The sequence below is a fragment of the Pezoporus occidentalis genome, unplaced genomic scaffold (assembly GCF_034315485.1).
Source record: "Pezoporus occidentalis ecotype Australia unplaced genomic scaffold, CSIRO_AGI_Poc_V1 ctg140, whole genome shotgun sequence".
NCBI lineage: Eukaryota > Metazoa > Chordata > Aves > Psittaciformes > Psittacidae > Pezoporus > Pezoporus occidentalis.
This window is the reverse complement of record NW_026913210.1, coordinates 135,686-279,864: the sequence shown is the minus strand read 5'-3', so window position 1 is coordinate 279,864 and position 144,179 is coordinate 135,686. Positions and strand designations below refer to the sequence as shown.

General features: G+C 43.9%; 1 protein-coding gene across 3 annotated transcripts; it reads left to right on the top strand.

Moving 5' to 3' along the window:
* Positions 1-52,139: 52,139 nt before the first annotated feature.
* On the top strand, positions 52,140-135,422 carry LOC134159118 (metalloprotease TIKI1-like). 3 transcript variants are annotated; one of them, XM_062609732.1, is made up of 7 exons: positions 52,140-52,261; positions 59,925-60,485; positions 106,846-106,992; positions 109,191-109,365; positions 122,180-122,270; positions 127,469-127,741; positions 132,452-135,422. In XM_062609732.1, exons 1-7 carry the CDS (start codon positions 52,160-52,162, stop codon positions 132,630-132,632), a joined length of 1,530 nt encoding a protein of 509 aa, XP_062465716.1. In that variant the 5' UTR covers positions 52,140-52,159; the 3' UTR covers positions 132,633-135,422. The 3 variants fall into 3 exon arrangements, with proteins under 3 accessions (XP_062465716.1, XP_062465715.1, XP_062465717.1); XM_062609731.1 differs by having other exon boundaries at positions 127,466-127,741; XM_062609733.1 differs by lacking the exon at positions 106,846-106,992 and having other exon boundaries at positions 127,466-127,741.
* Positions 135,423-144,179: the final 8,757 nt, after the last annotated feature.

Genomic DNA, 144,179 nt, shown 5'->3' with positions numbered 1-144,179 from the left:
GGAGAATTAGCATGTATTCATTGCAGTTGGAGGGAGGTGTCAAAATCCTTTAAGGCAGTTTTCTCTTTTTTTCCCTTTTGTTTTGTGAACCTCTAATGTTGCAGTGGAAGTTAACATTTTTTTGAAATTTCACATATTTCAACCAATGTGCAGCTAACTTCAATCTCTTGATGATATAAATACTCAGTGATTACTCTGAATTTGAAACATCATGAAAAGCTGTTACAGCCCAGTATTTTGGGATTTGGTTCATCACTTCCAAAGAAATGGTTGAGATTTCTCTTCTGAAACTCTTTGAGTTGCCTCAAGGCTGTTTCAGTCTCAGGTTGTCTTCAGGGTACAGGATAGGACAATATTTCTTCTACATTGAAGTGGCTGAAAGTTAACATTCAGAGAAGCATGTATGAATTGTGAATTCAAGTGTGAATCCCTCATCACTGGATCACTGAAGTAATTGCTCAGCTGTCAAGTTGGAGCCAGAATTGCCATCTCTACTAGTGGTTTTCATAGGGACCTATTCCCATTGCTTATTTCATGAAAGTGCTTGTGAAACTGCCATTTGGGCTCTGATAAGCATCCCTTTATTTTCCCTGTTGCATGGTTCAGGTCCTGACAGCTGATTTTCAGCCACAAACTGGCCCTGGGTTTTCAGTGTGTCAGGATCTTCTCCTACTTGAGAAATAGAGAGTTGAAGGTTGGTGAGGAAAGCCTCAGTTTTGACATGTTTGCTGGAAATTATTATGTTCATTCTAGGCCATTAAATCATGGGAAATCTCAGGAAAGAAAGTGGTTCTGCACCTGCATTTCCAGGTGACACACAGTTTTCAGAGTGTCTGAGAAAATAAAACCAAACCACCCTGATCTAAAACTTTCTGATTGCAGTTGAGGATAAAGGTATTATTCTGCCCATCATCCCCTCAGTAAGATGAGCTAACTTCACTCGATACATTCATATCTATACTTGGTGTGCTTTAATGAAGTCATGCATTTGCAAACTGGTGTCTAATAGAGTAAACCTTAATAATTAAAGTGTATGAGTAGCACCATATTGAAGACCTCCTTAACCCACTTACTAATGTTCCCCCAAAGCTCTTTTCCCAGGTACACTAGCTCTGCAAATCCTGAACTCATTTGTATTATCTTTCTGTAGGAAGTAATGCATGAGGTGTATCATCTTTTGAATATCTCCAACTATTTCTTCAATTCCAAATCATGTATAAGATTGAGTTTTGTGACTACTTTTTATTTCAGTGTTACTGTTATCATGCTTCTCATTGCAGGAAGCAAGAAACTTTCAGCAGTTGCAGGAGGCTTTGTAGCCTTAATACTTTGGTGGACTTACACTGAAAGATGTGGTTTAGCATTTACAGAAATAAATGAATGAATGACTTTTCCCAGTTATTACACTTTTGATTAACATGCCAAGCTTCAAAAGTTTTGTCTTTGAAGTATGAGTGTTTTATTTAGGATGGCAAGAAAGATTGGGTGGTTTCACTCATTCATTGGTTATGTCTTTGTAACAAAACACATGATGATATGAGTGATGACGCAGTCCCAGTGAACTTTTCTGTATGCTATATATGTTGTGTCTTTGTGCTTTCCTTTGAATTTCTGCAGCATGGACCCAAGAGCATTCTTTTGATACTTGGTGCTAACTGGCACTTTAAAGTAATTCTTCTGACCCATTTTGTCAGCATGGGTTGCTAAACCTTGTCATCAACTGAACTTGAAACATCTCACAGCTCTGAGTTTGGGCTTTTTGCTCCTTCTTTTAGAAGCCCTTGCACTAGATTGTAAACACTAGAAACATGGAGGAAGAGGGGGGAAGTTTAATAAATCATTTGTTTTGAAATGGGGTGGATGTGACTAATAGCATTGGGATTACTTTAGAAGATGAGGAGGTCAGCACCACAGCACTACAGGCAGGAATGTGGTATCAGCTGCCAAAACATCAGTGGTGGTGGCCAGAAAATAAACAGCCACATCAGTGACTTTAGATGTCCAAGATGACTTTGGATGGCTTTAGATGTCCAAGTCTAGCTTCTTCTTCACTTTGTGCCTGTAAATGCAGAGAAGATAGTGCTGTTAGGCAGAACCGGAAGACAACCAAGATAGGGGAAGAGACCAACAATGGCTTTCACAATAAGTGCTACTATTTGACCACTTCTACCTTGATGAGGAAACACTCTGAATAGCAGAGATTTTCAGGAGTAAGAGGTGCCATGGGTGTCTTCAGTGTCAGCAAGAGCTTCTATTAAATAGGTGTAATGGCTTCTATGTATTTTAGGCAGTAAGCATACGGATATGAGAAACAGTACTGCAGTTTGGGTTATGTCACAAAGCTGTATTTGTAGTTTCTACAGATTTTTGAGGAGGCCTTAGAGTCTTACAGCCTATTGCAGGTTAAAACCTCTACGTAAGTGCTCTGTGTCAGTGGAGTTGCATCCAGCGCAGCTTAGGCCTAGACCTTGGTGCTCCAGATGTGGGCCAGAAATCTCCCCATGGAGTAGGTTACTCCTTTATCCCTCTGCACTGTTTTTGTGAAGTGTCAGTGCTGACCACCCTAGGAGACACTGTGTTAGTCTGGACTGAATATGGGTCTAAAGGATCTGAACTCACTGATGATCTCTTCTTCTTGCAACAGCTTCCCCAAACATCAGTGCCTTCTGCTACACCACATGAGGACACTACTGACTGTCTATTCATCAGCTGAAGTACCACCACAAATAAGTTGCCATCCCTCCCGACTTACTTGGCAGCATTCTCCACTGCACAGTTCCTCAGCTAGGAGAACCTAACCTGTTCATCCCAGAGGTTGCATATTCCCTCCTCATGTCCCTAGCTCTGTGGCTGACACTATGGCCTCCCCTTTTTAGTGTCCTATGGCCAGGGTCTCCATTATGGTTATGCACATATTTACTGTTGTGATTTAGTGAGATTTTGAGGTGCCTCTCACCCATTTAGTGATCTCAGCTCTTCTTTCTTGCCACTTTGAGCTCCACTTGTGTGTCTGTATTTATTCATCAGGCTATGTCCACAGTCCTCTGCCTGGTCCAGCAGGGAATAGTTCAGTATTTGCATGTAAATTACATTACCTAGGCAGCTGAGATACAAGTGGCTCTGCATCAGTAAAGCTGCAGATGAAGTTTGTCTTTCTACAAGAAAAGCAGAATATGGTATGTGCACACCGTCCATTATTAGGATTTCTACCTCTTCACGGTTTTAGATTTTTTCTTTGCTATGTAATAGCACTGTCACCTGGAAAAGTTAGTTAGATTAGCCCTGCAAATTTGCTATAGATGTGTTTCAAATCTCACCTACAGATTCCTGGGCAATTTGTGCTCCTAAATCTCTTAGGGCTTGAGAAAAGCTGACCTGCACCTTGTGTGAAGCTCTCAGCAGAAGGGACTACACCCAGTCATAGAGAGCTAGGAAGAACACAGCAGATGCTTTATTCCAGCATGCTGATGTTCAAGGCCTGGCTTGGGCTGTGCCTCTGGGGAGCAGCGTGAAGATCCCTGCATTGCTGCAGTCTGTGTTTTTTCACTACTAATCAATAAAGACTTTTTATCCCTCCAGTTAGCAGTTTTTCCCTTGAAAAAGGATCAGCAACTGTGATTTCAGTGCATAGGAACTTGCTTTACCCTCCTGCCACTGAAACCACTGGGTGTTTTACCCTTGGGATGAGTAGGAGGAGAATTAGGTCCATACTGAGTTCTCTTGAAAATCCCACTCTTTAATGAAGAGAAAAATGGGAGGTTGATGTCTGTGTTCTAAAAGCTCTTCAGAGAAGACAGAATTTGAAAAGCACTGAAGAGAACAAATAGAGTGCTGCAATTGCCTGTCTGACCTGACATTCTATCCCCAGATGATAGTTTTTCCTCTGTGAATGATACTTTTAATTGCTTGTGAGATACTATGCCTCATCTAGTGAACATTAATGTGACAGAACAAAGAACATAGAAAAGCTAGTAATCTGCAGTGACTGAATTTGGCTATTGTGAAGCTGTCTTTGTGTTGCAGGATGATAACAGAAAGCAATAAGCCTATTTAGTGGTTAACACAGAGACAGACTAATTGCCCCTTTTTTTCTTTTTTATCTGTGAAGACAGTGGTTAAGTGAACAGTCATAGCTCCCATGACAACAGAAAATAATTTTGAAACAGTAGATGTTGCCTCTTAAAATACACTCAAGTGAAGCACAAGCTATATATTAACTATATTAATTGAGAGAACACATGTCTAGGTGAAACTGTTCAGCTTGTTTTCTGCAGGAATATAGGCTAAACCATCATACAAGTTAGAAGATTCATTTTTCTGTTATGAAGTAAACTGAAATGGACAGCATTCACTCTTTGAGAACCTAGTACCCAAGATAGTCAAGGATAATATAGCCTCTACCCACCGAAGTTTTGCTGGTAGTAGTTGCAGAAAAAGTAAAAGATGCAAAGCCCCATGTTTACACTAGTTCATTAATGTTTTGGGATCCTTTACATTGAGCTGAGGTTTTGCTCTTTTTCCCCTACCTGCATGGACTTTTCCTTAAAGTTTTGTCCAGGTTTTCCTCTTTCCTCATCTTCCTTGTTCTCAACTCTTCACACTGTCTTTTGAGGGCTGATCTGAAAGTCTAATTTTTATAACTCGTGACTCATGCACTAAGGCTGCCTCTGGCACATGGTGCAACTGCTTCAGTGAAAGTCACTGTGTTTCATTTCCAGCTAAAAAGCAAAGAGAAAAAGGAAGCTACTTCTTAGTGGAGGAAGCTCAGAGCTTCCTGATGTCTCTGCTATTTCATTTGCTCTTAGTGGATAGAGGAGGGAGTTAAGAAAATCTTGCACCTGATTTCTGATTCTTTTCAGGCAGGTGAACAGCTGACCTGGAGAAAAGTTCATTGTTACTGGTAATGTTGGAACAAGGCTCCAAACATTAAACACTCACCTCAGCCCATCTCTGGCTGATCCTGACTCTAATTCACAGAAGAAGGTGTATGAATCATTTTTGCCTTCCAACTGTGGTTTGAATGCTTCATGGGCCAAGTCCAACTCATGTGTTTTGAGGTAACATTACAGCAGTGTGAAAATGAAAGGTGCAGAGGCAACACTAACACTGTTTGGCTGGTGGAGCTCTCAAAAGAAAATTTTACAGAAAATATGTGGAAGAGTATTTCATAGGTGTGCATGTGTAAATGCTTGTACATTACAACGAAGATTTAAAAAAAAACGTAAAAATAAAGAACAGCACAGGCTATTTATTATCAAGATAAATATTCTCAAGGCAAAAAATATTTAGCTGCCATATGCTGGAAGAAGATAATATAGCCAGCAGCATGTATAAAAGAACATGGAACTTTTTCCCACATGCTTCATCTCACTTTTGGCCTAAGCTGCCAAAATGCATACCTCTGGGGGCCTGGAGACTAAGTCCCCTTTGGAGATCTAAGTTCCCACTGCACAGATCCATAAAGGCATAAGCTGTACAATGTAGCTAAAATTTAGTTGTTTGTTGTTTTGGGTTTAAAAAGAAAAAAAATCAAGAAGGAAAATTACTATATACAAAAAGAGTATATACGAACTTGTAAGAATTTCTTCCTTCTCTGTAGTTGTTACTCACCCAGGATCTCCCAGTCTATGACGAAGCTCACTGGGACATACAGCTAGCAGCTTGAACTGAGTGTTAAAGGGACATGTAAGAAAAAGCTACATAGTCCTTTACAAGGGCTCAGATGGAGCTTTTTTCTGTTTTCTTACATAAAAAAAAACCAAACACACACACACACAAAAAAAAAACCGCACCCAAAAAAAAACAAAAAACCCACAACTTTTTTTGTCTTGGCAGTGTCATTGTGACAATGAATTTCCTATACTAGTCTTGATTTGTGCAATGCATCTCTCTAGCTCTAATGTGCCACACTGCCACCGCAAGCCAACATAAAAAGAAAGATTTTGATAATGTTTATAATGGTGTGCTCAGAGCAGTCTCTGCTGACCCCAGGGTGAGGGACAGCCCACCTCATGTGTAAACTGTGATGTACCAGCCACTGAGAAGCTCACAGGACATCTTCCTGGGCTAAGGAAGACAAATTCGGGTCTTAGTTCAAATATGAGTAGGAAGTCCAGTCTGCAACCTTTTGTTCTATGCAAAAACACAGGGTCTAAAAAGCATCAACTGCTGAGAAGGAAAAGGGTCATGATTAGCTTGCAAAGCTAGTGAGAACTCAGTTCTTCAGTGGGCTTCGTCTTTTACTGCCCATTACGTCTTTTCCCTTTATCTGTTTGTTTGGCTTTCTGGCTCTGCCATGACCCAGACGGGGGGGAGCAGGGAACAAGGGAGGTGGAACATACTCAACTGATTCGCGATTTTTATTTCCAACACTCGAGGGCGCTGTTGGTTTAGGTTTACCTTAGGCACGGTCCCCCTCTGGCCCGCCGTCTGTTTGGGTCTTGGCCTCCTCTGGAACCTGCTTTAGGGGTCCAGCCTGGGCTCCTCAGCTGGTGTGGTACCCTTCCCTGAGATCCCGTGTCCATGTCTCAGAGTATAGAATAAGAGCTTGACAATGCTGTTGCAAAATCAGGCCCATTGCAGGGCTTTCCAGTTGCTGTGGGCATTTCACATGGAATATCTAAGCAGGAGATTCAGTACTTTCAAATTTCATGCCTCAAGCTTTACTGCATCTTCAAGTGATGTCCTGTGGACTAGGGTTATCTTGTTTTTCTTAAAACCATAGTTTTGGCCTGTTCCAAGTAATGATGTCCCATTGCTGTGCTACTTGCATCTGCCATTTCAGTTGATTTTTGGCTCTTGTGGAGGTAGATGTGGCAGTTCTTTGCCCCAGGAGGGATGAAACTTTCTGTGTGCAGTGGGATGTCTTTGAAGACTTTAAATGTTGATGGGTTTGAAGCACTTCGGTTTACAAGTAACAAAAGTTTTATTATGGAGACCACCTGTGCCGGAGCAGTAGGAGATTTTGAAAATGCCGAGTTTATGGTTGTCCCAGAATAAACACTTTGGATCAATGACTGCATGCCTGGACAAACCAAATCAATTTAAACAATCTTACCACATATCCCTGGCTGCCACCTGGTAAGGTAGACAATGTGTGTGAGAAAATGACAGACTGAAATCTTACAGGCCCTTGAAGATACACTCAGAGCCAATGGACACCCTAGGCATTATCAGGACTACACTGTCTTTAGCCTTAAACATACCTTACAAGGGTGTTAACTGCTGCTTTTTCCGAGTACTAGGGAGCCCTTGCTCCCTGTCCACATCTGCTCTGGACTAACCACTCTGCAGTCCTTCTGTCTGGCATGGGACATAGCAACTTGTCAGATTTCTTCAATTAGTACAGCACCAACAGTGAGCTCTGGGGGCTCCGAAGGAAATCTGTGATACCAGACCTGTTTTCAGCTGTCAGAGGGCTAATGGAAATGTTGAATCAGACATTTTTTTTTGCTGAAGCACGAACTGTCTCCAGCCAGGTATGTGTAACTTGTTTTTCACTCCACATCCATCCACTAGTCATTTTCTCTGTGCTTGGAAGTACTCTATTCACGCACTGGTGCAGGTGATGATTGTAGCACTAGGTGGCAAAACCCCATTCTTTAGAACACCCTTAGTGGACATTGGGGAACACACAATTTTTTATGTATTTTTCACTTCTGGTGAGCCTTGGTTTGTGTTTGAAACCGTCTGGGTGGCCTATGCCAGCACACCATGTTACTTAATTTTATTCCTGGAGGCGTAACAAAATATTTCTGGCAGTCAAGGAGACCAACAACAGACGAGGTAACTGCTGCATTTATTAATGGCTTTAAGCAGCAGGAACAACAGGATAAGACACATGCATTAAGTCTCTGCTGCAGCTAAACTAGGCCTAACAACATCTGGTGTTGCATTAGCAGATGACAGATAAGCCAGATGTTGGTATGAACAGCAACATGCCAACAAGTTAGCACTGTAACAGCACTTCACACTCTACTCCTTCCTGAAGCTGCTTAAAAAAAATATATGAAGCTTACACATGTAAAGCAGAACTGAAGTTCAAACTAAAAATTATACGGTCAAGTGGACCCGGTGTGCTTTAAAACTTGAAGGCTGAATTTCCAGCCTTCCTAGTGGCATCGAACTTTTCAACACTGGGAAGACAGCTAGATATTACCCTGAGTGCAAGTAGAAGCTCAGATACTTTTGCAGTCAAAGACTAGACATAAAATTTTTTTCTTTTTTTTAAAGAAATCAGTTCCTCAGCCTTTGTAATTTCTAAAAACATATATGGATAATACTAGCTACTAGCCATGGGGTTTAGGAGTGCATCACCCTTGATGCACTAGTAAAACTAAAGCATGAATCCAAAATCAAGTGTTTTTTCACTAGTATGTAGGAAGAAACCAAGGCATTTTGTTCTTCAAATGAAACCAGGGCTCTGCTGGTTTGAATTTCTCAGAAGATTTTGGTTCGGACCTTATGTGTAATACAGCCCACAGACCAATTCGTCATGACTCCAAAGGGCAGGGATGGGGTATTGTTTTGATGTCCTACTTATCAAAGGTTCTTTGATTTCTCCTCCCTCTGCCTTTCTGTAGTACAAAGAAGGCCTTGATGCTTCTGTACTCCTGCTCTTGCAGTAAGATGGGTCTCTGCTGTCAGTTCCATTTTATGGATGAGAACTGACCACAGTTTGGACTTACTGACACTTCTGAAGAAACAAGGAACAGAAGCTGCCTTGCCTGGTGTCTGGCTCAGTAAAAGAGCTTTCCCCTGAAAGTTTGTCACTTCATGCAGCCCACTCTGTGCGATGATGTTGTTCTTCTGATGAGCACCAAAGACTTCTTATACAATGTTATCAGACCTTTTATTGACTGTATGATACTGCTTTTCAGACATTAGAATTGATTTTTCCCAGCACTGAACTAGATCACTCTTTGCTAGACCATCCCGATGGTTGTGGTATCTGTTCTCTATTAAACAGCTTTCACATTTCTGGTTCAAATTTATCTCAATTCAGCTTCCAGATTCTCTCCAAAAGGCCTCTGTGCCTAGGCCTTTGCCAGCTCAGAAATCAAATTTTCCCGTGGTTGCACTTTGAGGCTGTTGATCAATCTCTCCTCCCTTTATGCCCCAAGAGTCTCTTGTTTTAATGCTGCTCAACTTCTAATTGTTCTCAGAGTTTTTGCGAGAAGCCTTTGCAGCTGAATGGCATTCTTCTGAAAACCATGCTCCCTGAATTGCTCACCACTCTTTTCACTTCTTGTACCCTTTTTCACTTGCTAAGAAAGGCTATGGGCTCCTTTTGTACAGGGCTGGAAGAGCAATATGAATTGTATAATGATTTCACTGGGGAAGACTGCCTCTGGAAATCAAGATCAGTTTTTTTCCTTTGGTATGCTATTTTTACTGTGTATTTTTGTGACCTTTGGCAGATCTTACTTTTTTCTGTGCCTTTGCCCTATGGGAGATAATCTTCCCCTCACAGAAGCATGGATTACCATGCTTCACAGGTATTTCTTTTGTACTTTTTAAGCTGCAAATTCACTACAGATGCATCTGTCGCTGAGGGCTGTAAAAACATCTGACTATAGTCATCTCTACTGAGCAAAAGCCATGTCTGTAGCTGGAGCTTTAATGGCAATGTTTTCTTTTGATACAGAAGTTGGAATAAATTCCAGTAGCTCACCCCTTCTGTTTGTAGAATAACGTTGGCTGAATCTACTCAAAAATGCCTTAAATTTTTAATCACATTACTCAGCTTTGAGCATGCTAAACTTATGTCTGTCTAATGTGGTTTTCACATTTCAATCCTTTCCATATAGCGCTAATTTTTCTAGAGCATCATCAACTTTCAGCCTTTATGATGTGCCTGGTGCTACAGAGTGTATGGTAAATTGGAGTTTCGGCAGCACAAGGGTGGTGAGCTGCCCCAGTTGTTTGAAGACATATTGTTTCCTGCCTCAACTCCATACATGTATACCTAGTCCTTGTGACCACCCTTCTTCATAGACAACCCTTTCTTCTGTCCCTAGTTTCATGCATAAAATGGGTGGTTTATTACCACATACTAGCAGATGAATTCCTAACTTCAGAGTCATTTCATATCCTCTTGTACTTCTCATGTTTGTGCAAGGCCCTCTGAGTCCATGGTGGGAAAGACTCTGGATCATGAGAGAGCAGGGATGCTTGTAGGTGTGCTAACTCTTGTGGGTAAGGGAGATAAATCGCAAGAGGGCTTCTGAAGGGGCCTCCTAGAATGAAGAATACCTGGATAGGGGATGTGTATCCTTGCCCAAAGGTACTACCCAATCGCAGGTTTCAAAGCTGCTTGTGCAGAATCTGGAGCAATCTTGCCAGTCTCCAAGACCTGTTAAGCTTATATTATTTTAAGTGTCTGCAAGAATAAGCAGCAAGAACCATTGGAAAGCAGAATTCCCTACATCTTTTCTCTAGAAATTGGACTCAGATGTCTTCTGGACACCACCATGGCATCAATGCATATGAAAACATAAAGGAAGGCTGCAAAGATGCTGGAGCCAGGCTCTTTTCAGTGGTGCCCTGTGACAGGACCAGAGACACTGGGCGCAAACTGAAACATGGGAGGTTCCTCCTGAACATCTGGAAACCCTTTTTCACTATGAGGATAACTAAACACTGGCACAAGTTACTCAGAGAGAGGGTGGCATCTCCCTCCTTGGAGATACTCAAAAGCCATTTGGACGTGCTCCTGGGCAACCTCTTGTCGGCCCTGCTTTATCATGAAGTTGGACAAGATGACTTCCAGAGGTCCCTTCTGACCTCAGCCACACTGTGATTCTGCATGATTTAGTGTCACTGAAATCAGTGTTTCCCTTCTGGAAATACTTTTTTAAAACTGGTTGAATTAGGTTATGGAAATGTTCTGCCTGAAAGGTGCAGTCTGCTGTGCTATGAGCACATCACACATGTAACATGTATATTTTGGTTTGAAGTACATACTGAATGTCATCCCAAGGAAAGGACAGCACAAAAACCATTCTTGATGTTTGATGCTGTAAATATGCTAGTGAAGCAAAACTACTCTTAAAATAGATGGGAAAAAGAACAAACCCAAACCCCAGCCATTGCCAATGTCTCTTTAAAGATATCTTTAGGAAAAAGTTAACAATTTTCTAGTGTTAAATATTTATAGGCATATGGGAACACCAGTACTAGCCGTCATCAAGACGGCTTTGAAAGAAGTTATTTGAGATGACAAATCTAAAAGTTGGTGTGTGTGATATAAAAGGACTCAGGAAAATGAAATAACCAAATGAGGTGAAGCATATTTAAAATTATCTGCTGTCAGGCAGACTAGATCTCTCATTCAGCTGTTATTGTTGCCTCCCTGTGCTTTCAGACTGTGCTTTCTCTAAGGTGACTGACTGCTGCACCATGACCACTTTCGTTTCTGTGACAAAAATCCTTCCCCCATTGCAAGAAACAGCTGGGCAGTGGCAGGGAAAGTCTGAGTCACAGTTAACTTGACAGACCTATTTGACATGGACACCACAGTTCATATGATCCTGGCAATATAAGTACATCTACAGCAACAAGATGATGGACAGGACTCCTGGTACAAGTAGAAAAATGGGCCCTTACTTTCCAAAATAAGGATTTTTATGGTTTGGTGAGATGCTGAGCTTGTTTGGCTGTCTAGGGCTGTAGGAAAGGCTTAGACCACTCTGCGCTGAGCATGAGCCCTGAGTCACCAAAAGCCATCCAAAACACCATTTCTGCTTATAGCCATCTGTGATTAAACTACAAAGGTTCCAGGACCAGAAGGCGTAGAAGAAACAGCGACTCAGGTCAGACATCAGCTGTGGTAAATATGGTCAGTAGACTGTAGGGCTAATAGCCACAGGAAGGAGCTACAACAGGTAAGCCATTCACAGTGCACAGACTTTGGTGGTCCTGCAGGATCCAAGGACTGTGTTGCTATGCCTTGTGGAGCTCCATCCACCAGGATTGTTTAAGTACTTGGAAGCAATGAATGCTTTTGCAACAGTTCTGGTTTTCACTGGTGGTAGAACTAACCACAGAGTAGGCTTTCTTGTACTGTAAAGCAGCTGGGTACAACGGGGTTAAGCATGGTGTAAAGGCCAAGACAAATTACAGCAAAACAGGCAGTTTGGAAAGGGCTGGGCCATGTACAGGCAATGCCTATTTGTGCTGGGGAGCAATGGGGCAAGACCCATAGCTGCTGGCTCTTTCCACACCCATCAGTGCCCTAGGGGAGGGTGCAGCCAACTGAATGTTTCCCTCCCCAGTGGAACTGCTGTGCTTGCCTTTGCAGTGGCTGTCACACCAGTGTGCTGGCCATGGTCCCCAGGGGTAATGCTGCATGCATCTTAGTTGAGCCTTTTCTCTGCAATTCAGCATGGAGACAAGCATTCAGCCTTGCCTCTGCAGAAACTGCCTGACAGTTGATGGTGGGAGCCAGGCAGCAGTGGAATTTTTCGTTCCATTAAGTATTCATACTTTCTTCCCCTGTCTTGCTGTTGTTGTTTCTAAACATGACAGACAATAATTAGGAAACAAAAGCATTTGCTTTCTCTCCACTGGCAAAGCAGTACATTCACAACCAACATCAAAGGTGGGGTTTAGCGATCATTAGTGCAATACTGCACTTCAACATGATCAAAGTAATCAGTGCCCAGACACAATAAAGAAGATGGAGCTCTGATTCAGCTCCTCCATAAAAGGCAACAATAAAGAGATCTGGGGAGAGGGTGAGAGCACAGTGAGTATATGAGGGTATGTGGCTGAGTTATCCTTTTACATCAAAACCGATTCTCATTTCATATCCAATTATACCTCTGAGCTGTTCAGCCCAACATCACTGTCATCTCTGGCTTTCAATTGACATTGCAAATTGTGGAATAGAAAAAACTATCATAAAACATGTCTTAGTTGAAATTCCTCCTGAAGTTTGTCACTGAAGACGGGTAACTCTTTGAGAGCTGGGATAGTTGCCCTGGCCTATTGATATTGCCAGCCAACCTCATTCACATTTGGGTGAGGAACTCTTTAGCTACTGTCTAGTCATTGAAAATAGCTTTTTTGCTTACCATATGATACAGGGTAGAAAGCTCTGAGCATAGGGACAATGGATTTTGCACTGCTGGGTGTCCATAGCCAAGGGAACAAATGCCATTGAAGGCAAGTGTAGAGATGTCATTCAGCAGGTCACTGTAAGGGACTGACCCTTTTGTCTCTCAGACTTGTACAGCTCAGGCTACAGAAGTGCACTTGGAAAATCCCACAGGAAGCCCTTGCCTCCTGCCTGAGTGGGGGCACCTCTGAAACACCCAGCTTTGTCTTAAAATCCTTGAGACATACAGACTCTTCTGTATGCCAGGGCCACTGTCCCAGTGACTAATTATAGCAGTCATGTATTTGTTCCGCATTCTCTGAATTCAGGTTGAAGCTTATGCATTTGCAGGGTGTGCGGAGGAGGCTGAGAGACCTTGTGGGTTTGGGGTTTGGGGGTGGGGGGCTTCTCGGGCAGGGTTGGATTAACAACATCTTAGATGCTGGAAGTCTGGTCCCAAAGTACATAGCTTGCAACTGTGACTGAGTCACTGTCTTCTCTTGTGTAAAATAAACCTTAAGAGCTTCCTGAGCCTTTCTCGGGAAGACAGATTTTCCACACTATGATGACTTGTAAAGATGTTCTAAAATGTTCTCAGAGGGGCATACAAACAAAAGATCAGACCCAGTAAAAAGAAAGACATACAGTGATACTTAGCAGGGCAGAGCACTTGTTTGGAATACACGAAGCACCAAGAAATATTGGCATGCTGTGTCAATAGCAATTTAAATATGGGTTTGTCAGCTACTAAGGGAATAAGAAATGCAAGTAACTGAATCATGTGTGTGGAAGAAAAGGAGCCATGGCAAATCACAGAGGATGCAGAACAATTTAGTAGCATAGAAGGGATGTTTTACAAGGGGAGGAAACTATTTTGCTTAAAAGGATGAAACGGGTAATAAAGTCTGAAGCAGACAGGTGCTCATTTGTGTTGGCGGTGAGTGCAAAACTGATGCTGCTTCACTCACTCCCACAAAGCTTCATCAGTATACACAAGCAGGTAATGCAGCTCTTCATCTGTATCATGAAATGGCTTCAGCTGGATAGCATTCACATTTTCTTTATAAATACCCACTTTCTTCTGGATAACAGCATCATAAGCTGTACTATCTATTGGGATCTATTTGATTTCACCTACCTTGTGTTTCAGGAATATAATGGGTTTTCTTTCCCAAAAGCTCCAGTCACACAATGAGGGAGTATAGTGGCCTATGGCTCTTCAGCACTGAGGCAAACACCTATGTAGTTACTGGAAAAATCAAGGTATACAGTTTTTCTAGCTCTACAGAAAAGACAGTGTCTCCTTTCTACACCTTCCTGTGGAAAAGCACCTCTCCCTTAGGAATCCTTCTGCCAGTGTTGGGCAAGTGGCCTGCAGGTCAGGTAATGCGGCCCTCCAGAAAATATTATGCTCATATTAACTCATTGGGAATCGTCTGCTCCACTCTGCTCTCCGCTGCAGTAAATGTGAAGTTTGTATTTTTTTGGGATCACCTCTGACGGCCCTTCTGCATTTGAAGCATGGTGGGATTGTGCCTAGGATCTGATTTCTGTGCAGAAGCCATATGTACTGACCTTGATCAGTGCTGCTGCCTTTTATGTTCAGATCCTGCGTCCATTCAAAGGTTACTGAGGGAAGATTCCTGTCCTCTTGCTGCAAGTGAGAAGGAACAGGTGGAACACTGGCATAGAGAGTAGTTCTTCTTTCTCTTCTTTCACAGCCTAATGGAGCCCAAGCACACTGGATTTTTGTTGGGTAACAGTGGAACAATACAGCTGGAGTGAAAGGACCAACAGTTAAACTGTTTTCCAGGCAGTGGCTGTTTATCTGCTGCTCTGTTTAGGACTGTACTTAAGCCTGCCTTCCAATTCAGACTTTCTGTGTGGTTTGATTTGTGCCCAAGGGAAATACAGAAAGTTTCCTGTCTGACAACCATTTTTGTGAATCTAACCACCATGTGAGATTGAATGTAGTAGCTATGGGACAACAAAGATGTGTATTCAAAAGAAATATTTGGTGTGGACCTACAAATACCATAAAGGGGTGCCTTCCTGAGGGCTTAACTTGCACATGATTCCATGTTCCTTATGTTATATGGACACAGACTGGTCCTTCCAGGCACCATCAGGTGAATTTGAGAGGTGTAGGTAGTTTAATGCAGCAAGGGTGTGTAGAGCTTTGACTCCAAGCTTAAGAGGTAGCATGAGTGCTTCTGGTGATGCTCTGAGAAAGTGTGAAGCCTTGAGGGAAACCATTCCAGCCTACATATCTTCCCAAACAGATTTTCATGTCCTCTGTGAGTCCCAGTTATCTAAATACACTGTTGCTTATTTGCATGGACAGGCAGATATGTAATGCAGACAAGGTGTTTGCCTGGAACAGAAGCATGTGCTGTTCAATGACCCTTTTTCCATCTTCCTCAAGGAAAATGCTTGCAGACCTGGGGAATGGAAACAAGAGAAGAGTGCAATAGTGCTGGAGGATTTGCAGAATGACTTTGTAACTAGGGGCTGGGAAGGAAGAAATATGGTTGATTCCATTACAGAGCTTGACTCTTCTCTCCCCAGATGCGCCTCCAGGACAGTGCCCTGGTGTCTCACAGTAGGCTCACAGTGCCCATAGAAGTGTTCTGTGCCCCACTGCACAGCACTCTCGGTCTGTGCTCTGGGCACCCCAGCTGGAGGCACTCTGGCCCTGGCAGTATGTCTGCCTTTCCTCTGGAGGAGAGCTGGAGGGACCTGCCAGGCCTTTGCACACAGAGTTGGAGTATGAGATGTGCTTGTTTGTAATTTCCAGGTGGATGGTGGGAAGAAGGTCACAGGGAAGTGCATGTGGGTGGGATACAAAGTGCCAGGCAGCCCCACTGTGTGTGGGAGATAGGCACAAGCATCAGTGGTCCTGCTAGAGGAGAATGCTTTCCTCACAGAGAAAGCAGGCACCAGCTGGGAATTCCTGGGAGGCAGATGCACCATGATGGGAGGGTGACACCACCAAGCGCAATTGTGCATTATCTGTCAGAGCAGTGGTTTATTTGAAACCTGTTTCCAACTGACCTGACAAATTCATTTCCAAGGCAACAACAGATGGCAGCAGACAGATGGCTCAGTAATTTCAAAGCCTCTCCAGAGAAAAGGAGTGTCACTTAAGCCTGCGCTAACTTGACAGTAAGAAAGAATGGGATCTTAACATCTGCATTAGCTGAAAACAGTGTTAGGAAGACATGTTATAGGATGGATCTTTGTAGTTATTCTCATAGTTTCCACTGGCATAGGTCCATGATTCTCAAACCTTGTCCTTACCTCAAAATCATATTTTAAGCCAACAGTTCAATTTAATGAGTGTAGATGCTTTCTCTGTGTCATCTCAGTCAAGCTACACTGTTGCTTGATGGTTTCTCAGTATCATCTCAGTCAAACTACACCGTTGCTTGATGCTTCAGTTTCTTATCTGGAAAACATAGATAAAAATCCTCCACTGGTCCAGTGGTTTTTGATGGCAGATGCCTCGACAGAGAATTCTGCCATACTTTCCTTCTCCTCCTTTCATGGTGCTGGACTCTACTTTGGCTGGAAACTTACCCCATGCAAGAAACAACAGTTGGAGGTCTTGGAATCTTTTGCTACCAGCTTCAACTTAGACTGTTTTTTTGTTATCTTTGCCTTGGTTTGTTTATTTATTTTTTAATATATGGTGGTAAGGGTTTACTTTTTATTGTTGCAGTTTTATTACTGCCTGTGCCCTCTCAAGACTGAACTGACTTTTTCAGTCAGAAAATGATTTTTACCATTTTCCTCTTCTCTTGGATATTTCGTTGCTGTAGCTTTTTGAAGTACTAAATTTTGTCCTCCCCTCTGCATTCTCATCACATAGGTAGTAGGACCATTAAAGGCTAGAACCAATAAATTAAAAATTATTTTACTTTACTAGAAGTGGTGCCTTCTTACGAAGCCAGGCTGCATTCGTTCTGAGTTCTGTCCTCCAGAGCACATACAACTTTCTCATCTTCTGAGAAAGTAGTCAAACATGATCAAAAGGAATCAATGAGCTGGCTCTGTCTTGCCATCTGGTACATGCCCATCAAGCAAAGTCAGGAAAGGGGAGGCTTGTGGCACAGCATAAATTCTGTTTGGGGTGAAATGGTGACATGAAGTCATGGGCATGGATAAGCATCTTATTTCTTACACCTGAGATAGATCACAGCCCAAACCAGAGGAGATACATGCTTATGTAGTTTGTGTAGCTGAAAGGAGTACCAGACTAGTTTTTCTTGTACCAGAAAGGCCAGTCCCTCTGTACTATTGTGGGTGTACTTCAGGGGCTAGAAGACAGTTGGCTACCCTGAACTTCTTCTTCTCCTTTGTTAGTGAGAGCAAACTTGGCCACTTGGAGCTGCTGTTTTAGGGAAGGTATGGCCTCATCTGGTAGTGATGGACCTGGGCTGAGGTCTGGCCCAGAACTTCATTAGGGTTTCAAAAGTAGGAAGGTTAGGGAGTAATAGCACATGGGTATTCTGCAATCAGAGGGAAAGGTACAAAGCTATAGACAAAACAGAGGTGAGAGAATCCTCATTGTCACTGAGTCAAAAATTACATTGACCACAAAATGAGAATGCAAACAGCATGAGGTTTATTGTGCTGTGAGAAGATACAAATGGGGTAAGGAAAGAACCAGTCCTTAGTGAACAGTAATATAAGCTAGATAAAGGAATGGACGAGCTGTGGAGAAAAAAATTACAATGTCCATTGAAACTAGTATGCAGAAAAAGACCATGCTGACCTTCAGCATTTACCACAGGGCTCTTCACTGCTCAGAAAATACTTGGGTGGATATTGCAATACAGGCCCCCCAGACACAAAAGCGTAAACCGCCCTGAAATGAAGCATGACTAGTGTCTGTATGCAGATGAGCTTGGTGTAACCATCACACCAAGGAGCAGAGGCATGCTAGGATGAAAATGACAGGCTACTGAAGGCCTCACACAGTGTGAAAGGAGGTTATATCTGACTTTTGACATATACAGGTCTGTGAAAACTGTGGCTCTGCTTGCCTCTGCAGAAAGGATATGTAAACTTAGAAGGCAGCAGATGCTGGGAGCAATGCTACTTTGCCCCCAGCTTTCACCAAAAAATGTTCATACTGTCCTGCTGCCTCTCATCTTTTCCCATCAGGGCTCAGCAGATCAAGCAGGATCTAGGACTGACGGATGTCATTATGTCCCTCTAGCAGAGAGCTGGACTCAGGCTTTCCATTGTTTATCCAAGGTAAAGTTTTGATCCTGGGCTGGTAGCTGGATGAGGTGGGCAAGCTTCTATACAACCAAGTCTGCCTTGCCATTTGAAGAAATGACCTATAAGATGGTGTAATGGTGGGAGATGGCACAAGCTACTGTATATGGAAAAGACACCAGTCTCTGTATGGAATTAAACCCAGACTTAGAAGGACAAGGACTGAGAAGCACTGTTTGTGGACTGGGAGAAAGGCAGCGGGGAAAGTACAGCAGCCTGACCTTCTGGGAAACCAGCACTGCGTAAATTGCAATTTCAGATCCAACAAACATTCAGTTGCCTCCATGCAAGCCATGAAATTAGAGAATTAATTGCTGGATCGATTGGAGAGATTCATACTAAAATGGAGACATCCTGCAAATATTCAATAAGACCAGATGCAGGCTGTCAATGCAAATATGGCTTCCATAATCAGAAACAAAGCAGGGGAACCTAGTGACAGCTCCAAAGATATTGGCAAAAATGATACAGCTGAAGCCAGGTTATTTTTCTAAAGTATGTTATTGACTTGTTGTCTCCTGGAAATGAGATTTTCCACCAGAAGTCTACTTCCAGCCAGGAACCTTCCCTCAGCAGACAGGCACTGGTCTCAGCAAGCACCTGGCTGTGAGGGTAATTGGATACTGCAGCAGAGCAGGTCTGGGACTCACCAACACTTGAGGGCTTTAAAATGTGACCAGACAGTTCTTAAAAAAAAATCAGCTGTAATCTAGCCTCTAAGGAAAATACTATTGCTATATAAAATTCTTCTCTGTGTTTAACAGCAAACATGTCATCTCTGCTGGCCAGTGTGGTATTAGCAAGTCTTGACCATGTGCTTGGATGCCTGGTGATCACCACAGGTAGGAAAGGGAATTAATTCATGCTATATGCCACCTTCTCTTATTAAAGCTTCCTTAGAGAAGGTTTTAAAGTTTCCAGGAGCAAGAGAGAAAGTAAGACAAGAGCTGAACTTGATAAGACACTCTTCTGTACTTTCAGAGGTTATCAATGGTCCTGCACACTATCACACGAGACGTGAGTTCTTTCCACTTGGGAAAGGGCAAGTAACTTTTCCTTCACAGTTGGTGAAGATGACTTGTTGGTAGTATGTTTTGTGCATATGTCCAGAACTCTGCATCAGCCTTGAGAGTTTGCCTTCTATTTCTGATAAGCCAGGATCAGATAACTCATTGGAAAAAGAATTATCATGGTAGATGTTGGGGAATTTTTATGGTACTCCTTGAGGCAACAGATTTGTGCTTAAATATAAGTGAAAAATCTAATGAGCAATGCACGGGCAGAGTCCTGGGGCAATGAGGGTTTCTACATGGAGTCTGAAAGATGCATCACAATCAAATTCCTTACGTGCACTTGCACCATCACCAGTCCCAAGAACAGTTGCATGGGGCACCTCAGCCCAGAACTGCTGCCAAAGGATAGGCCCTGACCACTCCTCATCTAGGACAGCTAGAAGATAATGCTGAGGCTGTTTCTTTATCACCAAGGGAAACTTCACTCCTTTGCAAGGAGTACTTCTGTCTCTGGCGTCTCTGCTACCAGCCAGCTTGACCCCTTCTTGCCTTCTGGGCCATATCACAAATTACCACTTCTGAGCAGCTACTGTTAGATTGTCCCTTTCATAGATCAAACTGGTGTTTGGGTCCAACTGGAGAAGACCTCAGTGTCAGATCCATTTCCTTTGTGATCCCAAGAGTGAAATTAAAATGCAAGCAAGGTCAAGTACCATAATCAATCAGTTGGGTTATTACAAAAAGACAATTATTATAAAAAGGGAAATTATCATAAAAAAGGGGATAGCGATGGGACAGACAGTAAAAAAAGAAAGAAATGAAGCAAGAATTCAGGGTGCAGAGAGAGAGAGAGAGAGTCACCACCGTGGATCCCGGGGTGTCCTGGGGATACATAATCATTGTCAGAGGTGGTGGGAGTCCTTCACGGTCTGTAGTTGGTATCAGAGGTGGTGGGAGCAGAGTGTCCCAGGAATCTGTAGTAGTTATCGGAGATGGGTGTCCTCGTGGAGGTGTCCTTCTGGACTTGTTCTCATGGAGGGTGTCCTCACAGAGGTGTTCTCGTGGAGTTGTCTTCTTGAACGTGAGCTTTTAGGTGATTTCCTTATCTCAACACCTCCCACCCATCTCTGAGACAATGGATTGGTGGAATCCCATTTCAGGTTCTCAAATTTTTCTGGATCCAGGTGATCTTAGAAAAGAGATAGTGCAAAAGAAGACAGGAAATTAAAAGAGCAGTGGTTTAAACTATTTCTACAACTGACGGTTTCTGTGGACATACTAATCAGATTTGTTTAGTTCTGTTGGGAGAGGCGGTAGTTTCAAGTTGTATTACAACACTCCAAATTAATTGAATGAGACAAGGAATAACACAAGGTAAAAATAAAAACATAAAAGCCACATAACAAACAAAATAATATTTGTTTAACCCATGGGCCTCCAGAAAGCCAGGAAAAAGGGTCAAACTTCCATCCTTTCCAGGTTTGGACAGGAACATGAGCCAATTTTTGAATTCCAGATGTTATTTGTTTTACTATTTTACCATTTTCAGTTTTCAAACGACAATTAGCATCATTTAATTTGCCACGAACTCCCCAATCCACACCTAGCAGGTATTGAAGAATCACGTGATGCTGAGATACTTCTGTCCACATTTGCCTGGCCTGATCTGCTAACAGATCAAGGGCATGGGCTGTTTCATTGGCAATGATTTCTAGGATAGCTTGTCATCAAATAATGCAATTTAAGTTATACAGAGGTTCTTGAGCACTGCTGAATAATTTGTTGGGGTTCCAGGTAGCTGGTCTGTAATACTGTATAATTTGTTATAGTACTTTACCAAAGCTTCCCAAGTGACTAACCCAACTGGGGGCTTACCAATTTGTTTACAAATATTCACTAGATTTTCTGGAATTGTAATATTTGCATTATAATCACACAGGCACTTCCTTGCTGTGTGGTGGTCTAGGGGTCTCTGGTGGTTGTGGATAGTCTTCCTCACTGTGTCCACTGATTAATCTCTGTACTTGTGCAAAAGACTCGTGTGAATTACTTAACGGATATGTCCACAGTTTAGGTCAGTTTGTTCTGATTTGTTCATTACCTTGAAGATCTGGCCCCATTTTGCTCTCGAGTGGTCCCAATTTACAGCTTACAATTAACAGAGTGGGTTTAATTTACAATTTAGCATTTCAGCTTACAATCCCCCTTTGAGACTTACAGGATTCACATATACCCTATAAGCCTCATCTCATATTATTTTCCCATATTTATTTCTGAAACACCATTGTGAACAGCAACATTGAATCATGCTTGCTAGGGTACAAACACAAACTGTAATTATTATAATTATTACAATTATTACAAACAAATTCTTTAACCATACCCAGTTTGGTAGCCAAGAGGTTAAGTTTGTACTATAACCCTTCAAAATGCCTGAGGTATCGTCTCTAGTGACTTGGTGCAAGATATGTCTGTTCCCAAATTTCAGCCAAATCTGTAGGTATTTTGCTGCTCTGATCTGTATATGTGCAGCAGCTTGTATTTATATTGTACAAATACCTCCTTGGGAAGCTAATAGCAAGTCAAGGGCTATACAGTTTTGCAATGTCACCTGGGATATGCTGAATGCCTCAATCTGCAATGCATGTACTCAGTCTCAACCAAGGCAAAAACCATCTAACAAAATTCTGAAATTAACTGGTTTGTTTTCTCAAGCCCCACCCCATATGGCCTTGAGAGGTACACATGCAATGCAAAGTGAAATACAACAATAGGCAGGGTAGTCATCTCAGAGAGACATGTTAATTTTCCTTTGTCAAAATTTTACCCCTTGTGTCCCTGGGAGGCTCACAGGTGTGAAAATTGCAGCACTAGATCAGGTCCCACAAAACAAGCAATTCACCTTAATTAGTTTCAGTGAGCTGTTGAACATATATCCACCCTCCACCCCTACGCTGACAATCAAGGGATGGAGCTAGTAAGTGGTGGGGGCACTGGGGCCTTCCACATTTTTCCTTTTCTCTAGGGCCCATGAGGTTTATTTTGGGCCACTCTAGTACCATCAAGTGGGTAATGCATCCATTAAATCTTTAGGAACACCCTTTCACCACACCAGTGTTCACAACCCTTGCCTTTTATTAGGAGTATTTCAACCTCCTGGGCAAGTAGGGGGTGTCATGCATTTCCCATTAGGCAGGCAAGGAGGGGTCTTCACCTCGGTTCACCTCAGTCCCTTAGTATCAATTTTACTAGAAATATTGAAATATAGTTTTGTGGGACCTGATCTGATGCTACTTTCTCCCATATTTAATCAACTCCTGGGGAACCCATGTCCATACTTTCTTTTCTGTCTTTTATTAGGTGATAGTAGTCCTTCCAGGGAGCAACAGCCCTTTCATTTTGGGATGTTGCTTGTACTTTTCCCTGCAATTGGATCCCCACGGCTTTCAGGGAGTCGGCAAGACCCCAAATGAGGGGAGTTGTACATTCGGGATTGACTAGTATCATCATCGGGGACTCCTGTTTAAGTCTAAGTTCCTGATCATACATAATTTTCAGACATGCTACTTTCTGTACATTTCCTACTGACTGGTCTACTGTCCCTGTGATGGCAAGGGAGTCCAAAGGGTTAAATCCTCTTTCCAAAGGGTTAAGTCCTGCAGCCAAATAAGCTGCTGTTTGAGTTAAGGACCAGAGTGCACAGTGATCACCAGTGGTTAAAAGCACTCCTGGCCCCCAATATCACTCACCTTCTTTCTCACTTAGTAAAATCTGATCTCCCCCAGACAGCGAACCTCTCCAAACATGCTCGTTTTCTGATTCCTTTTTAAGTTTAGCTAATTCCACAGCAGTATATGGAAGCTCTTTGGTGGTAATTTGTGGGAATTCATTCTCTCCGCCTTCGTAAGTATATTCTGGTTTTATCAAGGGGCGGAGAGAAGCAGCAGGAACGTTTAAATTTTCTTCGAGGTCTCTGTGGGGGTATTCACTTGTTTTCTCGGACTGTGGAGAGGCACTTTTCTCTGCAAGGAGTTGCTCTTTCAGGGCTAATTGCAAGTAGTTAGCCTGATTTTTCTCTTTGTCTAACTGTTCTTTTAAGTTACCTGCTCCCACAGGGCTTGGACAAGGTCTTGTAAAGTTTGTATGAGCTGAGATTCAGCTGTTGTTCTTCTCTAGCCTCTACTGCAGCAGCCAAGCTGGCATCCAGTATGGCACAGACAATTGATCTACCCTTTCCGGGGTGCAGTTTTGTGTTCCTTTGCAGGGCGCTTATTCGCTCTGTTATGCTTTGCAAATTATGACAATTTTAATTTGCCCACCTCACCCCTGCCAGAGAGGGGCAAGCATTACATTTGTCTAAAAGACCATGCAACACATCTCTGCCCCGAAGTGCAGCTTCACTGCTATTCATTTCTGAATCGGACAATCTCAGGGATGCAGCACGTTTTGGTTCAACAAAACCCACTCCTTAAGTCCCAAGAGGTAATAAAAAGCAGAGCAACAGGTTGGGGCAGTCGTCTCAGGGATCCAGCACATCTATTTCAACAAAATCTACCCCTTACACCCCTGAAAAGTAGACACGCAATACCTTACGCTTTACGTGACATTAAGGTACTTTTCACTGCAAGGGATCCTGTCCATGATGTCAATTAAATGTCAGGGTTGAACTGGAGAAAAATCCAGTGTTGGACCTGTTTCCTTCATAATCCCAAGCGTGAAATTAAGGTGCAAATGAGGTCAAGTACCATAATGGATCAGTTGGTTTATTATGAAAAAATAATTACTAGAAAAAAGGGAAATTATTATTAAAAGGGGGATAGCAATAGTTAAGATTGGAAAAAAAGATAGAAATTAAGCAAGAGTTTAGGGTGCAGAGAGAGAGATAGTCACCACCATGGATCCAGTGGTGTCCCACGGGTCCGCTGCATCATTGTTGGCGGTGGGAGTCCCTCAGGGTCTGTAGTCAATATGAGAGCAGTGTTCCCAAGAGTCCGTAGTTGTCATCAAAGGTGGGTGGGTGTCCTTGTGGAGGGTGTCCTCACAGAGGTGTCTTTCATGGTTGTTTTAGAATGTGGCTCAAATAAATTGACGAGAGCCAGACCAATGAATCAAATCGGTTTATTGAGCAAGCGACGGCAAGCAAAACAGCGCTGGGCGCCTGGGGAGTCTCCGCTCCGCTAACGGCACGCGCCCCACTTCCCCAAAGTCACTGGTTTTATACTCTTCTTCATCCGATATAGTGGCACCTCCTGGCGTCCTTTGTGTCTGTGTGATCTGTCGATAAGGGGTCTCATTCTGCCTCCCGGTGGGTGTGGGGAGAAAGGCTCCTTATCTCCTTCGGGGTTTCATTCTGTCTCCCGGTGGGTGTGGGGAGGAAGACTCCTTATCACCTTCCCCCCATACATCATTTACTTTAACGGATGCCCGCGGTCTATAAGCAAAATGTCAAAGCATCGTAATTTTCCAGTAACTCTTAAGCAAGCAAGTAACTCTAAGCAAGTAACTCCTAAGCAAGCAAGATTTGATTAACAAACAGGAATTTACTCATTACAATGGTTATGCCTTTTTCCCCCTTTTATTATGAGTTGGCAGGAATACCTCTGCTCTTAATGTCACATACTACACCTTCCTGGTGGACCAGTTTTGATGGTCTTGTGGCCACCTCTTCAACTGCACATGGCTGCAGCAATTCTTGAGATAATGGACAGCAATTCCTCACACCAATCCTTGAGACAATGGGAAGAAGAGACTTATCTCAGCTCTTCCTACCCATCTCTCAGACCATGGACAATGGAGTCCCAGTTCAGATCCTCACACCCTTCTCCCAGGCAATGGATGTTGCAGTCTTAACTCCTCCCACCCACCTCTGAAACAATGGATTGGTGGAATCCTATCTCAGCTTCTCATTCCAATCTTTGAGACAATGGACAATGGAGTCTGATTTCAGTTCAGTCTCTCACAACTGGCTGATGAAGGTTGCTTTCTAGACTCTTAAAAATATTGCTGAGCAGCATTTTAAATAGGAAGACAGAGACTCTGAACTGGGTTTCATGCCAAGAGAAGAGTGAATGTATGCTTGTTTTGACCAATACTGTTAAGGAGATGGGCTGCAGCCATTCACAATTTCAGGCTTGTTTTGGAACAGGGAGGCCAGGGAAAGACTCCTGCAGTTGTTTCGGAGGCACTAGACACAGCATGGACAAACTGTCTGGGGCATGTCATGTACCTGCACCTCTGATCCCTGTGGTGTAAAACGGCACAGACAAAAGCCTCAGAGAGGCTGTGTGCATTGCCCAAGGTCACACAGGACTTGTGTCTGAGCTGGAAATGGTGCCCTCATCCCCTGGGACACCACATTTCAGCAGTACCAGCCTTCCTGCTTAGCCTGGCTTTTCTCATCTTAAACACTAGCGCATGTTCTCATTTCCCCTGTAATTAATTAGTAAGGAATAATTTATTCTTTGAGAGAAAAGCCATCTTTCTCAGCCTGCTGTGTGTTTAGACAACTGTCAGTCTCCTGAATAAATTGATACAATGACTATGCTGAATTTTTAAATCCATATGGAAAATAACCGTTACAGCTTTTATGCGTATGTGTGTCTGTTAACTCAACATCTCCCCAAGGAAGATGGGAGCTGTTGGCCTTGAATAGGCACTGGGCTTCCAGGCAGTGAGAGACGCGGTTGCTAGTGCCTTGATGTCATCACACGTTTCCCTACCACCTTGCAGGCGAGGAAATTCTGCTATAGAGCATGCTGCTTTGCACTGCCGGGGGCTATAACCTCATCTCTCCATGGAAGGGGCAATGCAGCCCGTGGTTCCCTAGGCAAAGAACTGATTTGCATAGAGTGGGTTTGAAGAGGACGGGACAGAGCCCTGCCCGTGCAGACATCCATGTGGTACACAAGGGACAGCTGCCCTTTTTTACGGCTATGTTGTTTTAAAAGCTGGCGCGTCATCATTCTTTCAAAGGTGTGGTATCACTGTGCGGATCTGGATGCCAGTTTCCAGTAAAGGCCAGAGCTCAGGGCTTCAAGGACCGCTAAGCTCTTGCTCTGCAGACGCAGCTGCCTGTGAGCTGCGGTCGCGCTAACCACAGGAAAAAATCAGTGGAACAGGTGGTGCCATCTACTGGGAGTCGAGATTTTTACTTCTGCTTTGCTCACAGGCAAGACCATGGAATCTATTCTGGTGCAATCAGCCAGACTCCCTCCCAGGGTTTATCTAGCATCTTTGCAGCAAGATGTTCACGGACAGGAGGCAAAAACGATTCCCGCTGGCATCATTATAAGTCAGGATCTGAATTCAGCCTGTCTGTGTATAAATTTCTGGGGGGTTCTGGTGTGACATCTCTCCACCACATACTAACAAATTACTGATGCAAGAGCACATGAAAGGACCAGAAAGTGCTGCTTCTGGCTTTTTGGCCTTGGGGGAAAAAAATATTAATCCTGCTGTGGCAGAGTGGAGATTAAATGTCTTGCAGCTCTGACAGACAGATGCAGGGTGCTCTCAGGGCTGGTGGCACCGGAAAGCGCTGAGATTGCGAAGGAGCTTTTGGAGACATTCTCTGTTGTGTTTTTACCCAAGGTGTTTTCCAAAAAGCTTGGCAGAACACCCTTATAAAGCACACTTTTGACACTAACCTCTGCCTCAGTACCTAAAGCATTTGAGGAGTGTTGAGCTCTGGAGCCTGAAGACAGACCTTTAGGAGTGCCCCTACCCAAAAACCTGGGATACTGGACGTGGCCATAGTTTTGATCATGAAACAGCTTGACTCAAACTGCTCAGCAGCCCCTGTGTCCTTCTGAACAGCAATTTCTCTTTGCTGTTCAGTCAAATATGTGTTTTCTGGTACTTGATACACATAGCCAAACACTGAGTCAGGATTTGCTGCAGCATACTACCATTCTGTCAGATCCCTAGGTAGACAGAAACTTTAACAAGGCATTTAATGCTGGCTTAAGTCTGTCCCCATTTAATTCAGTGGGAGTTTCATCTCTGATTTCTGTGGGAGAGCTAAGATCAATGCCTTAGAAAAATCTCTTCTGAACTATAACTTTGTCTCTTTGTAATATTTGAAGCCTGCCTCCCTGCCTCCATTTATTGCTAACAGCTTTTGTCTAACAAGCAAGAAAGCAATTAATTACTAATATTCTAAATGCTGTCTCCAGAAGTTATTTTAGACAAGCTATTTGCTGTATTAGAGCTGCAGCTCTCTGTTTTTTCCTCAAAAAAAAAAAAAACAAAACAAAACAAACATAAATTAATCACGTTGGCTTAGACACAGAAACTCATCAGGGCCATATAAATGCATCATATTGTGCCCTGCCAAATAGACCTGAGACATTTTCAGAACGCAGATTAATATATGGTTTGGATCCTGAATAGAACTGCAAGGTGTATAGGGCACAGAGGCTTAAAGATGCACTCCAAACCCTAGTCTAGCAAACTTCAAGTGAAATGCAGTCCTGTAGCAGGCGAACATGAAAGCAGCCCTTTCTAACACGCTCTGCTGTGAGCTGGGATGAGTGGGTTTTTTTTCCATATTGAGTGTCCCTTCACCAGAACAGGACCTTGAAGCTGGATTTCCTCATTAATGGGCTCTTGTTCAAAGATGGACTATTCATCCTTCAGCTCTCTGTTTCATGCGGTTTGTTAGGCTTCTTTTTTAAATCCAGCTCTCTATCCTTGATGCTCTTACATACCTGAAAAATGACTATGATGACAAAGAGGCTGTGTTTGGGTAAGAAAAAGAAAATGAAAAACCACAGTATATTTCTTTGACTCCAAGAGGCATTTTTATTCTTTCTGAGAAAAGCATCATACATTCAACAGTCCAGATAAAAACTGAGCAGCCTCCTGATCGATAAATCTTTCAGTCTTGTGTCTTTTTTATGAATCGGTGGGAAAAAAGCCCTTTCAAAATTACTTACCTCAAAATCCGCACATGAAATACTACTGTTTCTGGAAGAAGCCAAAAGCATCTGTAGGAAAATTGCCTTTGGAACTCTTGCCACTGTTCAATATGAATAGCTGCTTAATGGGAAGAAGGCAATGTTGTCTTGATTCCCATGCTGACAGGCTTTTCTGAGAACTTTAGGGTTTTTTATGTAAGACTGACTGTCTTAAAAAATAGTGAATCTTGTAGCCCATTCTTATGAATGCCCAAACGCATACTCATATGTGTATAAACTCCATTAATATTCTTCCTGTTCTTAATCCTTGGCTTTGAGAAGGTTTAAAACTGCCTCTTTAAAAGGAAGAGCTGGGAAGAAATCTTGATTTGGTGAAGAGATGTAATGCTTCCAGCCTTAGGAAGTGGAAATATACTGTTTTTCTGAAAATCAGGTGTAAGAGGGAGAGGGGACAGGGGCAAGAGGAAGTGAAGGGGGTTAGAAGGATGGGCAGAGCAAGTTGGGACATGATATTTAAGATTATTTCCTGCTTAATCATGATGTCAGTCTGTGTGCCCCAAAGCCTCTTTAGATAGAATTTGAAGTGAAAACATGTCTGAATAGTTTGAGTGCTATCTTTCAAGAAGATAAGTAGTCTCAGAAGAAAATAAATAAATAAATAAAAGGTTTGGGTTTTTTTTCTGCTAGAAGTGGTTTATTTCTGATGTGTGAAGCCTGATGCAACTCCTGTTCATGTACAATTATTCATGAAAATAATTTCACTGTCCCTAAGGAAGTTGCTCCTGATTTACACCAGTGTCCAGCATCCCACCCAAAGGAGAGTAAGAAGACTCAGGAGGGCAGCCTGCGTGAGCCCAGCACTGAACAAGAACGTCCCCACAGGCTTCAGAGTTGAAGCTTAAAGCAATGTAAAGCATATGTCATATCCCTTGTCCTGTGAGCCAGTGACCTCAGAAACTCCAGTTTACACACCTTCACCCTTCGTTTGCTAAAAGGAAAGGGAAAAGTTTGTCATGGTACATTAACGTGAAGTCTGTGTGTGCAAGTGGCTCCAGGGAGATTTATAACCATGGAGCTTTCTTTACAAAAAGCCCTTGAAAGAATGCTTTGGGAGGGGAGAAGTCGATCTCTTCCCTAGTACCAGATGGAATATGCAGCTGAGAATTTTTTGTCTTCTTTTTGTGATCCCAGAGAACTGGACGTGGGTGACTTGCCTCACAGAAGTGGTGGTAATACTTAGCTGCTGACATTGGTTTGTTTCTATGTATCCCTGGAGGATTTGCTGGGGATCCAGGGGGACATTGCATCCTCCTTCCCCTCTGTGAGGAGCAACTTTTATTAAATGTTGCTGGAGGAGAGTGGATGAGCTTTGAAAAATATGGTATATGGTATTAGGAACAATGGAGAGACTTATAGTGGTTTTAAGTGCTTTTGGGCCAAGGACCTCATTCAGCCCAGTAAAGGCTGAATTTTACAAGGAGGATGAAGTCCTGCCAGTGTGGCAGGCAACAGCACTTTTCATCAGCAGCCGGTTTATAAGTATATGCTAACAAAGCCCTTGTGCCCTAACTCAGAAGACTAATTAACTGTACCTCCTCAAGCCTCATGGACTGTATGCCTTTGCTGGTTAGTGCTGCCTACTCTGGAAGCAAAGTATTCCTCTCCCTTACCTCTCTTGACTCTGTCAGAAATATGACCTTTGATGCTGCTTTCATGAAGGCTTTTGCTGAATGTGACCTCAGTGGAGAGTGAGCTCTGCTCTGCCATGGATGGGGGTCACCATGTGCTGCCCACACACGCACAAGCCAGGCTTTTCTCCACAAGAGCCTCCCCATTTGGTGGCACAAGCAGTATCAACTGGAGAGGAGAGTGAGTACATGACCCTCCAACAACATGTTTTGTCATGGCAAATGATGGCACAGGTTGCACACACTCCCTCCCACTGCAGACTTTGAGTGTCACCTGTGCCCTCTCAGACAGACAAGGCTTCTCTGGAAATGGCTCATGACTGGCAGAGCAGACTTTGGCCTCTTCAGGAGCCTGCTTAGGAAGGTTCTATGGCATATAGCCCTAGATGGCAGGGGGGGGCAAGACTGTTGGTTGATATTCAAGGATCACCTGCTACAAGCTCAGGAGTATTGCATCCCAACTAGAAGGAAGTGCAGCAGGAGGGCCAGGAGACCTCCTTGGATGGATAAGGAGCTCCTGAGGAAAATGCAAATGAAAAAAAAGAGGCTTATAATAAGTGGAAGCAAGGACAGGCAGCCTGGGAAGAGTACAGGGATGTTGCCTGGGAAGCTAGGGACCAGGTTAGGAAAGCTAAGGCCCAGTTAGAATTAAACTTGGCTAGGGATATTAAGGATAACAGGAAGGGATTCTGTAGGTACGCAATGAATAAAAGACAGACTAGATACAATGTAGGTCCCCTCTGGAAGCTATTAGGAGAACTGGCTACCCTGGATTTGGAGAAGGCTGAGGTTCTGAATGACTTCTTCGCCTCAGTCCTCACTGGCAAAGGCTCTGACCACACCACCCAAGTCTTGGAAGGCAGACACAGGGACTGTGAGAATGAAGACCTTGGGCCCACTGTAGGAGAGGATCTGGTTCAAGACCATCTTAGGAACCTGAACGTACACAAGTCCGTGGGTCCTGATGAAATCCATCCGTGGGTCCTGAAGGAGCTGGCAAATGAAGTTGCTAAGCCACTGTTCATCATATTTGAAAAATCCTGGCAGTCAGGTGAAGCTCCTGATGACTGGAAAAAGGGAACTATAACCCCCATTTTCAAGAAGGGGAAAATGGATGACCCAGGGAATTACAGACCAGTCAGTCTCACCTCTGTGCCTGGCAAAATCTTGGAGCAGATTCTCCTAGAAAGCATGCTAAGGCACATGAAAATCAACAAGGTGCTTGGTGACAGCCAGCATGGCGCCACTAAGGGGAAATCCTGCCTGACCAATTTGGTGGCCTTCTATGATGGGGCTACAGAACTGATGGACAGGGGTAGAGCAGTTGTTGTCATCTACCTGGAGTTGTGCAAAGTGTTTGACACTGTCCTGCACGATATCCTTGTCTCTAAATTGGAGAGACATCAATTTGATGGATGGACCACTCGGTGGATAAAGAACTGGCTGGATGGCCGCATGCAAAGAGTTGTGGTCAATGGCTCAATGTCCAGCTGGAGACCAGTAACGAGTGGCGTCCTTCAGGGATCGGTGTTGGGACCGGTCTTTCAACATCTTCGCTGCTGACATGCACAGTGGGATTGAGTGCACCCTCAGCAAGTTTGCCAATGACACCAAGCTGTGTGGTTCGGTTGATACGCTGGAGGGAAGGAATGCCATCCAGAGGGAGCTCGACACGCTTGTGAGGTGGGCTGATGTCAAGCTCATGAAGTTTAACCATGCCAAGTGCAAGGTCCTACACCTGGGTCGGAGCAATCCCAGGCACAGCTACAGGTTGGGCAGAGAAGAGATTCAGAGCAGCCCTGTGGAGAAGGAATTGGGAGTGCTAGTCGATGAGAAAATGAACAGAGCCGGCTTCAGTGTGCGCTTGCAGCCCAGAAAGCCAAGCGTATCCTGGGCTGCACCAAAAGGAGCGTGACCAGCAGGTCGAAGGAGGTGATCCTGCCCCTCTACTCTGCTCTTGTGAGACCTCACCTGGAGTATTGTGTGCAGTTCTGGTGTCCTCAACATGAAAAGGACATGGAACTGTTGGAACAAGTCCAGAGGAGGGCCACGAGGATGATCAGGGGACTGGAGCACCTCCTGTGTGAAGACAGGCTTAGAAAGTTGGGGCTGTTCAGCCTGGAGAAGAGAAGGCTGCATGCAGACCTCCTAGCAGCCTTCCAGTATCTGAAGGGGGGCTATAGGGATTCTGTGGATGGACTCTTCATTAGGAACTGTAGTGACAGGACAAGGGGTAATGGATTAAAACTTAGACGGGGGAAGTTTAGATTGGATATAAGGAGGAAGTTCTTTACTGTAAGGGTGGTGAGGCACTGGAATGGGTTGCTCAGGGAAGTTGTGAATGCTCCATCCCTGGCAGTGTTCAAGGCCAGGTTGGACAGAGGCTTGGGTGATATGATTTAGTGTGAGGTGTCCCTGCCCATGGCAGGGGGCTGGAGCTAGATGATCTTAAGGTCCTTTCCAACCCTAACTATTCTATGATTCTATGATTCTACCAGTTTGTGGAAAGTGATGAAGAGTGAGTGCAAGAATAACATAAATGCTGTATTTGAGTTGCACAGAAAGGGACATGTAGAACTTCTTTGATCAGAGCAGCAGTAGGCTGACAGTAATATAATACACATCTAGGAAGTGTTCTCCCTTCAGCTGGTGAGTACTTTAAGTACTGGATGTGGTACAACAGTTTAGAAGGGAGGCTGGTGACACCTATCTGCTGTCCAGATAGCACCAGAAACACCACTTGCAAGCCCATGTGAAGCTGTGTCAGATTAGCAACATTTCCATGATGTATCTGTAAATTATGCTGTGCCTGCTGACAACTCTGCACATTTACCTAATATAAAGTGAGGAAAACACAGCTTATACCTTTCCCTGCCTTTTCTCCACATGACATCTTCTGGTACAGCCCCATGCAGCCCAGCCCATTCTCTATTTGGCCATGCTCTGAGAGCCCTGGAGACCCTGGGATGTGATTTCAGGCAGGACTGGGTGAGCTGAAGGTCTTGGAAACTGAAATTCAGGTTAGCATCTTTGCAGACCAATTCGTAATTATTATATTCAAGTGCCTTTTTTTCAATGCATGGCTTAGGGCCTCCTTTGGATGTGAAGATACCCGGCTATGAAACTTCACCTTTGTGAGAAGCCCCTCTTCTTCCACTGAGTGCTTGCTCTTGTTGCCCCATAGCTGTCCCCATGCACCAATGTCTCTGCCACTTCCCCCATCTTTATGCCGGCTGGTGGTCCTTCCTGCCCTCCAGTGTTACTGGGATCAAAGGGGAGTTAGATATAGCTGTAAAGATGCAGTAGGTTCCTCTTGCAACTGCAGAATGACTTCCAAGAATCTTTCCCATCCTTCTTCTTTGGTACTGAGAGCAGCATTGCCCGTCATTGCACACCAGCTGTTGCCAGTCTGATAATGGCACTGCTTATGACATGTCCTATGCTTCCTTCCTGCAGTTGCTATGGCCTGCAGCACCTGCATTTTCTGAGAGAGTTTCAATGTGAACAGTCTGTACCTTAAATAAAGCAAAACAGCTGCTTGCTGCTTGCTTGGCCTCCCCGTATGGGGTTTATCAGCCTTGGTTGGTTATAGGAGTCCTGAGGAATCTACTGACAAGAGACTGAAGTATCACGGGGTCAGGCTCTCAACTCTGCCTCAGCAAAGCGCTCACACCCATGACTAACTTTTAAGCACATGAAAACCCTTGTTGGCTACTCTGTATATTTAGGGACTGAAGCAAATAAAGGCCAAGGCAGGGTAAATCTCAAAGTGCATTTCAGATCTGATAGATGAAAAATGCCCACTTTCCTTCCAGGATGACAGCTCCATGCTTGCAGAATGATGCATGACATCAACCTGTCTCCTATCAGGTGCAACAATTTGGAAATAGATCTGTTTTAATTGTTACTGTGGGGGTGACATTCTCTCAGACACCAGACACTAATGCATGACTTCTGCAGAGGTCTGTGGAAGTAGCACAGGTTGGAAGGACCTAGTGGGCACAATCCTGCAGGGATGCATTTAGCTGAGGTTTGCCAAGCCGAGAGCACTACACAGTGTGCACATGGGATTGGTGTTTTCATCTCCTGCTCTGAGATCATAGGTGAGTGTGGAAACCAGGGTAACTAAGAATACCCTCCTATTTTAAGTTTCCTCCTATTTCAATCTTGTTTCACAAGGCCTTACTCCCTCATGTACTTTTTGTGGTCTTTACCTCTGTAGGTACATTATCACAGGCCAGACTTGAAAAGGGGCCTTTAAATGGAGATCAGTAAGCAGGAATTAACACATAAAGGACCAAGTGGTAGAGACCAGGTTGCTCATCACCATATTTGAGTATGTGTCATAAGAAAGGAGCGCTTTGGCTTGTCCTCCAGGATGTCTCTGTGACGAATAGGTGAAGTCTGATGATCAGCAAGTGTTCAGATGCTGTTTAGAAGTCCAGGAAAAAGATATCAGATGACTTGGTCCTTGCCAAGAGGAGGTAATCCAACAGCTCTCCGTAATGTTTTAATTTCGACATGGCAGCATAAATACACGTAGTGCAGAGCTTAAGATGAGTTTCACTTCAGCTTTGTATACACCCAGTGGTGTCAGGAAAGGGCAGGTTTGTCTTTGAGAGGTATCTGTCTGAAACAGCTGTACTGCATGTTAGAAGGAGAAAGGGCAAGATGGATCACTTCTCTGAATGACATGCTGGCTGTTTCAGTGAGGACCAACACCGCCTGCTTTTGACCCTGGCAAGCCAGGAAGGGTGAGAGTTAATTTACATCTTTCAGAGCCTGCTACCTGAGTGTTGTGAGCACAGGGAAGGCCAGCAGCTTTCCACCTGGGGAGCACAAACGGTGTAGGAGGCATGATGTTTGGGGCTCCTGAGACAATTACCCTCCCAGCTGCTAGTGAACATCATTGTCCCATGTCACAGGCGAAGAGTTTTGACAAAGTTTTCCTGCCTTCAGAAATTTTTTGGTGCAGGATTTGATATCTCTCATGGAGGTAGAGAAGACTTTGGATACTTCGTTTATATATTATCCTTCCAAGCCCAGAGTCACATAGACCCTGGTGACAACCAAAATTTTCATAAAGCAGGCACTGATTACAGCTGTGATCACAAAGAATGTGAAAACTGGATTCATCAAGAACTCAAAACCATACAAAACAAATTCCGCCTCTAGTTATTTTTCTATCTGACATTTTCAGGCCTGTCCCATGATTTTTCAGGTACCAGAACTGATGGTGAATATATTGTCAACACTAAGCTGACACAGATAACAGAGGGTTTAGCGATTTTATTGCTGATGCCAGGCTGACGGTGTGTGACACTGCAGCTGCAACCTTGAGTGTTGCTACCCCTTGAGTACACAGCCCTTTGGCCGGGTGGTTGAATCTTCCCACTGAATGAAGAAACAAACCAGTTTAGCAGCTGTGACTTTGATTTCAAACACATCCCTTAGTGCTGATGATAGTCAAAGGTGCCTTTTGTGCTAAAACAAAGTTTCCTTGCTTCAGAAATGGCTTCAGGGATTTTCCTTTCAAGGGAGCAATACCTACAATGCAGCCAACTGCCGAACTCCACCATCTTAGCTGAAAGTCTCACTCTGATTTCCATAGGAGAGCACTGCTGTGGCTGACCAAAAGCAAAAGGTATAAATTTATTTGCATTGGATAGAGGAGTTTCTTTTTGCAGCCTCTGTGAATGATCAGCATCAGGATTTTGTTTGATTGCTGGATAGCTAGCAAATCCAAGTTGAAACATCTGTGCATCAGATATGCATCACTGCTGATCCATCTGGAAAACACATCAGATATCAGTTGTTTGACTTGCATTTGATTGGGCTGAGTAACCAACCAGTAGGAAAAGAGAAACTACATAGCACAGTAAGAGTTGTTCCCTCTCACCCCTCCATCTTTTTAGCTCTACCTTTTTGTTCCTCTGATCACATTTTTGCAGTTGTTTTTCTTAAGTGGCACAGTTATGGTGCTGAATATGGATAGGAGAGTGAAAGCCCACATTTCAAAAAGGCGAGAACGCAGTTGTCCCTGGCAAAAATAACTGTATCTGTGATTACCATCACCAAAAGCATAAATGAAACATGTAATGAAATCTTCCAGAAACGGCTTTGAAATCTCAGCAGGAAAACAGGGGAGGGTTTTGAGTGTGTTTCTGTAACAAAGATTTGAACATTTCTAGGTGTCTTCTCCTTTGGCTTTTAGATCATGTTGAATCAAACACAGCTGTGATACTAGAGTTTGTTGTTTGAAGCTGAAGTCGTATTTTCTTGCTAATCTGTGATTGCATTTACACCGATCACCCCACTCCTCATTGCTTCCTACTGCCCTCTTCCCTGGGTCATGTGCAGGGGTAGTTATTGCAGTCTTCATCAGAAATACTTGTGCTCTTCTGGACACTTTTTAGTAACCTCTGGAAGTGCACACATGCATGATGATGATTAAGAAGACTAATTTTTATTTTTTAAAGTGATATGCAAAACAACACAGCCTGGCTTATGACTTTGTATATCTGGTACAGCAACCACTGTGTCACTCAGTAGTGCAAATTCAGCCTGGGCCTGGGGCTTGTTGCTGTCCGTCCAGCAAGTAGTGAAGAATTCAGCAATTCTCACTTCAGAGGGTCACCTAACAGTGTGTGAGAGGACAAACTAAATATCTGTCTTGTTCAATTACCTCTCCATTGCTTCTGCATCACCATGGGAAGTGATAGCAGCATGTTGCTGTGAGGTCTTAAGGCAGATGTGATCACCCAGGCAGCAGGTAGTAAGTTACAAGGCAACAGCTTTATACAGACATCTTTCTGACTCTAACTGCTGTTGATGCACCATATCACAGTATCGCAGTATCACAGTATGCTAGAGATTGGAAGGGACCTCAGAAGATCATCTAGTCCAATCCCCATGCCGGAGCAGGAACACCTAGATAATGTTACACAGGAATGTGTCCAGGCAGGTTTTGAATGTCTCCAGGGAAGGAGACTCCACAACCTCCCTGGGCAGCCTGTTCCAGTGTTCTGTCACCCTCACTGAGAAGTTTCTTCTCAAGTTTAAGTGGAACCTCTTGTGTTCCAGTTTGTACCCATTACCCCTTGTCCTATCATTGTTTGCCACTGAGTAGAGCCTGGCTCCATCCTCGTGACACTCCCCCTTTATATATTTATATACACTAATAAGGTCACCCCTCAGTCTCCTCCAAACTATAGAGACCCAGCTCCCTCAGTCTTTCCTCATAAGGGAGATGCTCCACTCCCTTAATCATCTTCGTTGCCCTGCGCTGGACTCTCTCCAGCAGCTCCCTGTCCTTCTTGAACTGAGGGGCCCAGAACTGGACACAATATTCCAGATGTGGTCTCACCAGGGCAGAGTAGAGGGGAAGGAGGACCTCTCTCGACCTACTAACCACCCCCCTTCTAATACACCCCAGGATGCCATTGGCCTTCTTGGCCACAAGGGCACAGTGTTGGCTCATGGTCATCCTGTTGTCCACTAGGACCCCCAGGTCCCTCTCCCCTACACTGCTCTCTAACAGGTCGTTTCCCAACCTATACTGGAACCTGGGGTTGTTCCTGCCCAGATGCAGGACTCTACACTTTCCCTTGTTATATTTCATCAAGTTATTCCCTGCCCAACTCTCCAGCCTGTCCAGGTCTCGCTGGATGGCAGCACAGCCTTCTGGCCTGTCAGCCACTCCTCCCAGCTTAGCGTCATCAGCAAACTTGCTGATAGTACACTCAATTCCCTCATCTAAATCGTTGATGAATATATTAAATAATACCGGTCCCAGTACTGACCCTTGAGGCACTCCACTATATCTGGAAAGCCAGCAGACGGATCCTCTGCTGAGAGCGGGTCATGGTCTAGTTCCTCATGCTGCTCTGGAAGCAGTGGGAACAGAGTCTCTCTGCACAGGCAGTATTGGTAAAACCCCAGCATTTTTGAGACTGAGAGAGGTGAAGTCTTGCTCTAACAGCCTTGTGGGGCTTTCTGGCTATTATAGCTGACAGAGGGGATCTGCCACACAGTTTAAAATCACAGCCATCATCCTTCTAATGGTCTTCCCCCTGCAACTCAACAAAAGCTTGCTAGCGTGGTAGTTCAAACTTCCCAATATGACTGTGATGTCTGGATAAATGCTTTTCAGACTGCCTTTTAATCCTTGTAGGAGCAGAGCAGTCATTCAGCAGCTTGTTGCCCTAGCAGATGAATCACCTCTTCTGTAGGCACCCCCTGCATGAGATCACAGATGTCTATATGGGAAAGGAAATCTTCTTATTAAAGGCTATGGCTCAGGTAAGTGTGCATGAGCTGTTTCATCTGTATTATGTCATCTGGGGGAAGAAATCTCCTTCGGAGGAAAGGCCTTTCTGCATCAAAAAAAAAAATCCCCATCAAAAAACCCCAAACAACAGAAAGACACAAAGTGGGAGATAAGCATGGATCTCATCAATGTGTATAAATATCTCCTGAAAGGAGATGCAAATAATCAGAGCTAGTCTCTTTGCAGTGTGCAGAGTAACAGGACCAGGGGCAGTGGGCACAAACTGAAACACAGGAAGCTCCCTCTGAACATCAAGAATCTCTTTTACATTGTGAGGGTGACGGAGCACTGTCACAGGTTGCCCAGAGAGGTGGTGGAGTCTCCCTCCTTCGAGATCTTCAAAAGCCATCTGGACACAGTCCTGGGGAACTGGCTCTAGGTGGGCTCTGCTGGACTAGGGGGGCTGGACCAGATGAACTCCAGGGATCCTTCCTTTGCTAGTAGGTGATTCATGGCAATAAGCGAGAGGATCTCTTCAGACTACTGTGATGCGAGCATGGTCCTCACAAAGTTATTGTGAGCAGGGTCCACCAGCTCAGTGTCATGAAGCAATGAAATGCCTTAGCCATAATACTGTGTTAGTAGTGGTGCTTACTCTTGTGGAGCTCCCCCCTGTTAGAGGCATGAAAGCACATTAACTACCCACATTTAATGACCATGTTAAAATGAGGCACTGGAAAGTTGATACGGGGTCATCTAGATCTAAGACAGCTTCACAGGCCAGTGCACTGGGCAATATCTCTTAGTGAATGAGGTGATTTTGCAATGCTGTCCTTGTGGACAAAGAAGGAATGCATTCCAGCATTTTCTACCAGGAAAACTCAGACATATTCCTTTTGCTTCTGCCCTTTATGCCTGGTTCGACTGGTAACTGACAAAGGTGAGATTGCTGAAAGTGTGCCCAGCTCAGATCTAATTGTCAGGGTTTAAACCCAGTCAGGCAACTTGTTCACTCACTTTCCCCCCTTCTTTCCCTCCCCCTACTCCTGGAGGGACAGAGAGGAGGATCAAAAAGAATGCAACTCCCACAGGTTGAGATAAGAACAGTTTAGTAACTAAGGTATAACACAAATCACTACTGCTACTGCCAATAATAACAATGATAAAGGAAATAACAAGGGAAGAGAATACAACCACTCATCACCTGCCGACCGATAACTCACCCCCCCAGCCCGACCAAGCACCAACCCATACCTCCTCCAACCCTGCAGTCTCCCAGCCCTTCCGGGTAACTCCCAGTTACATCCTGGGCATGACGTGCTGTGGTATGGAATACCCCTTTGGTCAGTTTGGGTCAGGTGTCCTGTCTCTGCTTCCTCCCAGCTTCCCCTCCTCCCTGGCAGAGCATGAGGCTCACAAAGTCCTTGGTCAGGGTAAACATCATTTAGCAACAACCGAAAACACCGGTATCACCAGCACTGTTCCCAGGCTGGAAGTCAAAACACAGCACTGCACCAGCTACCACGAAGGAGAAACATGACTGCTACTGCTGAACCCAGGACACTAATAAATTACATAAAATAGAAGAGTAACAGAACTGGTTATGTCCCTGAATAACAAGCTGTAGTAACAATCTGTAACTACCTATTAAACTTGAAACACAAGCAAGGATTTGGTCACTTTTATTTTAGAACTAGGTACTTCTGCAGTATAAACAAAATAAAAAGCCAGCAAGAACATTTCCTTTCCATTATGTTGGGGGAAATGTGCTCCAGATGCTTACAGTCTTCCGGTAACAAACAGCAGTGTGATGGACCAGACGGATTTTGAAATTGTTCCTCTAAATGATCTAAAGAATAAGTAATGATAAAACACCCAGCAACTGGCTAGATGGAAATGACAAATGGAAGACTGTAATCCAGGCCTCAAAGATGGCTCTCATTGTGTTTCATTTGGGCAGAATTTTTGGAGGCCGCACCCAAAATCAGCCCCTAATATTGAGTATTTCATTCACTCAATGTACTCATAGACATAGGTGCATTTTCTCAATGTCTGCCTGGTCTGAATCCTACTCACTTTTTTGAGCACACAACACTGGAAATTAATGTGAGCGACATTACTGCTAGGACAGTTTGCTGAATATGGAGGTCAACCTTGACGCTGTGAGAGCTTTTGAGATCTTTTCCAGTAATAAAAAACTACTTTTGAGGAAGAAAACAGACACTGAGAAGAACAATGCAAAGCATCTAACGACATGGAGTTTCTGAAGCTGATCCAAAAGTGAATTTGGACTCAGAACACACATCACTTGAGATACAAATGCCATTTTGGATGGGTTTTCTCCTTCCTGCTGCCACAACAGAACTAACTTGGGATTCTGGTGCCTAAGCCTCTGCATAACCAGCTGCATAGCAAGACCCTACCTGCAATTCTTTGTTCTTAACTCTTGATATTTGGCAAACTTGGCATAATAGACAGAATACTAAATATAGCAGTGGGAATTTCTGTATGAATGAACAGAAGGTGTTCAAGTCAGACTAGATAGATTTACTTTCCTGGATTTACTCTTGTTTTATTTAAGCCAAGCATAAAAAGCTTTCTAAGACTCAGTTGCCCTCATGTCTTTGTGTAACCAGTTTAAGAGGACATCTTGATGTAAACTGAAGCTAGTCTACTTGTGAGAAAGACCTCAATATAGAATCATAGAATCATAGAATCGTTAGGGTTGGAAAGGACCTTAAGATCATCTAGCTCCAACCCCCTGACATGGGCAGGGACACCTCACACTAAATCATGTCACCCAAGCCTCTGTCCAACCTGGCCTTGAACACTGCCAGGGATGGAGCATTCACAACTTCCCTGAGCAACCCATTCCAGTGCCTCACCACCCTAACAGGAAAGAACTTCCTCCTTATATCCAATCTAAACTTCCCCCGTCTAAGTTTTAATCCATTACCCCTTGTCCTGTCGCTACAGTCCCTAATGAAGAGTCCATCCGCAGCATCCCTATAGCCCCCCTTCAGATACTGGAAGGCTGCTAGGAGGTCTCCACGCAGCCTTCTCTTCTCCAGGCTGAACAGCCCCAACTTTCTAAGCCTGTCTTCATACGGGAGGTGCTCCAGTCCCCTGATCATCCTCATGGCCCTTCTCTGGACTTGTTCCAACAGTTCCATGTCTTTTTTATGTTGAGGACACCAGAACTGCACACAATACTCCAGGTGAGGTCTCACAAGAGCAGAGTAGAGGGGCAGGATCACCTCCTTCGACCTGCTGGTCACGCTCCTTTTGATGCAGCCCAGGATATGGTTGGCTTTCTGGGCTGCGAGTGCACACTGAAGCGAGCTCATGTTCATTTTCTCATTGACCAACACCACTAATTCCTTCTCCGCAGGGCTGCTCTGAATCTCCTCTCTGCCCCCTGTAGCTGTGCCTGGGATTGCTCCGACCCAGGTGTAGGACCTTGCACTTGGCATGGTTAAACTTCATGAGGTTGGCATCAGCCCACCTCACAAGCGTGTCGAGCTCCCTCTGGGTGGCATTCCTTCCCTCCAGCTTACCAACCGAACCACACAGCTTGGTGTCATTGGCAAACTTGCTGAGGGTGCACTCAATCCCACTTTCCATATGTCGTGGTTTAAGCACAGCTGTAAAATCATCCACGCAGTTGCTCTCTCACTCCCTCCCCCCCTGCCTTCCTCTGCACCCCACTCCCAGAAAGATGGGGAGGAGAATCGAAAGAATGTAACTCCCACGGGTTGAGATAAGAACAGTCCAGTAACTAAGGTATAACACAAACCACTACTGCTTCCACCAGTAATAATAATGATAACGGAAATAACAAGGGAAGAGAATACAACCACTCATCACCCACCGACCGATGCCCAGCCCAACCCAAGCAGTGATCCCAGCTGCTTGGCTTCTCTACCTTCTAGTTCGTGACTGTCAGCCCCATTACAATAGACTTGGATCAGGCAGGAATTTGACAAAGTTGATTTCAACTGCAGTATTTTGCAGGAGGTGAGCTCTTTATCACATCTGGTGATACAGCTAGGGTAAAGGGCAAATGTTTAGGTGAATAGGCTCTTGAGCTATTTAGCTGAGTAAATATGGAAATTCACTTGGACGGGATCTGACAAAGCAGGTCTTCTTAAATCTGCTGGAGTCTAGCAAGAAACTGACCCCTGGGTAGGTACTGGGAAGCAAGAAGGGTGCATTAAAGCCAGGACGACTTGACCCCCAGGCAGGAAGTGACAAGGTATAATTGTGTCCACAGGAGCAATTAGGAGAATCCCAGGAAGTGTGGTGTAAATTATCCCATTTCCTCCATTGGGGTTTGGCCAAGGATTATCACCCTTTTTGCTCAGGAGAGGTCCTGCCATGCTTTTAATATCTGCAAGGGCCCATGTGCTGTTGCTGTCTCACACAAATGCACTGAAAGAGCACTTCTAAGCAAGCATCATGAATCAACACCAGCCAGAGTTCTTCAGGAAAAACAAATAGCCACCCCTCCAGCCTTTACTGAGGGTGTCTCTGTAATTTATGGAGGCCCAGGGGCATGTTTCATGAGGAAGTGTGATCTCCTCCCTGCGTTTAGGGTTACAGCCTGCAGGCCACTTTTAGAACCCTCTGGGTGCCAGCACAGGAAGAACATGTCCTGGCAAAAACGAACTTATGGTCTTCACTACAGGCGTATTAGCTGCTCCTCATGAGCATGTGGAGGGTGTTTCCCTGCAGGATGATTTTTATCACAGCCCTGGAATTGTCACTGCAGTTACCCCTTGTGTTTTTAACATCGCCACCTTGCAGAGGAATTTGTCATTTGGGATGTGGGACACATAGTCACCTTTTTCTATCCTGACACACCTGTGATTCACCATCAAAACCAGAGCAGTGGCACCTTCCATGCTCCTTTTCTAAGGCACTGTCCTCTCTCTCTGTGCCCTACCTGCCACCCCCCATCAGAGATCTATCCTTTAATTGATGATGGGGTTTATTTACAAGTTATTATCTTAGTGGGAAAGATTGACTTGAGGTAAGCATATGGTTAGGAAAACCCCTTCTATATATAACTGGTGCTCCAGTACCCACTGCAGTTTAGTCAGTCTGCAGCTAAATTCCACCAGTGAGTAGACACTTCTGGGAGCTCTAAGCAGCCAGCCTGGGACTAAAAGTGATTTTGCCGTGTGTGCAAGGCACTGAGCCCAAATTCACAAGGCCTGCAAGGCTGGGGTTGGCATTCTGGCAGCACCGGTAGGCAGGATGAAGGAGCAAGATGCTGGGAGAAAGAAGTCCTTATTAGTGGAGCATCTTGAGGGTGTGCTAAGTAAAAACATGCAGGAAACTTCTCCTTTGCCAGATAGGTCCAGGAAAGCAATCATGTGGGTAATGCAATAGATAACAAGGCAATGCAAAGACTGAAGGCATACCAGAGGCAGCAAGGCTGCTGAACCGGTGTGCACAGAGGCCATGGGGTAAAACAGGTGGTGAATAAAGCCATGTTCTGGTGTCAAAGATTTTTTGGCATGCAGAAAAACTCTTGAATCTTAGTCACAGAATGCAGAATGGGTATGTTGGGCTCTTTCCCCTTTCCTCATCAGTAACTGAAATTCTGCTAGGGTGCATTTGTCTGGATTCTCATTCAGGCAACAGCCATATAGAGGCCTAACTTTACAGGATACGTAATGAAAATTTTGTTCAGTTTTAATGAGTTATTCACAGTCAAATATTTGGAGAAATGATGCAATCTCTTCCCACCTTCGTTTGGCCATTTCTCTGTTATTCTGGCCTGAGAATGACCAGGATATATCTTACAAGACTTGCTATTCAGCTGAAGATATTTTATTACATTTTTAGCCAGTTAGGAAATGCTACTGTCCTTGACGTCATCTCTTCCCAAAATCTTGCTATCTTTAGAACACAGTCTCTGTACAGATGATATTAAAACATTTTCTTTCTACTTCAGTTGCATGAATGTCACTCCATCGTGCTGCTGTACCTGTCCACAGACAGCCTGACACATCCAGGTACAGATCATTCTTGCTTTGTTGTCAAATTGTTTGACAATGGAAAGAGCCAAAGTTAAGAAGAGAGCAGAGGTAAAAAAAAAACCAAAAACCTTCAACTGGATTTAAAGTGCTATCTGTAACTTTTCTTAATGCTCTATACCGAACTGTCTGGCATCTGTAAATCAGTCAAATAGGACCAGGAAGTGAGAGTCCACAAAAAAACTAGCACTTTCCTTGTTCCTTCTATAGAACTGGGCAATATATAGATTCCTGTGCTGAACCCAGATGGTTTTATTTGCACATACAGCTCTTCTGCCTTCTGTACAGAACTGTGAGAGCTGGTTCACCATGGTACGAAATGCTTGGTACCAGTATGAATGCTTTGTGTGGAGTCTATATATTGTCCTGCTATTGGCCTATGATGTTGGCCCCTATTGAGCAGGAGGACCCAGGGTCAGATAGCTCATCATGTCTAACAGATATTGTGACAACTACTGAAGCCTGAATCCCAGTAAAGTGGCCTGAATTTAACGAAGATGGGTAACAGGGAAGACACCAGCCTCGGAAAAGTATGATCCTATACTTTATGGTGCACCCACAGAAATCATGATTCCGTCTCCTGGTCACAATGTCTTTATGCATTAACAGAGGAGTAGAGGCAACAGTACCTTCCAAATCCCTTTATCTGCAGAGAAAGAAGACTGGATTTAATGTTGAGTGCTCTTTAAAATCCCTCTCAGTATCTTATGCAGATCCTGCCTGTGCAAGGGCACACACCTGGGCTGCAGTCCTGTGCAGTCGGACTCAGGAAAGTAGCTCTGACCCTTTTGTGCAGTTTCCAGAAAGCAGATGAGGTAAGCCTATGGGTGAGCTTCTGCCACTGATAAAAGCCAACCCCGTGCCTGGGGAGGATAAGGGAGTAGCAGCCAGCTCATCTGCTTCTTGGCTGTGGAGACAAAAAGGTCTGGGGGATTCGTGTAACTCTTACTTTGGACCTTGTGTTTTCCAGCTATGGAATGTGTCCCTGTCTGGCTGAAAGGAGGGTAGATGAGGTGCACAAGTCCTTCTGCTTCGTATGTTAATATTAGGCTATTCTACCCAGAATCTTACCTTCAAGTGTGAAAGTTTATGTCACATTCTAGCAAAAGCCCTTGAGGTTTAAAAAATGAGGCTTTGGTTTAAAACAGTTGCAGACAGTTATGGCGTCTGAGTCCTGTTGACCATTGCAAGGCAAAGAGAGAGTGGAGTAGCTTCAGTGCATGGGCCTTGGGTCAAGGGAAGAATGGGCTGGCTTGTTAGTGGTTTGGTACCAGGTTCTGGCTTGCTAATGGCATGGTACAGAAGGCTCAGTACCAGGTCTTTCACCTGATGGGGAAATAGCTTTGAGAAGAACTGTCTCCCCAGGACTTTCCTCCTAAATAGTTTTACATATATTTGGTATTAACCACAAAGAACAATGGAGGGTTCAGTTTCCTTTGATTGTTCTCATTTGGGTTTATTTTCCACACAACAGTGCATTTGACTAGACCTCAGCCTCAAAGTAGAGATCTGTTTCAGCTGTGGTACTGTCCAAAAGCTTCAAGTATATATCCAAGAAATCTCCTGGTCTTGAGCTTGAACTTATTCCTGCTGCTTTCATGTCCCTGGCAACTCACTTACCTGAAAGACAACACTATAATGATGAAAAAATTTGGTTTATGTCATGATAGCGGGCACAGAGGAGGTAATTTGGCCTCTGTTTGTAACACATCTTTAACACAGGATTTTGGGAGTGATCCTGTGACCACTGAAGCCCTGGACAGAGCTCTTGGTGGAGAGAGCACAAATCAGATCCAGACTGGCTAAGAAAGTTACAGCATTTCCAGCAGGAATGGTCACCCTACCCAGTAACGGTTGGACATTCTTCCAGCTCTTTGAGATTACCTGTTCTGTGAAGCTAGGTGCAATAGTAATGACTAAAGGGCAGTTAGCAGTTATTAGCCCCCCTCCCTAACCCCAAATGCTGTTTCAGCAAATAGATTCAGCATTAAAAATAGTCAAGCTAGAGTTGTGCCATTTCTGGGAACAAGTAGAAAGTACACTTATTGTCCCTTTTTTCTTTTCTTTGATGTGATTTTTTTTTTTTTCAAACCACCCCAATGAGAAAATGAAGTAATTTTCCTCAATATTTAGTGGAGAGAAAGAAAATTCCCGGTTGTCTGAAAGCAAAGCAAGTGCTGACTAAAGGAAAATTGGCAATGAAATAGAGCTAGAATAGAAACTTAATTTAAGCTCTGCTGCACTGCTGGGCTGACAAAAAAGAAGAACTTCTACAGTCAAGTAAAGAATAATCCCTGACAGGCTCATATCCAGCTATGCGATCTCTTGAGAGAGCTCAAGGCTAATCCTAAATTGTATGAAACTTTTTCAGTATGCTGTCTTTAATTTTCCTGGGACATTTTGCAGCGTGTGAAACAAACTGCCTATGTACATCTTTGCAGGATCTGAGCACTAAATGCCTTGAGTCAAGGACTGTCATTTCCTGTACATTATATAGCAAATTTGTGCACATTTATATAGCAAATAACCCAGCAGGATCACTCAGTGGCTTAGTGCCATACAAGGACACACACAAGTGCTTCTCAGAAGTCAGGCTTGAATGGGCATGCACAACAGAATTCTGTGGTGCCATAAATGCCTGACCTGAGCTCCACCACCCCATGGAAAAGTCCTGCCCCGCTGAACTTTGTATTAAAATCATGCAGTTTCCCTTGTGGTGGAACTTCACTTCCATGATGCACTCTGTTCTGCCTTACTGACTACAAGGAGATGTTCACCATGTATGTGTCTGTTTATATATATATATATATAAAGAAGACCATTTACATACTGCAAAGACAACATTTTGTAATAAGTTCGAGTGTTGCCTACATTGTGTCTTCAACTCTGACAGTTTTGCTAATTTTTTTTTAAAGCCAGTTAGAAAACCAGAAAAAAATGTTTTCTCTCAGAAAAAAACCCTCCCCTCTTTGTGGAAGTCTTTAATTACAGCTGCTAAAAAATCAGGATAGCTTTTCTCCCCAAAAGATATCCTGAAAAACTCACGTTAGTTTTATGGATAAGCTGAATTAAATGCATTTCTACCTGCTTTAGGCTTTCTTCAGTTGTTCCACAGTGAAGTTGTTCTGATATTTTCTGGAAGACATCAGAAATCTACATATGTAAACTGGAGGTTTTACGCATTGTGAATCCTTCCTGAGGGGCTCAGGCTTTCAAGCTGCTTTCCCAGGTGGATGACTCTGTGTGCAGGACGAGGATCCACCTGGGCTTCCAGGGCTGATTGCTGCTGCATCTTTCCTCCAACCCACTGAAGGGACTGATAAGCAAGTGGGAAGAGAAGAGAGACTCTTGCATCCCTCCTTTTCGACACCTAAGCCGCTTTTTTTCAGCCAGCAAGGCTGAGGGCCATTTATGGGTTAGCTATGGAGCTACCATTCCCTGAGAGAGAGATGGACTAGCCTTCAGGGACCTACATTTCCCTTCCCACCCTGCAGAGCAGGTTTGGCCAATGTGCTTACTTGAGATTTCATGGTACAGCAATACTCAACCAGAGCAGCACTAAAGCATTAGCTGGCAAGGGTTAGTGATGGACTGATTGGCATGGAACATGCCTTTTTGTGGACAAAATCAGTTGATATCACTCAAACTATTTGTGCTTCACCATGGAGCTTCGGTCTGTTTCTGCTTCTCTAGTTGCAGTATGATTAACAATGCAAATCAGATATATGAACACCTCAAGATATACAGTACTTCCTATATGCATGAGATATGGGGTCCCTTTTTACTGTAGTCAATAAAATAATGCATTAATCATATTTATCTTGACAGTGCTTTTCATTTTTTTGTCCTCACATTATGAATTAATAGCTGAATAATTCACAATATTTTTACTAATTTGTTAGCATTTTATTCTCACCTTTTAAACAGTTTGGGTTTTGATAGCACTCTTATAAAGACTATTTTCAGACTCGGGAAAGAGGTTTGTAAGCTGCCCTTTAACTCTTTCCAGCCTGGCTTCAAATGATCCTCCCTTCTATTTCTAAAGTGCTGGGGCCAGCACAATTCAGAGCTCCCTGTTCTGGTCATGTACTTTCTCTTCACCTCCTTTCAATGCCTAAGAGATTTATTTTTGTTTAGCTTTCTCTCTCCATTCAAATTGAGATTACTATTATTAAGATGTGTTTAGAGAACAGAATTCCACTCTTTAGTCTTTATATTTGGCTTCTGGCTGACTATACTTGATAATTACATGTAACCACTTCACTTTGTAATATATTCCCCATATTTCCCTTCCAGCTGACCTAACACTTTCATACAGTAACATACTACAAAGTTCACTAACCCTTTTTATCTAGAGGCATAATTGGGGCTCTGTGTTCCTGAATCTCTGAAGTCCACATCAATCCTTCTAACCAAACTTCCTTTCAAATGCAGATAGAGTACTTCTTCTTGGTGAAGAAAGGTCCTTTGCCTCCTTTATTATCTACTTTATGATATCTTCCTCATAATTTTAAATTGTGATAAATCCTCGTGTTTAATCATTTTTAAAATCTATGTTGAATTCAAAACCAGCCAAATCCTGTTTGGTAGTGGGTAAATCTCAGCTGACCTGCCTATTAATGGAGTGTGAATGTAATTCTGTCCAGAAGACTGTGCAAATCGCTTTTGTGGCAGCTTCTTTCACTCAAGGCTTGCTGTGTTTGGCTGTACAAGGTGGCTTTCGTTCCCATTCCCATTTCCTAACATTGTTAATGTTAGGTAGCAAAGGCACTATGGACAAACCGGAGGTCTGTCAGGAGCGCACGCACTGTCCATGCACTGTGCCACGTGTGCAAATGGACACATGCCATCTAAATCAGCATGTGCAGAACTTTGGACTGTGATCCTCTGCAGATCTGTCAGCAGTAACACCCACTTGAGGAGGCTTTTGTCTCTGACAGACTCTCAACCATTTCCATATAACTTCTCTTACAGCCTGGGAAACTGACTCAAGTTAAATGTCAGCTGACAAAAAAAGCCCCAGACAACAAACCCAAGCTATTTTTCACACATAGCCCAGGTCACTACTTGGTCCCACCTGTAGGCATGCCTAAAAGCTTGAGATGTGAGAGTGAGCAACTGCCTGTGTATGACAGCTGCTTAAACTCTGACATTGTAAGAGACATGGCTGTGGGGCCTGTCCTTCCAGTTATCTTGAATTAACTACCAACCAGACAGCTCAGGTCACAGACTCTCTGGGGTCTAAGGCCCTGATCAGAAAAGCATTTAAGGGTGTGCTGCAGTTTACCTTTTCTATGCAACTTACATAAGCACATGCTTAGCCTTAAGCACATGCTGAAGTCGTATTGAAATAATTTTGCAAGGGACTGGGATAAACAAATCCCAGTCACACTGTGAACGGGGCTTTGTTAAATAAAAATGTTGGTTTTATCTCTTAGGTTTCTGTTAATAGGTCTAGGATGTGGTTTTCTACCGAAACATTGCAGTGAAAGTATAAATTACTTTGAAAATCTCTGCAAAACATTCTACTTGGGCTTCCTCGTTGCCTATTTTCCACTAGCAATTCACCACAAAGAATGCATTTCCCACCAGATCAAAAATAAAGCCAAGCAGCATCTTAATCTGCATTGCCTGTATGCCTGTGAGCTGTGTGTTTCAGAAAGTGTGATGTATTTTGTTACTTTAGAACCTTAAGCGACTAAAAATGGTCACACAGAAAGTAGGAATTCAGTCTGGCAGCACCTCTCTATGCCATGAAAGACTTATTCTTGTTCTCTATAGCTTGATCTAGATATTGTATGAATGTTATCTGGCTTCCATGCCCCGAAATGCATACCAATTAAAACAGTTAGGTATTATAAATGCTGTCTATAGCATAAATGCCATACTGTTTGTCAGGTAATGCTTTTTGTTCTAAATGGTTGGCAAGACCTAACAAAAGATGTATTACACATATTATCGATGTCATTCTTCTCAAAATCCAATGTATTAAGAAATATAGTAATGCATATAGGACAAGGCAAGACAGCAAAGGGGTTTGCTTCTGGATACCTTCTAGAAGCAGTTACTTTGCATCACTAATCTAGGCTATCTGACCAAATGTAAAAAATGACAATTTCTTCAAGTTGGTGGGAACTTTGACATTGAATCTGAACCACAGTTTAACCTTAGGTTTAAATTTTATTTTAGGGACAGATATTTGCATCTCTGGCATTGGAAAAGATGAGTTTAGAAGTAAGAATAGGCTAAAGCTAAATAAACAATGACAATTTGAGTCAGTAAAGAGCCTGAAACAGTTGGTCTGCAGACTGCCTGTTGCTTTGTGCATGGCATTTCCACAGACAGAACAACATTGTCAAGAAATTAATAGCAGCCTTTTAAAACAATCGTTGTTCACACAGTGTACCCATCTCAGGGGTAGGTCAGGTCCACCAGCTGTTGAAAAGGCAGAAGCATCTCCATTCTTCCCACAGGAAAGTGAGCATACATTTCTACTAAAGTAGAAATGGTAAAAATACTGTTACTGAATGTTGAGAGAAGATGGAGAAATGCATTTTGGAGGATGGTCTGAAGAAGAGCAGCACCTTATTCTGCTACTTAACCTAGCAGATGCCAGTTCATAGAGTAGCATCTTTTCCCTCTTCCTTTGACCTTTGTTATTTTTCTGTTTATGTCTTCTACAGGTTTTGGTTTCTTCTGTGTTTGGAAGTCCTTAACTAAACTGGGGATGGTGCAGGAGGGAATGTACCATGGAATAGCACCATACACCATGGTGGGCAATGGAGAGTTAATATTTTAACTTCAAAGGTTTTCTTAGCTTAAGCCCTAAAGGTGTTAACAGTTTTGCTCTATGTGAATTATAAACGCCATATTAAAATTTTCAGGAAGATCCTATTGCAAGTATCGTGAAAGCCATGGAAGTTTATTCTTTGAATTTGCAACAGAATAAATACTGGCATATTTCTGGCCTTGCTCAAAAGCTTAAAGAGTTACTAGCAATACGTACTTCCGTGAGGCTTTAAATAACAATCTCCTTAGCAAACATGGCTGAATTTGGCAATTAAAGATGGTAATATGTCTTTGGTGCATTTTTAAAGAGTGTACCAGCAGTGGACACACAGTTTTGGCACAGGGCTTCTTGAAACAAGAAGACAAGAATGAGTCAAAATAGTTCCTCAGTCCGAAGATGACAGACAATAAAGAGACCTGGGGAGAAATCAGAACATTCAGATTTCTATGTACTTCAGGAGAGCTGCATGCTGGGCAGAGACCGGCAGGAAAGGCAGGAGGCAGGCAGGGCAAAGGGGAGGCAAGGGACGGGGTCGTCGGACTCCCTCCCCTAGACCCCGGGTACAGAAGGGTGCGTCGGGGGCTGCCGGGGCGGCGGGCGCATCCGCCCCAGCCCCTCCGGGGCCAGCCTGGATCTCGCCGTTATACGGCTTCTGCCTCAGCCGGGAGGAAGCGGCAGGGCCCGGGGGATTCCCCCCCACCCGATGCCGCCCCACTGCCCGCCCCCGGTGCGGCGGGCCGCGCACCCTCCCCTTCCTCCCCCTTCCCGGCACGGGACCCTTTAAGAGGAGGGGGCAGCGGCTGGAGGGCTTGGCCAGGGGACGGGGCCGCTCCTGCGAGGGCTCTGGTGTTGGGTCTACCGTCAAAAAAAAAAAAAAAAAAAAAAAAAAAAAAGGGGGGGGGGGGGAGGGAAAAAAATAAAAAGAATAAAAAGGGCCAAAGAAGGAGAATACGAATAAAAATAGAGGGAAAGAAAAAGGGAAGTGTGGGTAGAGACGAAGGGGAAAAAAATAATAGAAGAAGGAAACTTGTGCCAAGTGTGAGAGAGCGGGGATGGTACGCCGCGGCTGGCTCTGCCTGCTGCCGGGCTCCCTCCTCCTGCTGGCCACAGCGCGCCAGAGCCGCGGCCCCGCCGCCTGCCCGCTCCGAGGAAAGGTAAGAGCTGGCGCGGCGGGGCTCTGCCGCCGTCCGCACCGCACCGGGCTGCGGAGCCGGCAGCGCGAGAGCTGCCTGTGTGTCTGTTGGGGGGGGGGTCCGGATCTGTACCGGGGAGCACGGCGGTCTCTTTCCCTTGGGGGGCGGCTCTGCCCGGTGTGCGGCGGGAGCGGAACTGGGCGGGACGGGCCAGGACGGGTGGTGTCTCGGGGCTGGGCACCAGGTGGGGCGATCACCGCTGGGCCCTGACAGAGGGGGAAGACCCTGGGGTGACCCGCAGCGAAACCCTTTGCTTCGCCCTGCTGGACGAGCTACGCCGCTTCGCAGCGGCACGGGCTTTCCCGGACTGACTTGCTGCCAGCATCCCTCGCTGGAGGTAGGGCAAGGCTATACCCCCTTACCTTGCTGCTGAACGCAGGCGTGATGCAGCAGGCTTGGACCAATAAATGGTCGTGCCCCTGAAGTGGAAGGACAGTTCTAAGTTGTGTTAGGTTTCGCTCTTCCTCTGACTTGAGCAGCCTGACTGTACTAACCAGGAGCAGTGTGGGCTGACCTGGCTCTGAAGGGTGATAAGCACAGCTGAGGTTCCCTGTTGCAGGTTAGGCGTGATGTTCTGGCCAGTGTGGAGCTTGCGAGTAGGGTGTCATTTCCATTAAAAATCAGGCATTGGTTAAAAAACAGTTCTAGTTGAAGTTTCAGAGGAATTTACTTTGTTCTGATGCATTCTGTTAGCGTTAACATACCATGTGTGCAGTCTGTTGGCATCTGCTTGGACCTGGAAGCAGCCTGACCGGAGGTGCTGTGCACCTGAGAGGCTCCTGGGACATATGTCTCACCATTTATGTTCATCTCCTGCCCCAGGCAGGGTTACCTCCTCCAGCACATCTGTTAAGAAGTGGAGACCTGCTTCACTGGGAAGATGCCAAAGCACAGTAGCCTCACTGCAGGGTAGGTGTGAGAAAGCTTTGCAACTATGAAGGTCTCTTCTGTGACATTTCTTTCACCTGCACATGCATCTTCTGGTCTAGGGACCTTGCTGCCTCCAGCTGAGCATGGTGCTCCCCATGCAGAAGGCTGAGTTATTTCTCAGGAATTTAGGGCACTGCCAATTTAACCTTATGCCAAGCTATGTATGTGCCTCACTGGAGGTGTCTGCCTTAGCTTGGCTTAGACAGAGCTTAACTCTGCTGTGGGGGATGGTGCCTTACCAATTTGCTTCTGCCTGGAGCTAGACTGTGAACTGGATTTATAGGTGGCCAGCCGTCACACTGCCATAAAGCCAGGTCAAGCCTCTGGAGTGAGGGCACTCTTCCCCTTGAGGGCATGAAGTGTGAAAGGTGTGGGCTGGTGCAAATTAATTGCAAGGAGCTAGTGAGACCAAGAAGGAAGGGAACAGCCCCTGACAGCCTGAGCAGCAGAGGTCCTTGCAGAAATGGGTAGTTCACCAATTTGGTGGGACACACAGGGAGTTTCCCTCAAGAGCTATTGACTGGACTTCTGCCAGTTACCAGCAAATCTGGAGGTGAAATGTGTTAATGGTATCTCATTATCTGCTGATTACTCTGTCATTAAAATGGGAGACCACCTGTAGTTTTGGCATTGGCAGGCTGTTTCCTAGGATCATTAGGACGCTGGTGGTAAGAGGTAGAGGAATGGCCATGTCTGCCTTATTTGCAAAGATGTTGGGTGCATCATTATTAATATTTACACCAACCTCTTGGAAAGAATATTCCTTCTTGTCCCTGCATTATCAGGGAAGGATTTTTGTTGTTTTTTATCTTAATTCTTTATGGTATCTCTTATGTCTCTAGATTACCTTTCTTCTTTTTGTCAGATTGCCTAAAGCTTCTGTCATGAAAGAAATATGTGCATCAGTGCCTGCGAGAGAGAAGCTGCTATTTTAAGGAATGATCATACAGTTCTTCAGAGGGCTTTCTCATCATCACTCCAAATTATAGTTAAAGCTGCAACCAATAATATGTCCCATCATATTTTTTTAATAGATATATAGGAAGAAAGGAAGGCTTTAAAAACAGTTAATCTAAAATAAACCATGCTGAAATCCTTTGGGTTATATTCCATTTGCTAAGTAATGTGGTCTGGTGATGCTGTCGTTTTGTTTAATGTTGGAGTGTACTGGTAAATTTAAAGCCAGAATCCAGGGATTCACAGCTGAATGTTTGTGTTTGTAGCTGGTTAGTGTTTTATGATGCATTGTTTCTGATGGGGGGACAATCGATTTCAATAGCTACCTTTCCCCATACACGCACTTTGGCAGAGCAAGTGATCTGTCTACTCCAAACCCTTGGCCTTTTAGTTAAAGGGTTTATTTTTATTTTTTCCTTCTGGCAAACGGAGAGTGAATGCGTGTTCTTTTGATAGTTGTAGCCAGTGCAGTATTTATCTCCAGGCCAGTTCTGCTTGCAGTCTTAAGCTGAGTTTGAGAATGCCAGTAATGCAAGTGGGCAAAACCTCAAGAGAATGATTATTAAAAATGTGCCTAGCATTTCTGTGTGCATTACAGTAGATGCATGAGGCACTTTACGTGGCAAGTAAAAGCACAATCTTTGCCTGAATTAGGTATAAATGAACATGACAAGATACAATGCCAAGATAGATAAGAAGGAGGGAGAAAGCCATATAGGGAAGGTTATAGGGCTGCCTGCTTCGCTGAAATACTTCATGCCATGTGCTCTGCTTCTGTAGCAAGCAAAAAAAAAAAAAAGGAAAAAAAAGAAAAATCAGGATAATATTGCGGACCAAGAAATAATCCAATCCTGATCTGATATGAGGTTTGGGAGATGTGGGTGTGGGGCTGAAAGACACTGTGGTGTCCTGAAAGACACTGAATCCATACAGGGCACCTGCCTGTACAGTGAGTTACATACTTTGTGCTGGACGATGTATAGTCTACATAGATGAGACTGACAGACAACGGGAGGAAGCAAAAGTGATGTAGAAGGAAGCTGAGCAGGTGTAGGTTTCCCATGTCTGGAGTTCACATCCAGTTGCTCAGGTTTTGGACAGCAGTTTTCCTTCCTCTCTGAGACTTTGTACCCAATATCACCACAACCTGCCTTCATCAATATGTTTGTTTTTAAACTTCCATGGTTTTCTTCCAGGTGGTCAGAGCACTGCCACTAGTTGCATTCTTTGTTCCTTCTGGTTTTTGCTGCAATATTTTCTGCATGATTACCGTAATTTTACTCTTGACAGTCAGTATGTCATTTGGCCCAATTTGAGCTTGTTTCTTGGAAGAAAGATGGTGCTTTTTCTGATCCTCTTTGGCAACACTCTTCCAGCAGAATCATTACTGCCTCACATGAAATGATGCATGATATCTGACAAACGCAGTGGTATTTGTGTATTTGAAGACTACAAGTTGCATCCTATGGCTGGATCTATAAATCATTCTGGAAAAACAATCTGCTATAGGTAGTTAAAATGAACAGAAACGGAGAGTTGTGGGGTTGATTTTTTTTTTTTTTTTTTTTTTTTTTGTTTCTTTGCTTGTTTGGGTTAATTTATTTTATTTTTAAATAAATCTATTGGAAAGATAATGAAACTACCTCTCAGTTAGAGCCTGTGTTTTGGTGAAGCAGGTAGAAGGAAGGCAGAAAGTCATGGGAGTCTCCAGTGGCACCAGTGCCATCAGGTATGTGATTAGAGAGCAGGTGTTAGGATATGAGCTCTGGTTTCAGCTACTGATCTGCAATACATCACTTTACTCTCGAGGTCTTCAGGACTTTTTTGTTCTTGTCTAGACCCTTCCTCAACTCCCAAGGAAAAACCCTTGATGTGCATCATGTTTTTTGATGATTTTGGCAGTGCCTGACTCTATTGTCCCATCATTTTGGGAAAGCATTGTCTGGTCTTTTGTGTCCCCATTGCATCTCCTGGCAGGCAGTGGTGTTTGGGTTGGGAAGGGAGGCTTCCCAGTCTCACAGTAGGGAGTAAATCCCATAGGTCCCGGTGCATTGTTTCAGTAACAGTGTCAGCCTGAGCAGCTTCTTTTCCTTCTCCCTCATTTCCCTGCTGGCTGAGGCAAAGCCTTTCTCCTTTTTTATTTCAGACTGTTTTTTGGCTGGGTTGATATCCTTAATCAGTTCACAGCCAGCTCTCTGTCACTTGGGGTGATGAGGCTGGGAAGAAGACACTGTGCCACAGTGCTGAGCGTCCAGAAGTACCTTGATCTGGCACTATGTAGTGGGAGGTTAAACTTGAGGCACAAAGGAGGGCTGGTACGGCTAGCATGACATGGCCCCAGGTCTTGGTATGGCAGCAAACTGGGAGATTTGTGTTCTCTTGCGTGACTGCCACTCTTACTGAGGCTGCCCCTCCATTTTTTTCCTGTTGCTCCTAGTTTTTCCCATCATGAATAATGCAGTGAGTATCACCTGTAAATGACCTGTAAACAATGGAGACAGAAATACTAAACTTAAGTGTATATATATATATATATATATATATATATGTGAACCTGACTTTTTGTTGTTACGCTACTGAAAGTGAAATTCCTGGAGCAATACAACCCAGCTCTCTTAAGCCTCCAGACATCACTTTGGCTGTAATTTACACTAGTTTTAAAGCACCCCTTCCTGGTGTAACAGCTGTATATAAGGATCCTACTGCAAAGAAAAATTAGGTTGTAGCATCTTTATCTACTGCATGCGCTCGGAGAAGTGAGGTGAGAGAGGTGCTGCCAGTGGCGGCGTGTACTGCAGAGCTGAACAAGCCTCAGCACTGCCCCTGTGCTATCTCACACCCACCTAGAACATTGTTTAACAGATTCCCTTTTACGGTTTTGGGGAGAAATTATAGCCTTGATTTTCCCTCTCTGAAGCTGCAGTGAAACATACATGAGTGCCAGGAGGTGACAAGAGATAAGACAGTGCCAGAAGGTACAGCAGGGAAAGAACAGACCTGCTCAGGCACACCAAGGGCTTTTCCTCATCCCCCCTACACAAAGCAGTAGCAGGCTGTTTACAGGGGTCTGCCATGGAGGTAAAGCAGTGTTGGAACCCCAGTTTCTGCCTCTTGAGGGAAAAAGAGATGTCAAAGGAGTGTGAGGCGCTAGCATGTCCCAGACAGCTGTAAATGGTGGTAAACTGAGGCCTGTTGTCTGATCCCCTCATGCTGGCTGCAAGTAATTCTGAGAAGGGAGGTCTGAATGGCACTTGGGGTGGGTTGCCAAGCTCATGACTGCGCCTGTTGGTGTGGAAGCATCAGCAAGAGTGCCCAGCTGCTCTGTTTTGTAAGGTCTCAGTCTCCAGGACTGTGTGAGAAGTTTTGCTAGGTCTCATCCTGCTTCCCCTGCCTGTGCTGCAGGCTCTTTAAAGGGAGACTTTATTTACTCTGTGCCTGGTGGCGTGTGTGATTTACTCAGTGGTACTACTAATAGCTGGCAGTATTACTCTGCTTTCAGTATCCAATTGTGAAAGCTGGGGGAATTTAAAAACCAAATAAAAAGTAAGGGTACAATGCCAAGAGCCTTACTAACTTGCCTGTGTGCAGTAGTCAGGAGCAGTGCTGATGATCCACATTAAAGACTAGTACCATTCATCTAGTCTTGAGCCTTCTGGCTAGGTTTATTCAGGAGCTGACTTGAAGTTTTAAGCTGACCGGTGACCACTTGTTGCTTACAAATCCTTGCAGTTGTGGTTTTGTTGTGCACTGCCTCATACATGATCAGACTTGTGAAAAGTGAAGGAGGGCTGACCTCCCGACCTAGTGCCTGTCCCAGGTGTCTTGTCTTTTTGCTTGCCTATGGATAGCAAGCGACACTTCTGCTCCTTCCTCCTGGAAGCTGACTGACCACTACTTCAGTTCATTTCTTACCAGGCAGTGTGTCTCCATTTTATCCTTCCAGCTAATGACAGGAGTGAGCCCTGTCTCATTTCCCTCTTTGTGTATTCATTTCCAGTGCTCTTGCTGGGTCTGTGTCAGATTCATACTCATCTTTTGCCCTGTATTTTTTTTACGTTTGGGTGCTGCATCATGTTTGTTCTCCCTTCTTCCCATGGTCTTCAGGAGAGTTTTTATGGTCTGTTGTTCAGAAGTGCATTCCAGGGCTGTCCTATAAGATCCAGAGGGGTAGCATGGTGTTATCAAGGCTTGAAGTATCCTTCAGGCACTCAATTCATCTGAAGAGCCCTTTAGAGTATACTTGGTTTGTTGGTCTGTGCTGGTAAGCTGGACTTGTGGTAGCACTTTGCTGAAGTGCTGCCTGATCTTGGCCTGGGTTTGATGTAGAGAGCTGCTGGAGGAGGTTGTCTGGGATGAGCCATTGCAGAGCAGTCTTTTAAGATTAACCTTTCTGACCTTGGGTCTTTAGTATCAGAAATTTATAGACAGTGTGCTTCCAATAAATTCCTCCAAGCAGCCTGTTCTGCTTTTGGCAGTTGGGCAGGCTTGGATCAGCACGCATGCATGCTTAGCCTCAAAGCTGAGGTTAGAGTTATCTTCTGGCTAAAGGCTGACCAGATGTTTTGAGTGCATCAGGAAGCCTGTCCTCTTACTTAGATGTGCAAAGGCTACCCTTTCCTGTCTGTGCAGACAGAACAGTTTACGTTCATCACTCCAGTGAGGACCACAGCACCAGAGGGGTGCATGCTGTAGGTGATAGAGGTCATGCCTGCTGCTGGTTTAAAATGACTTGGCAGGATGCAAGCAGGATCCATTTTGCCCTGTCTGCCCTCCTGCCATGTGGGATTGCTTAGGGTTTCACCACAGCCCTGTACTCTGGTAATCTTGGGGATGTTGTGAGGCACATCTTGCAGTGGAATAAATTTGAGGTCTAATTCTGACTTTGTGATGGTTGTGGTTTTTGAAATATTTAAAAAGCTAATTTAAAGAAAGAAGCTTTTTCCTCCTCTGTGTTTGTAAGAGTATGCCCTGAAACCACAGGCTGTGTCTGGCCTATAGAATTTTTTTCCCTTATTTTCCAAGGTATTGCATATGCTTCTCTGCTCCTTAAGAGAGTGGAGAACTGGGCTGTGATGGGTCTTGACTGTCTGCCTGTCTGCCATGTGCTGCATCCCTGTACAACTGTATTTCTGCTCCAGCAAGTCTGCCTGCCAGCTGTGTTTTGTGTTACATTTTTTTGGTTTCTTCCTCAGAGTGGAAAGTTCTCCTGAGATGCTGTAGCACCCTCTGACTAAATGTCACAGCCATTTCTTTGATTAAAGGTTCTTGCTATGCTGAGGTGAAAGACATCAAGGCGAAGGTGATTGAAACCCTGCTGTCCTGCTCTGCTTCAGCAATGTGATATCAGCTTCTGATGTCAATAAATGGTGGAAGTTTGATAAGCCTCTTGCCTGGAGCGTGGCCTGCTTGAGCTGTGCTCTGCTGCTGGTTTTGGGCAGATATTCAGGTGATGAGCTGTGGTGGTGTGGCTGTTGAGAAGACCCAGTGTTACCTTTGAGGAGGAGAAAGCCAAGGCTAGCCTTATTGTGTTTTTAATTGATGAAAATTGAATTTCGACCTCTGGGAAAAGGGTGGTCAAAGAGGACTCTGTGTGAGCAAAAGCACTTCAGGAAAAGTCCATGTCAGCAAGCTGCTGAGCCAGGTGACCTGTTGGCTTGGCAACATGTTTTCCTTAAGGCCTGTTCTACAGTGGTCCTGTATAAACATCTGTACTCAGCTGTGTCTCCCTCTCCCCTAGCAAAGTGAGCTGAATTCCTTCTTGTGGACCATCAAGAGAGATCCCCCGTCTTACTTCTTTGGCACCATCCATGTCCCATACACACGTGTCTGGGATTTCATCCCAGAGAACTCCAAGGTGGCCTTCCAGCAGAGCCACATTGTGTACTTCGAGCTGGACCTCACTGACCCCTACACCATCTCAGCTCTCACCAGCTGCCAGCTCCTGCCGCAGGGGGAGAACCTCCAGGACGTGCTGCCCCGTGATATCTACCACCGGCTCAAGCGGCACCTGGAGTATGTCAAGCTCATGATACCGTCCTGGATGAGCCCAGACCAGCGGGGCAAAGGACTGTACGCAGATTACCTCTTCAATGCCATTGCTGGCAACTGGGAGCGGAAAAGGCCGGTGTGGGTGATGCTGATGGTGAACTCTCTGACGGAGGTGGACATCAAGTCACGAGGTGTGCCTGTCCTGGATCTCTACCTGGCCCAGGAAGCAGAGCGGCTGAGGAAGCAAACGGGTGCTGTGGAGAGAGTGGAGGAGCAGTGCCACCCTCTCAATGGGCTGAACTTCTCCCAGGTGAGATGGAGTGGTGTGCAGGGTGCCAGCCTGGCTGCTGGGGTGGATGTCACAGCAGCGAGAGCACGGGCTGGGGCGTGGGGTAAGTGTGCTCTACCCAGACACTCGTGTTTGCTCCATGCAACCCATGCCTTTGCCTGTGCCCTCAGGATAGTTTCCTAGGTGTAGGAGCTAAGGGCATGTCCTGAATTCATTTAGACCTGGCCTGGGAAGACCCCTGTCCTCTTTCTTAGCAAGATCCGCCCTAAGAGGCACTGAACCTTTGCATATCTGTTCTCTGACCCTGGCTCAGATGCCCTGTAGGAGCCTAGGGCAGGTTGGGCCTCTGTGTCTAAACTGACTTCTGTAATAGCTAGGTGAGAATAATAGCTAAGTAAGGTGTGATCACTTGTGGGAAGCAGAGTCACTGTGGAGTACAAAAAGCTGAGAAGTAAGCACTGGGGGCATCCTCTGCACTGGGAAAAGTGGGGTTTTGTTTTGGTGTTTGTTTTTTTTGTTGGTTTTGGTGTTGTTTTGGGGAGGTTTGTTTCGTTTTTGTTTGTTTCTTTGAAGTCAGGCTTTTTTTGGGGGGGTGGGTTTTTTTGGTGGTTTTTGGTTTTTGGTTTTGTTTTTTTCTTTGTGTGTTTTTTTGTTTTGTTTTGTTTTGTTTGTTTGGGTTTTTTGGGGGTGGGAGAAGGGTTTTGGGTTTTTGGGTTTTGTTTGTTTTTTTTCTGTTTTCCTTCCTTTGAGACCAGGCGAGGGTCAGCACAGCTTCCTGCAGGGACCTCCACAGGCTAGTGCAGTCCCTTTTGCAAGTGCCTTTGTGTTTGCAGGCAAATTGAGTTTAGCACCATTGTTCATGCAGTGTCACACCAGGCAAGTAGAACAGCCTATGTGTTGTCCACGTGTTGGATGGGGTGGTCCTCTCTGAACTAAATACACCAGAGAGAAGCATCTGTTGCTGTGTCTGTCTGGTGGGACCGCAACCAGGCACAAGGTTGTTCTCTGGCCTGGGGTACCTCTTCTGCAGGCTGGTGCTAGTTTGGGAAGAGGAAGTGGTGTTTGCTTAGGAATAGGTGAGACCTACTATTGCAGCATGGCTTGCTATCCAAAGGTGGGAGAAACTTTGGTTATGGGACATGGGAGTTTCAGCTGATGCCTGAACCTTTCCTCTGCATCCTGAAGCAGGGCCTGTACCTTAGTGCAGTTTCCCTTGCTAGAGGGGAAGGGGTGGAAGGGGCAGAAGCAGAGGTGCAGCCCAGCAAGAGCAGGGACAGTAGTTCAGAGCAGATGTCAGAAGTGCTTCCACCCCAGCCCAGTCTTGGTGGAGGAGCACACGGCGGGGAATAGAGCAGCAGTCCTTAAATGCAGGCAGTGCATCTGCACTCCTCTCTTCCCTTGTTTGGAGATGGACAGCTTTATTCACATCTCCAGTCTTTTGTGGAACTGTACTTTAAGTCTTTGTGCTGTTGCTGCTTGCTCACAGCCAACCTAGGAATGAGTTGGGAAGTCTCATCTCTTCTACCTCTTATCTGGTTGAGATGTTATTAACATTATTGCATGTATTTTTTCTTCTGCTGACCCTACTCTTCTGGTTTAGTATGATAGAAACCAGGGGATACGGGAGGGTTTGGATGTGCTTTCTCCACTGTAAGCAAGTGGTAAGGAGGCTGAGAAATACAGGTTGCAAATTATGTCTCTGTTAAATTTATGCAGCTGTTGACACTTACTTTAGGCCTTCACAAGGCTTTCTTCAAAGAGGTGCTGTTGCTGTGCTGTTTTGCTGTTGGAATAAATACCTGCAAATGAGCCAGGAAGCTGCAGGAGGTGGGGGACACAGATATGCAACATCCAGAGTTGCCCAGCCTTGTGATACTTGTGAGAGCCCAGCTGAAGTTGTCGCGGTAACCAGAACTGCAGGAGAAACTTTGCCCTGGTCAGAAAAATCAGAGCCTGTGATTACCCCAAGGTGGGTGGAGATGTGCAAGTGCATCATGCGAAGTGCAGCTCCTCTTGCACGTGCTCATTTTCAGGGGATGGAGCACGCTGTGCCTTTTGGGAATAGGTCTGGACCTGTTACTGCACCACAGATTCGCGCCCTCACTACTAGATTTCTGACGCATGCAGCTTGAGGAAAAGGGAGAACCAGAGGCAGATAATTTTTATTTCTAAGCCAGTTTCATGATTGGTTCAGAACCTGACTTGTAAACTCTCATGGTTGGTAATTCTGTACATCTTTGATTGCAGAGCCTTCTTCTCAGTTTGCTTAGGCAGTTGAGTTAATTATGGGTTTAATATAAACCAAAGACACTGAAATAGTATCTTTGAAAATTATTTCCTTTGGTATTGTGCTGCTACCTGGGAACCCCCAGTATCAGACCACGTCTGTGTCTGCCTTTCAAGTGGGTGAACACACAGGGATAGCTTACAAACTTCTGCTGGGGAAAATCAGGATGCAAAACCATAAGGAATGGTATAATCCTGTGCAACAAATGGTTTGTGGTTTGGTTTACTTTTCTTTGTTCTTTTTTTTTTTTTTTTTCTTCCAGCACAGTGAAGGAAGTTTCTGCATAAGGTTTGCTCTTTCTTTCATCTATGATATAGTTGAACTACCTGGTGAGAAGGACTCCCAGGCTACCAACAAGCAATATGTTACTATTAGAAAGGTCCCTCTCTTAATCCATACTATAGGATAAAGCCTGGTTGGTGTGGGTCTGTTATTGCAGGTCAGTCTAGAACTTCATAATTGATTATGTCCATGGGGTTGCACAGAGCTCAGTAGCTGTGAAGTGTGAACAAACCCAAGCTAGAGAAGTCATTTTTCTTGCAAGGGGAGAGAGGAAAAAAAATTAAATAAACACCCCCCTCGCATACACTACCTATGTGATGTTCTTCTTCTTTGGCAGTATTTGTTCCAGTTTCCTTTTTTTAATCTTTTGGTTTATGACTCTCTTACTTTACCTGCCAAATCTCTTTGTTCTTGCTGGGCTTAAGCTGGCTATCTGCATAGACAGGCCATTAAAGTATAATGTCTATATGGTGTACACAACCTGTGAAGTGTTTTAATGCCTCCTCAGTCACCTTCTCTTGTTCCAAGGTCTATGCAGCTTTAGGGAATATGGAGAGATTAGGCTGTCTCAATGCCAAGGCCATGGTGTTTATTTTCCTGTTTCATGCTGTTTCTATCCTAATTTGTCTTAAAGACGTCTTTCCCCCACCCCACCTTCTCTGATGCCTCTCTTGTTGCAATGCCCTAAAAGGATGCAGACCTCATTCCTAGCATCATCTGGGCTTCCAGCAGATAAAAGTCTTTGTAGCTCTACACAATCTGCTGCTTCGGACTACCAACACTGGAGTCAGTCCCTCAGACCTCCCACCTGTTCCTTTCAAGTTGCGCATGTGCTTACACGTTTGCTGGATTGGAGGCACTAGTGCTTCAGCCTAAAGCCTGTGCAACTTTCCTGTTGGCTCCAGCTGTAATGTCACAAACATCAGTTTGGTATTGGCTCAGAAAATGAGCTAGCCTTGGCCAGTACTGTGCCATTTGCTTGTAAACAAGCTGTGCTTGATAGAAGACTCTACCTATTAGTTTGTGTTTTTTTTTTTTTTTTTTATTTGAGAATTGTTTTCTCCAGTGGCTTTCCTGCATCTAGACCTTTCCACAACTCTGTTCCTGCCTGAGTATCTGAATACATGGCTGCATCCTCAAAAGAAGTCTTCAAAGCTGCTTGGGTGATGAGCAGGGAGCCACTAAAGGCAGACTGCTCCTGAAATTCTGGCTCCAGCTCTGGGACTGGGCACTTGAAAGTCTTGTCTTTTGCATTTTTCAGCCACTTCCTCATACAGTAAGTTACAGATAGAAAATGAAGCAAGGGCTTCTAGGATTGCTCATTTTTCATTATTTAGGACATTAATTGTTCATGTTTCTACTCAAAGAGCAACCTCTGCAAGCAACAAAGCACTGAGAGATTTCTGCTTTTCTCTGAAGGGTTAGTTCCCAGCACTTCCAAGTTCTGGACCACTAACTACGACTGGACTCCTGCTTATCAAATACAACCATCGTGATGTAACAGCAACATCATTTTTCTTGCCCACTTCAGTGGAAAGGCCACCCTAGATAGCCCCTGGTAAAAACCTGTTATTTAGAAGCAGCCCACATCTGTGGGGAAAGTAGAAAGCCAAGACACCACTGCTATGTTATATGTGGAGGGAAGAGTTGGTTGATTTGGTTTTCGCCTTCTAAGGAAGACAGAAACAGCAGTGATGCCTTGAAATTAGGCCCACAAGATACGGTATGAAAATGGAAAGAATTGTGCTACTCCGCTTATTTCAAACAAAGGGCTTTTTTTCCTACATTGAGGTGATCAATTATGTTTCTTTTTAATTTTGGGGTTGATGAGGTCAGATCTGGGAGTGTTTGCATTCACAAAATCCTGGTTTGGGTTCACCTTTGACAATACCAGTAACAGAGAACCTCGGAGAAAAAAAGAGCAAGGAGAGGAACAGGGTGTGCACTCTGCAAGGAGTAGTTCAGATCCAAACCTGCAGCAAAGCAAAGAGCAGCTGCTTGATAAAAGAACTTACAGAGGAGCAGAGCAGTTACAGCTGAACAAGTTGGATGGGACACTAATTGCAGTGGACGGGACACTACTTGTGGTAACCTAATTGCATCTTCTGCCCTGAGGGTGTAACTTCAAGATGTATGTGTCACTAACAGCCCTTCCTCCTCAGATGATGGGAACATCAGGGTTTTCTGCACATGAACTGAAACAACTGAATTGATCTTATTTGCCTGTTTGGCTGCTGGAGTCTGTGACCCAAGTTTGGTTTTGTTTTCAGTTTGTATGTAGACATACCTGCAGCATCTGTGTCTAGACATCAGGGATAGAGAATGTGCTGGCTGGTGGGAACCAAAGTATTTAAGGCTTCATATTTCTACTGTCATAATTAGAGTTTAATTAAGATCTTATTACTGGCCAGGGGAGTTCAGTGTACTTCCCTCAGTGAGAGTAAAATGGGGATTCTGATCTGTCTTTTCATTCAGAGGGGTGCAGACTGTTTCAAACAGCCTGGACTCTGAGGTAGAGCTTTGAAATCCCAAACGACAGATTTTGCTGTGGCACCAGTTTGCATTGGTCACGTGCCATTGTAAGCTCCTTGCATTTGCAGTCTGCACGTCTATCAGCTAGGTGGATTTTTCCACCAAAAATGCCTTTTGCCTAGCACATATTAGAAGATGTCAGGTAGTAAACATGGCTTTGTTTCTCCTTGCAGCTCCCACAGATGGCCCCTTGCCTGTGTCTAGCTCCAGGTGTTACAGTGTGAGCATGCCAATATACCTTCCTCTTTTCCCAGCTAATGAGGGTTGGGTGATTAGTTGTGTACACTGCTCTGAGAGTGCTCCTGACTGAATTAGCCCACTGTCCTCTGGCAAGTCAGCACTAGGCTGGTGGGTTGTTGGCAGGCAGTGCCAAGTGTCTTTCCATGACACCTGAAGTCCTTTAGCTTTGGGGGAAGAGTACTGCTGCTGCAGAAGAGCACTGCCCTGTCATCAGGCTCAGGGGTCCTAGGCATCGGAGGCTGCTCAAAGGCAAAGGAGGAAGCTCTGGGCTGGATGCTTTTTGGAGCAACTCAACCAACAGTAAGGAGGATGGAGCAGGGAGGAGATATGGGCTTGTGTTGTTCAGCTGGTCAGGCAGTCGGGTGCCTCTATGGTAAGCTTTGTTCTATACATTCTCAGGTCATGTGCAGACTTACAGTGATCAATCAGGGTGGCTTGATGCTGTGTCTTTGCCTGATCCTAAGGGCTCACCACTTACTGGCCATTAAGGTCCACTGAACTGTAAGTGTGGGGCTGTAGTTGCCAGTTTTTCCCTTACGCAGCGATGTTGCAACCTGACTAGACGTCCTAAGGGCACATGCCTGCAGAGCTGTAGAAAACAACTTCCTTTCTGATCTAAGAATTGGACCGAAGTGCCGTCACCATCCCATACAGCAGCTGTAGGACTGTTCCTTTTTGGACCAGACTGGATTGCCAGGTCCATGGGGATCTCACTTGGCTCCTGCATCTGAGTGACAAGAGTTCCTGTCTTGTGGCAGTGTTTCTGAAGACTTTTAGTTTTCTTCAAGAAACCTGGACACATTCAAAAAGCAGGGCCCAGCTTCAGCTTTCAGCTGTTGGATTTTGTGAAGTTTTGTATTCCACCGAAGAGCCTCTGTTATCAACTTTCTCTACTTTGTGCAGGTACTGCAACTGTAATCAGTTTGTCCTTCAATATTCTTTTTGTTAAATAAAACAAAGGGAACCCGTTGAGCCGTTCCCAGTGGGGCACATTTTCTAAGTTTTAACTATCCCTTTAGCTCTTCCCAAGCCTAGCAGCATCTGTCATAACATTGTGGCTGTCACACGTGTGTTTGGTGCAGTGGTATTGTCACTGTCCTCATCTTTCCATGTTTATGCTGTTTGTCTGTGGTTCTGTCAGCACAGTGATTTTTCTGAGAGCTCATGCTTTGATGATTCAAAGTCTTTTTTACCCTCACTGTTTCCCAGGAAAGAGAGAGTGGCACCCTTGTCATACAGTCCCTGTCTGCTCTGTGGTGAAGATGAACTGCAAGCCAGCAGACAGTGTTTGTTTTAACAGGAGATACAGATTACACAGCACCTCTGCTCTTTCCCCCTAAATTTTTTGCTCCCTGACCTTCATTTTATCTGCAAAATCCATTAATGGTATAGAGTTGGGTTTGTTGTTTGTTTTTTTTTTTCCCTCTGAGTTGTTGACATGTATGTTGAATGCTGTACGGTAAACAACTTTTCCTGAAGAGGTCTTAGTAGTTTGCACAATTGTTTCTCATCATCATTTACATTTTCAGGTCTACTAGAAACTACCATTTCTGTTTCCTGCGTCTTCAGTGTGTAATGCGTTGGGTTTGTATTTCTCTAAATTCCTATTGCCATACACTTTTCAGAAGTCTATTCCCTGATGCTATTGCCTTTACTGAGTAAGCTTGAAAGCTTGCAAAAAGCTACTAGAATTTTTTTGAAAGGGTATGTTTTCCATTATCCTTGTTGATTTGCAATTTTCTATAATCCTATAATTATTTCCTATAATCTTCTTGAAGGCTTTTGTTAGCTAGTTTGGAAAGGTTGACTAAAAGTAGAATGAGGCTGATGCACAATTTTAAGATGTATATTGCTTTTTCTGGACTAATGCAGAAAGAGGGCAGCAGGAACAATTCTTAATTGTTTTTGATAACAGAGGTAAGATTGGGTCCCTCAGTAAAATTATGGTCAGGCAGTAGGCTTAGCAGGTAGATACATGCCCACACAAACATCTTTCTTTTCCAGCATGCTTGGATGAAGGATGCTCAGACACTAAGACACGTGAACAAAGGGATTAGGCAGATGGATGAAGCCTAGTCCTAGGGATTCTCATACATGTCCCAAGTGCTATCTCTGGCTCATGACATCCCTCAGCCCCTGACAGGTTGAACTGAGGACAGGTGCCAGGGAAAGAGCCAATCTATATGTATTCTGCCATCATTGGAGAGAGGGTGCTGTGCTTCTGTGCAGGACTTGCCTGGTGCCGGGCTCTGCCGAGAGCGCTGATCACTGGCTGCCCACTGTCCTTCCTCCTGGTCGTCCTGCTTGCTTTTGGAAGATTGATGCCAGGGCAGGTGATCTCCTGGTTTAGTGCTGCCATCACCTGTGCGTGTTCTATGCCCTCAGAAAACGGCGGCTGTTCCTGCCAGGTTGCCAAGTGAAATGGTGCTCCCAGAGCACAACAGCCCTTTTCATCCAAGGCCTGAGCCTGGTGCTTGTGATGCTCTTGCATGCAGCGCCCACAGCCTGGGTTGTGCTCTGTGTTTTGGTGCATCTGCCCAGTCTCCTGGGGAGCCTCAGCCTGAGACGTGGCAGTCAAAGCTGGTGCTCAGACACAATGTCTTCCAAGCTCCGCTGGCTCACTGAGAACAAGAGGTTGTCTTGGAAGTTGATAAGGAACAGGTCAGCCAACCAAAGCTTGGCAGTGTCCCCACTGGAGCACTTAGACATCCCAATTTCCTTCCTTTTCATGAGGCCTATCTCTTTTTTTTGAGCATGCAGAGGTCAAATGTAAACAGACAAGCACGTGGGGAGCAGTTGACTGAGAGGTCTGAAACCATGGAGAGGTTTGCGGAGGGATCCATCCACACAACTTTAGAACAGTCCTGTCAATTAAAACCAAATGTTTAACTATGTTTGGTCTGCAGTTTTCTGTGATCACAATACTGTCATTTAACTGTAAGGGAAGATTTAGGTAGCTGGCCTTGTGCATTTCTCAGTTCCTTTGCTCTAACAAGATTAGCAGGATTGTTAGCTTTGGCCAGAACTCAAATTAATTTTCGGCAAAAAAAAAAAAAAAGGAATATGTTGTTTCAGAATTTACTTACATGAAAGGTCTGGTAAACACATTACAGGAATGTTCTACCAAATAATTTCATACTTTTTTTTTTTTATTTTTAAAGGCATTCCTATGTGTTTTTGTTTTGACCTGGCTTGCTTTCTGAGCGTGGTTCTTTTTGCACAGAGGCAGCATCATTAGTGGGCTCAGTGCTAGGGCCTGTTTTTTCCTCAAACCCTTAGTTTCTGTGTGGATTACTTATAATTTATCAGTGTGTCCCAATCCCCTTGTGTCCACCAGACAGTACCAGGTGGGAAAAATATTTATATGACTTTATGGACAGTTAGGCTGTCAAAGCTCAAATTAATTGAGTTTACAATTGTGCATCAACTTCGGCTGATCTTGTTGCAAATAAGCCTGCAATTTTATGTCCCCAGTGCTACTTGATGGTATGTCTGGTGGTGAGGTATCATCACACTGTCCATTTGCAATAGCTGTAGTGAGAGACCCCACTGAGATGTGTGGTTCATGCCTTGTTGCAGTCTCCAGAGTGCCCCAGGCAGTCAGCCCTCTCCACCTTTCAGAAGTAGCACTTGGCTTACTGAGTTGTCACACAGGATGAGCCATCCTGCCCCAACCAAAGAAATGGGTCTCATCATGTGCTCCACTTGCCTGAGCAAGGAGCCCGCTCTGAGTGTGGATCAAGCCTGTTTACACTCACTCTTGAGGCAAGGCAGCAGGGGACTGCATCGCTACAGCTCCCTTTGCTTTGCTTCCCTGGCACCTTGGGGAATTTTGAAGAGCATCCTGACAGCTTAGAGGAAGTGTTTGGACTTCTTGTGGTAACCAATTCTATAAATAACACCAGAAGCTCTGAGACACCAGGACTGCTGCAGGCCTGCAAGTGTTTTGCTGCTGAATATGTCGCAGTGCAGGGTGTTGTTGAGGGCCATGCTACTGAGCCCTGGATTCCTCTGATTCAGTGTAGGCCAAATTTTCAGTTGTTTCACGTAAAAACTTTACCTTTGCCAGCTGTCCTGGATTAACAGCTTAAAGATTGTAACTGCTGTCAAAATTTGAGCTTGTATCTGGACATTGTCCTAAGCATCTTCCTGCCTCTCCACCTGCAAACCTTTCATCAGGCCATTGAGTACTGGCTCCCTGGTACACCTGAAGAAACAGGGTGAAAAACAGGTTTTGTTATTGCTTTGGGCTTCTTTTCTACTTGTTTTTTCAGGGGGAAGCCGGCTAAATGTCTCAGGTGCTTAAAGTCCACTGGTCTTTTACTACAGTTCTACCCCTCTGCTGCATATTCAGAAGGGCAGGTAAGTTATGTCAGAATCCAGTAGCAGAGAGAGGGATAAAGCAGCTTAGCTTTCTGCAGTTGCACAGGATCAGCACAAAACTGACTCTCCCAGGTCTTTCACTAGACGTCTGAGGCTGTGCAGCTTTGGAAAGGCTTGACATTGTGGTTGCCAGCCTGCTTGACCAGCAAGAAAGACATGCCGTTAGCCAGTGCCAGACTGATAGAGGTTTACCTTATTATGGCCAAAGCAGCCTATTCTGCTGAGGATGTGCAGCAGTTTGACCACCTGTGTGCACTGATTAATCTCGGCTTTGTGCTCTCCCATGCCTATAGGCATATGAAAATTCCCCCAGACTTCCATGCCTGGGAAGTTCCTGCCCATGGAGTTTCAGGGTATCCCCCAAAGTGAAAACATACCAAATTCCTCTGTAGCTATTTAGGAGAGGAACTGAAGTCCTGTCACTGTTGATATGTCTGGTAAAATTCTCTCTGAGAACTAATACAGCTGAGATTTCTGTACTCGAGTAGCTGCAGATATCCTGAGGTAAGGTATATCTATATTCTCCTTGAGACTTGGTAGACAGGTGGCATACCTGTCAGTCTTGCATTGGTGAGAGGTGAGCAAGCAGACCCATTCCTCCCAGTCTGGCTGCTTTCTCTTAGTCTCTCACCAGTCCATGCTCTTATGACTGCTCGAGTATTTAAAAAAATTGCGCTGGGTACTGCACTTGCAGTTTTCTGAGTGCATATTCAGTTTCCCAAGTGCCTGCATAAAGGATTGACCCTACAAAATGCAGGTATGTAAGGAGTGTTTGGGAGCTGCTGATGGAGGCATTACTGCTGAAACAGTTCATACTGTATAGCTTAAATCTAGGCTCCGGGACAGTCTCTGATGCTCAGCCAGTGTACAGTAGCTTGTGATCAAATTACCCTAGCCTGACAACTTTGTGTGAATTTATAAGCCTGGTTATTAAGATAAATAGGCTATTGTTACAGTTGGAGTCCAGTGGGATGAGTTGCATATTTGCAATGCTTAAAGTAGCTACAGCCATGTTTTCTAGGGAAGATGAAATGAAGAAGAGAGGTTGACACCTCATGTCATCTTATTTGCTGTGAAACTGTTGGTAAGGCAAGAAAAGAAGACATGGAAAGCTTAAGGTTGTAGCCGATGAACATCACAAGAGACAGAAGTACTTGTTAATCAGGATTGCACAATGCCTGGGTGAGCAGCTGCTTGAAACTACCAGAAGAGATGAAGAAGAAAAAATTAAGTTATTTCAGGTATATTTTTGTAGCACTGGAAGTAACCTGTTCACCTGTAATGCATAGTTGAATAACACTATCTAGAAGGTATCACAGCTGGCTTGGAGTAATGCAGTTTCAGACCTCATCCAGGTTAGCAAAAATGAATTAATCACTGAACTGAAAAGGATTTTTGCCTTGGTACAAGTAATTGTGGCTGGTACAAGTAATTGTGGCTGGTACAAGTAATTGTAATCTTCTATGTGAAAAGGGAATATATAGTCACAACCAATAATATGTATGACTGGCACTTTAAAGTGGCCCAATTTCCCCAAACTGAAAATAATTATAGGCCAAATAAAGTGGGAGGAAGAACTTAAGCATAAAGATGTGAATGATAACTGGGAGTTGTTCAAGAATCCTATATTAGGTCCCTGAGAAACCACAACTTTGCATTTGCAAAGATGAATTCTTTAGTTAAAAAAAAACAAAACAAAACAAAACAAAAAACCTGTTTTGGTTAACGGAGGAGATGAAAGCAGCAATAAAAAAAAGAAAATACAATGAATGGAGAAATTGAGGAAACAACGTGGACAAGTAATCTATGAGAAAATGCAGACAACTGATAAGAGAACTGAAGTATACCAGTAAAGAGCCTTTGGGCAGTGGGTTTGGAACAAAAGAAGGGATTCTTCAAATGTATAAGGGATTCATGAAATACTAGCAGTGGTACAAGCTCCATACTGAACAGGGTTGCAAATCTGTCCTCATGAAAAAGAAAGGGCAGAAATAACCGGTAACTATTTTGTGGTGTTTGGAAAGGAGAACACTCTGTGTTCATAGCTTTGTCATAAGGGAGTGTTTTCTGCTCCAGTAAGAAATTATTTACAGTAATTAGGAAAAATGTTAAGTGTCTTTTTCTTTTTTTTTCCTTTAATGTACAAAACATTAGCAGTGGTTAACTTACAGTCCAGAATATTTAGAGACTAAGCCAAGGAGCTCTTTGAATCATCAATATAAGTACTCAAAAAAACTTCAGGAGAGTGGAAAAAACCTACTGTATCAGCATTATTCTGGGACAATGGGTAACTTGTCAGGCTACCCAAACTTCAGTTTCTTCAGAGCATAAAAAGACTGATAGGCTCTCAGCTGGTAAAGAGGTGAGAGACGGCAAAATGGTGCTAGCCAGTTTCCCTTCAATAGAAAACTGGCCTTGTCAGACCAATGTGATTTTGTGAGACAAATTGTTCATACTGTCTGGAAAAGCTACAGCATGTCTGCGCAGTAGCATTGTAATGAATCTTCTGGGAACAATCCAGTTTCCTTTGCCTAAAATTTGGTTGTTATTTTAGGCTAGTACATTTTGATATTAAAAGCTAACATTTTCAGGCTGTAGTGAATCCTGGCCAGCTGGCCAAAGCATGAGTTGGAGCTCACTGAGCTTTTGCAAAACTTTCCAAAAGTCAGTGTGGTGCTGCTGTTACAGATAGCATTGTGGATAGGTGGGGATGTCTCTTCTGTCCTCCCCATCTTCAGTGAGGATTGGGAAACTGGCCAAATGCATTGCCTTACTCAGGCAATTTTCAGGCTGGTAGCTTTTCAAAGCCTTTACAGTGTTTTGAAGACCTGTCTTCAACATATCTGTTCCCTGTCATGGTGGATTAGGGAAGCCAGGTCACCTGTACAGCAGCCCATTGTCTGTGGCTGCATAATATTTTTGTAGCTTCCAGAAGTTATGGGCTTACTGGGGAAAGTCCTTGAGAGAAAGCTTGTTTTCTTTTTCCAGTGCCAGCATGTGTGATCATACATACGCAGTAGCTAAGCAGACATCTAAAATGTAGAGGAATTACGTCCTTTAGCAGGTCAGGAACCTAAGTGAATTAAAGTCTATGTGACTGTGAGATGGGAGACTGGTGTTTACAGACACCATTGTTTTGTAAGAGATGTGTGCTGGTCTATAATTGATGCTTGTTTATATCCTTCTTCTAGGGATGTCTCTCTGGAAGGAGTCACCCTGCAGACTTTTTGCTGAGCTCAGTGCTGGAGGCTGTGATTTTGAAGGGAATGTTTTGATTTTTCTTCCTTCTGTCACTAGTCTTGGTGAAAAAACTCGGAGCCTGGCAAAGAGCTCCCTCTGCATGCAGATGAAGTTGGCCAAAGGTGAAGCAGGTAGATGGTGGAAATCAGAAAGGTACCAGTAGTCTTGTCTGAATGGATTTTGTGAAAAGTCAGCTGTCGTTTCTTGATGCAGAGCTTGTGTAAGTCAGGAAAGGATCTCCTGAAGACACCAGTGAATTTGTGCTTCAGTCCCTTTGGAAGAAATGGGAAAAGTCTAGGAATAAATTCTGATGTTAGTTCTCTATACAAGCATGTCCATTGGCCTTATGGAAAATACCTCCCTCTGGAAGCCCAGCTGGTGTACACTGAGTTTACAGATGCTCCCCTGTGCAGGTGATGGGGCCGAGCTTCACTTTTTATCCCTCCCTGGACGCAGCTTTCCAGAGAGGCATCACATCAAGGGAAATCACCAATTCCATGTATCAAGCATATTGTACACATTTCTGTAGTGTAACGTGGCAGGGTACTAGTTCTGTAGTCACATGCCTTTGTCACAATGTCTTACATTCTTGCTGTTGTCACTTTACCCATTACCTCTGAACTCCGCAGGCATTGGGAAAATCAGTCCAGTTCCCCTTAAGGATAAGCATACTTCTATCTTTTCCCCCAGAATACAGGGCTCATGCCCTTTTTTGGGGTAAGCACTAAGGGACAGAGCTGGAAGTGACTTTTAACTGTATTCCTGACTGTATTCTTTTTTCCAGTTTATTATCAACATTTGGCCTTTTTTTTTGCTCTTCTATATTTTTTTTTTTTTCCCTTGGGAATACTCAGACACATTTATTCGCAAGACAGTTGGACAGATCTGATGTGAACTGGTGGAGCATCTGAGGGTTGACTCCAATGAAGCTCTTTGGCCTCCACCAGGGCTCAGGTTTAAAAGCAAAGGCAGCTGTTAAGCAAACTTCCCTGGCCCAGTGAGTTACAGGCATCAGCTCTGCAAGAACATCAATACTCATGCCAAGCTCTGTGCTGGAATGCCACAGACCTCCTGGGGGTCAGTGTCTGTTGGAGGTTTTCTCCTCCAGCATCAGGTGCAAGCATGTGTGATGTCCTGGCAGACAGTTGCAGAGCTGGGGCAGCAGTCTCACCACTGTGCTCCTGTGCTCAGCATATGTGCACCAGGTGGTGGTCTTACCTGCTAGATGATGATTGAGAAGGAAGCCCAGATTCCCACCCACCTCTCACAATCTTGTTAAACACTACATGGAAAATGCCCTCTGTGCGTGACTGTGTTCCTGGTCTTATTCATACATCCATGTGCTCTGTGGATGCACAGCCAGAGCTGCAGGGAGGCATCAAGAGGATGTGGGGAGGGGCGGGATAATAAGGTTTAGGTTTCCGCTCACTGACAGCTCCTTGTGCGGTAAAAAGAAATTCTCTTTCCTCCAGCTGGGAAGCAGAGGACAGAGCATAAGCAGGTGAAATGGATTCACCAGGGCATGTGCTCTACATAGAAAATACCATCCCACAGAGGGTTAAAATGCTTCCCAGGGTCTGCAGTGGTGGGAGCTGCACAGACGTTTACCAGCTTGAACCTGGCAGAGGGAGCAAAAACGAAATTTGATGCAAGGCGGAAAACAAGGCTATGTGCTCTAGTGCTGCTGCATTTCCTCTGCATTTCCTCCCCAGCCGAGGTTCCTGGTTTCTGTGCTCACCTGCCTTTTTCAAGGACTTGTGCAATGAGCCAGAAGTTGTCTGCATTGCCTTTTTGTCCCAGGGGGTAACACAGTGCTTCTCTTCAGAGCCTGTCTGTAAGCTTTTGATAAAGCGCACCTCTCTCTCTCACTTCCTGCATCCCTTCCTTCAATATATTGGCTTTGAAACTGGGATCTTGCACCTGATTAACCAAGATCCTCTTCAGCCCCAGTGTCTCTGTTTGCAAATGCCTGCCGCTACACTGCCAGAGCGTGACTGTGCTTCAGCGCGACTGGTCTGCTTGAGCTCAAATTTGTTTTCTGTTCCCATTATTTCTTAATCGATCTTGGCTTCCCTGGAAACTGGCCAATTTATCATTCCAGAATCTGGACACAGGTTGTGTAATAGAAACTTGAAGAGGCACCAGTGCGTGAGTCTTCACCTTATCTATTGTAAGTATTATGTAGGGCTTTCAAACATCCTGTGGATAACTTACTCTGTGTCCAGTTTTATTTGCCCTGGCCAAGTTGTTTTCCTCCATTCACTTCAGTCCTTAGAGGCGAGTAATTCCAGATTAGTTAGCTGATAGCAAGAACTTTATCTTGACTACAGAAGGTACCAGCAGAGGATTTTGTTGATGGGCTTTCATAGCTGAGAGTTAGTGCTGTTGGGAAAGCATCTTTCTGAGAAATCTACTGCATTTACTTTTAATGAGGGCAGAAACTGTACTTGCCTCAGACTGACTTAGGTAGAAGCAGTTGTCCTTTATCTCTACTGTGATTTCCAAGGAGAGTGGCACTGGAAAATTAAGGTATTATCTTGTTGCTAAGACTCACAGGAATGAAAATCAGGTAAAGTCTCTAGGTCTCAGTGGTGCTGAAGCCTATCCGTTTCTCATCCTTAGCTCCTACCCGGAAGATGATCTTATTTTCGGACAACTGCCATCTTATTTGTTGAGCAGCAGCAGAATTGTGACAGGAAACAGCTCTGTCCCAGCTGGAGTCAAGCAGTTCCTTTGCTGGGTTAGACTTCAGGACCACACAGCATGAACAGCTATGGGAAGATGGGTTGTGAAATGGTGCATGAGTGAAGGCTGAGGTCAAATTTCTCAAGGACAGAGACTACTAAGCCTCAGAGGTATTGCAGAGTCATGAAGGAAGGGAGAGAGGGTGCACATGAGACCAGCTTCTAGTCTTGGCATCACTGCTTTCCCTTCTACCTCTCCAGGCTGTGCCATTGGCAGTCACTTCATATGCCCTGTAGAGTTCTGGTTGCATTTATGTGTTTGCACTTCAGGAATATCTGCTCATGCTGTTTCTATCTGATTTTCAAGTAACGTGCAAGCTCGCAGAATTTGGCCTCCAGGCTTTTCAAGGTGTCTGGTCTTGGCTTACACCAGGCTCTGCTGATGAAATGTTGCAGAGATGAGTCACTTGTGCTGTGCATTATCTGGCAAATGAAGTGGCAACCAGAGAAAGCAGTGCTTAACTGCAGAGTTAAATACACAGCTCATGAGATAGGTGCTTGATGTTCTCCATCACTCTTCGTTTATCCCTTAAAAGTTTCAGATGTCCAGGTCTTTTGAGGGCCCCCTTAGAGAGCCTCACAAGTTGTCCTAGTGAGACAGTGAGAATACCACATGGTTTTGCAAGACAGTGCCTCCTTGTGCTACTTTGTGGCTAGGCAGGGCTTTCTAGATTCAGGGAATCAAGAGAAGGGTGTGTTGGGATCAAGCAGTCCAGTTGTGGTGTTGAAAAACAGCCCGTAAAGCAGAAATAGATACAGGCGTAGCCCATTACGGTTTGTATTTGAGTGCAAGCTTATAATGCTGTACAGGAAGCTGACCGGAGAAGTGTGCCAACGATTGCCTAGTGTTGCATCTATAATTATTAATGGTGTGGCCTTTTATAGCAGAGTCCTCTTGCTGTGTAGCTGACAAAAGTCTGTCTCACCTTTCCATTCTCTTGTCTTGTCTGGCTGTCCCTGATTTGCAGTTTGCTACTCTGTGGACTCTGTTGAATTTAACATGCGTTTCTGTGCTCCATCTAATCAGATGTGTTAAGGGATGCTGCTGTTCTGCTTTGTAGATCAGTTCCCGTCTCCTGGGCTAGGAGGGTTTACCACTGCAAATTGTGCAACAAGACAGATTTTATTCACTTAATGTGTTTTCCAGTGAGCAATGAAACATGAAATTCCTGGACAGAGAGTGAACAGAGCAGTTCCCACTGTCCCAGCTCAGCCTGACTCTTTAATGACAGCTTTGCATTCACTGCTTAATTATAAAAATTAGGAGTCATGGTTCTACCTAGATTTCATCCATGGGGTACTTAGGAAATGAAACATGCATAAATTTACTTCCACCTGTATGATCTCCCATTTTCTGGCAATATGAGGCATAGGGACTTCCTGAGCTAGAGGTACATTATTGCTGAGGGATGATGATTGCATTACAGCTATTCTGTTGAACTTGGTTAGCACAGAGAAGATGCTGACCAGGTGGGCACAGAGATGAAGGAATTGCTCTGTTTCACTGTCCTCTAAAAAGAATAAGAGGAAGTTAGCCTACATTAGCAAGGCAAGAACAGATAACCTCCTTTCCAGAGCCAAATACCAAACACAGTCTGGGTATGGAGATACAAAACATACACTGGATTTTCTAGTTGGAGAAGACTCCTGAGGGTAAGTCTAGGCAAAAGACAGTATGTGGGTACAGCAGGAAACTGGAGGAGGCAGTGTACCACTGGCTACCAGGGTCATCTATCAGTTATGGCCTATGAAAGTTCTTGTGGGCTTGTCATTCCTAAATCTAGGGATTGCATTACTCAGAAGACCTTGCAGCCATCTAGCCCTGTTGCTGCTCTTGTAAAGAGCCACATTTCAGTGGCTTTCAAATCAGAGAAGGGTCCAGAGACATCATGGTGGAAAACGCATGCAGCAGTATGCAGTCAGGAGCAAGGAAAGAAGAAGGGATCAGAGGAAGAGCCAGACATACTCTCATCAGTGGGGTACTGTTAAAATAGATCATTTTGTCTTCTACAGGAGAATGAGGTGTGTAACAGAGTGAGCCCTTCATCTGTTATGTCCTTTAATCTTTCAAATTGCAAGTGGAAAACTTCAGTAGAAATGAGAAACAGCCCAGGAAAAGGGACCAATCTGGGACTGAACCTGCAAGAGAGATTTTCGTTCAACCGTCTTTGTAATGTGATTTTTGTGGCTGCTTATCTGGACCTTCTGATAAACAGGTTCAAACATGTCCAAGCATGGCAATCATGTCAGCTGAATTAAATAAATGTTTGCCTCTTCTTAAACATCTTCCAGCTTCAGTACCCTCCGAGGTTGCTGTTTTATAGCTTTTACTTTTTATGCTACAGGCAAGCAGTGTAGCATTTCACTAGGCAGCTGGGGCACATGTGGATGCACAAGAGCAGCAAGTAGGCTTTGAAGTCCCAGCAGTGGGTGGGCTGGTAGCATAGCTGATGCATGCAGCCAAGGCCTGGCTAGCATCTTGTTCTGGTTTAGACAGGAGGAAGAGTTGAACAAGATGCAGTACCATAAAGGAGTGAATCAGAGTATAACGCATGCTTCTGAATAATTAATTAGCTCACTGTAATAGTTTCGGAGGAACAGCATGCTGTTCACGCATAATCTAGGCTGGCCTGGGCCCTTCACTGCAGAGTAGCATGTTTTCCAAGTGCCCTACCTATACAAAATGCATCTTCACTTGGAACAAGAAGAGCATAGAGCACATATGCTGTTGTAGGACTTGGATATGGGAAGTGTGAGAAGAACAGGCTTTGGTAATCAGGAGAAGGAGATGGAGAGCCTTACTTACAAGGAATGGCTGGAGGCAAGTTTCTGCAAAGAGGTCCTGTGGGCTACAGGGGCAGCTGTTGCTGTTGTGCTCCTGTGGACTTCCACCTGTCTTGTTCAGGATGACAACATGATGTAGTACCCTCCCCATCTCACCCATGCATGTTCTCTGAGCCAGCTGTGGCTGCATGTGGGGGTTAGAATGTATCAAAGCTGTCAGAGACCATGGGAATGAGAAACTACAGCTGACAAGTTAAGAGTGACCATGGGAAGGAGGAACTACAGCAGGCAATTAAGAGTGACCTGTCTCTCACTGGTATTTGGAAGATGTTGGAACTGGCAAGGAACAAGGACGTCGGAACTGGAAAGAGGATGTCGATAAGAAGATCAGATAGACCTTTCACCTGATGTAACCGCAAGGCAAACACAGATGTGCTTGGTTAATTGCTTGGAAGCATATAAATATCGTGTAATCTGTTCAATAAACGATCCAGCTTGCACTCTACCTCTGGGTCCGTGCCTCCATCCTCACAGCTGCACTGTAATTCCTCATTGGCAGCTCTGTGGAGGGCTTTGACTAGGTTTGCTCTGAGGATTTGAGGTGGACTCTCTTCTGCCAACAGTTTTGATGAAAGGTCAGGGAGACATCAGTTTGGGAGGAAAAAAAAACAAACAAACAAACAAAACAACCAAAACCCCCCAAACTGTCAGATGTAGTCTTGATGGTTTGAAAGAGACAATTTCTAGGACTGTTTGAGGTTTGGTTTGTTTGTTTGGGGTTTGTTGGTTTTTATTGTTTGGTTTTGTTGTTTTTTTTTTTTTGCAAAAGGATTGTTTTCCTTTGCAGGATGCCATGGCATGGTATGTGACAGAAAGTGTGACTGGTATCTCCAGGCTGAAACCTTACAATAGGAAGACCTGGCTTTAGTTCCCAGCCCTGCCACTGCCTTTTCTGTGCCCTCTGTTCCTTGTAGAACATCAGGATTAATGGTGCTGTGCAGAGCCATTGTGAAAATGTTGCAATGAATACACTGTTCCAGTACTTGGAAACAACAGTGAGAAAGGAGTTCACAGGAATAGAGTGGGTAATAGCATGCTGCTTCTGCCTTTGGCGTTCCAAAATAAAGTATACCCTGTACGCATGCTTTAGTCACACTCTAGGTTGAGTTTTTTAAGGACTCCTGAGAAACTGATCTTTTCCTAGCTTGAGAATCTGGTTTTCTGAGTAGTAACAAAGCTATTTTGGTAGCTTTTTAGAGGTTGTTTTTACTGCAGAGCAAACCAGACATGTGAGGCAGTCTCTCTGCTTTGAATAGCAGAGAGGTGGACTTAACTCCCCAGTAAGTCTAGCTTTTTCCTATGCAGTAATGATATTATAATAAAATAGATTTCACATATTTTCTTTCAGGAGTTAAGAATGTTTCTTTTTTTTTTTAATGGCAAAAAGTAGAAACATGCATCAGAATTACAACAGGCATGCTTCTGTGGATGGGTATAAAATCTCTTCTGTAAGCAACAGCCAAGTAATTGCCTAGGAGAAAAGGAAATACTAGAATAGGGTTGTTTTGCTTACTCTTTTCACTATGCTCTTAATGTGTGTGTTAACCTCAGGCAATGCTGCTCTTGCTTGTTATTTTTTTTCTATATCAGAAAATGTTTGCCTGTTAAATTATTTAGTTTTGTTAATTTATGTTTGTTAATTTGTTACGTTGTTAATTTATTTTTGTTATGTTTGTTTAATTTAAGCACAGATTTCATTAGGATTGACAGGGGACCAGTATTGCAAAGACCCAGCTGTAGCATGTCTTAATTGTGTTTTGCCTCTTAATAGATCTCTGTTCCTCTAGCAGGAATTAGATTGTCGTGTTTGAGAAGATTATCTTCTAAAACTTAATTCCTTTAGGGCATAGTGCTGCACCATAGTGACTCTATGTAATTCGAGGGCCAGGGGTGGCGGCAGATAATCTCTCAGAATTTCTTTATTTTCAGGGCTCTGATAAGTGTAAATTCAATTATACTGGAGACTGGAACAGTATTTCACTCTTCTGTCACCTATGGGCATGTTGAATAATAGCAGGAGAATAAGTCTCTTCAGATTCAGGAGGCATCTGGCAGATGCTTCTATATGGTCTGAACCTAATGTTCCTGAGTGCTTTGTCTCCTGTGGTTAAATGAGTGATGCTGGGTCATGATAACTTTTAGTTCAAGCCTATGGTTCATGTTTGTGGGTTTGTGCTTAGTGCAGGGAGTAATGCCCAGTGCCTGCTGGTGCTGTAGCAGATGCAAAGCTGAAGAGAGGAGCATTTGACGTGTGCTGAAACACCATCTGGCAAATCAGTGCAGAAGTCTCCTGAGAAGTAGCTTGAAAGTGCTTCTGAAGTTCCTGTACAATTTTCCTATAGGCTTCTTGCAGTGTGAAGGCAGAACTCACACCCTTTGCTCCTCTATGTGATGTTTGCCAGGTAAGTGGGTATGTGTTGGCTGAAGCAGGTTCTAGGAGGTGCTAAGTGGATTATAAGAACAAGTCCAATTAGTCTCAGTGGGATTTGGACTCCTATGTCCTCTGCATCTGAGAAGCTTTGCTCATTAGGGCTGTCTGGGACAGACAAAAATCTGTATAGTGCTGGATTTTTGAAGGAGCTATTTAAAGCACCCTTGTTCTTTTCAGTGACACAGTTTGTAAGAGGATGTTAGGTCTGAATCTCCTGACAGTTACTTTGCTTGTGTTGTTACATCAGTGTCACTGCAGAAGGAGCTGTGAACAAGTAATTTTTCCAGCAGTTAGGGAAGTGCAATGTATCTGCTCAGATTTCTGGGTGTGAGAAGACTCTTTGCTTCTTGTTGATTTGGCTTTGCTGTCAGCCTCGTTGCTATGTAACAAGGATGCAAAGGAAGAGCGTCAGCATGCTTTTTGGCCTAGAGCAGAGGTAAAGGTCATGGCTTGCTTTCCAAATGCTTTGCTGAGTGTGTTTTCCATGGATTATGCTTACAGCAGAGACAGCAGGATAGACAAAGACAGGTGCAAACAACCACTTTCCAGATATCCTGAGTGGTGGGGTTGGTTTTAGCTGTTGAAAACTTGATCTAACTTAGAGGGAAATGTGAACCTTTTGCACATACATTTCACACTTTATGTTATGATGTAGCGTTGTCCTTACAGGAAACAAAACAGGAGGAAGCTTAAATGGGAGAATATAAGCTATGGAGTTCTGCAGCTTAAATGGTTCTTCAGCACAGTCCTGGTAGCTTATCCTCTCCAGAGTATTCATAGCCCCAGGCCAAGGAATCATATTTTCTCAGCTGTGGATTTTAATATTACAAGTAAAAGTGGGTGGGAAAGGGTTTCTTCTTTTATTTGAATTTGCCAGGCTATGGAAAAATCTCCCTTTTCAATTGTAGTGTATGGCTGTAATCTCAATTTTTTTGAGAACTGGTGACCTAGAAGGGCTTTTACATAGCTGGAAATCCTTTTGGTAGCTCTGAAATTACTTATTTTTAAATTGTTATCCCATTATATTTGTTTGTGAAAACTAAATTTAGTTTTACGGTTACTGACTCCCAAAGATTTGAATTGGGCTGAAAGAGGAACAGGACTTTTTATGTGCAGTCTCTCTCTATGCAGATACACAATCACTTAATCAATAAGTACTTAATCACAGATTAACTTTGGAGAACCAGTTTTGAAAAACCTCACTGTGACTTTCAGATCTGGCTAGATATGCCATGTGCTGATTTCCTGGGCTTGTTCTGCACTCTAACAGCTTTGATTTCTTTCTGCCCAGCACTTTTCAGAACACATTTTTGCTTGCCATCTTGGCAGTCATTAAAAGATCCAGCTGTTGCATACGGATTTCTTCTGGGCTTTCAAGTCATTGGTTATGTAAGGCAGTAGGGGAAGAAGAGAGTCTACCTGTGAATTGCTCTGAAATACAGTGCTGAAGAAGGCAATGTGAAGTTCATACTTCCATACTGGAAGAAGACTTCTGGATATATTTGGAAGTTCCAAGAATTTTCTGGAGAATTTGAGGTCTGAGTAAATGCTAAGTCACAAGATCCTTTTTGTCTGCTTTTTTCTCCCATAAATATGTGAACTTTATGATTCAGGCAAAGGTAAGAGCAGCTGGTGCTGTTCTAGTCAAGGGAAACGTGTACACGTGGTAAGACTAGGCATGCTGCAACACCTTGGCAGTAATTCCCATCTTCTACAGAGATTTAAACTTGGCTTTTGCTTCTGCTCTGCGGACTGTTCTGCCAGCCAGCCCTCTCCTGAAGGAGCCCTTCCTTCTGCAACCTGCTGATTGCTGCTGACAGTGTCAAGCTTCTGGCCACCGAGTTTCTGCATGTGGGATCTGGCTGTGTGGTAGCATGGCAAAATGTGGGCGAACTGCTGGTTACTGTTATTCCTTCTGCTGTTCAACCTGCTGTCCTGCTTCCATCCCCTCAGGCAGCAGTAGCATCCAGGCACTTGCTTGGTGCACGCGTTCTCATCCTGCTTTTTGACTGTCTCCAAGTAAAATCCTCAGACAGCCTGTACCAGGGATGCAGCTTTGGGTGCTGCTGATGCTGCTGAGGTTGTGGCTTTGTGTGTATGTGTGGCTTTGTGTGTGTGTGTGTCTCCTAGCTTGCTAGTGTGGGTGAGGTCTTACAGCTGCTGTTCTGCCTCAGCAGTGTTAGGGCTGGCTGTCAATGCTGGATGCATTGTCTACCATGTCTGAGTCCCAGAGGGAAGGTGAATATGCTACATTTGTCCCCGTTGGAGCTGTCCTGTGCTGGGGAGCAGCCCTAGCTGCTCTGTAACAATGGTCTGGAATGGTCTTCAGGCTTCCCTCAGCACTACAAGTTTGTGGCCAAATGGAGTGTGCATGTGCACATGAACATGAACATGCTAAGGTGGAGCAGAAGCATGATGGGAGGTCAAATGTGTGAAGAGGATCTGAGAACGACAAGGGCAGGGTTTGGCAGAGAGATGGTTTTATCAGGAAAGATTGGAGTACTGAGAAGTCATAACTTTTCTTGTGAGAGTTGTTTTTTTGTTTGTTTTCTTCTGCCATGGAGACCTGTGGATGGGACCCATGCATGGCAGACACTGATGTCGTTCCTTGACTGCAGTCAGGTTCTTAGTAACCTTTTCTGACTGCTAGAAATACGCTGTGAATCTGCCTATGCTATAGGAAGAAAATGAGTGGCCTGTGAGCTCTGTGGATATACATGAGTGGTTTCTGTTTAGTAAGTAAATTAACAGGTAATTTAACAAGGACACGTAGTATGTTAAGTAGGTTTATAAAATAAACTGATTGAAGTGGCTCAGATGGACTTAGATTTGCGATATAAGGGTAATGGCTTCTAATACGATAGACTCGTAGATCATGAAACTGATCTGGCTTTCGTTCCCAGTGTGTTTATCACCTCTATACTTTGGGAGGTATATAATGGAGTGTTTAGCAATTGCACATCTTTTTTTTAACTCCTCGGGTGGTCAACCTATGAAGGGGAGACATTCTTTTACACTCCGTGTTCCCCCACCAGACTATTTGCAGCATCATTTGAGAGTTCTGAAGGTTCTGAATGGCCTTTGGGTACCCTTGAGATCTGCCTGCTGATTGTGATGGGGATCACCCTGTTGGCACACATACAGAGTGTGTTTTACCCATGACCATTTCATCTGATCTTGAGAGTTAAGCAGAGTCAGGTTTGGGTCTTGTCTAGGGTTAGACAGCGATATAGGAGGACCAAGAGATTTTCCCCGAGGCTGGACAGTCATGAGTGGCAGGGTGCATGGGGATATATCTAGGCCAGTGGGCCCCTCCAGTGCTTTGGAACTTCACCACTGAACAAGCGCAAAATCTGGAAAATTTAGTAAAACACTTAAATGAGGTGTGTGGTCATCCTGGTCATACCAGAGAGGGACAAATCATGGCAACGTGCTGGGGCTTGGCCTACACTTACAGAGCCCTGTTCAACACTATCCAGCATCTTCAAAGGGAAAAAAATGTCCTGGATATGATGGCAAAGCAACAGACTAGTTGCAGCTACTCCAAGTACAGCAGCTACACCAACCCCAGTGACAAGTACAGCAGCTACTAAAACTCTGACTACAACAGACAATACAGCTACTCTTAACTCCAAGCACAGCAGCTACAGCAACCCCAGCAACAAATACAGCAGCAACTCAAACCCCAGCAGCAGCAGTCAGTGCAGCTGCTGGTGCTACTTAACCCCCAAGTGCAGCAACTGCACCAACCCTGACAACAGATACTGCAGCCACTCCAACCACAGTGATAATCACTGCAGCTAAACCAAAGGGCCTGTTAGTGCCACTATCAGTTGCCCCTGTACATAAGGGGGAAAGCAAGCAAGAGGCACAAAAAACAACCCATACAGTGAAGAAAGATGAAGAACCAATGCACTGACTACATGGGACAGCATCTGAACAAGAGTTATTATTACATGAATCAGAGGAAGAAGAAGAGGTGACTACTCGACCTGGACCTCAACTGAGCTACAGAATATGCAGAAAAATGTTACCCATCATCCAGGGGAGCACATCATCCCTTGGTTGCTCCGATGCTGGGACAATGGGGCTGATGGTCATGAACTAGAAGGTAGGGAAGCCAAGCAGCTGGGATCACCTGCTAGGGAAGGGGGAATTGACAAAGCAATTGCAAAAGAGAAACAGTCCCTCAGCCTTTGGAGGCAGCCCTTGGCAGCTGTGAAAGAAAGGTTTCCATACAAGGACGATATTATGAATTGTTGGGACAGCTGGACCATGATAGAGAAAGTCTCTGAGGTAATCAGCCATTGGAGAGATGCTATATCGCAGGCTGGATGCTGGGAATGCATCTGTAGATCCAGATGAAGTCAAATATACGCCACCCATGTGGCAGAAATTTGCATGGAGTGCACCATCATCATATGCCCACTCATTGGCATCAATAACCTGGCATGACGTAGCACCACTAACAGTGGATGAAACAATTCAACTCCAAGAGTTTGAAGACAGTCTCGCCCCTTCCATCATTTCAGCTGTGGAAAAACTGTTCCAGTTCAAACAATTGAGAGACGATCTATCTGATTTATCCAGCTCCTCACGTGTACAAACCCATGTCCCAACAATTACAAAAGGCGTCCTACTGCTCGAGAGAAGATATAGGAGGTACACGCTACTTGCCACCCTGTGGTTTTACCTGAGGGATCATGGAGAAGACATGAGAAAGTGGGATGGAAAACTCTACTTCAGCTCTAGAGGAACGGGTGCATGAATTAAAGAGGAGAACAAAGGTTAAAGGTGATCATCCCATGAAAGCTGCAGCTTCAGTCTCTGGTGAGCAGGTTCCCAGATGGAGTGGAAGAGCTGATTTTACTCCAGTTTCTGTGATAAAGAAGACTAATCCCTTTCAACAAGATGTAAGTAACCAATATTGTGATCACTATTAGAGGGGCCCTGCCTCCAGCCAGGTGGAGGTAGGGGACAATTGAATTTACTGGTTTGTGCTGATCAGATGGCCTGGCACATCAGTCCTGCAGAAGTATAAGGCTCTAGTAGATACCAGTGCACAGTGTACCCTGATGCCATCAAGCTGTCAAGGGGTGGAACCCATTCATATTTCTGGAGTAACAGGAGGATCCCAAGAGTTGACTGTACTGGAGGCCGAAATCAGCCTGACTGGAAGTGGCAAAATCACCCTATTGTGACCGGTCCAGAGACTCCATGCATCCTTGGCATAAACTACCTAAGGAGAGGGTACTTCAAAGACCCAAAAGGGTACCGATGGGCTTTTGGTGTTGCTGCTCTGGAGACAGAGGAAATGAAGCAGCTATCCACCTTGCCTGGTCTCTCAGAGGATCCTTCTGTTGTGGGGTTGCTGAAAGTTGAAGAACAACAAGTGCCAATTGCGACCACAACAGTGCACCGGCGGCAATATCGCACCAACCGAGACTCCCTGATTCCCATCCATCAGCTGATCCGCAGACTGGAGAGTCAGGGGGTGATCAGCAGGACCCGCTCGCCCTTTAATAGCCCCATATGGCCAGTGCGAAAGTCTAATGGATAGCGGAGACTAACAGTAGACTATCGTGGCCTGAATGAAGTCACACCACAATCAGTGCTGCTATACGAGACATGCTAGAACTTCAGTATGAACTGGAGTCAAAGGCACCCAAGCGGTATGCCACCATTGATATTGCCAATGCATTTTTCTCAATTCCTTTGGCAGCAGAGTGCAGGCCACAGTTTGCTTTTACTTGGAGGGGCTGTCCAGTACACTTGGAACCGACTGCCCCAGGGGTGGAAACACAGCCCTGTGCCATGGACTGGTCCAGACTGCACTGGAACAGGGGCAAGCTCCAGAACAACTGCAATACATTGATGACATTATTGTGTGTGGGGATACAGTGGAAGAAGTTTTTGAGAAAGGGAGGAAAAGAATCCAAATCCTGGTAAAACCTGGTTTTGCCATAAAACGGAGTAAGGTCAAGGGACCTGCACAAGAGATTCAATTTTTGGGAATAAAATGGCAAGATGGATGTCACCACATCCTCACAGATGTGATCAACAAGGTAACAGCAATGTCTCGACCAGCTAATAACAAACGCAAGCTTTCTTGGGTGTTGTGGGGTTCTGGAGAATGCACATCCCAAATTACAGTTCAATTGTAAGCCCTCTCTATCATGTGACCCGGAAGAAGAATGATTTTAAATGGGGCTCTGAGCAACAACAAGGCTTTGAGCAAATTAAACGCGAGATAGTTCATGCAGTAGCCCTTGGATCAGTCCGGACCAGGCCAGATGTAAAAAATGTACTGTACACTGCAGCTGGGGAGAACGGTCCTACCTGGAGCCTCTGGCAGAAAGCTCCAGGGGTCACTCAAGGTCAACCCCTTGGCTTTTGGAGTCAGGGATACAGAGGATCTGCAGCGAGCTTTCTCTATACTGAGAAAGAGATGCTGGCAGCGTATGAAGGGGTTCAAGCTGCTTCAGAAGTGACTGGCATTGAAGCACAGCTCCTCCTGGCACCCCGGTTGCCCGTGCTGGGCTTTATGTTCAAAGGCAGGGTTTCCTCTACACATCATGCAACCAATGCTACATGGAGTAAGTGGGCCGCACTAATTACACAACAAACTTGAATAGGGAATTGCAGTCGTCCAGGCATTCTAGAAGTCATCATAGACTGGCCAGAGGGCAAAGATTTTGGAATGTCACCAGAGGAGGAGTGATGTGTGCTGAAGAGGACCCACCATATAATAAACTGTTAGAAAGTAAAAAACAATATGCCTTGTTTGCTGGTGGGTCCTGCTGTATTTTGCGAAAGCATAGGAGATGGAAGGCAGCTGTATGGAGTTCCTGACAGCAAGTTGCAGAAGTTGCTGGAGGAGAGGATGAATCGAGTCAGTTTGCTGAGGTGAAAGCCATCCAGCTGGCCTTGGGCATTGCTGAAAGAGAAAAGTGGCCAGTACTTTATCTCTGTACTGACTCATGGTGGTAGCAGATGCCCTGTGGGGGTGATTGCAGCAATGGAGGCAGAGCAGCTGGCAATGCAAAGGTAAACCCATCTGGTCTGCTGCACTGTGGCAAGATATCACTGTCTGGGTGCAGAACCTGGTACGCCATGTATATGCTCATGTACCCAAGAGTTTGGCCACTGAGGAACACCAGAACAACCAACAAGTGGATAAAGTGTCTAAAATTGAAGTGGCTCAGATGGACTTAGATTGGCAACATAAGGGTGAATTATTTTTGGCCTGGTAAGCCCATGACACTTCAGGCTGTCAGGGCAGAGATGCAACATACAGATGGGCTCGTGATTGAGGCGTGGACTTAACAATGGACACTATTGCCCAGGTTATTCATGAGTGTGAAACATGTGCTGCAATTAAGCAAGCCAAGCGGTTAAAGCCTCTTTGGTGTGGAGGACGATGGCTGCAGCCAAGTACAAATATGGGGAGACCTGTCAGATTGACTATATCACACTCCCACCAACTTGCCAAGGCAAGCGCCATGTTCTTACCATGATGGAAGCAACCACTGAATGGCTGGAAATGTACGCTGTGCCCCATGCCACTGCCTGGAACGCTATCCTGGACCTTGAGACACAAATTTTGTGGCGACACAGCACCCCAGAGAGAATGGAATCAGACAGCGGGACTCATTGCTGGAATAACATATAGACATTTGGGCCAAAGAGCATGGCATTGAGTGGGTATATCACATCCCCTACCATGCACCAGTCTCTGGGAAAATCGAACGGTACAATGGGCTGTTAAAAACTACACTGAGAGCAGTGGGTGGTGGGACTTTCAAACACTGGGATACACACTTACCAAAGGCCACCTGGTTGGTCAACACCAGAGGATCTGCCAACAGGGCTGGCCCAGCCCAATCAGAACTTTTACATACTGTAGAAGGGGATAAAGTTCCTGTGGTGCACATAAAGAATGTGCTGGGGAAGACAGTCTGGGTTATTCCTGCTTCAAGTTAAAGGTAAACCCACTCGTAGGATTGCTTTTGCTCAGGGACACGGATATACTTGGTGGGTAATGCGAGAAGATGGGGAAGTCTGCTTTGTACCTCAAGGGGATTTGATTTTAGGGGAAAACAGCCGATGAACTCAATTGTATGCTGTTGCCTGCTATGTAGCACTTTTATAGCCCACCAACTAGATGTCTTCAGGTCATCAGCAACTGGCCCTGACTTCCCTCCAACCATCATCCCAACAAAGAATGAACTTTGACAAAACCAGATGAGCTCAGCATTGAGCAGACAAGTCCTGCAGTGTCATCAGCAGGCAACAATCCAACACTGCACACCGTCTCTCCTGCTCTGAAAGACTGTTACAAGAGATGGAGCCTGACATCATGGACCAGATGAATTCAGCAGGTTTATAGGGATTGGTCCTTGCACTAAGGAATGATCTCTCTGTGTGTGTGTATGTACATATATATGTATATATGAGTCAAGAGTGATGGTATATTGAAAACAGTGAGATCTGAGCATGACTTGAATGGTATGGAATAAGAGGTGGATACTGTCCTGGGTTCAGCAGTAGCAGTCATTTTTCTCCTTCTTAATGGCTGGTGATGTGATGTGGTTTTGACTTTCAGCCTGGGAACAGCGCTGATAACACTGATGTTTTTAGTTGCTGCTTGGTGATGTTTACTCTGATCAAGGACTTTCTGAGTCTCATGCTCTGCCAGGGAGGAGGGGAAGCCGGGAGGAAGCAGAGACAGGACACCTGACCCAAACTTGCCAAAGGGGTATTCCATACCACAGCACGTCATGCTGAGTATATAAATTGGGGGAGTTACCCGGAAGGGCTAGATTGCTACTTGGGTTGGGCTAGGTATCAGTTGGCAGGTGTTGAGAGGTTGTATTCTCTTCCCTTGTTATGTCCGTTATCATTATTGGTGGTAGCTGTAGTGGTTTGTGTTATACCTTAGTTACTAAACTGTTCTCGTCTCAGCCCATGGGAGTTACATTCTTTTGATTCTCCCTCCCATCCCTCCAGGAGCAGGGGGGGAGAAAGAAGAGGGGGAGTGAGTGAGCGGCTCTGTGGTTCTTTGTTGCTGGCTGGGCTTTAACCATGACAATCCCCTATGCAGTCTCTTAAAGATAGGAGACAGCCGGAAGCTTAATCTTGTGGCTACCAGGGAAACCATTTGAGTGGCTCACAGGGAGTTGCGGACTGTAACTGGGAGTAGAAGGACCAGCTGTGCTCTGAATCCAGGCTCTGCTGAGCACTCTCAGCCTTTCCCAACAGCAGTCCGTCTCTCTGTGTCCAGTTACTTGTACCATGTGAGCATTTGTTTATGACAGCTAAAAAGACTTGCTGAAACTGTGGAAAACTAATTAATCTTGTCCCAGGGCAGGAGATACGTACCAAAATGACGCCTGTGAAATGAGGCTAGTGGCGTCTTAAATCCAGTGGTGGAGACCATGCAGTGACCCTGGGGAATCCATCCCCACTCCATTCCTTCCCATTTTAGCTTCCACACATAGCTACAATACTTTCTATTGCAAGCTGAACTGGTATCTTCTTGTCATCCCCAAGCTGTGGGCTACAACTTGATGGCCTTTCCCTTTGTTAACCACTCTTTGTAGGCAGTGTAAACTGTGGTGGCACCTGTCTCCTTCCCTCAGGCTTCTCTTTTCTGAATTAAGCTGGTTTCTTCATCTTTTCATGTAGCTTATGTTTTCAAACCTCTGAACAGTCTTCCTTTTGCCTGCTGGACTCCGAATTTGTTTCTGTCTTAGCAGTGTCCAAATTTAGATGCAAGAGTCTGGCAGACGTCTCTAACAGGCCTGGATAGGACAGGTTAATCACTTCAGTGTTTGCAATTACCTCCTTGGAAACTGCCTTTTTCAAAAGCATCATGTTGCTGACAAATTTTCCAGTGCCCTGCTACCCACAAATGATGTGTGATAGCACGGCTACCTTCCCAGTAATTCCCCACATTTGTCTTATTGATTTTGATTTTGTACTTCCCATATTATCATTTGATCTGAGATTATCCTTTAATTTTACCATAATTGCTATGAAATATTGCTCTGTTTCCAAGGAAGTTCTGAAGCCCCTTTTGACCTTGGAATTTAAAACAACAACAAAAAGGTGTATTTGTCATAATAAATCTCTATGTATGGAGATGGCCAGGAGTTCACAATCAGTTTTGTTACTTTGTTGTTTTAGCAGAAAGGCACATTCAGTTACAGTGAAAGCCCCTGTGCTGGGAAGACCTCATCAATTCACTTGCTTAAACATATTGCCTGTTTGTAAGTATAAAAATTCCTTTGATTTCAGTGTCCTTTTCATTTGGAAGCTCCAGAGATACCATGGTCCTGAGATCCAAATTTGTAGAAATGTTGAAAATGAATTGTAATAGCACATTCATGCCATTAATGTAGTAAATCCCGTGAGCTTTTGCTGGATAGGAAATACATATTAAATAGTGTTAGAACGTACTGAGAATAAAATGAAATGTGAAAGGACTATGATGTTTTAGTGTGCGCAGCTATACTAGTTTGTGCAGTGATCCTGAACAGAGTGTTTGGATTGCAGAATCTGGCTTTTTGCAGTGTTGCAGAGGTCACAAGCCGTATGTGACTGTGGATTCTCTGAGCCATGCGGCTAGTAGCACAGGGTGGTACATGTTACACAGGGTGGTACTAGCTAAAGTTCATGTTTGTTGTGCATTGGAATGAGGGGTAGCAAATGTTTTGGAAGCTCTGTCCTGAGCAGCTGCAGCAGTCTGCCTGAGATCCTCTGCAGAGGAGGAGGAGGAACACCTTTGCAGTTTGAATCTTTAGTGCCAGCAGCCAGCCCATGGTCCAATTTCTGGTAGTTCTGGTGAGCTCTTTTCAGCCGGCTTGATGCATCCATCCAGTTAATTCTTTATGAAGAGGAACCATGGTAGCATTTGGGTTGTTTGTTTTTTCTCTGCTCTAGAGTGTGTGCTTTCTGCAAAAGCTTCTTTTGTGTTAACTATAGTGCTTGCCAACACCTTTTTAAAACACACAATTTTCCATTATAGGTTTTTTAAAGAGAACAGGACTGAGGTTGAAGAGCTCATGACAAAAGCCAGAGGTATTTTCTTGTGTGAGGAATTTAAAAGACTGTAAAAAACTTTACAGAAGCAGACATGGGACTTCCCTTCTACTATGCCCTCCCGCCCCACTCAGGTAGCTTATAGATATCTAGCTGCCACTCAAAACCATCAAAAAGCTTCAGAGGACTTACTGGGTTTAACCAAAACAGTTATTGCTGCAGCTGATGCTTTGTGCTTACGTTCCCTTCCGAATTAAGGACATTGTCTGTATAGATCTGTGCTCATTTGAATTCAGCTCTTTTTACTTGACTTGTTAAACGGAGGATTTGCTTCTAGGGTAGGTAAAGCTAGGGGGTCTAATTAGTGTGATAAGAAAATGCAGTGAGCAAGAAGTGTTTTAAAATAGATTCTCTGGTGGCCAGATTTCTGCAGAAATACTCATTACACCATTTTGCAGCAGGGGAGCAAAAGCTGTGGAGGCAGGAAAGGGAAATAATAGAGAAGCTCTTCATGATGGCAGAAAGGCTGAAGCAAGCAAACATTTCAGTTAAAAGCCAGTGCTGTTATGGACTATCAGGAAAAGAATAGAACTGTTGTTGGTTTAACCAGCAAGTTATTGATGAGAGCGGGGTGAGAAGATACCTGGTAAAAGTAACCATTTTGAAAACAGCAGGAGCAGCCAAGGTTTCTGAAGGAGCCAGCACAAGGTTACCATGAACTTCTGGTCAGCCTTTTTGAACATTCATGCAGAAAAGTGATATAACAAGAAAACTGGACTAGGCAAATGTACTAAAAGTCATTAACAAGATAAAAGCATGTCCTTGGAAATTGTTAAGCAGAAAGTTTGCATTAAAATAATTTTGAAATGTAACAAAAGGTCAAACATGGCAGCACTTACATCAAACGATGTTTTTCAGCTATTTTAAATTGAAATTGAATTAGCCCTTTGTGGTGCTGGAGAATTGCAGGCCATCTTGTGCAGTGCTGTTGCAACAATTCCACTGGCAGAGGAAAATTATGCTAGGCTTAAAGTGTTAATTATTTTTATTTCATGATTGCTTAGGTCTGTTTTTTGATGATGGCTTTTAATATGTGCAGTCATTTAATGGACTATCATCTGATGTCCTTGGATGACTGGTCTGTCTGACCAGAATTTAAATACTGCGATGCACCAAATATGTCCCTTACATAGTGTACTGAGGGTTTGCCCAGTGTCTTTTGAGTATTAGGTGGTCATTCAAGATAAAAGATTGTACTGACAAAACTTTGACTGCCTCTAGAGCAGAATTACGTGATTGCTGAGAAAACCAAAAACATAGGGCTGGATTAACTGAGCCATAAGTAAAATTGTCTGTATATTCCTTCCCATATACAAAATGAAAGTGCTAATAATATTTTTAAGGGCCTCTCTGAAGAGGGGTGATACAGTCTGATCAGAGGCTGGGTGTCTAGCAGACAGACTCAGAAGGGAATAATGTTTTGGATTGACATTTATGTGATTATCTTTGTTGCAAAAAGAGAACTTGGGACATGTCCCGTGTCCCAAAGCTGCAATGGTTTGTTAGTTTCCATAGCCAAAGAAAGGGAACAAGGGAGTTATTTGTGAGGGCGTACAACCTTCAATTCTTGTTTTACTTGGTTTGAACTGCTCAGGAACATATACGCAATTGCACATACTAGCTGTGAGCCCTGGTATATGACTCAGGTTTACACCTCTCAACCAGTGGTGCTGCTATTTTTTGTTTGTAAACACACTTTCCTGTGGTACATATTAGATGAGTCAGCTTTAGTCTGTCTACGTCATCTGAAAGGCCTCCTGGAAGGGATTATACAAGGGGGTTGCAAAGGATTTGGGTACTGGGTTTGGTATTAAGTTTTGATACTGACCAGGGGACATACCAGAGGAGTGAGTTGTCTCCCTTTGATCTCACTCTAACCATTTAAGGATGGGTGTGGAAGCACTTCCTTCCTCAATGCTTCTGGTCACCTGGCATTTATACTGGCTTTTTAGAATAATCTGATATATCACCATTGCAACTTGAATTTGGTATTGAAACATTGACACCTATTTCCATTGATTCTGGGAGGCATGGACAACCTAGTTATAAAAATCAAATGTGACGGCAGCTAGCATGTGAGTATGAGCACCTAGATTGTGACCATCAGGTATGAGCCCCATCCTTTTCCTCCCCACCTTCGGGCCAGCAAAAAACTGGGAGTGTTTGAATGAGTTTTGGCTGATGTTGTTTGGTCTCCAGACCCACAAGGGCACTTTCACTGATTCTGGGGCTTATTTAGCTAGTCATGCAATCAAATTGAATGCAAACAGGTCACACACAAACAAGCAGAAGGGGAAGACAAAGTCTGGAATAAGGGGCTTGGCATGGTCAAGGAAGGGAATTTATATAGAGCTCAGGTTTGTGCAGTAGGAAGAGAGGCTTCAGCCAGTGTATCAGAACCAGCTCAGTGCGCTCATATGGTATGAAATCCTGTTTCTGAGTGCAAGACTGAGAGCAGAAACAATAAAATGAGATGCTAGTAGGAGTGTTACTCTTAATTGCCACACCACTGAGCTGGAAATCTGTACCTGGTTATGACTGAATTTTTTGGACAGTAATGTGCATGCACATGACAAAAGGCTTTAATGTTCTCTATCCTTGGAATTCACCTCTGTAACCACAGGAGTTCATAGATCTCCACTGGGCTTACAGAGATCACAGTGGGGTTGTTATGCAAAACTTCTAGGGACTTCTGAAACCTCTTGGGAAATGCAAGTTTCCTATTTCATAAATTTCAAATTCTCAGCAGTTTCTGGAGGCTTGATCCCATTTCAGGCTTTTTTTTTATTTATACAGGAGTTTGAAATGCTGTTTTGAGGCATAGTGATTTCATTCCTTGTTCTATCTGTCATGAACAGATGTTCTTCTATGTAAGGTTCCCTAACAAAATGTTTGATGTGGATGTGAATTAACTTTCAACATCAAGTGTGTTTACAAGATAATAAGCATGATGTTCTGAACAGGAAATCTGTGTTGTCCTGGTAGGTTTGTGTTTATTTGTTTGAATGGTGCAAAGCCTAGAAGACTAGCATTGTTGAGAGCAGCTCATGTCTCATATTGGCTGATGAGTGATTTTTTGGATGAGTGTTCTTAGGGTAATGTCTAGGAAGATTCCTACACCAGCAGGGTTTCTGTGGGCTTTTCTTCCAAGCTGAAATATTGCTGTGTCTGAACAAATTGGGGAAGAAGTAATATTGACATTTCTCTGTCTTCACTGAGTCCCCTGTCCATCTCGTATGTAAGGAGGCAGAAAAACCCAAAGATGAGCTTGGGTGAAAAAGCAAATTAATGCTGCTGGGAAAAGAGTAACTACTAGAAGGGTAGGTTTGGAGCTACAGCTGCTTTGAAAGGTGAATGAGAACCAATTTAGAAAACACACCAACATGGGGATGCATTGTGTATTGTGGCATACTGTTGTGTGTAGTCTTTTGAGAAGGGCTGGGTTGAGCTGCCTTTGAGCTGTGACATGAGCCAGTCTAGTGGGGTCTCCCCCTGTTAATGACTGCAGTAAAAGTGTGTTGCTTTCCTATTTAGGAATGATACACTGCAGGGTAGCAAGTATCAGATGTCTTGTTGTAAGGAGGCAGCTTTGTCTCAGGAGTTGTTTCTAGTTGGAAAGGTTAAAGATGAAGACAGCAGGGCAGCATTTTTCTGGTGTGGTACAATGAGGAATTTGTAGAAGCTTATTAATAAAAGAGATTGTTTCTTCTATGTATTGGATTCTGACACAAGTTTCTCACTGCTGACTTTATTTTTCCTGTATATTAATTTAGGGGTAGCATTTGAATACTTTCATGTATTTAAAAAACACCCTATAGGAGCTTTATGGGTGGGGGCACATAGTGTATTTGAAGGGATGGGTACCTTCTTTTCGTAATATATTGTGTCACAATCCAGAGTGAGGTAATCTCTGAACTCTTTTGTCATTAATCAAGTGCCACAACACAGCACAGACACATGACTTAAGGAACTGCATCTCAGAGTTTAACTGAAGAGACATGAGCACAAGGAGTTCTAGTAGATGTTGCCTGACATAGAGAAGATGCGCATTAGTAATGATATGTAAATGTGTAATGAGGCAGGAGGGAGGCATCTTTCTACAGGTTATTTGGGGTGGATAGTAGTAATGAAGTGTCGTGGTTTAAACCCAGTCAGGTAGCTTGTTCACTCACTCCCAGTGAGTGGTGCCGAGCTGACAACAATCGAGGTCCGTGTCCGTCTCCCCCCCCTGCCTCCCCGCACCGGGGCTCTCCCCTTCCCCGCTCCCGGAGGAACGGGGAGGAGGATCGAGAGAGTGCAACTCCTACGGGTTGAGACAAAAACAGTCCAGCAACAAATCACCACCGCTACTATCAGCTACAACAATGATAAGGGAAAATAACAAGGGAAGAGAATACGATACCACCGGCCAAGAGAAACGAGCTCCACCCGGAAACCCCTGTCCTTCCGGGTCACTCCCAGTTACCCCTCACCCCGGGCATGACGTGCTGTGGTATGGAATACCTCCCCGGCTAGCCCGGGTCAGGCGCCCCGTCTCTGCTTCCTCACAGCCTCCCCTCCTCCCTGGCAGAGCATGAGCCTCACAGAGTCCTTGGTCAGGGTAAACATCACTTAGCAACAACCGAGAACATCGGCTTCACCAACACTGTTCTCAAACTGGAAGTCAAAACACAGCACTGTACCAGTTAACACAAAGGAAAAACATGACTGCTACTGCGGAACCCAGGACATGAAGTTTAACCCAAGAGTTTTTATATGGGGTGTTCTCATTCAAATTTGAAGTTTTCAGACCAGGTTTTTTGGAGTGCAAACCTCATGCCTGTGCTGTATAGACCTTCTGGAGGGCTTGTTGTCCAAAAAAAAAGTATAGAAGGAATTAAATCATTTGGAATTTCCTGGGAAAGACCCTTTTAGTCTAAAGTCAGCTTGTCAGAATTACCCAGCTTGGGGAGGATAAACAGTTGTTGCTTAAATTTTGTTGACTTGATACCTGCTTGTTACGTTGTTTCTGACACAGTCTTAGCAGATATTCAGCAAGCAACTGCTGTTGTACAATACTGCTTGGCTGTTATTTCCAAAATCTGATTTGGAAAATGATGATTCACATCCCATTATGTCTTTAAAATCTTTTGCATAATTCTGACTGCACCAGAGCTTTTTGTTCTGGTGCTGAAAGCTGCAGATGTTAAGCTAATATATTCTTGCATCTTTCCATGCATGGAGTTGCTGGTTGGGTTGCTATCAGTTGCATTACAGCTTTTCTGCTCAGTTTCTGCGAAACCTTTCCTCCCTAGCCCAGGAAGACTACCAAAGTGTTCCTTCCCAATGTCAAAGTGAAACATGCCCACGAGATACATCTTGCCATGCTATCTTCTTAACACCACGTTTTGTCATACTGCAGAGCCTTCCTGCTTATCTTAGGCCATTTTAATCTTAACAGTCAGACTTTTATAATCCCAGTGACTTTGTGAAAAAGATGAGCTCTTGGCAGATACCTCTGCTTTTCTCAGGGGTCCTTGTACAAAGGTTTATCCAGGAAACTGATCCTGACAGTGAGTGCATGTGACCATGTGCTGGAACTGCTGTGGGGAATGTGACCTGCCCTGGCCCTTAAAAAAATTATTTGACTATCTTAGGGCTCAAAAGCACTGAAGAACACTGGGTTAGCTCATTGTTGAGACTTCTGTTCACACTATTAACTGAGATGATTCAGAAATCTCTGTTCTGTTGGTGTGAAGGGTATGAGTTTAGAGATACACCATGGTTTTCTTGACTTACAAAGTAAGCAATAGCTTACCTGGTCTGTGAGATTGCTTGCAAATCAGTTGAACTCAGACAGTCACCCTAAGGAGTAATTGTTGGAGCGCAGTAATCCCTTTCAGGAACAAAACTGAAAGAGAAAACCAAAGTAAACCAGAAAACCCAGATACGTGTTAACAATAAACAGCCTACCTTTCAGAAAGTGCTGAACACTCAGCATTTCCCTGATTGTGTTGACAGCAGGTGGGTTTTCATGGGTCCAACCTTTGCCCTGCCTGAAACCAGCTAGAGACCATCTCAGCAGTTCTCATTTGAGATTTTTCTTGGCAAGTCTACCACAGATGTAAACTCTTCCCTTCACCTGTGTATCTTGGAAAGGTCATCTCGCTCTGCAGTGCTCCATTTGAAGCATGAAGTTTCTGTTAAAGTTGCTCGAAGTTGCTTTTTATGTAAACAGTGATTCAAAGTTCTTCTGTTTAGAACAGCAAACAGACTCCTGGCTTAATTGTTCTTTTGAGTGGAAAAAATGTTTTATCGGTGCTGAGTGTTTTATACTGAACATGCCTTCCCACCTGGCAGAACTTCAAGAAAATCCAAAGTATCTTGGTGCATGGTAACCAAAAGGCATACGATAACTATCTGATCTCATTCATCACATTGCAAGGCTACAGTGTTTATTAAGTCTTGATTTGCTCATGCTTATGTGAATTATGCAAATAATGTACATCAATTCTCCAGAAAGGGAGAAGCACTCAAGTTAATGAAAAGTTGCTTTTCTGAATTATTCCATTCCAATAAAAAAGATGCACAAAACCTGGTGAGAGTTGTTGCAAACTTAAGTGTTCTGCATTTCTAAAGCATACAATCTTTTAGCAACCTTACAAGCCACGGTTAGGTTTAGTCCTAAATTATGCATGGCCTGTGGTAGAGAGGACAGGTGAAAAAATAATCAATGCAGGTGTTGAATTTTAAAAGTATATCCAGTCTAAGATCAAGGAATCCTAGTTTCAAAGTCTTTGCTTTGCAACTGTTATTCTTTTAATACAGTTTTGAGATGGGTGTGTTAAGTGTCTTGTAAAATAGATAATTATGCAAAAGAAAGAAACCGTTACTAATAGTATACTAGTTAGACAGTCGTGTAAATTGGAAAGTGTGCATACCCTAAGAGAAATCTGGATTCCTAGTAATTCTTTTGAATTTGGTTAATTGTTCCCATGTCTGAGCTTGACCTGAGTTCAGGAGCTATGCAGCAATGCTAATCCGAAATAGGCTGGACATTGCTAACTGAAGAAATACTGTGTAGGAAACAGGCAGGAGTTACAAGTATCTTCTGTTGAAAGGCCATTAGTTTGCTTTGAACTTTGGTTCAGGACTGTAGAAACCTGAAAAATAAACAAAGGGCTGGTTCCTAGTTCTGTTTGATGAAGTAAAAATGTATCTGTTTAGAAGCTCCTTCACAAAGATGGAATAATAATAGAAAAAAAAAATGTTTGATCCTTCTCTAGTAAAATGCAAACATGCATCAACAGTTCATTTCCAGCACAAAGCACAGGTTTTCTGCACAAGGATGAACTTCATGAAAGTTTCAGGCATTCCTGCAGCATGAGGAGGAACCCCAGTGAGCACCTATATGATCTCTCAGGAGCAAGGCGCAGCAGCAAGTCACACAGCCCTACAGAAAGACTGGAGTAAGTCCAAGCAAGGTCATGGAGGTGTCTAGCTGTGAAGTACAAGCTGACCTGTGGAACAGGAACAGTCTATTCCACTGCTATTCCACATTTAGCACATAGTGGGGTGTTTACTTCTGCTGTCACTGAAAACATAAAAGCCTGGAAATCAATGTAAATTACTCAGATGAAAGGCTGTGTATTAATGCAGTAGATGACTTGCACTTCTAGCAGTGCTATGAGCAGTGTTCCTCTTATTCAGCATTATCTACCATCCTCCTGTATCAAGAGAAGGATGATAAATTCATTCACTGCTTCAAAAGTACCTGATAAATTATTGAAAGTCCCTTGTTTTTATAGCTCCTAGTTAGAGAAGGGTTGGCTTGTGTATTTTTGATATAAATCTCAGATAACAACCAAAAATTTCAGAATGTCTTTTTGTTTGGTTCTGGAAAAACACACTCCAAGAATCTGGCAGCAGGTGAGTTTGTTGTCAGTAGACCAAAGACCAAATTCTTCACTGCCACTACCTCTGTCAGCATCTTTATGTCTGCTTTGATGCAGTGTCATCTAAGTGCCTTAGATGATCATGCTAGGGAAGAGATGCTCCATTTGCTTGTATGCTGGCTTTTCAGAACAAAAGCCATAAATAAAACCCAGCCCATGGGAAAATTGTAGCTGGTAGGTAGCCTGGATTAGTTTCCTTTTCTTTTGTTTCAATAACTTGTACTGTTTGTCTCTTGTCCTCTGGGTGAGTTCCTTGGATAACATGTCTCTTCTAGTCACCTGAATCCAATCTCTCACAAAAGTCTTCCAAGTTTGGGAAGTTGCTTCCTTTTTCTCTCTTCTTTATAAAAGCTTGTGGGAGGGGCCAGAGGGAACATCTCACCTGCTGCAAGAGCCCTGAAAGTGCCTTTGGCTAGAGGCTGCAGATGGCGAGTTAAATCTCCTATTGCTATCCTCAGTCCCTGTCAAAATCGGATATCTCCTGCCTGTGTGTGCAGGCTGGTGTTTGCAGGATTCCTTGTGTCTCAGGTTCAGGTTTCATAACCATTCATTCAGATGAGTTCAGGTTTCCAGGCTCTGAGAATTCCAGTCTCAACTTTCTGCCTCAAAGGCAGCTGAGCTGCAAGCACTGGACATCTAAGGAGCTGAGTCACACTGAAGTGAGGAATCCCACTTTCTTCTCAGCGCTTGGCTGCTGAACCATTATCATGACAAAGGAGGATTATTGACTTTCATAGTCATGATGCCTTTGATTTGAGGCTCGCTTTGATTTGGGGCAGTGGTGTTCGCTGGCCCAGAGAAGCAATGGTCTCCTCCAGGTGAAGAGCAAGGAGAGAAACACGCTTTTGAGAAGGAGGACGAGGGGAAGAATTGGCTCAAGAGGCTGAATGAAGCTGTAATGGATGCAGTTAGTCACTGGGAATGGCCTAAAAGCAGCCCATGATTCCTTAAGACAATTAAAAGCAAATTGTTCGGCTGAGCGATCCCAGAGCAAGGAAGATGCTCCCCCAGACTATAATTCAAGGGGCTGAATGGCCCTCAAAAACTGAGAGCAGAGAGGGAAAAAAAACCAAACCTCGAAGATAAGGCAAATGATGGAACAGATGTGAGCGCTTTTGTTAGGAAGACTTGGAGGCTAGCGGGATGGCGATAGGCTAATTTGAGGCACATAATGCCAGGTTCCTTTCATATGCAGAATAGCACTTTGATCCAATGTGGATGAAAGTGCTGAAAAGTGGAGAGGGTGGCAGGGGGTCTTTTGTCTTTGACAAAAAAGGCATCTGCTGGGCTCTAACCCCCTTTTCCCCACCCCCTTAGCCTAGCAGGCCATTCCAACAATGCTAGCAAAGGGGACAAGTGTCCCTGACAGCTGAAGAAATCTCCAGGAGGAGAATGAGGCTTGCAGCAATATGTATACCAAGAGAGCTTAATCGATTTTTTCCACAGTACAAAAAGGGAGAGGGCTGGGGGAAGACAGAGAGATCACAGTGGAAATGGGAGGTGGGAGGAAAAAATCCCTTTCTAATAAACTTGTTACTTTTGTTCTCCGAATACATCTTTTCAGGAGATGCTTTGATGCTAGTATGAATACACTTAATGGAGCAGAGTAGAGTTAGAATTGCTGGGGGGGGGGGGGCAAGTAAGGAAAAATAGTTTTGCAAGGAGGATGAATGTGATTACTATGGATCCCAACACAGGAAAGATTTTGGTATTAGTAAAACAGTGCAATGCAAGAGATACCTGGAAGACAGATGAATACTTTCTGTACCACCTGTTGGAGGAGCACAGCTCAGTGCAAATTCTTGGTTTTGATTTTTAAGCAAAATTGAAAATTTCTCATTAAACATTTCCTTCTTTTCTGTCATCTTCTTTACTTTTTTTGACTTACTAGAAATGAAAGGACTGCAGGATTGAATGGGGAGCTAGGAAGGCAAGCAGTGTTTGTGCCAAGCAAATACAGCAGTTGCAGATCAGCTGCTCATCTGGTCCCTGCTTCTCATGCTCTGTTGACTTTCTTCAGCTTTTCACATCTGGTAAATAAGACTGGGATACAATCCACAGAGTCTGGCTGTGGTTTTCCTTAAGTATCGCTTTGCACCTAGTCTAATGTTTTCTTTGAGAAATAATGACAGGTAAGAGTTATCAACTCCTGAAGACCCACCTCAGCAAATTAAATCCTTTAAGAACAGTAGGTTCAGGAATCTTCCTTCTCTTGACATTCTGACAATGTTTATCCTTACTATTTACCACAGATAACCTTCTCACCAGGGCACAGCTTTAAGCAGCACCTGGTACTGCAAAGACCTCCTCCTTCTTTACCCCCAGACCTCTTCTCTTTCTGCTGGGGTGTTACAGTTCCCCCAAGAAGTTACAGAAATGGAGAGATATAGCAATCACATTCTCTTGAGAGGCTGTAAGCACACACTGATCCCAAATACTAATCCTGTGTAGTTGTTCAGTAGGTGTGCCATGATCCCCCTCCAGCGGATGATTTCAGCTGAGACCAGCTGATGTGGAGAGTATTTTTGGCAACAGCATCTCCTGTTCTCCAGCTATGCAAAGCTACCATAACTCATTAGGGAGGGCTAATTGTCAAGGACATTGATGCTTTTTTGAATTCTGCCCATTTTATATCTTGACTTTTCTTGCTCCCAGTCCTTGTACTGTGATCTTGAATGATACAGAGGGACTTGAGCTGCTGCTGCTGTCATCAAAGGAGCTGAACCCACCTCTGTCCCTCACAGTGCCAAGGTGAAAGTCCTCCCTCTGAGTGGGCTCCAGGTGGTTATTTGTGACTTCCTTCTCAGGTGCTAGCTATATACAGTGAAAGGATGCAGGTCTACATCCAGCTGGAGAAAAACATTGCTCATGGGGAAGTCTGACATGGCAGGGAACAGCCCTCTGAAGTTCGCCATGCCAAGGAAAAACAGCCTATGCAGTTCCACACAAACTCCCTGCCAAAGCTGCCTCACCTGAACAGCTTTGTGGCATGCCAGCAGTAAGATTACAGATATGAGGGGAGGAGGGACAAGTTGTCTCTATTTCTGTGTAAATGTGTGTGGTAGTTCTCTGTAACTGTAGGTAGTAATTGCAGTTTTAAGCCACACTCTTGAGACAGACTTCGTGATCTGTTTGTAGTTTACAGTGTGCTAATTTCCTAATTCCAGTGGTTGGGCACGAGGAAGGAAGATGGCTGTGTGGCTCTACCTGGCTGCTATGAACGGGGCCAGGCCTGTTTGGTGAAGAGACTGAATATGTTTCACCTGAAGCACAGGAGGGAAGAGATGTGCGTGGAGCAGAGGGCAGCATGCTGAGCAAGTGACAGCAGGAGTACAGGCTGTAGGAGTACAGCAAAGAGAGGAAGATTTGCTTTGTTCTCATGTCTTGCCCAGCAGGCTGGTGTTTTCTCCACAGGAACTGGTTACCCTCCACTGATTTGTGTTCAGATGAAAATCAAATAGGAAAGATTGCAAAACCTCTTTGATGTGCTTACTCTACATTGAGGCAGCACTACCTGACCAGCTTAGGAAACCATCACAGGTGTTACTCCTACTCTATGGACAGGAGCTGACTGGTCAGTGTTTCAGAGGCTGCTGAGTCTCAAGGGGCCATATTGCTTTAATGGTAAGTCGTCCCAGCAGATGCTGTGATGTTAGTCATATAACTTACAAAATAAGCCAATAAGTCATATAACTTACAGAATGAGCCATTTCCATAAAAGTGTTTTTGGCTGAACTGATTGTACCTAAAAGATTTTTGTGGCATAACCTAGCAGTCCTGGCTGTAGGAATTCCATATTTTCAGCATGGATTTGGTTTGTCTCTCAGTGAATCTCATCTGGTCATTAATATCCATTAGAGCTTCTCTGTGTGGGAAGTGGAACAAATGGCAAGTGATGGCTTCAGGGTACAATAAACCCCAGCCTACATACAGACTTTTGTTCAGACATGAAGTGGTTTCAATTTTTTTTGCTTAATTTATTTCCAAATTAAACAGAGTTCCTTTGCAAGACAGACGCTGGTTAGTTTGATGTGACTTACCTGACTGAGTGTAATCAGGTACTGTAATCAGGTACAGTTCTACCAATAAAGTAAATTCTTGCTTTTTTAAAAAACATGAGATGGGAGTCAATGTTGTTGTTCATGAACACCCTTCCAGAACTAATGCTAAGTCATGTGATTTCATATTCAGTTAAATACACAGTGGTTTGGATCCAGACAGGCACTCTAGCTGTAGTGAGGATAGCATGATTTCAGGTTTGGTAGGACCTGCATCTTTCTGTAGGAGATGGGTTGTTGTGCTCTGGGAAGGCAAATTGCCTCTCATTCCCACATCTGCCCTGTTCTGTAGTCCCAAAATTTGGTTCACATGATCTTAGTACTTTGAGAGTATGCTTACTCATGAGTGAGTTACATGGTGTTGGTGAGTATCTGCAATTCCAGAAAGCTTTTGATGATATTTGAGCAAATATCCAGGAGCCCTCATCAGGCTGCAGGGAGTCCCAAAGCTTGGAAAATAACCCTCCCAAAGGGTAATTTCTGAAATATTTCAAGACCCCAGCAGTATCTCTCAGCTTACTTCCTTTACAAATAAAGAAAATAAGCCAGAAATGATTAGAAAGGCTTGTTACAGTTGTCTATGGAGTGCTAATCAGTGGTAGCTTCTGTTCGAGAGAGATTTGCAGTGTTTTACTTGCCGCATGTTGATGGAGAGCTGCTGCTTTTGCAGGTGAGTAGCCAGCTCCACACCCCACCAGGTGCCTGCTGACATCCCATGCTCAGCCTTAGCAGTTTATGCCCTGAGTCCTTCCTTGGCTCCCTGGGTCTCATGGCCGCCTGCTGCAGTGGCTGTAGTAGCAAGGGGGAGGTACAGAGGCTGCGTCACCTGTTTGGGTCCAGAGACCCCTTTCTAGTGTCGCTGCAAGCTGCTGTCTTGTGCCTTTTACTTGGCGGTAATCCTCACGGGATGTGCATTGCCCCAGGAGGGAGGCAGCTGGATCGGCAGCGCCCTCTGAGTGAGGCCCTTGAGGCCATTGTCCTGGGTGAGACATGGTGTGCTGGAGGTGGGGAAGCAGGAACACCTGCAGGAGACCTCTGCTGATCTGCCTTTCTGGTCAAGAGAGAGGCTGCCTGGGGTAGGAGCTGTGGCAGCCACTGTGGTTCAGCTGGAAGCAAAGGGAATAGGGAGTGTTTGCATTCCCAGGCAAATGTCAAGGAGGAGGGACTGCAGAAGGCAGTCAGCTGGTGGAGAGTGCTGGGCAGCTCACCTCAGACTTCACTGGCGGGAGGGTAGCAGCCACTATCCCTCCCCAGCCTGCTCTGGTGAGCCATTCCTGCCGGAAACAAGCAGGGTGTGTGGGAGGAGATACAGAGCAGGGAACAGTGACAATTAGTGTTCCTTGCAAATGAGGAAAAAAGTACAAATAAGGAGAAGCCATGAGAAGCTGTGGAGATGAGAGCCCATCAGGCTCTAGGGCTCTGTGGTGGTCAGCAAACTTGTCTAGGGAAACAAGATTGCTCCCATTTCAGGCTGCCCCTTTGAATCCTCTGTATTAAACTCTGTCAGGGTTTAAACCCAGCCAGACAGCTCGTTCGTTCACTCCCCCATTTCTTGCCCTTCCCCTACTCCTGGAGGGACGGAGAGGAGAATCAAAAGAATGCAACTCCCACAGGTTGAGATAAGAGCAGTTTAGTAACTAAGGTATAACACAAATCACTACTGCTACCACCAATAATAACAATGATAAAGGAAATAACAAGGGAAGAGAATATAACACCCCAGCATCAGCCAACCAATAACTCACCCCCCCAGCCTGACCAAGCACTGACCGATACCTCCTCCAACCCTGCAGTCTCCCAGCCCTTCCGGGTAACTCCCAGTTACATCCTGGGCATGACGTGCTGTGGTATGGAATACCTCTTTGGTCAGTTTGGGTCAGGTGTCCTGTCTCTGCTTCCTCCTGGCTTCCCCTCCTGCCTGGCAGAGCATGAGGCTCACAAAGTCCTTGGCCAAACCAAAACATCATTGTTATCAGCTCTGTTCCCAGGCCGAAAGTCAAAAACACAGCACTGCACCAGCTACCAAGAAGGAGAAAAATGACTGCTAATGCTGAACGCAGGACAATATCTATGGGCAAAACCTCCTGGAGTTATGTGTGGTGAGTCAGTTCCTTATGAGCAGGCCTGAGCTGTGAGCTGTGAGTACCTGCAGACCTGGAGGCGTGGGTTGGTGATGAGTGGACTGGAGTGTGAGCAGCTGCAGAGAGCCTTTGGCAGGTGGTTCTGTATCTGTGACCTGTTCAAGGGGTGAGATGAGAACTCACCAGGAATTGTTTCTTTTCCCCTCTCTCCCCCTTCCTCAGGTGGTCTTTGCTTTGAATCAGACTCTCTTGCAGCAGGAGAGCCTCCGAGCAGGCAGTTTACAGATCCCCTATACGACAGAAGACCTTATCAAGCATTACAACTGTGGAGACCTCAGCTCTATCATCTTCAACCATGATGCTTCTCAAGTGAGTCTTACCACCGCAGCCCTTGTACTATGCATATGTCCCTATAGTGCTAACCCCTGTCTCATGCTCATCTCTCCTCAGTTAGGCCCTTTGCAGGTGAGAGCCAAGGCCATGCTGCTGGTTCCTTGTGCATCTGCTTTCCTGCACCTCCTGTCCCAAGAGTCTGCATCACCCCCCCCCCCCCACCGCCTTGCTGCACACAAGCAGTGAAGCCACGCCTGGCTTTCCCTTTTGGACAAGTGCCATGTTTGCTTTAGTGTCAAAGCTCTATGAGTTAATCCTTTATTTTCTTAAGGATCCTGTGGAATTATGCTAGCTTAGATATGAGCAAACTTAGTGCCAACAGAGAGCAGCAGCAGGCTTTTTTTGTGCAAATAGTGACAGAGAAATGTACTTGTGACTTGGACACTTGTGTAAGGCTGGGCAAGTTGCAAGCTTTTAATGTCCCCTATCAGTATGATTGTGTACTGTGGACAAGGCCCAAAAAAGAGAAATGGGGTGAAACAAAGCAAAAATAGATTTAGACTGAATGTTAAAGAAAAGAAAACCTTCTGAGGCCTCTCAGACTTGGTTTATGGAGACGGTTTCCTAAGCAGCACAGTGGAATGCAATGCTCTGATCTTTAAACCAAAAGAAAATGCCCAGCAGGGACCAATTTGGCCTGTTTGGGCTGTAAGATTAGCTAACCTCGGGCTGAGACATCAGGTCTCTCTGTTCTGGTCACAGGGTGCTCACATTTCGTCCACATCAACGGAAACAGGCTCTAGCCTCACAGTGCTGAGCAAGTAGATTTTGGTACCTGGGCTTGCCCTGCTGAATAAGCATTTTTATGGCCTTTTGATATACATGATTCAGTGCTACAGAGCTGGAAATACTGTCATACTAACCCTTGCTTCTCTGGCACTGAGCTTTGCACACATGTTGTTACTTTCCTGTCCTGTCTGCCCTTGGACAGGACAACCTGGTAATTAACACTGCTTAGCTCTTACACTGTGTACTTCATTGATTTCAAAGAGCTTCTCAAAGGAGGCCAGCACCTTATGAGCATACAGTTGATGCTTCACTATTCTGCTGAGGTGTTACAGACTGCAGACAGGTGACATTGCCTTGAGATCCTTGGAGAGAGCACCTCTTGCCAAGACATGCATGTCTGAAGGAGCAACTACCCTTCACTTTCACAAGGGACTCCACTGCAGAGTATTATCCCTCACAGTGGAGCTGAGTAGTAGTAGTCTGCAACACTATCAGCCTGTGTTTTTAAGCAGCACTTCTCTGTAAATTGTATTTGATTCCATGTTTGCCCTGTAGATGACCCAGTGTGGGCTAAGAACTCTTTAAAAATGGTTGGTAATAGTCTCTGAGTGGCGCCAGAGCCTCTGCTGCTGCTGCAGTCTTGCAAGGGAAAGTACCTGGTTTAGCGGCTCTGCTCCCCAGAAACCACTGCTTGTATGCCCTTTCCTTAGAGGTCCCCATAGCTGCAATGCCCAAAGCTACTTGCTAGAATGCCAGGATAGCTGGCCCGCATTTCTTTCCCTCGCAGAAGGTCATGATAGTGTGCAGCCACAGCCGTCCTGGGGACCCCAGGGGCAGAACCAAGTATTTTAAAAGATACCTTGTGGACAGGGGAATTGGAGGTGGTAATACTTCCTTTCCTGACAAAATCTGGTCCTCTTCTTTTGGAAAGTTTGGGAATGTTATTGTTAACTAGTTCAAATTGCACAGTTCTTTGACAGCCTGAGGGCTGGGGTAGCAGTCATACTCTCTTAGAAGAGTGTAATTATCATTATAGTTATGTCATACCTATGGCAATTTAAGGAAGAGGTATGTAGCTAAAGATAGCCAGGGGCAAATAGTTTTGGCTTTTCGATCTATAGTGTGGCAAAATTGAGAGTATTTGTTGATTCTGCATAAAAAATAATTTGATCTATATTGTGGCAAATTGAGAGTATTTGGTGACTCTGCATAAAAAATAATTCAGCTGGCTCGCTTATGAAATTATATTTTGAGAGAAATGAAGCACTATGCATTATTAGAAGTTTGCTGAGTCATTTTTGGTCTTTGTTTGGGTTTTGTTCTATTGGATGTGCCTTGAGGGACAAAGCAACCAGCACATTCAGTGATGGAGCAATGCCTGTGCATGATGGCTGCCTGTGAAATAAATGCCCGTTTCATGAAGACATTTTTTTTCCCCTATCTAGGTCCCAAATTTCATTAATGCTACGCTTCCGGCCCATGAACGTATTACTGCCCAGGAGATAGACAGCTACTTCCGTCAGGAGCTCATCTATAAGCGAAATGAGCGAATGGGCAGGAGGGTGAAGGACCTGCTGGAAGAGTACCCAGACAAGAGTTTCTTCTTTGCATTTGGAGCGGGTATGTGATTGAGGTGCCCTTCAAGCTGAACACATCCTTTCCATATCTTTTAGAAGCTTTTTGCATGTGCTTGCTTCAGTTTAAAGAAGGGTCAGTACTTCTACCATGGTGGGCACAGCTTTGCCCTTATTGTTGTACCTTAGTAGGAAGACTTTTTCAGTGTAGGAGACTGTTTTTCTTCAGGATTCAAAGAGCTCACAAGTGTATGCATTGATTGCAATATTTATTAGTTACAGACCTATTTGATACATGCATAGCCAAAGGTACTAAACAAACTACAATGCATACACAAAAGGACACATTTGTTTATGGTCTGGCCAGCCAAGTGTAGGAGAAACAGGGAGCTGAGATGAAAGTTAGGAAGTCAGAGGTTGCACCAGTGCTTGAAAAAACCTTTCAAGAGCACATCCAAAAGAATAACATCCCAAATTGTGTGAGTCTAAGAGGCTCATTAAATGCAAGGGAAAGGAAAGGCACTTTCACCTTTTTTCTTCCTGCTGCCACTCCTTTCCTCTTTCCTGTGCTTCCACTACAAGGAAGTTGTGTCTGCCACTGTTTTGGAGCAGAGCATTGGGCCCAATTTTGAAACTGACAATTTTCTGCCTGATAGTAGCCAGCAGGAATCTATAGGCACATCCAGCAGCAGTTGTGTGTTAACCCACTCAGTGGGGTTAACACCCACACTTCAGACTAGGGCTGGGTGGAGGGTGTAAATAGGATTGGTTTGCCATGATTTCTGTTCTTTGTTCTAGCTCCAGGGACTGGAAGTGAGGATCAGTGTTTGAAAAGACAGGTGCTAATTCCCAGAGAAGTGTAGTATCCCCTCCACCCTGAACTATATGGGCCTTGGAAAAGGGGGAGAACTGCAGCTCATGTTAGGATCCACGTGATGTTTTCTGGCCTTAGTGGCCACTGCTTTAGTTAGCATGGAAGATCTAGGCAAGGCAAAGAAACTATTTACTTAAACACTCTAAAAGCATTGGTATTTGAAGTCTGTGTGAATCACTCTCACCAGGGTGCTGTGTGTGAGGGCACAGAGGTAATGAAAGGTGGCTGATAGTGTCTGTTCAGGCATGCATGAAGACTGTAATGTGCTATCTTCCTGCAGTATCATTCCTCTGTGCTACTCTCTGCCAGAAAGGGCAGTGAAGCAGGCTCAGTTATGTAGATTTTGGTCATGTTTGTCTGTAGGCTAAGGCCAGGGTTTTGCTTTATTGCACTGCTGATGTTCTGATTGCACTTGTTGTTGCTGGACTGATGTTCCTGACTGATGCATATGTCAATCCTGAGTGCCAGTTGCATCGGTCGCAAGTAGCCAGTTTTCTGAAAGGAGGCTAGTCACAGATGTTTGAGCTCCAGAAAATTATTCACAGCTGAGCGGTGAGCAGTCCACGCAAACGGACTGATGTGGATGCAAGCATCACTTTGAGTCTGTCCTGTCCCAGGAGCAGGATCCTTTGAGAAAAGAGAGCCGTTTCCCCGTCTTGCATGCACACACTGCCTACCAGCAGCTGCATTGAACAAATCATGTCTTTAAGGTGCGTTTTTGTCATTTGTCTCCCCTTCCCATCAAATTCTTTCTCTTGCCATTCTTCTGCCCCAGACTGTCTTCATTGTCATTAGTATGCACAGCTCTGCCCCAGAGCCCAGAAGCTCTGCAGGAGCAGGACACATCTCTGTCTTTCCCAATTCTCTTGTTCTCAACCTTCATGACAGTCTTAAAACCCTTACCAGACTTTCTAGATTCTTGCTTTCCTTCTTCCTCTTACTTTCCTTTTCCCAGTTGGCCCCTCCTTTTCCCCTGATGTCCTCTTCTTGTAGAGCAGAGTTAAGATTTACCCAACAGTGCTGTACTGCTGCACTGCCTGGAGCCTTGGGCCTGTATGAACACCCTTGATCTGTGGCTTATATGCACATGACTTGATCTCTAAGCACCAGGCATGCTCTTCTTGTGCTTTTCCATCAAAATTTTCAATCTAAACAAGTTCCCTATTTTCTCTGGGGACTCTAGATTAATTTTGAAATTGTCTCTAATTGTCTTGGATAATAGTCCAGGCTCTGTTGTCATGCTTTTTGCTAGCCTCCCGCTTTTATCAGCACTATTCCTCATTATACATTTGTTTGACTGCACGGAAGTTTCTTTTCTTTACTTAATTGCCGAAATAAGAAGTAACATCACGTAATATAACACAGAAGAGAGTTCTGAGGTCTTCTGAGTGCACATTACAAATATGAGTGCAGATTTTATTGTTTTCCAGCAAGCTAATTTAACATTTTGCTCATGAAGATTGGTGTACGTGATAGATAATTCTGTGGAAGATTTGTTTTTATGCAAACAGCAGTTAAGATGAACAAATGTCCTCAGTTTTGAGCACTGCTTGAGTATTGTACTGATGTTAATTACTGGAAATTGGTTCCAGGAAAGTGCTTACATAAGGCAGGTTAGAGTGACCTGTAGGAGAGGAAGAGAAAAAGAAAGGCTGTGGGAACAGGAATAATCATCACCGCATTGTGGTTTTCTCTTTTCTGGACATCAGTGAAAAAGTATCTTCCAGGAATGGCTGCTAAACTGCCATTTATCAGTTTGATAAACTGCCAGTTATCAGGACTAGGTTGTGTTAAAATGTTAGTAGGATATCGAAGGGTCTCCAGGTTCTAGGAATGAGAACACTTCTGGTTATTTCTTTCCAGATTTTTTCACCCCATGTTTTTTTATTTTTAAAAGGGCTAGGCTTTTTGTAAAGAAAGTTCATTTTTTTCCACTAGCCAAACACCACTGAAAACAGTTTTACCAACAATATATCCAAATAAGGTCATGGTTTGTGAGTTACTGTGGTATTACAAATACCCCCTTTTGTTATTTAAACAACTAGTTGTATTTTTATTTTAAATGGGGGAAAATCAGAAAAGATTAATAATTTATTTTATAATCTAAGTGGATTGATATGGTTTAGAGATGTGTAATGCATTGTGCAAAGCAAGCTCCTGTCTCTTTGCAGGTCTTAATACAGCTGCATGGCTACAGATGTCAATTTCTTACATGGAATTACAATGTGGTAATTTGGACTGTAATAGATTTGGTTGTTAGATCCAGCGTATTTTGTGCTTTCACTACATTTTAACAGATCAGACAAACTCCCCCTATATTCTGTTCAATATGTGTCACAGAGCTCATTTCTAAAACTGGTATTGTTTGGAAGTAATTTAAACTTGCACAAAAGTGGAGAGCTAAAAAACAACAGATCTTGCTGGAACTATCAAAATACCTTTACTTCTGGCCAACATGCAAACGTGAAAAGTTTCAAGCCAAAATAAATCTGAGGGAATTAGAGAAAAGTATGGGAAAAGAGAGTTGGTAATGCCAGCAGCATTCTGCTAGGCCTAGTAAGTATTTTATCCTAATTGTGGACAGGCCATTTTGTATGATAGCACTAGAGTTACAAGCCAGCCCTACTCCCTTTTGCAGTGAAATGTCAAAGCCAGCTATAATCTTTCACAAGCAGTCTCCCTTCTCTATGCATTTTTTAATTTCTCTCAACTGCACAAGGGGCATACAAGACCTGGATGCTAAACCAAAGTCAAGCACATGTGGTTCCGTAGACAGCTAGTCAGGTTTTTTGTTTGTCTAAGAGGTACACATTGACATAGAGAGGGCTGCATTGTCTTGCTGTGCTTTGAAGTTTTACCACTTGTACAGGTCATCCATCCTGACCACTCCCAATCATCTTCTTGTCCCTGACACATTTGGAAAATTTGCTTCATCACCTTCCCCAGGAATAGAGTGTGGCTGACCAGTTTGCAGTTCCCCAGATGTTCTTCTTTTTGCCCTTCTTGAAGATACAAGTGATCCTTCCTTTCTTCCAGTCCTCAGGGACCTTGCCCAATTGCCATGACCTTTTAAAGACAATTAAGGATGGCCTTGCAGTGACACTGGCAAGTTCCTACAGTTCCTCTGGGTGTATCCTGTCAAAACATGTACATGTCTGGTCTGTTTGAACATTCATTAACCTGATCCTTCTTCACTCAGGGTGAACTTTCTTTGCCCTGGACTTCCCTAGTCATAGGAACCTGAGGTACCTGAAAGCTGGCTTTACCAGTAGAGAAGGTGGCAGTGGCACTCAGTACCTTGGCTTTTTCCGTAGTCTTTGTTATCAGGTCTCCTGCCCTTTCACCACTGGGATGACATTTATCTAGTCTACATTTTATAGGTATCAGTAAAAACTTCCTTGTTTCCCTTGATGTTTTTCAGCAGATTTAACTCTAGATTGCTTTCCTTCTGTGTGGTCACTTTTATTCCAGGATGAGCATGGCTTGTTTGCTTTAGCTTACTTTCTATTGAAGTGGCTAAAGAATAAGAAAAGAATAAATAATAAGAATAAAGAATAAGAGAGAGGAGGAAAAAAAGCGTGGGTTTTTTTATGGAAGAGGAAGAATACTTAGTGGCATGAGAGACTGAATTTATTATGACAGGCAAGGCCTCAGGTAAAGCCAGAGTTACTAGGAGCCAAGTTAAAATTCCCTCCAGTCTCTTCGGTCTCTTTGAACAGCTGACAAACTCCAGAAGAGCCAGCTCATGAATAAGAAGTACAGAGGGATTTAAGATGCTTTATATCCCTGTGGATGAAATGACTGACTTCATCGAGACACTGGTTGATATGACAACTTCAGAAGCTGGTCCTCTTAATCTTATAATCACTATCAAATTCCTTTTTCTCTCAGAGGTTATTTTTTGCTTTGCTGCTGTTGAAAAAAAAAAATTGTTCTGAAACTTTATAGTGGATGTTGGCAAGCCACCATTAACAGTAAGAAAAGATGATGGTGAAAACTTCTTCAGCTATCATTTCTTCTAATTACTGAAGAAAACATGAATGTGTTTATTTAGCATTACTCAGACTACATGGGTTCAAACCTCCAGGGACAGGTTGTTTTTTTTCTCGTCTTTACCTGTTTGCCCCTCACAAGACTTTCAAGAAGCAATTGTTACGAACAGACTAATGAACCAATATCCAAATTAGCAATCCAGCTAAGAGTACCAGATCTTCATTGCCCTCCCAGCAGCTGAGTCAACTGATAACTCACTAAACTAAACTTAACTCTCCGCTGCTTGATGTATGATCCAAAAACATGCAGAAAAAGAACTTGGATATGCAAACAGAAGCATAATTGACCCTGCCTGGGCTGAAGATGGGTGTGTAACCTGTCACCTTTCCCACCTGGACAAGGAAAAGAGAGAACACCTATGGTTATCCCAGGGTCTGTTGTAGTCCTCCACGTGGCTTCCTCCAACTTCTGTAGGTTTTGAGGCAGTCTTTGGGTTCTGGGAGACTAGTTGATTATGTGCCAGCCTTATGTGCCAAATGCATTGGCTCCACAGGCATGTCTGATGCCTTTTCTCTTGCTCCCTATATAAAAAAAAAAAAAAAGGAACTGTGCTGAGTCTCTGCCCTGAATGGTGTGTTAGGTGGTGGTGTTTCCATGCAGAGCTGGTCAGTGTTACAGCTTGAAATGTGCTGTTACATCTCGCATTTTTTGATGGGAAATTGTGCAAGAGTCACAGGATTTATTATCTTTGAAAAAGAAAAGATTTGAGAAAGGACTAGTGTTTGTAAAAATAATCAGCAGTGCTAAGCCCAGGATGTCTCTGTTATCTTGTGTAGATGTTTACACCTGTAGAACAAAACCAAATAAAATCCTCCCATGGGAATATGAAAGTTGCCCAGGTAAATGGGATAATAGTTTATTGTTGAAATTCAGCAGGAATTCAGAACCCAGCATGGAAACTTTGTCCCTACCATCAGTACATTTAGGACTGAAGATGTGGATTTACACAGGGAACATAAAATTATCTATGCCTTGTATAAAGGATTTGAAAAGTGTAATGAGGAAGCTAATAAAAAATCCACAAGAAGCTGAATCTTGGCAGATCCTAGAAGTGGACAAAAAGGGGGCAGTGGAGGAAGGGGGCAGGAAGATAATGATAGAACAGAGTAAATGAGTCTTGTGAGGCCAGTTTGCTTCTCCCTTGGACACAAAGGACTTGCTGATTGCCCACTTACTTCTTCTGTCCCTGGAATGCAGCATCATTTTTGTCTCTTTGGGTGGGAGGAAAGGCTGAGTCCCTGAAGGTGTGCCTGTACCTCTGTAATTTGAGAATGCCAAATACAACCCGGCAGCTTTGAGACTGTTTTCCTTAGTAGCCTCTTTGAGTCTGCAGAATGCTAATGACAGGGTTTATTAGGACAACAACCCCTGAAGGGGATAGATAGTGTTGTGTGGAGGCAGGACCCACATCCAGAGCCCCAGGGTTCACATGAAGGGCACTCCTTCTGACATCTCTGACACATGAAATGAGCAAAGCTTTACATTCCTCCATTAGTGGCAGAAACTTCTGTTCCATCATATTAATGCAACTGCCAAAATCAGCCAAGTCAAACAACTGTGTGCTGTTTCTGCTCAGGTACTGACAGTTTGGTAACCATCAACTTCTTATCGATGCTGAGGTAAACCTGCTGCTACCATTATTGGGCAGCTATAGTAGGAAAACTTTGATCTTGTAAAATATGTTCTAAGCTAGTGGGATTTCAAGTCCTTAATACCTTTGGAAAACAAGCAGTGGTGTGGAATGTGGGAGCAGGTCCAGTGGCAGAGGTGGCTCTGAATCCTGCAGCTCAAACATAGCATTGGTTATTTCCTTCCCTTACTGCTAACATAATACTGGCTTCTAGTATAGTCACTTACCTGAGGATTGCCTTCCCTAACGAGTCTAAGGCTTTAACAGTGGAAAACTCAGTAAATGCCAGCGCAGATGGAGCCCCAGTGGCTAAGGCTGACTCAACAGAAGCTGTTTGTTGTAACTCACTTTTTACAAAATGGGGTTGTAAAATTTTCCCTTATTGTAGCTGCTATAAACTTGGCCTTATAATCAGTGGGAAGTATTTTTCTGGCTTTAATTTGTGTCATTATCAGGAGGTTTGACTTTGTCCAAAGGTAAAAATGGGAACTCCTGGGACCATGCTCTTGGTCTTTTAGTTTGTGTTCTGGTACCTTAGCTTTTCCTGATTTGGAAATACTGTTAAAAGCAAGAGGATTTATATTAGATTTAGTGTTAAACATTTCCTGCTTGAGAAATAGTTTTAATTTCGGTGGCAAATCGTGAAGCCTAGCTGCTTTATCAATTACCCTTGTTTTCCATATGTTGTTTAGATTGTCTAGTGTAACTCCACAGGACTTCCTCCCTCTGATTCTGGGAGAAGTGAAGTGTGAGCACACCCCACATGGGTGCACGGTGCTCATGTTTGAAAGCAGTATCTTCGTTTTATACAGTGTGTACAGAAAGCAGGCATCTAAAGGCAACTAATCTGCAACTTAGTTGTTCGCATCACCCACTTTGCTTCTCTTGCTTTGAGTCATTCTAAATATTGTGTCTACCCTTTTTTCCCTTCATAACTTTACTAACTGGGTAAAGCGACTCCATATTCTGCATCCCAACATGTACTTTAAAAGTATACCTGTGTGCATGCGTGAGGCAAATTTGCCCCTGAATTTCAAATGAAATCACCAAGTAGAGGTTTCTTCAAGGGTGCTCAGGTAGGAATGTTGCCACTGCTGGTGTGGCCAGATTATATAGGAATTTCTCTGCCTTTTTGCAGAGGATCTTTTATAAACAGGGTTTGATAATATCTTGGTTACACAAAGCTGAGGGCTGTCTGTATGCTTGCTATGGTATGACTGCCTCCAATATGGCTTGCCAAATTTCACCAGTAAGATATGGTTAGGGTTATCTTTCTCTGCTCACCATATGAGAGCAGGGTGAGGTCACTTCGTGGTATGTGTGAAAAATTGCTTTGCCTGTCACTTAATGTGACAGAGCATGAGCTGTCTCCTAGCCTTGTGGCAAAAGGTTAAACTACGTAGAGATTTGGGGATGAGGAGGAGCATCCTTTTCTTTCATCAGGGTTGCTTGTATTTCACTCCTTTCAGTTCTTTTCAGAGAATTAGAGACCATGGAGTGAGATGAAGAAAATTCCTCTGTAAGAGTTCTTGCCTGTGGGAACACTGTGGGTTGGAGTACTGTACAAGTACTTTCAGTGTCTCCATTCTTAGTCATTGTGTCCCAAGAGCTGTGTCTTCCAGGAACTCAGCTTCATCAGGCACCTGATGTCAATATGATGTCTTTGTCCACCTCGTGGACTGATGAACCCTAAAGGGATCTGGACCTGTAGGAGGAATAGGATCTTCTCTTTTGCAGTTTGGCTTCCATCCAGCGAAATTGTTTGAGACAGTACACTTCATTCTCTAGATCATTGGCTGGATCTTCCATACACTGAACTTTAAGTTTTTCACTGCAGATACCTGTGGGACTCACTTGGGCCATGCATGTCCCTGCTCTCCAGATGATCAGGAATTCTCCTGTGCTTGCTTTTGCATCCTTTAAGGGAGCACTGGCAATTTTGAACACTTCTCCGTGGGTTTATTGGGCTCACAGACTGCTGTTGGAGAATACTTTGATTACTGAAAGGGCAGCAGAAGAACCCAGCCATGGGAGGCACACAGAAGGGGATGAACTGTCCTTTGTGCCTCACAGTTAACTGATAATTTTTTGCTGAAGTTTCTCTTTTCTTATTCATGGGGCTTTTTTTCATGGGTAGCGTAATAAACCGCCTCATGTCATGGCTTTGTTACAGGCCAGTAACTGTAATCCAGCCACCTATAGGTGTCATACTCACCTTTCTGGAGCATGTTATATGAATTTATCTGTGTAATACTTGGAAGCAGTCTAAAAAAAATTACAGTAGATGACCATTGCCATGGGCATTTCCAGGAATTTTCTGAATAATTGTAAGTTCTGTATCTCTAAAACATTCTTGAAAATATTTTTTTCAGTGACCCATAGTCTCTTGCACCAGAAGTCCTGAGTGTTCCCTACCCAGCCAGAGATAAACATCCTGATTTCTGATCTCCCCTGAGGCTAGAATTATTTGTGCAATTTTGCACTATTAGGATCATGTGCTGTAGCTGTTCCCACCACTTCTTGTAGGTCAGCACTCCAGATCAGGTTTCCTAACAAACAGTTTTGTTTCTTCACATGGATGTCCAGTGATTCATTGTCTTGGGACATTTGTAGGTGGTGAGGTCCTGGCATGTTTCTGAGACTGATGGGAAGTGCCATTTTTCTATTAAGGAAAACACAACAGACATGAAGAATTATGTGGGCTTGTGAGTTTACTTTTAAATGACTCTAAAGAGAAGGCCAGGACAATTTGTGTGTGAGCTTGAAACTGTGGATTTTGCTGAAATTCAGAGAGTAAATTTTCCACAGTCTTACAATCTTTCTTTATATGAAAAAAAAAATCAGGAACAGACGCAGAACTTCTGTTAAGCAGCATTTCCTTATCCATTTCACTAGATGGAGAAAATTTTCAGCCTCATGGTGGCTCAAATTCATGTTCAGGAGCCTCTGCTGAAACCCACAGTCCTAGCAGAGAGAATGCCTAGGTGAGAATGCCTCTGTGTGCACTGGCAATAAAAGCTGCAAGCAGGGGACGTGGATTTTATGGCAACAGTAGTAGCCTGTATTCTGCAGGATTGGGTACTGCTACTGAGGAAGGTCAGGAGCTATCAATGCATTTCCAAATGTGTAGACTAGTCTACAAGTGCACATCAGTCAAACAGCATTGTTGTTTGAGCATATTGCCTGTTGCGGTCCCTGCATGCCATCTCCTTTCAGGGCAGATTAAAGGCTGGGGTCTTATTTACTCTCCAGTAGAGTGCATGGCTAAGCTTAGTTTCTCTTTGAGCTTGAACACAGAAGAATAGAGATTCATCACTCCCCACCCCCTAGCAGGGTAAATTGACCTCACAGATACAGCTCTTCACCTAGTGGTGTGAAGATAATGCAGGGCTGCATACAGAAAGAAAAGAGGACGCTTTCTGGTGGGACAGGGCCCAGGGCTTTTCTTTTGGGGGCATTCAAGTGTGTTAGACTAAAGTAGAAAACAGGTGAAAGAGGCCTACTCCCTGTCATGTGACTTTGGGCTAAGTCTTCCTTGCAGGAGAGCTGCTTAATCTTAAACCTTGAAGAGTGAATCACGTTTTTCACAGTTGCTTTTGATGATCAGGTCTCTCACGTGCCACCAGGCTCTTTTTGTGGCAGTTCCCAGGAAAGAGGCAGAAGTGCTGACTCTGGTGGGGTCCTGTACCTCAAACCCTCTCCTTTCTCTCCTTTTTTCATTTTGCACCTAGCTCAGGTTGAGCCTGTAGGTCCTCTGAGCCCCAGACCAGCTCTGTCTCACAAAGCACACATGGTATGCCTTTTGTATAGCAAACACTGACATCTCTTGATCCTTTTATATACCTAGCCTGAGCAGCTCCTGGTTGGTCATGTCTTCTGAACAATCTAGTATCACATACCTGTTTGTATGCATCTGTTTCACACTTATCTATTCATTTGTTCTGTTCTCTTTTGTGGAGTATTAGCGCATCATTTTTCTTTCCAATGCAGACATAACTCATTGCATTGGCAACAGTGAGCAAAAGCTTCTTGTAAAAGCCTATGCACACGATTGATATAAAAGGTATTCTTATCACTCCATCAAATTAAAAGGAAGATTAAGGCCCAGCTTCAGGAAATCACTCAAGCAGGCTGACTGAAATGGGATTCATCCATATGCTACAGTAATTTCCCACACACCAGTCTAAATCACTGCTCTGAACAAGCGTAACTGAAGATTGATGGTAGATAGTATGTTTGGTGATGTGATATGAGCAGCTATTCAGTAGCTCACTCTTGAAATGTGTGAGACTGTAAGCTCTTTAACCTGCCATGAAGAAAATTATTTTGCCACTATAGATTGCTTATCTTTGTCTTGTTCCTTTCAGCCTGAAAGTCTTGGATTAGGAAAATATTAGTTTAGAGCCTTGGCTTTTCATTGCTGAGGTTGGCACTGAGCTCATCCAACATTGCTCACATGAGACGGGTACCTAATATGAGCTTGCTGTATACACTGCCCCTATCCTCATTAATAGAGATGCACTTTTAGAAAAGTCTAAGCTGTCTTACCTCATCCTTGTTTACAAGGATTGGATCACCTTTGGGAATCACCCCTTTCTCTACTATCTAGAAGCAGGGGAGGAAGAGTGAATCCCCATTCCCTTTGCACATACATTTTCTCTTTGTAAAAGGTGGGAGATTAAATATATAGGGTCTGGCATCTTATATACCTTCTGTTGGCCTTCCAGTGGCTACTTTTACTTAGTTAAAATGTTTAATTACAGTCATTCCTGTTCCCTGATGCATCTGGTGGTTTTGCTGATATGAGCTAATTCTCAGTTAACTGATCTGGGCCTCAACCATTGGCAAAACCAGATACCAACTGTATTAAGCCCACATAATGGCACATTAGCTTTACTCTTTCTGAAGGCAAAAAGGCAGAGGAGCTGTAGGAAAATCAGTTACTGGGTGAGAAAATGTGGTACTCAGTGAGCATGCATTGCAGTGTTTGGTTGAAAAGTTTCATTTGAGCTGGATTGTTTGCATTCTTAGGATCTCAGGGAACCTTCATCTTGATAAAAGTCTATGCTCAAATGACACCATCCAACTGTGATGCTTTAAGCTGGTAGTTCATAAGCCCTTGGTGTTATGGCATGAGAAACTGGAAATTTGTGCTCCAATTCATTGAATCTATTTTGGAGTGAGAAATCATAAATCTGGTACAGCGCCCTGTTAATCTCATCACTATTGGACTTCCCTTTCTATCTCCTTGCTACTTGGATCATTCTGGTGTTTTGATTGCATGTACTTACGAAGAATATTAACAAAAACCAAGTTTTTTTCCTGAAGTTATTTATCAGTTTTAGAACTGCTTACATCTAGAGAAGCAAGGGAGCTCTCTAATAAGACAATTTCTCAAAGCTTAATTTTAATTAATTTAGGCTAGTTAATGAACAAATGTTTTCAAGAAAGCTAAATCTATGAGGAACTGTACAAGGCTTCTGTTGTCCATCTGCTTCTCAGCAGCCTTGTTTAATAAGGTATCAGAGTGATGGTGGAAGTCAGTGAGCATGCAGATCACTGTGCAGAGCATACAGTTCTCTAGGAATAACTCCTGCACCCTTTGAGTAATCATTTACTCACTATGATACTGAATTATGGGCTGACCAGCCACCATTTCTGAAAATGAAGCAGAGACATAAATCAGAGAATTGGGGCAGGCGTAAGCTAGGTTAAGTCCACTCAAAAATGTTGTCAACACAACTGAAGTGATGTTTCTGTCCCTGATGGCTTATACAAATGAATGAAAGGGGTTGATCTAATTCATTGGCTTTCAGAGCTATTTTCCAGTCTCTGCAGTTGGATGTTTCTTAATAACTTAAAAATTGTTAATGATGCTGACTGACATCTCAGTTCATTTACGATGCCAGAGTATGTTAAAATGATGCATTCATTGTGGTCAGATTCTGATCTGGTTTGCACCACTACCAGTTGTAGACCCTGTGCTGCTCCTGAACAGGTGTCTCTCAACTTAATTTCTTATTGCCCCAAGAAATTGAAAATGGCCAGGTAATCCAACAGCTTGTGGGACCAGAGTAATTTTAGTCACATCTGCATTTAGAGAGGCAGAATGTGGTAATTGAAGTGACCTTGGGCAAGCTAAGCAATCATTTGTTAGAGATCTTGTGTTTCTGGTGCGTGTTGGTCACCACACTACCTGTCCTGAGTGTGGCAAGCCTCCAATGATGAGGAAGGACTTTGTTGTTCTTCTCTCTCTTTCCATGTGCTCACTGAGTTCTGATGTCATTTTTCTCTTAAATGCAGGTCACTTCATGGGCAACAACACAGTGATTGATGTTTTGAGGAGAGAAGGGTACGAGGTAGAGCACACTCCAGCTGGACAAGCCATCAACAAGTAATACATTCTTTTATCTAGTGAGCAGCCATTGGGAGGGTGGGTAAACAATCATGAAGAGGTAATGGCAGCTGGAACTATCCCTAACAATGAGCTGGGCTCTGTCTTTCCTCCCCAGCAGTTTGCTTTTCTCTTCCATGAGGCAGTTTGGAAACAGGATTTTATTTGTTTTGGGTTTGGTTTTTTGGTGTTTTTTTTTGTAGGATTTTTTTTTTTCTTTTGGTTGTTTTTTATATTGTTATGTTGGGCTTTATTTATAAAATAAAAATATTTTTGCGCTGTTCGTTTTTAACTATTAAAAAAGCAACCATAGAGTATGCATGTTTGGTTTGTCGTATCTGGATAGTGTCTTATACCATATAGGGTTCCAACCTCCTCCTTCCTTCCTTTTAAGTGTTTAACTGCCCTGCATTTTAACACTTCCATTCTTTTACAGTGCTATTTTTGATTCTTTCTAGTTTCTCTCAGCCTGGAATCTGACTGACCAGAATCCAACCCAGCCTCTTTGCAAGCTGTCCCCATGACTGATTGCTCTCATGTCCCCTGCTCTCTTCTGTATTATTAAGCCAAGAGACTTGCTGTTCTGGTTCATCTTGCAGCTGTCTTTTGGGATACACCCTTTCTCTTTTTATCTCTCACTGGGTGCCTTTATCCATCTCCATGGTTTCAGTAACTACAGAATGCTAAATAATCTCCTCCATGCTCTGCCGAGAATTATATGTCCTCTAGACTTACCGCTTCCTGTACTTCTTGCCACCATCCTAGGGTCTGCAATCCTTGTCTCCCCTTCTCCAGACTCTTGCCAAACACGTGTTCTTGTGTCTCTGGATACCGGCGCTCTTTCTCATATTCACTGCTAAAAGACCACAATGAAAACAATGTTTTGTCCCAGATATGGTACTCTTCCGCTTTTATCCTCTTTGCCAGGAATCAGGCAGGCTATCCCTCACTGCTTACATCTCCATCCCTTACATCTTCATCCCTTATGTCTGCCTACATCTAAATGCCTTACATCTTCATCTGTTACTCTCAACCACATTTCTGATACGGGACTCTCAGGTAGGATGATCACCCTTTGTGCATAGTTCTTATTCTGTGGTACAAAATAATAACAGATGTTTTTCTCATACTCTGGTTACTTCACCTTTCTCTTTGTACCACGTTTGCTGTTTTTTTTCAGACCAGGAGATTGAAACTCTGGCAAGTCATGTTTTGGTATGATTCTTGACATGGACATACATCATTAACTTTCTGTGCACTGAAACAAACTGAGCCAAGACTCATCCTCAGGAGCACATGAATGCAACTCCTAACGCTGTTGCCACCAATGGGCAGGTAGTTTGACATGGAGAAACTCCATATGCTTAAGCACAAGACTTCATTGTCCTTAACACTTAAGTCACATTAGACAATCCAGTGTAACAGTATTTATATGATAATCAAAAAACTGACTGCATTGAAACTTTTGTGGTACTGTTTTTTATCACCCAGAACGTTCATAGCTTAGGTATTCCTAAAAACAGCCATAGCAGCTTTTTGAAGCTTAAAGGAAGATAGATTAAGATGTACTTGAGAATAAAGAAAATCCAACATTGATCTGTAAAGGTATAACTGTAAGGAAATCAAGAGCAGACAACTGTGGAAAGGAGGGCTAGATCTCACTCATCAGGGAGACAGGTGTCAGTGGGTAGTTTGGAACCCAAGTGGTTTGGCACTGACTGGTTTGGTACCCAGTTTTCTAACCACATCATGGGTGTTCATTGTTAGGCCAGTGACTCTTGTGCCTTGAAAACCCACAGTTTGATATTGGTTGTATCTCAAACATTTCATTAGGGCTACTGGACAGAACATCTTTCCTGGAGTCTTTTAAAGCTGAGTGAAAAAGCTAAATAAGATGGCAGTTTAGTGTTTTCTTTGGGAAAAGGTGTTTATGTTTCAGGATTACGTGAAAAGAGATTTAAAAATATGAAACAAGTTTCAAGAAAAATGTGAGTTCTAAAGGAGAAGAGCATTTGAGGTGAGGGAAAACCTGTAGAGAAGAGTATGTCTGAGTCTTGGGGTTTGGATGATGGGTTTCACTTCATTGCTATACTGGGCTTGTAGGAACAAATACCAGGCCAGTGTGTTCAATAAAACCATATCCAGCTACTGGCCTAGATAGCGGTGCTGCAGTCGGTCCCGTCAGTGCCTATCTACTATTTCACAGGACAAAATTAAGAGAAGAATGAACTGGAAGTGGTTGAACTGAGAGCATTCAAGTGGCTGTTTTACTGTCAGATACAGTAGCTGAGTAGTCCTGAAACAAGAGCATTAAGAAGTCTGCAGTTGTCTCCCTTCCCTGCAACATGACATTGTGCAATAGCAGCACAGTTCGCAGCTTCATGTACTCTGGCTAGACCCAAAGATCCTTGTGAGGCATCGTTTGCATCTGTGAACGCAGAAAGATGAGAGATCATTATGCATATTTTTCTGTAACAGGAAAACTGTTGGGTGCAGTCACACAATTCCACCTGCAGATACAACTGCTGAGGTGTCCTGCTTATATGCAGGGGAAGGGGATTAGTGCTGGTAGTGGCGTGTGGAGTTTGAGGACTTTTTCTTTGTGGTGTCACCAAAGCAAGGAAGGTGAAAGAGGTGCTCCAACCATACAGTAGCACAAAGGACAGTTTATAAATAGTGCCACAAGTTCAGTCAAGCTCCTACTGTCTTATTTTGGGCTTTAACTGTTGTTCCTGATTTTAGAATGCATATATATATTATAAAATATTCATCACATAATCACAGTTGTAATTAAGGTGCTTCCTGACTCCTCGCTTAGCTGCTGTGCTGGAAGAGGGAATTGGCCTTGGGGACGAAGGATGTACTTTTGCATCTCTGTGCCTTTCACTGTCAGTCCCTGGAAGAATTGCCTGCAGGAAGTGTTACAAAGGAGGTTATGCATATGACTGTCTGTTATTAATCGTGTTTTGAGATTGCAGGAGTCAGAATAAAGGACTGGCCATGCAGCTTGGAGATAATCTTGGCTGTGCCTTTGGCAATGTTGAGCTCCAGCATGGTATCGCCATGGGTTTGCTAGGGGAGGCTGCAGGCAGCAAGGCAGTCTTATCTACAGAAGAGGGCTGGTGACCATTCAGTGACTTTCACAGTTAAGGAACAGGCACAGTGAAGAGAAACAGGGGAAAAGGGAAACATAAGCAGAGGACCTTCAGAAAAATCGAATCAGGTCACTGGAGACAACTGGCAGGGGGGTCACTGTGTAAGGCCATTAAAGGGGGTGATGTGAAAATGTTGTGCAGGAGAGCCAAAGGGTCATGACACTTCAGAGATGAGAGTGAGAGTGAGAATCACAAGGATTTTGAAAGTGATCGATAGCCCAAGACCCATTCTGTGCCAGTCTCTGTCACATAAAGTGTACTGCATGATCAACTTGTGATTTTCCTTGCAGGAAATAAGATAAAATCCTCTTCATTTTCCATCTACTCTCTCCTTCATATTCCAGTCTACAACTTCATTTTTTCTTCAGGTTGGGCCCTCTTTATTCTCTACCAAAGAGACAGGCCCACAGTGGTGGCCTAGCTTGAAAACTGCATCCTCAATGAAACATGCCTCTTTCTCAACTTCCTCATTTCTATGCCATTGCAAGGGAGAAAGGAAGTATGCTGTGGTTCAGGGAAGATTTCACTGAGAGAAACCAGGTTTCTGCACAGCACTGTGTGGTCCTCTGTTACCTTTCTGTTAGCTCTCTGTTACCTCTGAATTTCAACCCAAGCCAGTCTCCAATTTTATCTTGTTACAGAAGACTCCTGCATCTCTTCTCTTCGTGAAGTAGCCATAAAGATCAGTTAGGTATTTGTACCATGCCAGGAGTCGATAAGAGACTGCAGCCTACCTTCCTGGGAGCATAGATGAGGAGATGTTGCTTGCTCCAAATATAAGGGAACAGAGCTTGAGTAATCAGGGTGGAACAAATTATTTTTTTTTTTCAGTACATCACCTTTGCATGAAACTGGGTAAGAATAGCCCTTAGAGCTTTTTCTGGGCTCAACAGTGGTCCTTTGGGCTTCCAAGATTTGCTTTGTGAGAGAGTTCATGCATGCACATAGATTCACAACAGTATCTTGCTGGAGCTGCTTTGAAATCTGGATAATGCTGCCAGTCTAATACAGGATCTGTGCAGCTAGAAACCCGGAGTCCTGACTCCTACTCCTTATACTTGCTATGTGTGCAAAGCTTACTTCTTCATTGTGAACAGAGAGAGAGCTGCAATTGCTCAGCCTCCTCCCCTCCATATGGACCTCCATACTTGACTGATGTACCCCTTTAAAGCCACCATTTCATACTTCTTGTTCTGCTCACCTGAGTGGCAAAATAGCATTATCTCCTTTTGCAGATCATCATGGAGACAGTAAATACCTAGACTAGAAGTCAATGCCACAATAGTGAGTTGACCTCTGGTCTTTTATGTGTCAGACATACCTCCTCACCCAGTGTTTTATAAAGGCTATGCGTTGGCTGCTCTGTACCATCTGGCTTCATGAAAGAAAAGGTGAGAGAATGGTGAACTTGACATTGCCACAGCTAATCTGCTGCAGACTACATGGCCCAAAGGGTTGCTTAGTGGTGTATTGAGGCATTTTATTCAAAGACCGTAATTTGAAGATGCATTTCTGCAGTCATGAGCACTCTGCAGACTAGCTCATTACTTTCCTTCTCCACTAGTGGGAGCTGTTGATCTAGGACTCGCTCCTTCAGCTGGGGTGCCTTAGTTGTCCTGTCCCTGCACCTTTCTCATGCTCTGGGCAGGAATTGCTGAAAGGAGTAATCTGGTCTCTATTCTGCAGTACATCAGACTAGAGGAGTCTAGTCTTGACCTTCTCTGACTTTAAGGGCGATTTCTTTCTTCGTTCTTTCTAGATACGCAAGGTTATTCTCAAAAGTTATTCCAGCCTGAGCCAGACTGCAGTCTTTTCTCAGTTCCAGATTACCTCTTTTCCAGAGCTTTTTTCATTAAAGAGCACTATTTTGATCAGAAAATTGGCTCAAAGACGATGGGGCAGGAATACAAGGCAGAGAAATAAGCATCCAGCCAATGTCAGGGAGAAACACCTGGTTTATATGTGCCTTGATGGTATCTGTACCAGGATTCTGCCTCAAAAGCACTTTCAAATATTGTCTGTGTTCCCTCTTTCTTCCAGCAGAAAACCCACCAAAACCTTGTTAGCCTTTTCATCATCATCGCTGGCACATGGTCCCTACGTTGTGTCCCAGGAGCTCCCACTGCCACTGCATCCCCAGAAGGAGGAGGAGGAGGAGGAAGAAGAGCAAGAAGAGCTGCTGCCTCACCTGCTGCTCCCTGATGGTATTGATGTGCTGGAGAAGGTAGACAGGAAGTACAAAAAGAAGAGGAAGCAGCAGCAGAAGAAGCAAAGATTGAGACAGTTTAACGACCTCTGGGTTCGCCTAGAGGAAAGGTAGCTGATGGCTGGGAAGGGAGGAGGGTTTGTCATACAAACTGGACTTTACTTAGACTGCTTAATCCAGTATGTCAAGCTTCTGCAAAGGCTAGATATATGCTGAAGGCTGGGTCTGACCTTCTCCCTCACTATGGTGCTGCAGAAAAAATATGGATTCAGTCAGAGATCAATATGATCACACAAAAGCCGTTTATTGCAAAGCCTTAACTCCTTACATACTATTTCTTACATGCACTTACAGTGATTTGGTATATTATGATTGGATACATGTCTTGAAGACCCTTAGTGACTAACATATAATTGGTTAAGCACAGGTGTGAGAACTTGACCTCAAAAGCTTGCCAACAGTCCACAGTTCTCATAAGTCAGTGAATTCCAGCTTCTTCTTATCTTGCTTGCTCAAGCTTCCTCAGGCCTCTCATGGCCTTGCTGTATCTTCCGGGATTATTCAGAGTTCATGTACCAAATATCCATTCTCCTGTAAGATCACTGCCTCCACACTGTGGTTCTTGCTGAAATATTTACTCAAGGCTGTTTGTGCTTTTAGTAACAAAATAGCTTCTTCTGCGTTAGGTTAGGTTTCTGAAAAATTAGGCATAATACAAATGGAAGTCTTGTCTGCGCCACTTTGCATTTAGAATTGAGGGATTGTGAGCATATGGTGGTCCTCTTTATCACAGAAGGCTGTGTTCAGCAGAAGATGGTACATACCAAAGCCTTTGACCTTTATCCAAGAGCTGCTGAGTATGTGGAAAATGTCATACCTGGCATATATGCTCCTTGCATTTGGACAGTATTTATGCAGTATTTACAGTCTCTGTGTTCTTCCAGTCTCTAAAAATTATGCAAGCCCCATGGCATTACTGAAGATCTGGAAAGGGGGATGGCAACCTAATGGATGATGGAGTTAATATAAAAATGGAGTGTGTTGTGAGGCAAAGGTTCACACAAACTCCCTTGTTATCATCTAGAAGAGCTTACTCACCTTCAAGAACTACAGCAGCCTGCAAAAAAAGCCAACTTGTTCCTTAGTAGTTATAGTAGCTATAGGCATGTGGCTGAAGGTGTACTTTAATGGTGACCTCCTGTCAGATAACACACAGGCCTGAGTCTGCTGTCTTTTGTACTTTGTCCCTCTGTGTTTCTGCCACACTCAGGTTGAAAGCATTTTATTTTTTGGTACTGTGACTAACCAGACAGGTCAGGATGATGAAGAAGAGCCTGCAGTTCTTGAAATTAAGCCTCTACATTCCCTTTTTTTTTTTTTTGACTCTGAAGAATATTTCTTCCTGCTCCCCAAGACACTGAGTATATATCTGAGTTCTCCTATGCCTCTTTTGTCATGTTGCTGGGTCACAGCTGTACCACTAGTTTGAGTAATATGTTGCCCAGGTTGGCTCCAAGCAGTTGCAGCAGCTGTTCTGTTCCAAGCATTCAGACATTTTAGACCAAACTCACCTTCTTCTTTAATAGAGTATTTTTTTGCCCTGTCTCTGCTCCTCCTTCCAGCCTGAGTGTGAGTAGTTTGGAGAGAAAGGGAAACAATGCACACGGGGGTTTGCATGCACCTACACAGAGTTCAAGATTTACTAGTACAACAAACACAAATATCAGATTTGGTTTTGTCTTTTAGTGTATCATTTACCTTACAGTTCACAAAAGCTGTTTGTGAACTATTTTTTGGGTGTCTGTTGACAGTCTGTTGAGTTGAAATGCTAAGGGATGATCTGGAGTCTTTATGATCCCAAGCTCCCATCATGCATGCGGTATGACACATGCAGTTTTTCACACACAGATGTTCTCATGAAGGTCAGGGAAGTCAGTGAGCATCCTAATGTGAGATATGCATGCACTTGCAGCACCAGTGCCTTCAGAAGAAGAGGCAAGTTGGGAGGATGTGCTACTGTGGCTAAGCTGGAGGTACATTAGGGGTACATACTGAATTGCAGCCACTGCAATGCAATAGTGAGATAAAAGCAAAGCTGGTGACAGCTCGGAAGACTACTGCCTAAATATGGGAGCACCAAATGCTTCCTTAGCTACGGAAGTGTGGGCTTGATGATCAGGTAGTGAGGTGGATCAAGAACTGTTTGGAAGGAAGAAGGCAGAGAGTTGTGGTCAGTGGGGCAGAATCTAGCTGGAGGTCTGTGACTAGTGGAGTCCCTCAGGGGTCGGTGCTGGGGCCAGTGCTGTTTAATATTTTCATCAATGACCTGGATGAGGGAACTGAGTGTACCCTCAGCAAGTTCGCTGATGATACTAAACTGGGAGGAGGGGCTGACACACCAGAGGGCTGTGTTGCCATTCAGCGAGACCTGGACAGGCTGGAGGGCGGAGAGGAACTTGATGAAATTCAACAAGTGTAGAGTCTTGCATCTGGGGAAGAACAACCCCATGTACCAGTACAGACTGGGGGCTGACCTGCTGGACAGTAGTGAAGGGGAAAGGGACCTGGGGGTCCTGGTGGATAGGAGGATGACCATGAGCCAGCAATGTGCCCTTGTGGCCAAGAAGGCCAATGGCATCCTAGGGTGCATTAGAAAGGGTGTGGTTAGTAGGTCAAGAGAGGTTCTCCTCCCCCTCTACTCTGCCTTGGTGGGGCCACATCTGGATTATTGTGTCCAGTTCTGGGCCCCTCAGTTCAAGAAGGACAGGGAATTGCTTGAAAGAGTCCAGCGCAGAGCTACAAAGATGATTAAGGGAATGGAACGTCTCTCTTATGAGGAGAGGCTGAGGGAGCTGGGTCTCTTTAGCTTGGAGAAGAGGAGACTGAGGGGTGACCTCATCAATGTTTACAAATATGTAAAGGGTGAGTGTCAGGATGATGGAGCTAGTTTTTTTTCAGTGATGTCCAGTGATAGGACAAGGGGCAATGGGTGTAAACTGGAGCATAGGAGGTTCCATGTGAACATCAGGAAAAATTTCTTTACTGTGAGAGTGACAGATCACTGGAACAGGTTGCCCAGGGGGGTTGTGGAGTCTCCTACGTTGGAGATATTCAAGGGCCGCCTGGACAAGTTCCTATGTGATGTACGCTAGGTTACCCTGCTCTTGCAGGAGGGTTGGACTAGATGATCTTTTGAGGTCCCTTCCAACCCTTGGGATTCTGGGATTCTGGGATTCTTTGCTTTTGTCGTGAGCAGTGGCTGTCATCCACGCACGGTCCCCACCCGTGTCTGTAACGAAGGGGGGAATCGCGCCCCTCCGGTCCTTGCCGTGCCTCTGCGGTCTGCCTAGTCATCAGTGGGCTGAGCTGACAGCCCCACCCCGTGGCACAGCCGCGACATGTCACCACTGAAACGGCGCAGGCTCACACGTTGTGCGGGGCTCGTCTCACCGGCAGCCTCAGCCATTGCGCTGCGCATCGCCCGGGCCGCCCACCTACCAGGTTTCTTATGCGTGGGCCATTCTGTGAGGCCGGCAATGTGAAAAGCACTGCGCAAGTGATTTCATACAGTCTTGCAGTGGGCTTGGCAGCGTTGCTTTGATTACATGCATCAGCTGTCAGCTGTGTTTCTTTGATGTGCTGCCAGCTGGCTTCTCTTCAGTTATTGTTCAAACCTTCTGTGGGGCCTTTGGGTATGGAAGGGTAAGCGTTTTAATAAAAGATACTAATTGCCTTCAATTCAAGTAATCAAAGCATTTTTGTTTAATGCAGATGGCCAGAATAAAGCAAGAAAAGGGAGTGGGTGGAGGAGAAATGACTCTACTTTTCTATCTGGCAGGTAGATTTGCTTTTAATTTTGGCCAGATTTGTCTTCTGGCTCACACAGCACCATGAGGCCCTGGGGTGTATGTCAGCCTCATAGCTGTGAGGTCAAGCATGGCTTTCAATGCTTTGCCAAAGAGAGCAACACCTTTGTGGTATCTGACCCTTTTGACTCCTGACCTGCCATGGTGTGGGAGCTTCCTCAGTTCAGGACAGTTGGCATTAGCATCCTGGAGCATACAAATTTCTCTCCTCCATCATGTTTTGCCATAATGGGAGTTCAGCATCATGTAGGCTCTGGCTCAGTTCCTGTTCATCACCACCTCAGAGTGCTCAACACTGGGAGCTACTCTGGGATGTTGTGATCTTTTCCCAGTGACTCTAGAATACATTTCTGGAAACGGCTCTTTCTCTCCTTAAAGCATGTCATGCAACCCCCTTGTAATACCTGACCTGTTGAAGGGAATATGCAGTACAGGATGTAGTTTGGTCCATGCTAATATGCACATACTGAAGCATGGCTGGGGAAGATGGATTGATTCAGCTGAAAGCAGGTGCCTTACTCTTCCTGTGCTCAGCAAATGTCGCTGCAGTGACACTCCTCTGCAACAAAGCTTTTTTGGTTCTTACTTAGTTTCTGTGTAGCTGTAAGGTGCTAGGAATACAGCTGTCTTGACTGGCTGTGTGGGAGCAGTGGGGAGGCTGGCTGGGTGGACCTGAGTCCGGCCTCCTAAATCTCTTCCTTGCTCTCCCTCGAGACTGCTTTGCAGTTCATCTGGGCACCCTAATCCACGTGGGCTGAAGTGAGGGCTGCCCACACATGTAAGGAAGGGATGAGGCAGCACTCTGTCATTTGGAAACATAGTCCTACTATGAGAGACTGTTCCTAGCAGCCCAGAAAACAGAAAGTAGGGCACAGAGGCTGAACACCTCCTGCTCTCCGGGCATTAGGCAGCTGTGGGCTGAGTCTGGACTGACGTTCTTTTCTTGTCTTGCAGTGACACCAACCCTCCTCCCCGCATCCGCATCATTAATGGCTACATCACGGTTGAACCCCAGCCCCGGGGCCACGGACGGTCCAGTCATGCTCATGCGGACACTGGCAGCACTTATGAGCTCTCCTGTTCTCTCTTCCTTACACTACTGACTTTGACTTTGCATATGATAAGGCTCCATTGAAACATAGGGAGAGTCAAGCTGCAGGGCTCTGCAGCTTGCAGCAAAAAAGAAACTTATGTGAAAAACAAACCAAACCAAACAAAAATAGAAGACTCTGAGTGGGACACCTGTTCTTTGGGTGTTCTTAAACTGTCTCCTTTTCCTGAGTCTGGATCATTAACACTATTAACTGGTTTGACCTGCCCAATACAGGAGAAGATATTTTAATAAAAGTGTTATTTATCCTTCTCTTACAGAAGAATGATTTCATGTTATCCCATAATCCTTTGGGGAGATTATAATGTTGCTATAACATAGCTGTTGTTTAGCTGTGTGAGCCCAACTAAATTACACTTTTTTCACCTTCAGTGCCTTGTAAAATGATTTACATACCACTAACTTGTTTATTAGAACAGAATATTTTGGTCATATGAGTGCAGCTGGGAAAGAGAGGTTAGTATTTTATGTCTCTACTGGTAATGCTTGTAATTCTTGCTTGTTAGGGCTCCAGATCATTGCATATAGAGGTTCATGACAACACCTTCTACAATAGAATAAAACAGTAAAGACTTGTTAACAGAATATTTCTGCTGTCTGTTTGGTGCTGTTGTAAGATGGGTACACCTGAACTTCCAGTAGCCAGACAAGTCTCGTAAGCACGAACTAATGCACATTTAAGAAAAACAAATAGCCTGGGGAACTTCACAGTCATAATGTTGGACACTTTCAAAGTAAGTTCTCAAGAGGTGGTTTGAGAAGCCCAGATGCAGGTTTTCACTCGCTTTCTAATATATTGTTATTTTATAGCTGGATTCACTTTTGGGGGAGAAAGGGCTTTCTTTTCCTTAGTTGCAAAGATGCACTGCAGGCCTGACAAACTGAGCACATACATGTGTATTTACCAGGGCATCTGAGAGGGCCACCAAACACACTAGCATCAGAGTGTGTTCTGCCAGTTTCTAGCCTATGCGTTGTATTGCTTCTCCCTCGCTTCCCCCTGTGTAAAATAGCTGTTGTGTAAAGTAGCCCCAGGCTGACTTTTCCCTGTGTTCTCTCTTCCATGGCTTCTCCTGAGCTTTGCCTCTGTGAGGGGAGCTGAGTTGAGTGGAACAGCCACCAAAGTTTTTGTTAGGTTGGCATGAGGGAATAGTAATTATAAACCACTCACAAATAACAAGAGATCCAAAGAAGCACTATGGATAATTCAGTTCTGGCAGTGTAGCTAATTTTGCAGCCTGTTTCCAAGTGTCTGACTGTGTCAGAGAAATAGAGATGTCCTGGAACTGATGGGTTGTGTGCCTACAGAGGCTGCATCCTGGGAGTCTTTCTGCAAAGTAATAAAATTCTGTCAAGGTATTTTTGAGGGTCGCAGGGGCCTGGTTTGATACCAGTGAACTAAATTAGAGGTTCCTACCCTTCACTTCCAGACCAGTCATTGGTGATTGGTCCTGAGACACCAAAGTCTTGAAACTGTAACTGCTACAGAGAGCAGCTGCACATGCTACTCAGCTGTTTGCAGTGACCACTGGAGAGTGCTAGATTTGTGTCCAGTTGTTTCTTCCTAATTCCAGAACAAGGAGAGTTTGCCAGAATTGAAACAGCCAGAGGATCCATCCTGATGCCCAAGGTCTTCCCAGGTACCACCCTTCTCTGGGCCACAAAGCATCAGGAAAACAAGCATTCCCATCATGTGCCTGGAAGACTTCACTGTCCCTCTATCTGTCCCTCCTAAGCAGCTACAGTAGCTTTTGGTGCCTCACAACTGGGATTGTCAGGCATGTAATGAGTAACAGAGTTGATTCAGAATGCACTGTGAAGGTGCAGATACTTCTTCAGTGCAAGGGCTGAAACTTGTGTGTTGTTTCTTGTCCTAGGTGCCTCCACATCCTTGAAGTGCTGTAACAAAGCGTTCCTTGTTATAGCTGAACATCCTGTTCTCCCTTTTCCTTTCCTTTGTACTTCCTAATTAGTCTGTGCACTTTGCTGTTCCCCTCCTTGCTTGAATTGTTTTCATAAATCATGTCTCCAATGTTCTCAGTGAACAGATCTGTTTTGAAGTGATTGGGACTCTTGCCATGGGTTTGTTTTGGTCAAGATTTCTATTTCTCTGTTGGGAAGCCTGATATTTGTGAAGTTATTAGCTGAAATTAAAAACCTACTCACTTCAAAATATGCTGGTTTGATAATATAATTTCACACACCCTCTGGATTAAATTGTGATGTTGGAGGATATAGGGTTATAACCATCACCGATGTTCAGCCATGTGTTGTGAATTCTTGTGGATGTTTGTTGCTTGACTCATCTTGATTAATGGACTACTGTGTTATGACATATCTGCTTTTTAATTATTATATGTACATAGGTAGGAAAAAAAGGCCTTTTCATCTGGAAAAGGGCTTCTTCATAAATTCCTGCTTCCTGAGATAGTCAGCACTTGCACTTTATTTCTGTTTGCTGGTGAAATGGACCAGGTGTTAGACACTATTTATTTTGAGCTTCATTGACCTTCCAGCAGCTACCTCCTGCAATTTCACAGCTTTTCCTTTCTGTTCCTGGTATCTTTAACTCGTTGAAGTTTTATTTTATGACGTGATATTTGGTTTGCAACAGAGATTTCTTGTGACGGATTGCAGGAGGCGTGACTTCTCCTAGTGTGCTTTCATACACAACAATGTGGTCTTATCTGTCACAGCTTTTCTGTGAACTGTGAATGCTCCACAGAGAGCTGATGATCCAGTGCTGGTTTACTTCCAAACCCTTTCAGATTAGGATGTGAAAAATAAAATTACCGAAATAAAAAAAAAAAAACAAAAAAAAAGTCTGGTTCTTCTGGTAAGAGTCTAAAAATGTCTACATGCCTCCTAAGCAATAATTACAACAATATGAGAGGGGCTGCATAAACTGCACTCTAAACTCTGATATGTCTTAAGGACCTTGCAGAGTTTTGCTATTTTAAAGGTGCAGTAATATGAAAGAACACAGATTAATAAAAAAAAAAATAAAAAAAAACTTGCTTAGTAATTCATATTTCTTTCTTTTCACCTTGAAACTTTGGAAAGAGGGTTTGGGTGTTGGGTTTTTTTTCTGGTTTTAACCATTCATATATCAAAATCATACTTTTAACAGATAAGGGGGGGAGAAGTGCAGGAGTTACAGAAGGCAGGTAAATAAAAAGAAATTAAGAAATCTAAGCACTTTGTTTCTCTTTTTTCTCTGCACTCCTTTTGTTCCCTCTGTACAGAGCTCTTCAGCTGGGGAAAAAAGAGCCAGGCACTGAAAGAGCAGATCCCGCTCTTGAAAAACGGGGTAGTTTTGTGTCTGGTCTGTTCTCTTCCCCACAGAGTTGAAGCCATGAACTATGTTACTCCATAAGTAAGATAGCAAGCTGGTATAGGTCTTTGGGTTGTCAAGGCCCTTTTTAATCAGCAATTAAAAACACTGTGACACAGTCAGTGTGTAGAGTATCTTATGTAGATAACCAAGGAATGTTCCATAGAAGATGTGTTTCGCCAGTTGCTTGCTATCTAGAAATGGGGATAAAACATGTCATTTACCCTTTGTCACAAAAAAAATATAAGCCATGAAAATTAATTTTAAAAGAGTTATCTCGTTATAGCCATGGTGACACTGATTACTGTTTTCTGCCTTTCTACTCTGCTTCATCCTGTAAACGCCATGAAAAGTTTGTTCCCTCCTACACTGCAAAAGGGGAAAGCTTTGGATTTTAAAGTGTCATTTGTATGTGTCATGATATAATTTGTCTGTAGATGCATAAGTAATTGAACAGCCAGGATGACAGATACTTTGCTGTCACAGCTGATGCTTGTGACAAATGACTACAGGTCTTTTATGCATTATCTCTTATTTTGTTTAACACCCTCCCATCAAGTCACCAGAAGTTTATACAGCTGAAGACAAGAAACAAAGAAACAGCATTTTGCTGTTTTTTCCTGACAAATGTTACTATTTGTGCATCTTCTCAGTTCTCCCTACTCCTCTGCACCCCCACCCTGACTCCAGATTAGTTTGTGCAGGTTTAGGCAGTACCTAAAGGGTGTATGTCTTCTTGAGAACTGACCTCAAGAAAATCAGTTGTTTTGAGAATTCTGAAAGTGTCGCTTGTGGTTAGACAGTGGGCCAGGTTGAGGCTGGTCTGTTTAGCTGCCAGTGTCCCTGAAGACTGGCAGCTTATTCTCCCTTTGTGGAATTGCACCAGATAGTATAGACATACTCATAGAGACAAAACAGCCTGACCCTGTGATTAGCAGGGAAACAAAGCTGCACTGAACACTTCAGATAAAAAAAAACACAGTGTTCATCTTCTTTTAGAAACCAACCTTCTAATTTTTTAAAGCCCCTCTTATTAATTTAGTGACTATTCATTTTAATCTTATAAACATTTGAGTAGAGTTCAGTGGAAGGAGGCGGCCCCTTCTAAAGCAATGGTGGAAATGAAATGTCTTGATTATGTTCAAATTAGCAATATAAGAAAATAAGCCCCTCTTTTCAAGTCATGTTGCAATTAGATGTGGTGCTGCACAGAGTCACAACTTCTGTTATAGTGATTATCCATCTTTTGCAAACATCCCAGGAAAAGCATTTTCTATGTCTGATTTGCACATAGTGAAATGTTATTATAAGTTTGAAGTTATTGGGCTGCCCCAGGGTTTGATACTGGGCAAGGAATTTTCCTGAGACCTTCCAGAAGTGACTGCCTGTCCACAGTTCCATGTGGAAGGCACATGAAGTGTTGTGCTGGACTTCTGTTGCATATTGGGTAATTATTTGCCAATGTAGCTTTAGGGACATAAACTTACACCTAAGAGGATCGTACTAACAAAGGCTATTAAAAGAATTGGAGCAGAAATTCTACAAGCAACAAAATCTTGACTATCAGCCTCCTACACTGTCATGAAAGGTAAAAAGATGTGTAGCAAAAGTACAGCAGTTCCACATCTGTACTTAGCAGGCCACATAAACCAGCTATCTGTCTTGGGGCTTTAAAGTTTACAAGCACTTAGCTACTGTGCAAAAACCCCTCCCATTCAGAACAATTTAGGCATTTCCATTACTAGCGAGACAACCCATAACCAGGCACCTGTGAGATGTGTATGTAAACAGGCTGTCTTCCCCACATTACACTTACACTGGGACGTTAGCTTCCTATAAATGCCATGCGTCACTATTCTGCTGTGTTGTGTGCTTCCTCTGTAGCTTATATTGCTCACCAGTAAATTTGTACTACCAATGGCTTTAGAATATAATCATTAAACGAATGCTTTGTGAAGGAACTTGTTTTCTAGAAGATGACTTAGGACCAGTGTCACTCTGGTGAAGTTTCTTCATATTCATAATGATACTAGAAAATACAGTCACCACAAATCACCAAACGTGGCCTCAGTTCCATTCGTATTTTGCTGAAGGGTCTAGCGGATGGGAGAACCTCTTCAATCTTGCTCCCACATTTTCAAGCTTGGTGCTTGAATTGCCTGGATGTGTGGAGTTGAAGCAGAATGAAATTACTGAGCTGAATTCACAGCACTGCTTATTTATTAATTATTGTGGGTGCAGTTGTCCGTTATCTGCTTGTGAGGTAAAGCCGTAATGCTGGAGTTAGTTTATATGGCAAGACTCAAGATTTGAGAAAAAGCAGTTGTTTTGAGAATTCTGACAACATTGCATGTGGTTAGACCAAGAACTGGATATCTGGAAGAGAAATAGATAAAGGCAAATAAAGCAGTTTACAGAAGAGCTGACAACCTCTGTCTCAACAGATCAGCACCTAGACAGTAGGAACTGAAGCCAATAATCCAGGTGACATTCAGGTGTGCACAATAATTTGCCCATGAAGCCAGGTGTCAGCGATAGACTAAAGTACAGTGATTGGTTTACAGGCTAAAAGAGGACAAAAATACCCCTTCCAAAATTTCAGTGGTGGCTGCTAATATTCTTCAAATGCCCAGTTCTTTACTGAATTTGTTACCTGTTTAGTCTGAGTGACTTCCTCTAGTAATGTGCTCAAGATCTGACTTGGAATTTTTCTTGAAATTTCCTGAATTTCATTAAAACTCATATTTGTTTTGAATTTTTTTCATGCTTGCAATTTGGGAACTGCAACTCTTGATGCACTGGTTCTGATTTTTAAATTCAGAGTAAGTACCCTGTAGAACTGGAGGTATTTAATACCAGTCTTTTCATTTGGAAAAACATAATGCATTAGAGGTCTCTGTGGCACCTCTGTCTTGCTATACGTATCCTGCCAGACCTATCTAGGGATCTGTTATTTCATGAGGTGAAACACATGGACACACGTTAAGCAGTATTGTAAGTATAGAGGCCTCCACCTCTAGCAGCTCCAGATTCTGGGGGTTCCTCCTACTTGGCAGCTGGACCCTGTTCCAGTGACCTGGAGGTCTCTGTGCCAGACAGTTGGACATGTCTGCTGCTTTCCCATTGACAGGTTCAACCAGCAGCAAAGCTGAGAGCGTGTGCTAAAGACAGACAGGTAGGCACATGCATACACATACGTGTATGGACAGAGGACACTGATGTGGTCAGTCACACACACTGCCACAGGTAAGGCACTTCCTTCAACAGCACCCACCTACCAGACTGTTTTACCAATTGATGGGGTCAACAGAAAGGACACAGTCACCAACAAAAGAGTAGGCTTATTTTACTGCCTATGTCAAGGTAATTCTGCAAGGATTTGGAGAACATGTCCTAGCAACCGGGAGGTCCTATGCAGTGCGTCCACCCATAGGTGAGGCCTCCAAAGTCACTGCAAGAGGGTCCAGATTTTATATAGTTAAATAAACATTGGCAAAACTTCAGGTGCGGAAACATCTGGTGTCACCCTCCCTGTTGGATTCTCCCCAAAGCCTGACCAGGTCTTAAGGAGGAGCCTAAGGGAGTATCTCCATCTATTTTAGCTTTGACCACATATTTCCCAATAAGGGAGTATCTCTATCTATTTTAACTTTAATCACGTATTTCCCAACAAGGGAGTATCTATTTTCTGATCAAGACCAGATGTCTGATTTTTTGGCCTTGCAATGTGTCTCTAAATAAAGAAGGGTCATTCTGCTGGTTACTATTACACAATAAGCATTACAACAAAGCTTTTATAGATTGGCATAAAAATATGTATAAATATATTCATACTAAAATGGATGGGCAATACATTGCATATATGATTAGTGCTATGCATATTAGATATATACATTGTTGGGTTCTGGGTTTCATCTGGAGTTCAGCTTTGGTTCAAGGCCTATTGTTCAGGCCTGGGTACTTCAAGGACTCACCTAAAACATAAGCAAGTAACACCTTACCCTTCAACTGGTAAAGCTGGAAGTTCATTATTAAAATTGTGTGCACTCCCTCTTTCTCTGTGTTCCCCATTCTTCCTCCTAATCCATAAATTCACACAGAACTGCCATAACCCACCCCTTGTACTGGCATAACCCACCCCTTTGTCCATCCACCCCATCCAGATCCTGAACACTTTCACATGCTTCACAGGTCTTCTACTCACCATCTCGGCCAGATCCAGAACTCAGATACTCATCTTACAGGTACCCCACACTCATGGGTCCTCTCAGTTACCAACACAGACACTTTGCCCACTTGGTACCTCTGCCCAGACCAAGCACCTCCTACTAGCTGGCTGGTCCAGCTTGAGGTTTGCCAGTGAAGTACACCCACCCCTGCACACAACAGGTTTGCAGAAGATACAGATCCTCTTCTTCCCCACAGCAAATGGTGCCAGGCACATGCACCTGTAATTTGAGGTCCCACTCCAGCCACTGGAGATGAGCCTCTCACCTGCTTTGTTCTCCTCAGTGCCTCACAGTTACTGGTATTAGGGACATACACTGTTCCTGTCCCAGTGACTAGTGGCCAAGATCCCCACCCTTGTAGTTAGAAGATTTAATAAGAAATAGGACCAGCTTCAGTGATCAGGCACAGGATGTGGTCAGACAAGGGTATTTATCAGCAATGTTTTACATGCAACCAGCTCCTTTTACACTACTTTCTTTCTATTCTGTTCCCCTTTGTTCCTCCCCAATCCCCTGCCATTAAACATTTCTCTGTAAATTTTGCATAGCCTCTCAGACCCACTTGAATATCTCAAATCCTAACATTCCTCTTTTTTCCCATTTCTTATCAGTTAAAAAGACCAGGTGGCCATCTCTAAAGCTGTGCCTGGAAGTTTCTTTCAATCATCCATCAATTAGAAACTAGAGTCTTTTTATCCTTGACATTGTCTCTTTTATCTGTTTTCTACCAGGTTTGTGTCTTTATGTGTTCTTGCTTATCACTTCCCCTTTTATTTATTATCCCCTTTGCACTGAAAAGGTCCTTGATCAGATAACTTTAATGGGGCAGATGCTCTTACCTTCCACATACCCTTACAATAACTACTGCACTGTAAGCAGAATGAGAAAAACAAGTGATTTTTGTTGTTGTTGGCAATTTGTATTTGTGTCATAGCAAGAGCGCAGGCTGGGGTGCAGAATGTTTCAAACTCACACCTTAAAGCTTCCTTTGATAAAATCAAGTCCATGGTGCTAAAACCAAAAAACAAAACTGTATTACTGTCCTTGGAAATAGAAGGACAAACTGCAGGTGATGCTGTAAAGATGACTAACATGACACTTGAAGCTATTAGCTCATCTGACCTCCTGATACAGCTGTAGCCACCAGCACCTTGCACTGAGCCAAATGGTGGTGTGAAAGAGGAAGCTGATGACAGCATCTCAGGATCTCTGTTTGTAGCTTACTCATAGCTTGCAGACCATCTATGTCTTGCTGTGAGTGTGGCTGCTAGCTGGATCCCAAAGCAGATACAGGGATAAGTGAGTTCTCATCCTGTGAAAGAACCTGATGGATTTTCCCTAGCACCTCATACAATTATGGTTTGCCATGCAAAAAGTTGCTGTTTTGATCTGAAAGCAGCCACATGAGCAGCGTATGGGATATGCCTGCTGGAGGCAGATACGTGTGTAACTTGGACTTCCGTACCTGTTAGTCTCAAGCTGTAACAACACATTTTGTTGTTGTCTGAGGAAATACTACCAGCTGAGCACATGCTGCCTTCTCCCTCCCCACCTCCTCTTGGAAATAAATGGGAACGTAAAGATAATGTTCTCCTAATTGTGCTCAGAGCTGTGATGTAAAACAAGTGAATATAGTGTTTGGCCTGTCCAGATTGTTTGGGTTCAGAAGACAAACACTGTCAGTATAACGTGCTGCTGAGAGAACAAATTCTAGCCTAGTATTGCGGCCTGGATAAAAGTTTTGGGGTCCCAAATATCTCCCCAAGTCTTAATACCTAGTCCCCAGAAAGGGCAAGGGAAAGATTCTCACCAGCTTAGACAACTGATTGTTCTGGAACAGGAGGAGAAGGCTGAAGCCACACAGCAAAAGAAGTAATCGTCCCTTTCAGGCACAGCGTGATTGAGATCTGGCCAGTGCTAAGCCTCTTCAGAAAGTCTGCACATATCTGCTGGTCCTAGGGCCTTGGTGTCGGAAGGAAGAAAGATGGCCATTAGAGAAGCTGGGTCACAGGTGACAGTGGAGGAAAAGGGGAGAAATTAGGCTAAGTGGTACCTCATCAAACAGTGTAAAGGCACCTGTGGTAGCAGGAGGGTCTGAGCTGCGCTGATGACTTAAGAATGATCTTTGCAACACAGCCTCTTCCCATTGTCCATCATCCTGAAGAGGATGTCTGGAGCATGCACGTCATCCCCTATGACCTCTTCATTACCTACCTGAAGTTCTGAGCCACTCTATGCAGGTCCTACTTTCTTTCTCCTACTTAACCAACCCATCCATCCGTTCCTATCCAGAAATAGCCTTATTCTGCAGGGCAGTATTTCTGCTTCTCTCTGGCAGGGCCAGTGTATTCCTGGCTTCCTGGACTTTCATCAGCATAGACTGATACTGAAGAAAGAAGTTCTGGACACCTCCTTGTAGACTGTCCAGGATTTGCAAGTTAAATGATGGTGGGAACTCTGTTATTCATTTTAACTGGTCCAACGTAGCATTACTCATGCGGATGAAACCCCTCTTTATCTAAAACATGTAACTTGTGTTCCTTTAACCTGCTTTCCCAAGGTTCCTGACTATTTATTACAAAGTCTGAACAGAATACCAACAGCACTGACTACTAACAGCATTCAGGCATTAAGAAAGAGCAAGCAAATACATGATGTGTGCCTTTTGTGGTAATTCCTGCCTGATATCTGGGATATGTCATCTTTGCCAAGGTAACAAGATCTTTTTTTCACAGAAACTATTTTACACTCACTGATTATGGTGATGTTTGGCCTTTCACAAAGCTACTGGAGTATTCAGTATCCCTCAGCTAACACTAGATATTGCCCATGTGCTTTAGAAGCTGATACTCATCATGCATAACAAAACAAAGCTTGCTTGAGGGCTTTAGAACAGCTAACCTGGGTACTGGCTATGGACATCTTATTCCAGAATTATTTCAACCACCGGTATAAATATATCTCTGCCTCAGTTTACCTGGCAGTTATTTCTTCTTCTTTTTCTTGCCACTCTTCAGACCTGGCTGGTTCATTTGAATGGTGATTTGGAAGCAAATTCTTAACTGTCTTCTTAAAACATGTCTCTGTTTTTTGTTACCTCTGTGGAAAGCAGTGCTACCCAGGGTGGAAATATATGAAGGTGAAGGTATGCCAAAGTTTTTACTAAGCCTCCAAAATATCCTCACCGTTTTTTATATTGTATAACGCATCTTGGTGCAATGTCTGTTGTTCTTGTTGTCATGTTCTCTTTGGGAAAAGAACGTGTATATGGTTAAAGTGCTGAAACAGGAAATTGGAATACTTTGTTCAGATTCTGCTTGGGCACACATCTTTTAACTGTTTTGGATGAGTAGTTTTGCTCTATTTGTCCCTTCTTGTCCCTTTTCTTAAGAAGGGACCTAGGGCTTCTTCCTTCCCACATGGGTATGTTACATGTATTCCATGTAATGTAAATGTGTAACACTTATGTTCTGTATAAAAGTGTATCTAAGTGCTTCAATGGAAGTGATAAAATCATGTGGTGAAAAGTACACTTAGAGACTAAAACCATTAGAGGCATCACCTCTATTAAAGATGGGAAATCTATCTCAGAATATTCAGGTCCCCAGAGTATCATGTATCTGTGGGAAATTCTGGGACCAGAGTGTTGGCAGCCAACTCTGTACATCCTGGACAGACCCTTGTTCCTCTTCTTGTGAGGGATACCTTGAAATCTTACCCATCTGCAAATAGTTCAAAGTGCTTTTATCATCACTGTCATAGTTTAATCCCAGCTGGCAAATAATGACCACACAACTGCTCACTAACCCCCCAGCCCACCCACAGCACTGTAAACTACTAGGGAAAAAGTTAAATCTGTCCCAGCTGAAACCAGGACAATCACTCTTTCAGAGAAAATTATACCACATGTGTCTGAATTCTATCCTGACCACAAGGAAGCATTATACATATGTACACTGTATAATCATCACCTTACTTTAGGAGACCCCAGGCTATTGCTGCCTCTCC

What these genes read in the sequence shown, in the direction of transcription:
- LOC134159118 (XM_062609731.1), top strand. Translation starts at nt 52,160, where the DNA reads ATGGTACGCCGCGGCTGGCTCTGCCTGCTGCCGGGCTCCCTCCTCCTG. An exon ending in TCAACCATGATGCTTCTCAA is followed by an intron (nt 106,993 to 109,190) that starts GTGAGTCTTACC and finishes TCCCCTATCTAG; the next exon opens with GTCCCAAATTTCATTAATGC. An exon ending in TGGGTTCGCCTAGAGGAAAG is followed by an intron (nt 127,742 to 132,451) that starts GTAGCTGATGGC and finishes CTTGTCTTGCAG; the next exon opens with TGACACCAACCCTCCTCCCC.